This window comes from Adiantum capillus-veneris, chromosome 11, assembly GCF_014529385.1.
Source record: "Adiantum capillus-veneris isolate H3 chromosome 11, ASM1452938v2, whole genome shotgun sequence".
NCBI lineage: Eukaryota > Viridiplantae > Streptophyta > Polypodiopsida > Polypodiales > Pteridaceae > Adiantum > Adiantum capillus-veneris.
In genome coordinates, this window is record NC_140941.1 from 68,439,277 (window position 1) to 68,583,455 (window position 144,179).

General features: G+C 41.1%; 1 protein-coding gene and 1 non-coding gene across 7 annotated transcripts; one reads left to right on the top strand and one right to left on the bottom strand.

Annotated features, from left to right (window-relative positions):
- Positions 1-77,020: 77,020 nt before the first annotated feature.
- On the top strand, positions 77,021-118,414 carry LOC147447402 (polyadenylate-binding protein-interacting protein 8-like). Of its 6 annotated transcripts, none has more exons than XM_086523210.1 (10): positions 77,029-77,973; positions 78,165-78,275; positions 91,523-91,567; positions 91,645-91,717; positions 91,805-91,917; positions 92,070-92,129; positions 97,690-97,728; positions 97,895-97,963; positions 98,260-98,321; positions 117,976-118,414. In XM_086523210.1, exons 1-10 carry the CDS (start codon positions 77,293-77,295, stop codon positions 118,025-118,027), a joined length of 1,305 nt encoding a protein of 434 aa, XP_086379336.1. In that variant the 5' UTR covers positions 77,029-77,292; the 3' UTR covers positions 118,028-118,414. The 6 variants fall into 6 exon arrangements, with proteins under 6 accessions (XP_086379340.1, XP_086379338.1, XP_086379339.1 ...); XM_086523209.1 differs by having other exon boundaries at positions 77,031-77,973; positions 97,681-97,728; XM_086523214.1 differs by lacking the exons at positions 98,260-98,321; positions 117,976-118,414 and adding an exon at positions 98,104-98,246 and having other exon boundaries at positions 77,021-77,973.
- A 484-nt stretch (positions 118,415-118,898) lies between these two features.
- LOC147447403 (U1 spliceosomal RNA) lies at positions 118,899-119,052 on the bottom strand. The gene has a single exon (XR_015189750.1). It is a non-coding gene; the product is annotated as a U1 spliceosomal RNA (small nuclear RNA).
- Between the last annotated feature and the right edge of the window lie 25,127 nt (positions 119,053-144,179).

Consider the following 144,179-nt stretch of genomic DNA (forward strand, 5'->3'; position numbering starts at 1 on the left):
ACCCATAAACCCTAAACTTGCATGACTGTGAAACTTTGCACAGGTGGAGAAATGATGCTCACCCCCATCCATGCAAAGTTGCACAGCCATCCGATATGGTTTGGACGGTTTCAACCCATACTATGTACTAAAATGGACTATATGACTCATACGACCCATTTTACTACTTATATGCGCCTTGACAGACCATATCATATCCAATGAATGTGCAACTTTGCACGGGTGGTAAAATGCTGATCACCCCCACCCATGCAAAGTTTCCTAGCCATTCAATATGGTATGGGCAGTCAAGGCCCATACTATGTGCTAAGATAGAACATATGGCTAATAGAACAAATTTTAGCACATAGAATGGATTGAGACCTCCTGCACCATATTGGATGGCCACAAAACTTTGCATGGATGGGTTTGAGTACTATTTCCTCACTCGCGCAAAGTCTCACACCCATCTGATATGGTTTGGGTGGTCAAGGTCCATATTTTGTGCTAAAATGGGTCGTATGAGCGAGATGACCCATTCTATCACATAGTATGCAATGTTTCATAGCCATTCGATATGGTATGGGCGATCAAGGCCCATAATATGTGTTAAAATGGGCCGTATGAGACATACAATCAATTTTAGCACATAGTATGATTAGGGACCACCCAAACCATATTGGATGGTCACAAGACTTCTTACAGGTGTGGGTGAGCCTTATTACTTCACCCCTGTAATGTTTTACAACCATCTGATATGATATGGACAATTAAGGCCCATATTATCTGCTAAAATGGGATATATGGCTCATACAACCTATTTTAGCGCATAGTATGGGACTTGACCACACATACCATATCAGATGAATGTGAAACTTTCACGAGTTGACAAATAGTGATCACTCCAATCCGTATAAATTTTCACAACCATCCAATATGGTTTGAGAGGTCTTTACCAAGAATAATATGCGCTAAAATGGTTGTATGCGTCATACGACCCATTTTAGCGCATAGTATGGGCCTTGACCGCCCATACTAGTTTGGATGGATGTGCAGCTTTGTATGAGTGGGGTAATGGTACTCATCCCCACCCTTGCAAAGTGTCACAGCCATACGATATGGTTTGGGCAATCCCAACCCATAACATGCGCTAAAATGGGTCGTTTGGCTCATACAATCCATTTTAGCGCATAGTATCGGCCTTGATTTCACATAGTGCTTGGCTATGAAACTCTAAATAGGTGGGAAAATGATGCTCATCCCCCACACCTAAAAATTTACATAGCCATCCAAATTGGTATGGGTGATCAAGACCCATGCTATGTGTTAAAATGGGTTGTGTGGCCGTTTGAGCACGCAGTATGTTTCACAACCACCCAGAACATATTGGATGGCCACAATACTTTTCACGGATTGGGGTGAGTGCCATTTCACCACCCCTACAAATTTTCATATCCATCCAATATGATATAGGCGATCAAGGCCCATTATATTTACTAAAATGTGTTGCATGATCCATACGACCCATTTTAGTGCATAGTATGGTATGGGACTGTCCAAACCATGTTAGATGGCCATGAGACTTTTCACGAATGGGTGTGAGAATCACTTATCCACCCCTACAAATTTTCAAAACCATCGAATATGGTATGGGCAATCAAGGCATACTATGCGCTAAAATGGGCATATGGCTCATATAACCCATTTTAGTGCATAATATGGGTCGAGACCGACCAAACCATATCGGATGACCATGAGACTTTGCACGAGTGGGTGTGACCACCATTCACCCACTCCTAAAAATTTATATAGCCATATGATATGGTTTAAGTGGTCAAGGGCCATACTATATGGCTCATATAACCCATTTTATATATATGGGTCGAGACCGACCAAACCATATCGGATGACCATGAGACTTTGCACGAGTGGGTGTGAGCACCATTCACCCACTCCTAAAAATTTATACAGCCATATGATATGGTTTAAGTGGTCAAGGGCCATACTATGTGCTAAAATGGGACATATGGCTCATACAATCCATTTTAGCCCTTCTATCATAGATTAGGATATGATCATCTGGTATTGTTGGATCTTTGGCCATGTAATGGATCTTTATTTGGTTGTCTACATTTTCATCTATATGATTAGATTGATTTCCATATATGTGGACCTTTATATGTTCATCTACATTGGTATCCTTTTATAATGGATTAGGACATGCTTGTCTATATAGTTTCTATATGGGTGTTTACATGGTCCTCTACAAGTGCATCTATGGTCATCTATACAATTGTCTGCATGATCGACATATACATGGTTTACTTTCTACAGATTGGTTGTCTACATGGATCATCAATGTGATCAGGTAATGTCATCAATAGGGTCATCTTCATTGCTATCTTTCTATGATGGATTAGGATATGTGTTTTTATAGTGGCTCTATGGAAATCTATATTGGACTCTATATGGTTGTCTCTATGACTATCTACATGGGAATTTATATAGTCCTCTACATTGTCATCCATATGGTCATCTAAATATAGTTCTATCCTTTTTCCATAGACCACATGTATATGGTAGCCTATATGGCCAGCTCTATGCTAGTCGATATGGTTAGTTCTATGACCTTCTATACAGGGGTACATATGGTCATCTATATAATCATCTATATGGTTGATGGTATGATCCTCTAAATCGTCATCTATATGGTTGCTTATATGATCTCTCTAAGCCCTTTTAAATGGTTAACTAGTTTAGATCATTTTCTATATCATCATCTTTATTGTCAAATATATGCTCAACCAGATTGGTGTATACTTAGACAACTAGCTCATCTTTAAGGTCAACCAGATTGGTGTATACTCAGACAACTAGCTCATTGTCTATATGGGCAGCTAGATTTTCATCAATTAAAATTTAAAATGAAAACTCTCTTTCTTTATTTCTCTCTCTTTATTTTCTATCACCATCTTTATGGTCAACCAGATTGATGTATACTTAGACAACTAGCTCATTGTCTATATGGACAACTAGATTTTCATCAACTAAAATTTAAAAAGAAAACTCTGTGTGTGTGTGTGTGTGTGTGTGTGTGTGTGTGTGTGTGTGTGTGTGTGTGTGTGTGTGTGTGTGTGTGTGTGTGTGTGTGTGTGTGTGTGTGTGTGTGTGTGTGTGTGTCTTTATTTTTGTCGCCTAGGGGATCCAAGGGGGGGGGGGGGGGGGGGGGCGACAGCTATTTAGCCCCCCCTTGGCGGGGGAGTTTGGGGGCGCTACCCGTGAAGGTTTGAAATACATGTATTTTTGGATATACATTTGTATATATTTACAAAATATGATAGATATTTATCATGTGGTGGAGGTGAAGGAGTACGAGCGGAAGTGCAATGCGAGAGAGAGTGCGAGAAGAAGAGCACGACGATATGGTGAACTCGCTCTACTGTAATGTGTAGAGCATAGTGAGTTCTTATTAGGTTTTTACAACAGAATATGTGTACATACCTGGCAGCCCGCCCACTTACCTGGGCGACCACATTGGGCTTTATACCCCAACAACCTCCCACTTAAAGTCCAATGTGGTACTTTAAGTGTGAGAAAATCTACTATACAAGCTAATATACAAGAGATGTAGAGAAGTGATGTACTACCCTACACCTAACTGCTTGCAAAAATGCGCAAAGCTCTCTGAGGGAAGTCCTTTTGTAAGTAGATCAGCAGGGTTTTCTGTGGTGTGAACTTTGACAAGCTGAAGTTGCTTATCCTCGAGCATTTCCCTGATGAAATGATACTTCACATCCACATGCTTTGTCATTGAGTGATAAACTGGATTGCGAGCCAATTGTATAGCACTTTGACTATCACAATATAACACAGGCATCTCTTCTTTGATTCCCAAATCTGTTACTAGTCGATTAAGCCAAATTGATTCTTTGCATGCCTCTGATGCTGCAACATATTCAGCCTCTGTAGTAGACTGAGTAACACAATCTTGTAATCTAGAACGCCATGATACTGCTCCACCAGCCAATGTAAAGACATACCCTGACGTAGACCTTCAGTTGTCTAAGTCACCTGCATAATCTGAGTCTGTAAAACCCTTTACACTTAGCTCCTGACTCCCATAGCATATACGCATACTCTTTGTAGCTTTCAGGTATCTCAATATTCCTTTCACTGCCTCCCAATGTTTCTTGCCTGGGTTTGACATGTATCGACTTACTACTCCCACTGCAAATGCAATGTCTGGGCGAGTAGCAATCATTGCATACATCAAACTACCCGCTGCAGACGCATATGTAATCTTATCCATTTTAGCCTGTTCTTCCTCAGACACAGGACAATCTTGTTTGCTAAGTTTCACATATGGTGGCAATAGAACACTCAGTGCCTTTCCCTTCTCCATATTGAAACGTTGCAAAACCTTGTCAATATACTCTGTTTGAGATAACCAAATCAACTTCTTTGATCTGTCTCTCTCAATGCGCATACCAAGTATATGACTTGCCTCACCCATGTCTTTCATGTCAAACGATTTTGCCATCTTTGACTTCAAAGCTGCAATTTCTTCCAAGTGCTTGCCAGCAATCAACATGTCATCCACATACAAAATAAGGATCAGCCAACTACCATCCTTAGCCTTCTTTGTATATAGACAGTGATCGAACTCACTACGTTTGTAGCCTTGAGAAAGCATAAACTTGTGGAATTAATGGTACCATGCCCTCGGTGATAGTTTTAAGCCATAAAGACTCTTTAACAACTGGCATACCCAATCTTCCTTGCCTTTCTCAACAAACCCTTCTGGCTGCTGCATGTAAATTTCCACATCTAAATCACCATGCAAGAACGTTGTATTGACATCCATTTGGTGCAACACCAAATCTAATATGGCAACCAATGCAAGAAATCATCTCAATGTAGTCATCTTAACCACCGGAGAGAAGACTTCATCAAAGTCAATGCCTTGTTCTTGCTTAAAGCCCTTGGCAACAAGCCTTGCTTTGTACTTTGGCTGACTATCATGAGCGGTGATCTTATACCTGTAAACCCATTTACAAGGTAGAGCCTTTTTGCCCTGTGGTAATTTAACTAGCTTCCATGTCTTTTTTTTATGCAGAGCTTTCATCTCTGACTACATGGCCAATTGCCAATTCCCGGAGTCCTTCATTTGCACTGCTTCCTTGTAACATGAAGGCTCATTGCAATCAGTCAACATGACATAGTTCATAGATGGAACAAACCTATCAGGAGGTCACGTGACACGTCCAGATCTACGAACAATAGGTGGCTCAGGCTCAGCCACAACCTGTGGTTCCACTCTATCCTGTCCTTGCTCCTCTGGAGCCCTGACATTTTGTCTTGCACGTGCAGGTCCATCTTCTTGGAAGACAACTCTTCTAATCTCCTCAACCCTCTCTGGTTTAGAATGATATTTGGATTCATTAAAGTGAACATCATTGCTACGGACAACCTTTCTGGATTCGGGATCCCAAAGTCTATACCCCATCTCACCAGAATTACCATAGCCTAGAAAGATTCACTTTCTACTCTTTGGCTCAAGTTTGTTCCTAAATTCCTTTGGAACGTGAGTATATGCCTCACAGCCAAAGACTCTGAGATGCTTGTATGAGGGCATTTTGCCTGACCATACCATCTCTGGCACTGAATCCTTCTGCAAAACCTTGCTAGGAGATCTATTTACAAGATGAACAGCTGTTGATACAGCTTCAGCCCAAAACCCATTTGGCAGTTGTGCATTAGACAACATACTTCTGACCTTCTCTTGTATGGTCCTATTCATCCTCTCAGCAACAAATTTTGAGGAGGATTTTAAAGAGCAGTAAGTTCACGTTTTATACCTTTTGACTCACAAAAGTCCTGAAAGGCCTTTGAAACATACTCTCCACCATTGTCAGTGTGTAAGCATTTAAGCTTCTTGCCACTCTGATTCTCCACAAGTGTCACAAACGTTTTGAAAACACTAAACACTTCATCCTTGTGCTTGAGAAAGTAAACCCATACTTTCCTCGAGTAATCATCTATAAATGTCATAAAGTAAGAAGCTCCCCCTAGAGATAGGTTAGGCATAGGTCCACACAAATCACTATGAACAAGTGCCAACTGTGTATCTCTTCTACTGCTTCTATGCTTATGTGGTTGTTGTGTTCGCTTACCATACAGACAATGTTCACAGAATTCAAAATCATTAAATGAAAAGCCAAGCAAATAACCAGAACGAGACAAGATTTCCATTCCCTTCTTGGACATATGTCCTAATCGGCTATGCCACAAAGAAACATTCGGCTACTCGGTTACATTGATTACATTTTTAGAGACATTTGATACATAAATCATGTAAAGTCCTCCAAACTTTACTCCATGTGCTACTGTCATAGAACCCTTGGATATCTTCCACATGTTCTGTCCAAACGTGGGGACGTAGCCAGCATCATCAAGTAAAGCTGTGCTGATCAAGCTCTTTGTAATTGTGGGAACATGTCTCACATTCTTTAGCGTGAAAGAAGAGCCATTCTGAAACTTCAATTGAACATCTCCAACACCTAAAATCTGACATGTCTGCCCATTGCCTAGCCGAACATGATCTTTAGTGGTCACAAAAGAGGTAAACCACTCCTTGTTTCGAGACACATGAAGTGATGCCCCTGAGTCTATAATCGAGTCATTCAGTGCATTTCCATCAGATGCTGTAAGAAGAGCTGAGTCCATTGTATTCTTCAAGAAGTAGATGTCTCCTAACACTAGACTGTCATCCTCTACAACAGTGTTTGTCACATTTATTTCTTGAATCTTCACTGAGGACTTGTTCTTCTCACCAGGGTCTTCAGCTTTCTCTTTGCCTTCTTCTGCTTTCCATTCTCTGCAGTCTCTTTTCATGTGACCCTTCTTGCCACAATGGTAGCATTCTATGTCACTCTTGCCTTTAGCACTGTGGGACTTGCTACGAGACTGATTCCTCTTTCCACCTTTGTACTTTTCTTTGGTCCTTCCCCTGACAACTAAGGCTGTTCCTTTGCCTTTGTCCATTGTCTTTCTATTGGTTTCTTCAATAAGCAGACTTCCTTCTACACCTGCTATGTTCAAACCATCTAGAGGTGCAGAATTACTCAAAGCTTTTCGAAAAGTGTCCCAACTTTCCGGCAATTTGATCAACAGGAACATAGCTCTAACAGGTTCATCAAACGTGACACCTTGATCTGACAACTGACTGTAGATTGTGTTTAATTCATTCAGATGATTGGACATAGGTGTCCCTTCTTTCATCTTCAAGTCAACAAGCTTCTTAAGCCACTATACCTGTGAAGCTACACTCTGCTTCTCATAAAGATCACTCAGCTTTAACCATGCTTGATAAGCCGACATCTCGTCTGCTACATTGAAGTAAACGCTTTCTGCCAAAGTCAGCATAACGGTAGAAAGTGCCAATTCATCCATTTCGCTCCATTCATCTTTGTCCATATCTTCTAGTTTTATCCCCTTGAGCTTTATAGGTTTTATCTGCTTCTTTTGTACCAGCACGTGCCAAATCTGCTTCTTCCACAATGGGAAATTGGTTCCATCCAGCTTCTTGATATTGTAAAGAGCAATGTCCTGTGATCCAGCCATAGCTACGCTTCACAGTGGTTTACTTTCCTGGGAAAAATTCGACAGAGTTTCCCCCGTAAACTGACCTCTGAACCAATATCAACCTGATGAACTAGTGGATGTCGCCTACAGTCTATGTGTAGATGCGCCCGTGTCGTATGTGACACGCCTCCAAGAACTATGAGCCGTCCTTCGATGTGTACACAGCCACAAATCAACACTCTGGGAGTGTCGATATCCTCAGCACCTGCAGTCGTAGGCCGAAAACCCCAAATTTGCAGAGTCGGATTTGCACCCGCCGAGACCACGCAGTCGAAAATGGCCTGCGCAGAACTTTGTCGAAGCCGAACGGTGATCGAGATGACCTCAGAATGAAATTCTGACAACACAGAAACCGTTGGGCTTGCCCACGAGATTTGGGGCCGTGTCTTCGCCTGTCGAATTTCACTCCAATCTGAGTTGGTGACTCCAGCCTCCTGCAGTGCTGCCCCGAGCCTCGATCTGAGCTCTGATACCAGTTGAAGGAGTACGAGCGGAAGTGCGACGCGAGAGAGAGTGCGAGAAGAAGAGCACGACGATATGGTGAACTCGCTCTACTGTAATGTGTAGAGCATAGTGAGTTCTTATTAGGTTTTTACAAAAGAATATGTGTACATACCTGGCGGCCCGCCCACTTACCTGGGCGACCACATTGGGCTTTATACCCCAACAGGAGGGACTCTTATACACATTGTATGAGGAGAAAGAGACAAAGAGAAGGAAAAAGAGTCTCAATAGAGACAAGGAGTGATAGAGATTTGATCGAAACATTCTCTGAGTTAGACACTCAGTAAGATTCTCATCAAAAAAGTTAATGCACGCATGTGGGTCCATGTTCAATCATCTCTGCAAGTCTTATCGAGTGCCCCGTAACTCGCCAAGTTGTGTGGCATACAAACGGTTGGATACATGTCCACGTAATTCATCGAGTTATGCGGCGACCACGTAACTCGTCAAGCTACATGGACATCTAATGTGTATGCCACGTCTTTGTCGAGAATTCTTCTAGGAAGGCATCGTTGTTACTCGTCAAGTAATGTGGCATGCTTATGTGACAATCTAGTAGGCTTTGCCATGTAACTCACCGAGTTACGTGGCTTACCTATGTTGGCATTGCCACGTTACTCGATGAGTTACGTGGCAATGTCATGTGTGCATGTACGTGAAAATAACATGTTGCCTTTATGGCATGACCACATCACTCGGCGAGTTACGTGAGCTTCTTACCAGTAACTCGCCAAGTTCTAGAATCCATGCTTCGCACGTTCCTGCTTCGGGCACGAAGGTAACTCGACGAGTTAGCCGCATTGCGGAGGTCACGCTTGGGTGCGGACTTCGGGAAGTGGGTACACTCTATCTTGCATACACATATATCTCTTTCATTTGAAACATCACTTAGAAAAAATCATCTTCAAGATAAGCCACTTGATTATCATCAAGGACTTGCAAAATTCTTGCATCATCGTCGATCAAAACCATCTCCTGCGCATCACAAACACCATTGACAATTTTGACATCAGGAACTTGACCACATAAGGAATAAAAATCTTCAAGAATACCATCATGAAACTGAACTTCCTTGGAAAAAGATGCATTTCTAATCTCTTTGACTGAATTTGCAAAAGCACCAACACCATAAAGATCACTCACTACAACATCATCATTCAAGACACCTTTCATAACATCAAGGTTTGAAGAAGACTTCACATTCATGATTTGAGTAAGTTGAAGATTCAAATCCTTGATTTGATTATTTTTGTCCAAAACAACTTGCTTAAGTGCATCATTAACTTCACAACAATAAGAAATATGCAAATCGGCTTCAACTTGAACCTGAGAAAACTTCCCCATCAATGATGCCTTCTCTTCTTGAATTTGACTAATTTTGGAAATTGCTTCATTTGTTGCGACCATACTTGAATGCCCCTCATTGTTCAACTCCAATGAGAGATTGTTGATCATCTCCGCTTGAGAAACAATAAGACTTTGAAATTTAGTAGATTCAAGTAATAACTTCTTTGAGAATCAGTATTCTTAGGATCAGGGACCTGCATTGTGGAACTCAGTAAATCAAGGACCTTTGATATCAAAACTTACAATTCAGGGACCCGAAATTTAAGATCCGTGTCTTCTTAATTTGAATAACTCATATCCACTCTTGGAAATTAGTTTCCAGTCTTCCATTAGGAAAAATATGAACCCTCTAGGGGCCCTTTGGGATTAAGGTTAATTAGAGGCCAGCCAATGAGAAGAGGGTGGTGGACACACTCTATGCCCTCAAAAATGTAGGGGGACAAAGTAGTCTTACCCTTCTTAAATGGGCTCTTACCTAGTGAGAAGGTGGGGTGGGGGGGGGGGGGGGGGGGGGGGGGGGGGGTGGGTGGGCCATATGGAACCTCCAACTTCCCTCCTTTTTTATCTGGTTCTGAAAAAATCCCAAAAATTTGAAATTTTTCAAAAATTTCAAAACTCAAATTTCATCTTCTAAAAACCCCCCTAAAACTATTTTATGGTCAAAAAAGCCTTTTTTGATCTCAAAAAGTCAAAACGTGCATCCAAAAACCCTAAAATTCAAATTTTTTAAAAAACTTTTAAAAAATCTTTTTTTGCTATCCAGAGCTCCCCCAAAAGTAGTTATTAGGCAAAAAGTGATTTTCTCTCTCTAGAACCCCTTTTCCAACCCCTCCTTGGTTGCAACCATCACACTCATCCTCTACTCCAACACACTCTCTCTCTACACCATCTCCATTGCTGCAGCAAGGAAGCTCCTCTCTCCTCCCCTACCACCTTCCATTGCCACACCAAGCAAGGGTTATCCACCTTCTCCTCCCAGTGCCACACCAAGCAAGGGTTGTCCACCTTCTCCTCCCATTGCCACAAGGGTTAACCACTTTCTCATATCACTTTATCCCACCTACATTGTAGCAACAAGCAAGGTTCTTCTCCTCCTCCTAGTTTGCTTTGCTCAACCATGGCCAACTCTACTTCGCAAAGGCGGCCAAAGGATGAGGTCACAGCACTTGCATGCCACAACACTAGAGGTGTAGATGATGAGTGGGTGCCACAAGAGTTCACCAAAGGTGCTTGGGTATACATGCAACCATCTGCTGTTGGCCCTCATCGTGTGCGGAATCGTGCAAACTTGGATCTTCATTGGAAAGGAAAGCTCCTTGGCTTCAAGAACTGCAAAGACAAGGGGACCATAGCCATTGTGCAACATGTTTTCTCAATGTCAACCATGCACTTGCAACAACCACCTCGATTTCCAACACATTGTAAGTACATGTTTTGAGAATACAAAGCTAGGTGTGAAATTACAGTGTAATGTTATTATGGATTCATACTTAACATTTGTCATGCATTTATAGTCATATTTCCATCCACGTTGGTGGAGGAGCAGCCACTACATAGTCTCTCCGGCACATTCAATGCTATACATGCGGATATTGGAGCAATAATGTTCCCACATCTTTGCCCAACCAAACTCGTTCAAAGAAGGATTTTCTTCTATTCTCACTCCTATATTGTCCCTACTTCTACACAAGCATTTGGAATGCTTGAACCCATCAAAGTAACTTCCTTATTAAGTATGGAGTGGCCGGTCCCAGATTTGTGGTCGGTAGCATCTTTCAAGCAAAAGATGATAATGGATGTCCAAAACTCTTTGAAATACTCTAAAGCTTCTAGGTCTGTGGGCTTGAGTTGGTGTTTGCCTATTCATTGTTTTGTGCATATTTTTAAAGAGTTTGAATTTGTGGAGACTACCACAATGCTTGTATGTAAAGATGCGCATTACGAGGAATTAGGAAGGCTTTTAGAAGAGGACTGGGGTTTTGTGGAGGGCATGCACAACGGGGACCGGTACCGTTGTAAGGTTGGAGCTTCAGTTATTGGAATGCGCTATTTGAAATCCCGCACCTCCTTGTACATACGATTTCACTATGATCGTTGGATGTGAAAGCTTGGAGTGTGGACTCCCTTACAGAGTGTAGATGGCACTATTGCAAGCTTTGACATTGCAGTGAAGATGCCCAACGATGCTTTGGAGGCAGTCCAAGTGAACAAGCATTGGACTCTCAGTAATGTTCGAGAACATTTGGTTATTATGGGTTTTGAGGCCCTTCAACAAGCACAATTTTGTTTACAAGGTCACAAGGTGAGAATCCTTCCACCACATTTTCAATACATCATGGTTTGTCGATCATTAGATGCTTATTGTAATGAATGTCCGCAGATTGGGAAGAGAATGGAAGACAAATTGAAGGTCGAGGAGGACTGGGGGATAGATGGAACTATGCTATCGATCTTATAACTTTGTAACTCTTGCAATTTTCATATTCATCCCCGCTGTAATCAACATGATTTGCTTCGGCAAATCATGCATTTAAATATAATTTTTTGCATTGGGATGAGAAATCATTTTTTGGTGAAAGTGCCTTTTTTTTATGTCTTAAAAAAAGGGTCCATTATAAAAGGGGGGCCACCTAACTCATTCACTATTTTCATGCACTTTTGTAACTCTTGAGCTCCTCCACTCTCTATCCACACCCCAGGTTAGACATGGATGCTGCCACAGCCTCTGTATCTGCACCCACATCCACCCCTTTGTCACGCTTCATCCTCTTCCTCGAGGACACCAAATACAAAGGGAAGTTGGACCTCCACACCTTTTTTACTCGTCTCCCTGACCTCGACGCCACAGTTGCCCTTCACATGGATGCATTTGAGGAGATTTTTGCATTCATGGAGGAGCACATCATAAAATATTCTGTATCTATCCCCCCACATGCAGGGATCTGGGTGCCTTGCGATCTTTTGCGCTATATACACAAAGGTGATCACCCATTCTCCAAGCGGTTGCAACGATTCCAAGAAATTGCAACCGATGCAGGCATTACTTGGACGAGCAAGCCCCTGGGGTGTCAGCGCTCAAGAAGCGCAAGTTGGGGGTGGAGTACCTTTCTCAGCTCGCAACATTTATCTTTTTGGTGAGCGAGGAACCTGATTTGGAGGAGCTCTGCTTACCACACCTTCAAGTTGGGTCCTTTATCAAGGACACCAAGGAGCGGCAGATTATCCCCATGAACCCTGCAGCAGAAGGAAAAGCACATTGGCTCGAGTACCCTAGGGGTCTTGAGGAAGTGGTTGAGAAATTTATAGTTGCGGCTGGCCCTAGTGACACTCCAGTGCCACTACCACTGACGGATGTGGCAATCCCAGAGGTAGAAATCAGCCGCTTCTCCTCAGTGTTAGTGGATGGGGAGGAGTACGTGTTCCTGCATGATTTGAAAAAAGCATTTGGCCTGCGCATGGATGAATGCTTGAGCGTGCTATGCAACAGCAACAAATGTCCCTTAGACAATACGCCAGATGCCCTAGAAAGCAAGCTCTTGCTAGATGGGGACTCTGTTGCTGACAGTATTGTAGTTGTATGTGCGGAGGTCCTGGCAGCACAGCAGTTGCACGTGGCTGATGAAGATTTCCAAGCCACCCAAGCCAAGGTTGAGGCTACTAGGATGCCTATGCCATTATGCGACCTCCCATCTGATGATCCAAAGCTTGTATCTGTGGTGCATGGGAGCATTAACTTGGATGCAAAGGGCAACACGGAGGAGGAGGACAACGAGCAGGAGGTAAACTGTATCCTAATTTTCATGTTACTATTTTATCCTTCATTGTCTTTTTTCTTTACCTTCATAGGTTTATGACAGGAAGTTGTGGAGGTTGATGATTTTGCTGCAAGGACGGGTGACAAGCGAACGGGCTTTGGACCTCAAGCTTCCCTTGCGCATTACCTAGGACAACTCCCCCCTGGCGATGTGGCCATTATCCATAATGAATTTACTCCCCAAGACCATTTTATGACTTGGTCGTTAAAAGCTTTGAGCAAGTTTTTGTGTTTGAGCACCATTGCTCAAACTGCGCATCAAGTGTTCCTAGTGTGTAGATCCCTTGTATGCACAGCGTTTGGCACTGGCTTTCGTGGTAAAGTGCTTGCCCAAATAGGGATACATGCTTCCATTGGCTCAACTGACCCAAATGCCATAGCACAGTCCCTCTTGACTGGGGAGTTGCCTTACGCGCAAAATAGGTGCCAGGAAATGGTCAAAAAAATTATGAACTCCTCAGATACATGATATAAAATCACCGTGCTGGAAGGAATAAAAAATATTTGAAATTGTCTCTCTATATTGCAAATTCTTTTGAATCTGATTTGTCAATCTTGAAAATTGTTTCAATTGGTGATATGAATTGTTTTTTGATTGGTGACTTTGTTATTTCAAGTTCTATATGTAATTGCAGTCAATTTCAGTATATTTGTGCTTTTTAAGTACCCTAGGGGGTACATTAGCCTATAAGGGGCAAAAAAATGCCTGGCCACAAGGGCGCGCAAATGGCCCATCCATCAGTTTTGGATGGGCCATTTGCGCGCCCTTGTGGCCAGGCATTTTTTTGCCCCTTATAAGCCAATCTACCCCCTAGGGTACTTAAAAAGCACAAATATACTGCAATGGGTTGGTTTTGCATCATTCATTTAAATGCACCCTTTTTATGGCAATTCCAGCATATGTTCAGACTCAAGGACACTAGAAAAGCTGAAATCAATTATGAAATGAATTTTCCAGCACACTATCACCTGCTTTAGCTCTACCTAGTACACCCCTCCACCAAAAAGTCCAATTGCATTGGACATTTGAAAAATCCAAATTAATGTTGCATAGACACTTGGTTTCACAATATGTTATTTGTTTTGATATCCTATAAGGAATTCAAAGCTTGAAATGACCAAAAAAAGGTGTCCACAAGGGTCCATGTAAAATATTGATGCAAAACCAATAGGTTTTAGTAAATTTGTGCATTTTAAGTACCCTTGGGGGTAGATAAGCCTAAAAGGGGCAGAAAAAGGCCTTGCCACAAGGGCGCGCAAATGGCCTATCCATCAGTTTTGGATGGGCTATTTGCGCGCCCTTGTGGCCAGGCATTTTTTTGCCCCTTATAAGCCAATCTACACCCTAGGGTACTTAAAAAGCACAAATATACTGCAATGGATTGGTTTTGCATCATTCATTTAAATGCACCCTTTTCATATGGCAATTCCAGCATATGTTCAGACTCAAGGACACTAGAAAAGCTGAAATCAATTATGAAATGAATTTTCCAGCACACTATCACCTGCTTTAGCTCTACCTAGTACACCCCTCCACCAAAAAGTCCAATTACATTGGACATTTGAAAAATCCAAATTAATGTTGCATAGACACTTGGTTTCACAATATGTTATTTGTTTTGATATCCTATAAGGAATTCAAAGCTTGAAATGACCAAAAAAAGATGTCCACAAGGATCCATGTAAAATATTGATGCAAAACCAATAGCTTTTAGTGAATTTGTGCATTTTAAGTACCCTTGGGGGTAGATAAGCCTAAAAGGGGCAGAAAAAGGCCTGGCCACAAGGGCGCGCAAATGGCCCATCCATCAGTTTTGGATGGGCTATTTGCGCGCCCTTGTGGCCAGGCATTTTTTTGCCCCTTATGAGCCAATCTACCCCCTAGGGTACTTAAAAAGCACAAATATACTGCAATGGATTGGTTTTGCATCATTCATTTAAATGCACCCTTTTTATGGCAATTCCAGCATATGTTCAGACTCAAGGACACTAGAAAAGCTTAAATCAATTATGAAATGAATTTTCCAGCACACTATCACCTGCTTTAGCTCTACCTAGTACACCCCTCCACCAAAAAGTCCAATTACATTGGACATTTGAAAATTCCAAATTAATGTTGCATAGACACTTGGTATCACAATATGTTATTTGTTTTGATATCCTATAAGGAATTCAAAGCTTGAAATGACCAAAAAAAGGTGTCCACAAGGATCCATATAAAATATTGATGCAAAACCAATAGGTTTTAGTAAATTTGTGCATTTTAAGTACCCTTGGGGGTAGATAAGCCTAAAAGGGGCAGAAAAAGGCCTGGCCACAAGGGCGCGCAAATGGCCCATCCATCAGTTTTGGATGGGCCATTTGCGCGCCCTTGTGGCCTGGCTTTTTTTGGCCCCTTATAGGCTTATCTACCCCCAAGGGTACTTAAAATGCACAAATTTACTGAAATTGACTGCAATTACATACAGAACTTGAAATTACAAAGATAATAGACAGAGTAGCCACAACTGTTGATCATATTGTCATTGGAAAGTCAAATCATTACAAAGATAAGGGTGTGCAATACAAAAAGAGGGATAACTTCGGCTAATGCTCGAAGTCTCGTCGCAATCGACGTGCAAGCTGCATATCTTTTGGCTATATTGTCACTCGCTTTGCATGAATGGCGCATAGGTTGGTATGTTCCAACACCGAAATGATGTGGGCCTCTGCAGCGTCTTGAATAGCCTCTAGCGCTATTGCTTGCATTCTATACTGATTTCCATAGCTTTGAAGCACCTCCTTCACAGTGCGAGCAAAGTGGGCGCGTCGAATCAAGAGCTCCGTCGTCTTCTGGTAGTGGTGGATTTCTGCAAATGCCCTTGCTATTTTTCGGCGCCACTGCGGTTGTCTTCGGGACACTTGCACATTTGCTGGCAGGCGGCGTTTAGGCTTGTTGAAAAAGTTAGACTTGCTCCTATTTACATGCTTAGGGGCTGGTTTTGCAGCCTCTTCTGATTCTTCTTCTTCCCTTGGTTGCCGATCTTGTCGTGTGGGGAGAGCTCCCTGGCCTTGAGGCAATGTCTTCCCCCCAACGGCCACCCGGTGTGTGCGCGGTATTTTTTCTCGTAGCCATGGTGGCTCACTCTCTGATTCGGTGTCTGTATGGACCACCCGAGTCCTAGATGGTCCTGCTTGTGATTGGGGGCACGACGGCTGCTCCCTATCGAACTCTGATGGTTGCTGGCCCTCTGCTTCTCTCCAGCGCTGGGCACATTGCTTCATTCTCTTTCTAGGTGTTATATCTTGAGGAGGTGGAGATTCAACAGTCCTTTATGACTCTCGTGCCCTACCACCATGCCCACTACCAGAAGAGTTCCTGGAACGGCCAGGTGTTCGTGGCCGTTTTCTTGTGCCTTTAAGCCATGACGGCTTCTCACATCCTTGGAGGGTGTTTTTTTTGGCAGGCGGATGCTCTTTCGCGGTTTGTTTGGTGCGCGCCATTTCGTTGGTAAGAGCTCACCTGTTCTTAAGAAATGAGTGATTTATGAGAGCATGCAATATTTATAAGGGACCATTTAAAAAGGGCCCTGTTCACACTAATTTTTTTAAAAGAAGTATTATTTTTTAAATAAACATGTCGCTAAGAGTTGGACCCTGCGTTCACATTTAGTGACTCGCGTAGTATCCACTTTGATCCTTGTTGCACTCTGCATCGCCGCCATGCAGCATGCTTGGTGGGACCTTGCGACATTTGCCACTTGTTGCTATGCTCTCGACGACTCCATTTGCGCACTTCAATAGCAATCTTGGATTGTCGTGCACGCTCCATTGTGAGCTTACGAGAAAATGTTGTGCGAAAAAACCAGTTGAACATCTCCTCCAAATAATTGGATTGCACCATTCCACCACTATGTCGAGTATTTTTGAAGTACACTCCCCTTGCTCGATAATGGGACTTCTCCATGCCTTGAGTACTAAAAATTTCAAGCGATCCATACTTGTGCATAAAAAATGCACCATGCGCAAACAAGATATGTTGTTCACATGAGTAAACGATCCACATTATTAAATAAAAACAATCCCTTGTAATGAATACACCATGAATGACTTACATGTAATGTGTGATGTTATTTTCACCCCATGAAAGGGTGAAGACCTTGGTAAAATCCGCCAAAGCTTCTTGAAATGATTGACGTTGTTCTTCTATTGTGTTGTTAAGGCCCATAAGCTTGACCATTTTATCAAAATGGGCCCAAACTTGCTTGCGCTTGTTTGCAAGCTCGCCATTTGAATCATTGTCAGTAGTAGCTTTGCATAACTCCTTCCAAAGCTCCCAAAGGTTACCTGCCTGCTGGTTGGAGCTGTTTTGAGCATCATATCGACTTGGCTTTCCTTGGGAAACTCTCTTCAAAAAATCATCAATAGTTTTATATATATATATATATAGACTGGAATGCACAAGAAAATCATGTGGAGATGCTTAAAGCCACATCTTTGAGCTTCCTATGTCACTGTGGAAAAATGGTCGACATGGCAAGGTGGTACAACCATGTCATCAAGGAGGAGAAACTCTTTTTCTAGCGTGAACACACCATCCACAATATTTCCAAAGAACATATTCCATGATGACATGCCACATATTCCGTATTTTACAATGAGCTAATTTTCCCAAACTAATTGGACACCAGCAATCCTATAGTTTGCATCCATGATCTCCGCATAAGATAAAGGCCCTAAAAATTGACGTATTTCTTGTAGACTCCTATGATTACACAACCATACAATCAGCACCACAAATTAGTCTTAAGTTTAAAGCCTTTAAACATTGAATACTTATGCAAGTGTACTCAACCAATCACATCGTGTGTAACATAAATGGTTGATGTTGTCTTGTACAACACGGTGCCATGGTACAACTCTAATAATAGTGTTAGGAGCTACATCACCATTGAAGTGTGTGGAAGATACACTTGAAAATAAATAGAACTTGACTCTTAGAGAAAATTCTTATTAGATAATCCAAGGCTAACATAAATTGAAATAGCTTATCACATGGTGCACCACCTATTGTACCATTAGACGCTATCAAATGATGCTCAAAATTTTGATGGCTACTCGCTCTGCCTAGAGATCCTAGAGGGGTTATCCTTGAAGCCCCTAGATCTAGAATCCCTAGGCAAACTCGTCCCCCTAAAAAGTGTATGCTGGTCAAAGTTGCCGTCCTCAAAAGATAACCCCCCACATCTCGATGCTTCTCTCTCTCTCTCTCTCTCTCTCTCTCTCTCTCTCTCTCTCTCTCTCTCTCTCTCTCTCTCTCTCTCTCTCTCTCTCTCTCTCTCTCTCTCTCTCTCTCTCTCTCTCTCGCACGCGCGCATAGTGGGCTGATTGTGAATGAATCCAAAACAAAGGTTATGCTTGTGAAAACCAACCATAAGGAGAAGCCATGCATTGTGTACAACAATATGACACTTGAAGTTCTTGAGAGATTTAAGTACCTTGGCCTTGGAAGTCCAATCACAAGTGGCATGAATGTGCTATGCGTCTTTTGGAAACGGAAAAGAGAGCATAATATGCATTTGAGAACATGTGTAATGTAGGAAAGATCAAGTGTTGGGTTCTCAAGAAGTACCTTTTTGATGCATTGGTGACACCGGTTCTTCTTTATGGAGTTAAAGTGTGGGGCGGGAGCATCTGAAAGTCTACTTGAAAGAGTTTGAGAATGTCCCAAAGTGTTTTCTTACAAACTCTCTCCAAGTTAAGACACAAAGACCATATATGCTACTACTTCTTGAGTCAGGATCTCTCCCAATTGAGGTTATGGGCATGGAAAAGGTTGTGGAGTACATGATAAAGATGCGTCAAAACCCCTCACATCGACTTCCTACAATTGCATGGGAAGCAAGCAAAAAAGCTCAAAAGACGTATAAAACAAGATCTTGAGCACGGGATGGATGAAATACATAAAGAAGTGGTTTGGGAGATGGAATGCATTGCACTTGCTACATTATGCTTCAATTGACTCCAAAGTGAATGAAGCTTTTCTACAACACCAATGTATTACGGCTTGGGAGAAATCCGGTGGGTCACGCTTCATACATTACACCACCCATATTTCCCCCAACTATAAAACCATGTTCTTTGGGTCGCTGAAAGAAGAAGTCATACTCACACTTACATGCTTGAGCCTATCCCCTTGTTGGCAATACGCACTATCGCAACCATTCGGCTTAGCTCCCATTCCCTTCGATGTGAGACAGGGCGTTCGGGAAATGCTCACTGCAAGTTCAAGAGTCTGAGTACCACACACTACTAGAGTGCCATCTTTTGGTCACATGCAAGCTTGCTTCTCTCACAGTTTCAGCCATGACTTAGATCCACACACTTTCCTCTCCCAGCCAGGGTGTGGGCTCTCCATTGCAACTCTCATCACACAATTTGTCTCCCCTTTCTTTGACTCTACCCAAGTGTCCAATGGATGGTAAGGAGCTGGGAAATGACATGCTTCTATACTGGCCGGTTCCACCACCTGCCAAGAGGAACTATTAAACCTAAAACCATGAATTTTCAATCATCATATTCTTTAAGGTATAGTACTAATAGAAAAAACATTGAATGGTGCATGCAGAAAAACTGTCACATGGTGCATGAAAAGTGTGAGTGATGTTCCATTTCTTAAGTAGCCTTGATTTTCCCCTTACATTGCATAAACACTTTTGAAAAGTGCTCCATGCAATATGCTCAGGTGTAGCTCTCTCATGGACTTTTGTATCGCACGATTCTCGGTCTCTAGTTTTTTGGCCAAACTTAATAATCTTGGATTAAGAAAAATGTTTAATTTTCAACCACAACTTCTTTTAAAATACATTCACTTGACTTAAATGAATCTCATCTCTCAAGCTGCCACCAAAAAAATGCATGCAAAGCCAATGCAAGAATGGCCGTCCACAATTGGAAGACCAACTTCAACCATATTTGCTTCGCTTTTTGCTAACAAATTCACAAGGTGATTCTTGTTAAACAATCATGGAAAATCTATAAATTAACACGCAGCCAAAGCAAAAAATAAATAAAAAGGGAGAGATGTAAATAAATTTACTCTTTCGGGCTAATTCTTACACATAAAATTTTGGAGACTTTCAAGGGAGACATATTGCAACCTTTGTTGCCCCAACCCGTGAAGGAGGCACATTTTTTTGAAACAATTTGGGCCATTCTCAAGACTTGCAATCACAATGATCTCCAACCCCTTGCACACAAAAAATAACTTTGTGCTTGTCAAATCCTCATCATAGTTTCTCTTACATTTCTTCTCAGTAGTAGACAAGTAATCCCTGCTACCTCTTCTAGAAAGGTTTTAAAATTTTTGTTGGTACATAGAATCAAATTCCTTGTATCAAAGGCACACAAAAGAAACATTGAGACCCAGAAAACAAACTATACACACCCACGTGCAATAATATATAATATTAGTCTCACCTCCCACAAAAGTTCTGCCTACAACATAGGTACTCAAAGCTACCAAGATCAATTTGTTGTGGTAGTGCTCCAGAGTGCCCTTTTGCATTGGCCCTATCGGCCTCTTCAAACTTGTCTAGGAAAGACTTAAGATTTCCAACGCCTAGCTTCTGCATTATGAAGATGTTGTGAGAGGAATTGTGTGGCACATGGACCCATGTCACCCTAATAGAATAACCATGGCAATGATGTCTCAAAAAAAAAATTTGATAAACATATTGAAAAATAAAGAGTAATGCAGAGTGAAGCTCGCTTTTAGATAATCATAAACAACAACAAAAACTTCACCATTTCTTGTGGCTCAAATTTCACAAGAGTGCACTCAACATGTGGCATAGTATGCTCATCTAGCTACTCTTTGTATGCTATGATTGCCATGCCAAACCACAGACATCTTTGGTTCCATGTGACCCATGTTGAGGATGGATGGGAGCTTGTCATTAAAGTGTGCAAAGATGCGTAGCTCCCTACCATGAACTCCACGGTTGTTGAATTGTATAGAATCTTGCTCTGAAGAAGATTCCAACACAATGAAGTGTGCCATGGGTAAGTTGATAACCTCTTTTGGTTATAGAGGTGGTCAGCTCATTCACACAATCATCATTGGTTTTAATAGCTGAATTTTCAAGTAATCAACAAAAGGGGATGTGTGGCAAGAGGTTATTTTATAGCACTATGTGTAGGTGCTATAATCATCCTTGGTTTTAATAGCTGAATTTTCAAGTAATCAACAAAAGAGATGCATGGCAAGAGGTTATTTTAAAGCACTATGTGTAGGTGCACCATGTGCATGCATGCAGAGAGGAAAGAGAAGAGACAGAGAGGAGGAGTTGGACAAAACCACACACTAGAAGTGTGTTAGGGTTTGTAGGTTCCTTCATTGTATATGAGAAGGAGAGTAAAGAGGAGTTAATGGCCAGTGTGTGTAGGGAGTTAGACGTTGAGGAGATCGTTGGCCCTTTACAATCTCTGACTTAAAAGCCAATCTGGACGTAATTGGCTATGATTTAAGCTAGTATGTACAACTACAAAGTGCAATAGGTTCACCCTTGTACAATTTTTTTCATCCTATACCCATTAACTCGATGCAATGTGAAAATATCTCCATATCTAGGCTCTTTGTAAGAGCACCCAATGGTTTTCATTAGTGTGGACCTTAAAAGGCCCCAACCACTTATCCATCAATGAATCCCAACTGAGATGATATCTCACCTTAATGTGCTTGGGCTTAAAGTAAAACACAGGAGTCCTTGCCAAAGAAATGGCACTCCGACTATCACAATGCAAAACTCATTCCTACTAAATGTCTATCTCCCACTAGACGTGCCAACCATATAGCTTCCTTGCTTGCATTGATGTTGCAACATGTTCAACCTTTTAGTGGAAGAAGATATACAATCCTTGAGAGATGAACTCCTTAAAATGGCTCCTCTTGCGAACATCAATATGTAGCCAGATATATACCTCCTACTGTCTTTGCAACGTGCATAATCCACATCCACGTAGCCAACAATAGCTACATTGCTATTACCAAAGCGGTAAGAACTTTCTTGTTGTATCCTTCAAGTACTTGAGGATATGTTTCACGTCTATCCAATGTTGCTTGCTAGGATTAGTCATATATCGACTAACTACTCTTAGTGCAAATGTAATGTCTACCCTTGCAGCTACCATAGGATACATGAGACTACCTACAACTGACAATATGGCACACTTGCCATTTTTTCTCTCTCAACATCTACCTTGGGAGAAATCTTCCTTCCTTGCTTTCAAATATGACAGTAGTGGGGTACTCATTGCCTTTCCCCTTGCATGAAATGTTGCAAGACCTTGTGGATATAAGATTCTTGAGACAACTCAAGAATACACTTTTTTTGTTTCTCGTGTTACTTATGGATACAAGTCCAAGCACTATACACAGTGTAGTCATGTTGACCACGAGCGAGAAGATTTTATCAAAATCAACTCCTTTCTATTGCATGAACCCCTTAGTAGCCAATCTAGTCTTGTACTGCAAGTTAAGATGTGTTTTCCTTCTACCAACTCAACTAAGTCCCATGTCTCATTGTTGACAATTGAGTCATACTTTGATTGCATGGCTTGCTCTTACTTGACCTTGTCATCCATCTCCATGGTCTCTTTGTAACAAGCTGGTCACCGCACTCAGTGAGCATGACATAGGCCAACCCTGGCTAAAATTTATCAAATGGATGCAAGGATCTACTAGATCGTCTCAATGGATGACTATTGCTCTCAAGGGAGCACTACTAGTGGAAGGGTCATCACTAGTGTTCTAAGTTTTCACTGAATTTGAGGCAAGGTCTTTGAAGATGACCTTTCTATACTCACCTATTTGATAGGCTTCTTGTTCATCTTTGAATTGTTGAAGATAACGTGTGAACTACGAATGAATTTATAAGATTCCGAGTGCCAAAGATGATATTCCATTTCTCCATCTACATCATAAACAAGGAAAATATACGTGTGAATTCAAGTCTAGATTTTCTTTAAATCTCCTTTGACACATGTGTATAAGCCTTACATCCAAAGTTATGCAAATGATCATAGTGTGGCTTCTTTCCATACTAGAACTCCTCTAGAATTTGATAGTTCAATGGCATGCTAGGTGAGTTGTTAATGATGTGCATTACTATCATTACTATCTCTACCAGAAACCTTGAGTCATATTCACCATAGAAAGCATAGCCGTGACTCGCTCCTGAATAATTCAGTTCATCTTTTCTACAACTTCGTTCTGTTAAGTATGGAGCATGATTTACCCCTTGTAATTTTCTGTATTAAAATGCACATTTGTAAGGAGCCCATTACGAGGAGAAGCCATTGTGCGTGAAGAAAAATCACTCGTCAAAATAATACTTTTCACCAGAATATTATGGTCGGACGGCGGTCGAAAAGTGGTCAAAAAACGGTCAGTCGATTGACTGGTGGTCGAAAGTCAATGGCCAATGGGCGGTGGCCGAATTCAATGGTTGGTGGCTGATTTTAAGATGGATTTTTCTTCTCAAGGGCGGCCACACATGGACGCATTGGAGAGTCAAAGTCGGGCTTGTCAACACTAGGGCAGCTATGCACAGTTTCCTCTCATGAGCCCTTTTGGCCTATAAAAGGAGTCCTCTTCTACATACAAAAATGGATTGTGAAGCACTGTGGCGCATTGTGAAGTTGATGTGAGGTGGTGAGAGTAAAGCAAGGTGGGAGCTCCAAAAGGGTATAATCCCTTTGTAATCTACTTCCTGTTTTGAAGTACTAAAGCCATTGAGTGGTTGCTTTCCCATGGACGTAGCCCACATAGGGTGAACCACGCATATCGTGTGTTCTCTCTCACTCTCTCTCTACTCTATAATCTCTTATGTGTGAAAATTATCTCTCTCCATTAGATAATTATCTACTTAGCTACGTCATATCTCCTAACACATTCTAATAAGGTGTGTAAGGAGAAATAATTTGCCTTTGAATATCATTCTTGCTGTAAAATTTCTCAAACTCTCTAGAGATGTACTCTCCGTCATTATCACTCCTCAAGATTTTTAGCTTCGTGCTAAATTGATTCTCAACAAATGCTAAGAATTTTTGGAAAGTAGAGAAGATTTTATCCTTATGATGCAAAGAATAAACCCACATTTTTCTAGTGGAATCGTCTATAAAGATCACAAAATAGCTTGCTCCCCCTAGAGACTTGGTCAGCATAGGACCACACTGTGTTGCTATGCAAAATTTATAGTGGCTACAAAAACTTCCTATTTGAATGACGATGAAGTGTTCCTAGTTTGTTTGCCATAGATGCAATGTTCACACATAAAAAAGTCAAATAAACTTAACACAGGTAAGCAACCAAAAACATGCCAATGTTTTCATTCCCTTTAGTTAGCTATGCCATAAACCTTGAGTCAGATTCACCATAGAAATCATAGCCATGACTCGCTCTTGAATCATTCAGTTCATCTTTTTTGCAACTCAATTCTGATAATATGTGTAAGGAGCAATAAGTATCCTTTGAATATGTTAGCAACAAGCTAACACGGACACCATTTTTCGGAGTTCTCTTTGTAAAACATTTATTATTTTGATGAATCGGGAATATTGTAACTCCTATTTTCTCGGATAAACTTTGTAAATAATGAGCCAGGGCTACAAGCTTCCAGATTGTATCAGCCAGTCATTTCCCAGCTTTGGTAGAACTCCAGATTATTAGTTTTGACCACCCAAAAACCTTGGCTAAGGTATAAAAGTCAATTTTTGTAAGTTTTTTATAAGTTTTTGGATAATAAATACAGAGCGTGAGCTAACGGCGCTCACTTCTCGCTCTTCCTACTCCCTCTCCGATTGTCACATTGTGATTGCATTTGTTGCATTGCAACCACAGGTAAGAGCTCTACACATTGATGTAAGCCATTCACAGTATTTCGTAGTTTTTGGCGTCGCCAACCCGTGGTCTAATTTCATCATAACTAGGAATTTACACTTTTAAATCAAAAACTAAGCATAGGTGGGGTATTGGGGCATCATTGCTAAGCATTTAGATGTATTCTGGGTCAAAAACGACTAGGTCAAAAATCCACTGCTGTTAATAATTGTGATTTTGGAACTTGACCTAAAGTGGGGTTTGAGACCATAGGCATGTGTGCTTAGGTCTTATTGTCCTAGAAGTTTCGTTACATTTGGATGTCATTTGATACTGTAACGAATGTGATTTTCTTGTCGATGAGCGATTGGCTTTTGGTGATTTCAGTCACTTGAGTGTAGCTTGAGCTAGATGCGAGTTGTTAGTTGTTTTCCGAGAGATTGACAACTTCTTGTAGCCTCTATGCACTAGTCGACTCAGCTTCGTCCCATGGTTTGACAAATTAATCGTGGTTCTCGCTAATACTGCAATAAGATAGGATGGTGAGGTTAGACATGCGCATGCGTCCCACATTTGGCACCGCTGTCGGGGATTGAAGAGACCTAAACTAGGGAAAAACACGAGCGTCTTGTGTAGTTGTCCTTTAATTTCCTCTAGGTTCATCTAAAGTTCAAAACTTTCTTTTATAAATCGCATAGCTTAAGATTGTCGTCTTTTGCTGTGTAGAGGTAGCTTGAAGTAATCGTACTTTCTGAGTATCTTTAGGACTGTAGGATTTTAGATTTAGATTAGGATTTGGAGAATGATTGGTAGACGAGACAAGTCTTAAGATCAAGGATCTGAAAGAACATAAAAAACACAAGAAAACGAGTGTTTGTGGACACTTTTCACAACCCCGTTACATGAAAATCTAGGAGTAGGGTAAGTAGGATGCAAGGTGGATTTCAGAACATTGCTCTCTCTGAAAGAATCAAGTATAAGTTGTTATTGGAAGTTGCAGAAATTCAGGTCTACGGCTAGAAATAGCTCGAAAAGACTCGAATCCACTCAATCCGACTAGAGAGTAAGCCTAAGCATTGTCTGAACTAGTGGGTAAGCTCAAAGACACTTCGAGGTGAAAAAATTCCAGAGTTGGCCAAAACTCAGATTATTTACTTTTTCTTGACATTTCAGGCCAAATCAAGTTTTGACTTGATTCATAGGCTTAAAATACATCATATAAGGACTGTCTTTGAGAAAATTACAAAAAAGTACTCATTTTAAGCCTAAAGTTAATAATCGCGATTATTAACTTTCTGCTCTGAATTGGCCAAGGTTCATACCATTGACTCACTGCATGTGTACATTTTGTAAAGGCCCAAGAGATTTGGATCACTAAACTGGCAAAAAACTGGGTAAAAACTAAAGTTTGTATTGACTTTTTAAATTTTGAGTGTAAGTTGGGTGAAAATTTATCCAACTTGTTGAAATTTGATTCATAGGCATAGTTGATATGATAAACATGTGTATATGCTCAATCGACCAAAAATTTGTAAAAATTTGTCAGAAGTAAATAATCGTGATTTTTATATCTACCCTATTTTTCAACTTTTTTGACCAAGCCTGCATACAACTAGTTTCACCATGTTGTACTAAGCCCACAAACCAAATTTGGTAAGATTTGGACCACTAGAGTGAAAATCATGACTAAAATTGCAAAGTTAGTCTGTGGACAGATAACTGATGACCATTTGACCAAAAATTATCCAAACTTGATGAAACTTGGCTAGTGACCTTAACTTAAGGTGCTTAACAGATCTGTGTCAAGGTTGGGGCAAAAATTTACAAAAATCTAGCTGGAGTAAATAATCGTGATTATTTACATCTGTTTCAAAACTTGATGATTTTGCAAATTTGAGTGCATCACAAGGTCAAGCATATCAAGTAGACCTCACAAATCAATTTTGGTGAGATTTGGATCCCAAAAGTGAGACCTAAGCCAGATTCTTGAAATCAGAGTCTGTGGAAACCAAACAGTTTTGATAAACTTGATCAGATTTTGTCCAAAACTTGTTCAAACTTGTCCGGGGACTCTAACAAGTTGTATAATTGCCAAACCTATCAAAAAGGTGCAAAAAACTGACAAAAGTAAATAATCATGATTATTTACTGCTGCTATCCAGAGACATCATTTTTCACTTCTAAACTTATACCGTGATAGACCAACATAATATAAAGCCACATGGCAATTTTGGGTTCAATCAGATCAAAATTGATACATGCACACGAATCTGAAAGTCAAGTTTTTGACTCTCATAGCTCGATTTGAAGCGATATACAGAGACCAATCACGAGAATAGCAAAAACTCTACTTTCTTTATATAAGAATAGCTAAGTTGATCAATTTTGTATAGGAATCAAGTTGCAAACGAGGAATCCGTGGCTTGACAGAAAGTTGCAATTGAATCACGTGGAAAATTGACAACAAGTCAATCCAAAGGTAAGTACTCTATCCAGGGCTTCATAGGTCTATATGAACCTCAGATCTGGTCCTGTACTAGGAAATCAGGGCATACTCGGAGAAACCTCCAGTAGAGTATCTAACGAAGAAAGCGTGAATCAAAGCAATTCCTTGCACACAATTCCTGAAGAAGTCTCAGACACTTTTTCAGATTCAACATCCGAAATGTCTTCTTACTCGACTCACTCGGAAACCGGAACGACAGTGCGCTATAAGCATATACTATCTTTTTACAAGACTAACCGTCATGGAGCTTAGGTTTACTTGGACCCTAACAAGGAGTATGCTATTCGCATTGATGACCATGGTATTGAGTTCGAAGAAGAGGTTAGGGCAAACAAACAAGGAAAAATGTACATGGATCGAAATGGAACTCGGTATTTACAAGTCAAACCCTGACGTGATAGACAAATGGGGGTTAGAAGTAAACACCATAATCCCAGATATGTTACCAAAAGAAGGACCACCAACTTTAGAATTCAAGGGATACGATCAAGTAGACTTGAAGCCTTTGAAACGGCTTAGTACGGTTAATCCTAGGATCGGAGTCTATTGTTGGGAAGATAGAAACAAAAAAAATATTCTGTGGACTTCTCAAGCCAAACCAGGACAATTAACGGCCATGAAGATTACCTATATCTTCAAGATAAAAGATAAGGGATCAGCAGACCTACCAACCTACCTGCTTAGGGATTGTTATAACAACAACTTTTTTATGATGACTCCTGAGGAGGTAGAACAAACCAAATACCAAGGGTATTCCACCTGGGATTAGATATTGAGGAAAGGACCAGAAAAAATTCCAAGAGATGAACACCATGAGAGATCATCTGAGAGTAATGTGAAGAAACCAGAAACCACCTCATCACGTAGAAAATCGGGTGACACTAAGGTCAGTACAGGGCTACATGAGTCACTATTTCCAACAGACTGGTTTGAAGGACTCAAAACAGGACCAACTCCCAGAAGACCCGGAGTTGAACCAAATAGACACATCAGACCAACTGATTTTCAAAAATGGGTCAAAAAATACAGTGGATCAGGGGATCCATACGACCACTTAGCAAGCTTTAAGCAAGTGCTAAGAGCAGAGCGTATATTCGATTTCCATACTAAATTTGAGGGGTTTGGAATGACATTAGAAGGAAAAGCATTGACATGGTTCCAAAACATTCCACCAAGGTCAATCATGGACTTGAACACATTAGCTCAAGGATTTGTAGTTGCTTGTTCCAAAACAGAGATCAAACATAATACGGTAGCTCAAATCTACAGCTTGAAACAGAAACATGGTGAGTCTGTTAGGGATTGTGCAACTCGAATGAAACAATACATTGCCAGATGCCCAGAGATGGAGATACCTGCAGAAGAATGACTTGTATCCTTGTTTTTGGAGGGACTGCTAAATAAAGAACTTCATGCTATACTCTATAGTAAAAAACATACAACCCTAGAAGTGTGTGTGTCTGATGCTATTGAAGTAGGAGACAATTGTTAGATTTTCAACAAAGAAGATATCCCTAAGGATAACCAAAGCGAGAAGACAGCATCCACAAAACCAGAACAAGTGGGAACGGCTGTTGCGGCACCACTCTCATCCATAGAAGATATGCTAAAAAGGATGAACGACATGATGAACAATATGCAAAAAGCACCTATGAGAGGACCAGGACAAGGGATACCTCCACAGGGACAACCAATTAGGCCACAAAAATGGTGTGCAATCGAGGATAAATGGACCAACCATGAGACCCACCAGTGCTACTTCATACCAAAGTATGATGGGAATGTTCAGTACGTGCCCATGAGGCCACAAGGACAACCCATGTACAGATATCAGCCTAATATGGCCCAAGCTCAAAGACCACCAATGGGTATGGAAAGACCTCAACCTGTGTTGGGACAACAACTTTCGTAGCCAGGACATAATGCAGTGCCTGTAAAGTACTGCACTCTCAAGGAGTCATAGATGAACAAGCATTAGTGCATGTTACACCCTATGCAGAGCCTAGTCCATCTACAGTAATGGTAGAGGGAGATTGGTATAATCCACATCCACCACCAATGGAATAAATCGTGACTTATGCTCCACCAGAGCTCGCACCAATGTATTATGTAGCTAATCAAGGTGTCAAACCTCCCATGGGAAGACCCATGATGAAGCCTAGAACAGGAAACTGTCATAACTGTGGTGCTGACGATCATTGGAAAAACGAATGTCCAGAGCCTAACAAAAATCTCAAACCAATTGAAGCCTATTGCATACAATGTTGCAAAAAGGGAGGACACTTTCCGGAAGATTGTCCTAAGAATCCTTTGAACAAGGGTAAAACCGTCGTAAACGTAGTCCAAGTGTGCCTAGTAGCTCATCAGAGAGTGAACCGATTGTTCCAATCAAGGTAATCACTATAGCTGACGCAAAGAAAAAGAAACACAACTCCTCTGATGATTCATAGAACACGAGAGTTTCTTCTCAAAGAATCAAAAGGAGCAGAAGCAAAAGATATGAGATGAGAAAACAAAAACAGCGGGTTGAAATCGAAGAGAAAGCAAAGAAGCTAGCCCAAGACAAGTTGAAAGAAAGTGGCAATGAATTCAAGGAAAAAACCTTGAAATCTAGAGGATCCATTCTGGTTTGATAAAAAATTTGAGCCTATTAATGCCACCTTGGAAGCCTACCAAGCAGGGCTTAAAGCAGGCCAAAACATGGAAAACAAGTAAAAAAACTATCTATCCCCAGACATGGAAGTAGCAAAGCTGGAAGCTTATCAAAATTTGGTAAGAATCACGCAAGAAATGCTGGAAAAATGAAAACCCAAGCTTGAAAGTATTGCAAAACCTGAAGAGCTTGTGGTAGAAGAAACAAAAGCAAAATCTGATGTGGTGGCAGGACCCCATCTTAAAACAAATGAACCAGAGCTTATAGTGCTGGACAGCGAAGATGCCTTAGACGGAATTCCATTCGTAGAGGAAGACTAGCCAGGACACTTATGGAAAAAAGTGAGTGAGATCAATGATGGGAGCCTAACTCTAAAGTCAGCTCCTATAGAGGAAGTCTGGTTGGATAACCTACCTTCTGATATGAACATGGATTTACAATCCTTGTACAGGGATTGCGGATCGGAAGCTTCAGGAATGTCAAAACCATTGACATTAAAAACATTACCTTCTTACTTGGGAGATAACAAAGATGAATCCATTGTGTGCAAGACCACTCAAGTAAAAAGAGCTGAACAGACCCTAGAAGTAGACAACATTCATTCAATCATGTCTACACCCATCCAATGCACTCTTACCTTGGGAGGACTGTTAAAACTCAGACCATACTTGTGGAATGATCTACAAAAAACCCTAGAGAAGGTGGGGATAACGGGGTTAATCTCGAAGAGTTTGCAAAAATTGAAAAATGAAATGGAAAACAAAGAGATTCAATCAGTTCCTATGAGCAAGGTTAGAGAATATTATGAAGGGGAAGAAGGAAACACCACCCTCCCAGTGAAATATAATGACATTGAAACCATGGCAATATTGGATAGTGGAGCTGGCATAGCCATAGTCACTAAAGCAGTATGGGAATCCTGGGGACATCCAGCCATCAGGCAAACTCGAATGAAATTGCAGTTGGCTGACGGACACATTGAGAGACCATTAGGGTTGCTTGAAAAAGTGATAGTCAATTCCTGTGGAATTGAATATCAACACACATTTTTCATAGTAGACTTTGGAAAAAAACTCAACTATGAAATCATATTGGGAAGACCTTTTATGCGGAAGGTACAGCTTATCCAAGATAGGGGAAACAATTATCTGTACTTGAAGCAAGTGGGATCTATAACGAGAGTCAATCTAAAAGATCACACTTATAGAGATGTCTTGAAAACACCCATCCAAGAGTTTGATTCAGTGCAGCTGAAACTAAACTCCCATCGTGGTTAAACAAAGACACTCCTATTTGGATGTGCGGAGCTTCAGAAAACGGAAGCTTAAGATGAGAAGAATGTATCCTAGAAAGGGACGGCACAGACGAAGCCTACGTACGTGAACCCTTTCCAGAGCATTTATTTGAGCCATTTGAGTATACTCAAATTTTAGCAACAATGGATGTATGTGTGAATATGTCTATGCCTACTCAATTTTGCAATTAGGATGGCTACGACATAATTCCCATCCAAATGATGTCAATCCTCAACATTGAAAACGAAGATGAGGAACCCAAGGACTTAATGAACGCTCAACAGGTCTTTTTAGACCTCTATTATGATACAACTGATGAGTTAGATCAACACTCAGCTACCTCAGAAGATTCGAGGTCAGAAAAAGAGCATACGAGAGCTAAGTTACTCTTAAAGGTAGGGGAGGAAAAGTTTTTGACTTTCCAAACCATAAATCAAGAAGACAAAAGTGGTATAGATGAAAGAGAGACACCGGAATTGTGAAAACACGACCTATGCCATCAGTCTCTAGTAAAACACAGTTCCAAATGCAGATAGATGCTAATGATTGTGTCAAGGACAAAATACCTGACAGATATCCTTCAGAAAAAAACTCAGAAATGTCTCAAACATCGAGGAAAACAAGGAAGGGTACTCAAGAAAAATCACAGAATAAAAAACCACTCATGACAAGAGTCAAGCGGACAAAGAAATATCAAGAGTTGAAAAAAGCTCTAAAGGAGATATACACAACCAAAATGGAAACCACGGAAGAGGATGGTAAGGATGCAATGCATGTTCCATCCCATTATAAAAAGTATACTCTCCAAGATCGGAAAATCATAATTGAACAACTTGTTAGGAAACTACAGAAACAAGGCGAATCTTACGAAGCACCTGAAAACGCTAAAAGGGTAGACTTGGCTGAACCAGGAGAAGAGCCTAGACCTGCTTACATTGCGAATGACTTAATGTAAGGTCTCTGACCCCAACCAAAAAGAGCACCCTTGTACCATGAAATTATCATAATGGAAAAAAGTTACTATTTTTAGCAGTTTTCCGAATTCTGTCAGTGCCATGATGTTTAGAATGTTATAAAGCTTCGAAATGTGAATTAAAATAATTTTTGTGAAAATTTTCCAAATATAGTAAGTTTTTGGTCACCTGACCCGTCTAGTTTTGATCGTCTCGAAAGTCTGCACCCGTACCCTGAATTTGAAAAAAAAGCATTTTCAAACCCCGGGGGAGGGGGGCTGCTAAATATGGCAGGTACTCGGGCCAGTACGCCTTAGTTAGAGCTTAATATAGCAATTTACGGCATTAAATTCTGACTCGTATGGACCGTTTTAGCCTAAAACCAATTTTTCTTAAAATTGTCCGGGGAGGCACCGGGGGCCCGGGGCTGTGTGGGAACAGGTTCCAGGCCACTCCAGACCAGCTTTAGCAGCTAGGGGGCGCCCTCTTGCCTTGTGGGAGTCTTTGGGAAGTTTCCAAGCTTGCAACTAAGTGTGAGAACCAGCTAACTAAACCAACAGGACACTTGGTGGGTAGGCAACTACACTTTCCATGCAAGGATTGAGTGCTCACTCAGATGCTTATAGCAGCACAAATCGATTTTCAGCTTGAGGAGGCCTATTTAAAGGCTCACACACACACACACACACTACACACACCTTGGGGAGGTGCTATCGGTACACGCACAGTTTTTGAAGGAGAAGCAAGGAGGAAGATGCTGCCAAAATTCTCATCTTGAGGATTCATTGGATAAGAAAAATCAGAGGATTCTCAGTCCCTAATCACCGTAATCATGGTTTAATTACTGCTCTTCTTAATTCTCATCTTTATTCTCCAAATTCCTTAGCTACTATGCTTAATCCTGGCTATAATTCCTTATAGCTGCTCTCTAAATCTCCATAGCTATACTCCATTGCATAATCATCATTCAATTAGCTAAATTATATAGCCATTCATCATCCTTAACCAAGGATTAATGCATGATTAGGAAAGATTCTCTCTCTAGGCAGCATAGTTAATAAATTGTCAGCCAGTAATAGTGTAGATTTGATGAAATTCATTCTTTTACCACTCAATAGTGTTGTAATTAAATTAGACTCAATCTTCTCCCACATTAAAATGTGATTAAGGCTGAAAATTAATCTGTCATTAGGCCATTAAGAAGAGAATTTTATGTCACACATGCCTGCGGCAATTCTGCATCTTCATATTGCTCTAGGAAAACGAATGAGCTTGCTTACTTCATCTCTTACGTGAATCAATTAGTAAAATTTTGAATTTCTTAATCATCTAAGCCAAGTAATTAACTTTAGAGCCATTTCCCATAGGGTAAGTAAGGAATTACCCATAAAATTGCTAGGTCTCGAAGGAAAAATCTAATCTCTTGCCTAAGGAGGATTCTTTAATAATTCTAATCTGCCATTTGGTTGTTATGATGCTCTCGAACTTTAGCTCTTTTCTTCAAGTTTATCATTTAAAGTAGTGAGTAAAATGGCCCCGGTTAAGAGAACTCGCTTCGGTGGTGCCCACGACCACGAGGCGGGAACGAGCAATACAAATGAAAAAGGAAAAGCTCCCATGGTCGAACAAGCACCAGCCATTTCACGAGCCAATGACAAAGAAATGGAAGAGGTAGATCACAGTTTTTATTCAAGTTGTTTAATTTAACATTGCATACGTTTAGGTAGGAATGAACATATCCCCAAACATGTTGGAGAAATCTGACGGAAACCTCGGCAATTGAATTCATTTGTATATTAAAGTCCAAAGTAGGAAAGAAATGATTGACGGATATATTGTTGCAATAGGAAAAAATGTCTGCTAGGGAAAATTTAGCTCAGCATGTTCATTCTATTTCCAATGTTGAATTAGTCATGAACCCCCTCCTGATCACAGGGGGCAGAGTTCCTGGTTAAGGGCTCTTGAATCCACGACTGCTGGTTAAGCGATGGATACCCACGACTGCTGGTTAAGCGATGGGAACCCACGTCTGCTGGTTAAGCGGTGGGAATGTCCATGTCGTGCTTTCTATGCGGTGGACATACCTAGTTGTATGGGCAGCTAGGTGACAACAGGAGAAGTAAACTCTCGCTGGAGGGGGGATGTTGTACCTCCAGAACATTGGAATTTTAATGAATAAGTTTGAGTAGAATTTTTACTAGAATACTGTCTTGGTGCCGTTTGCAATACTGGTTGAAGGGCTGTCTTAACGAATAGTGTGATTCGGAATCTAATCAAGGAATGTTTATGTTGAACAATCATTGTGGTAGTAATTAGGACACACAAGGAAGTGTGAGTGTGGGGGTGGAAAGTGGGGGCTTGGCTCAGGAAGGAGTTAAACCATAGATGCCATAAAGACTAGGGTTTAGAAGGAAGTGCAATCAAAGAAGCCCCACTCTTTCTCTCTTGCACTCACACACACAAAGAAAGAACACAAAAGAGAATATCCAAACAACACAAAGATGAAAACATCAAGGCTATGGTCGTATCGTATCATGAGTAATATGAAATGGTTAATAGATGAGTTAATGACATTCAATCTTTGCCGACCAAACAGGCTATGAATTGTTCTTTGGAATTGTAGTTTTGTGCTTACCATAATATATATGTTTTGTCTAGTGATTGGGATTAATTGCATGTGCAAATCCTCTTAGTTCATAGCAAGATAGCTACACTTACGTCAAAAGAAAATTTATAGTCTATAAGAGGTAGTATGATGGGATCCGATGAAAGAAGTATTTCATTGAGCCTTTATGACCAAAGAGAAACACTATACATTATTGAAAGTGTATTTTACGGCTAATCCATACGTTAATTCTAATAGATCGCACAGAGTGGAAGCAATAGAAATTTTCATCATGTGGATTATTCATCTATGATAACTCTACTATGTAAATATGAGAGAAGAGAAGAGAATTTCCCTCCCAAGCCCTACTCTTGCTCGTAGGCAATAAGGATACTGCAGGGAGAGATGTACCTGTAGCAAGGAGAACCTAGAATTTGTAGAGAGAATGAATTTTTAAGAGTGAGAGAGATAGGTTTGGTTAGAGAGGGAGATGAGATTAGAGATATATGTTGGATAAAAGGTGAAAAAAAAAACAACAAGAAATCAAAAAAATATCAAAGTAGAACACATCTTACTTGACAAACCCTTCGGGAGTTATTCACCATCTTTTATGGAGAGAGAAGAAGAGGGAAGATTTTAAGCCTTGATTGATGCACCAAGCTCAAGTCCTTCTTTGATTAGATCTTATCTTCCAAGGATAGCTTACAAGAATGGATAGTCTTCCTCTAGGAGTAAGTGTAGGTTTAGGCTTATGTTTATAGCTAAATACAATTAGGCATTACTACTCTCACTCCCTCATGAATTCCTCTCATTAATGGCTTGAATGGTTTTCAAGGAAGAAGAGGTCCCCTTATATAGGTGAAGGGACCCCTAAGGTTTTACACAAGAAGGAGAAGAGCCAATGTGAACAGAAACTGGAAAAGTTTGAAATAAGTTATCCCTGCATGATGTGAGCAGACTACGGTCTAGTATTTTGATCATATCTCCTCAACCGTGAACTCAAATAAAAAAGTAAAAATATAAGCAATAAATTCAGCTCATAAGCTACGACTCCCATTTAATATACTTTTTCCAATTCGGATTGTAACCTTGTGTTAAAAAATCAGCAAAATAGGGTACAATTTTGGCAGCAAAAGTCTTCTTGTGGTCCCTTAGCCTAGACTTTCATTTGATTCCAATGGACACCTCATGCAATATGAAAGCATGACATTGCTACTTGACAAAGTTTTGTAATAATACTTGCAATAATGCATTGAAATAGGTGTATCTTTGAAAATCATGCCACCTAGTGTCCACTAGGATTTGATTCCTAAGATTTTGATGGTAAAGTAAGAATATGTTACCCTTGAGATAAATAATGATAGAAAGCTTATTATTATACTTAAATATGCATATATACATTATAGGAAATATAATTATGTATGTAAAAAGTTGCAAGATAGATCTTGTAGCATGCGTTCCCACTATGTACGTGTCACAGCACAGCATCCACTCCCTCTAAACTTGCACATCCTCCGGTATGTGCCACATTCTCTCTTTGTAAGATCAGCCCTCTTGTACATCTTCCTTGATTTCTTCTTATCACTGGATGATTCCAAAGCTTCATACTTTGATCTTCACTTGTGTTTTGCTCTTCCTCCTCATCAACATCTTCTGGACCATTGTCTCCTCTTCTCTTAAACATTTTGATCATTTTTCCTGCAATGGGAATCTTTACTTTTGTACCATCTAGTTCAGACAAGCTGTAAGTAGCATTTTCATGCACATGCTTTACAACATACGGTCCAAACCATCTTTTTGAGAACTTACGCATGATTATGTTCTGGTTATCAAGGCTACTATCATATACTGAAACCCAGTCACCTTTGTCAACTGCTTTGCTCCTAAGCCGATGTCGCTTACCAAAGTAGTCCTTGTTTTTCAACCTTGCATTTTTTAGTCGTTCTTTTGCAGCCTCAATATCTCTAGGTCTTCTCTCTAGTTGCCTTATGTGCAATGCAAGGAGATCTTCCCTGCTAAGCCCCTCTTGCCAAGGTAGTACATTCCATGTGGGAATTGTATCTTCAATCGGCATCATTGGCTTTTGACCATACATTAGCTCCCCAAGCATATAGCCAATTACTGAGCTATATGTTGTACGATCGGCCCATAAAGCATATGGTAACAGTTTTGGCCACTCACCAACTCTACCTTTGCAAGCCTTGGCCAAAGCTTTAATGATAGGAGGATGCCCTCTTTCACTCTTTCCATTGCCTTCAGGGTTGTAAGCTGTAGTAAGAGAAAGCTTGATTCCTAATCTGGAAAAGAACTCCCTTGCTTCCTCGGCATCCAGCTCACCTCTGTCTGCAATGATCTTTTCCACACAACCATAACGGCAAATCACCTCATCAAGAAGAAATTTGCATACAAATTCTGTGGTTTTAGCTCTTAATGCTTTTCCTTCAACCTGCTTAGTTAGGTCCTCTCGTGTAAGAACTAAGTATCTCATTTGCCAGGCATTGTGACTAGATCCATAACCCATTTATAGTGCATGGCTAGTGGATATGTAGGGTGCAATCCATCACAATGTCGAACATTTGAATACATTTGACAAGTTACACATGACTCTACAAATTGAGATACATCTTTATACATACCCTTCCACCAGTGTTTTTCTTTGAACTTGGAGAAGGCTGCCCACACACCCGTGTGTCCAGCCCATAGACTCTCATGAAACTCTTGCATGAGCTTTACTTGAGTCTCTTTTTTATATATAACTCTTTGTGGTGTAGCACCCTTTTGTTTCCGATGCTTCCACAAGTAAACATCCCTCAAAAAGTACCCATATGCTTTCTTGCGTATCCTCTTGAATTCTTGTTTAGACCGATCATCCTTTTTTGCTAGAGTACTCAAGTATGTAAGGTCTCCAAACCCGCCGCCACCAAAAACGGGATGGAACCATTGACAGGTCTCTAGGCCTACTAAGGTCAAAGTCTTTAAACAAGAAAAATTCCAGGGAATTCACCCTTACCATTGATAATGGTTTAGGTTTATAGCCCTAGAAGAGACCTAGTTCTGTCTCGCAGTGGAAACGGGACCCTTAAAAAAAAACATTCCGGCCCTAAATCTTCATCCTTTAGATTAAGGTTTCCTTAGCCAACGCTTTTTTCCCTCTAGCATATGTAAGGGCACAGCCGCTGGTGGATTCCTCATCCAAGTGAAGAAGTTTCTAAACGTTTTAGTGCGCGGGAATGGATAGTTACCTGACTAATCAGGTCCACCCGTCCATGATTGACAACCTTAGTCAATCCCCACTTACCACCGCACACTCACACATGATTCTATTGTTGTTTAATTACTACCACATTCTTTTCACAATTAAAATAATGATTCCTTTTAAACTTTTCAAACTGCATTTCCTTAAGACAACCTTTGAAAACAGCATTGAAGACATTCTTTCAGAAAACAGACATCTTTAAACTTAAGACAAGGTACTGTCATTTTAAGGTATCACTGACCAGTACTAACTTGTCTCAAGACCACCTATACAAGGGTGAAAAACGGCACCCATTCCTTATTTATATAACCGGGGTGGAAAGTCTTCACCCAAAGTCCGGGCGCCCATACGCCAAAACCAGTTGCCCATACAACCGGGCGGTACCTATAGGATAACTATCCATAAACATAAACAAGCACGGGGTAAAGACTCCACACATGCCGAGGTAATCGACTCCTCCATGATGGTATCTCCATCATTACTCATTACCTGGAGTAAAATATTTCCAAGGAATCAGAGGTGTCTTGAAACAAGCTCTCTTAAGGATGGTCAAACATTTCTTTCCTATTTCAACTAGTCATAACCCAATCAGTCCTTTCCTAACTACAATCATTGATCGTGGGTTTCGTGGAAGTTACCTTCATTTACAGCCAATTTTTTTTCCTTCCTAACCTTACGTATGCAATGCTTAACTTAAAATGAACTCTAAAAGCTATTAATGGCATAATTGAAATCCACCTGGGACTGGTCGTCCCTCTGCTGTGGGGCAGGTGCCCGTAAACTCTCCTCTGTTAGCCTATGGCTAGGCCCTGCTTCATGGTCGTTAGTTGCTTTGTTGCGTTTCTTACTAACATCTTTATCTTCAGTCAAAGGATTCCCCTTGGTTCTCTTGGGAGCCATTTCAGCAGCCTTATAAAAAGACTTAATCCATTAGAGGATTAATTGAATAACATTTATTTTTCCTTGTTTACCCAAAAATAAGGATTTTTGGAATAGATAGGGATCTTTGATAGTCTTTTTTGTAGGTTACTCATCCCATAACTTAATTATGCTATAAATACTTTTTCCCCCCATCCTTTAATAAGAATTTTGGACCTCGGTTAATTCTTTGGCACTTAGATAATTTTATTTCTTAATTTTTCTTATCCATTATATACCAAAATCGGTTACTTTTGACCAAAATACGTACCTAAACTATTTATCTAAGGTTAGGATAATTATCATAGATTCCCCAAGGTATATTCCTTCTCTGGTATTGATATCAAAGGGTTTCTATTTACTTTACTATATTTCCCTTTGTATTTTTCCCAAAAATTGGAGTAATTTTACTGGATTATATAGTTAAACTAATTTTCTAATGGTAGAATAATTACCACGGGCTCCTTGAGGTTAAATAAACCTCTGATAAACATCTCAATTCAATTTAAATCTATTTGTTAATTTTCCCTATTTAATTTGTTAAAATAATAGTGTTTTTCTACTAAACTAATTAGCTAGGTTAATTTTCTAAGCTTCTCCTAGTTATCACGGGTTCTTGAATACCTAATTAAAAACTAATAATTATATCACAGCATTTGAATTCCATTTACTAATTTCCCCTATTTATATTTCTCAATAAATAGGGTATTTTCATTAAAGTAATTAGCTAGATTAATTTTCTGAGCTTCTCCTAATTATCATGGGTTTTCGAACACCTAATTAACCACTAATAATTATATCACAGCATTTGAATTCCATTTACTAATTTCCCTATTTAAATTTCTCAAAAACTATGGTATTTTATCTAAAGTAATTAGCTAGATTAATTTTCTGAGCTTCTCCTAGTTATCACCAGTTCTTGAACATCTAATTAACTATTGATGATTATATCAGAGCATTTGAATTCCATTTACTAATTTCTCCTATTTAAATTTCTCAAAAACCAGGGTATTTTAGTTAAAGTAATTATCTAGATTAATTTTCTGAGATTCTTCTAATTATCAAGGGTTTTTGAACACCTAATTAACCACTGATAATTATATCACAGCATTTGAATTCTATTTACTAATTTTCCCTATTTAAATTTCTCAAAAAACAGGGTATTTTAGCTAAAGTAATTAGCTATATTAATTTTATGAGCTTCTCCTTATTATCACATATTCATGAACATATTATTAACCACTGACAATTATATCACAGCATTTTAATTCCATTTACTAATTTCTCCTATTTAAATTACTCAAAAAACAAGGTATTTTAGCTAAAGTAATTAGCTAGATTAATTTTCTGAGCTTTGCCTAATTATCACGAGTTTCTGAACATCTAATTAATCATTGATAATTATATCACAACATTTGAATTCCATTTACTAATTTCCCCTATTTAAATTACTCAAACAATAGGGTATTTTAGCTAAATTAATTAGCTAGATTACTTTTCTAAGCTTCTTCTAATTATCACGGGTTTTTGAACACCTAGTTAACCACTGATAATTATATCACAGCATTTAAATTCTATTTACTAATTTCCCCTATTTAAATTTCTCAAAAAACAAGGTATTTTAGCTAAAGTAATTAGCTAGATTAATTTTTTGAGCTTCTCCTAATTATCACGAGTTTTTGAACACATAATTAACCACGGAAAATTATATCACATCATTTGAATTCTATTTACTAATTTCCCCTATTTAAATTTCTCAAAAAACAGGGTATTTTAGCTAAAGTAATTAGCTAGATTAATTTTCTGAGATTTTCCTAATTATCACGGGTTCTTGAACACTTAATTAACAACTGATAATTATATCACAGCATTTCAAAATCTATTTACTAATTGCCCCTATTAAAATTGTTCAAAAAACAGAATAATTATGCCTAATTAATTAGGAAAACTTCTCAAAAAATTATAGAATAATTTCCCTAGATTAATAACTATTTAATGTGTCTTTGATAAATACTTCAACTTAATCTAATCCTAATTAATATTTTTACCATTAATTCATGGTTAATTTGGCTAATTTCAGCCCTAATATGATAGGATAAATAATGAGCTTAGTATTACTAAGCTTAATTATAATAATCAGCAGAGATTAATTAATTTAAAGAGGTTTAAGGAGCATGCATAGGCCTAATCTTTGATTTATTAACAATTTATCTTAATCTAACCTTGCTAATTAAGAAGGATTAGGTTAATTACCGTTAGGGTTAATCAATTAGAGATTAAACTCTAATGATTTCTGCGTAGTGTTTCTCCCTAGATGAGAGAGAAATTCTCAAGGCTCTGAGTCTAACAAAATATGAAGAGAAAGGTCCTATTTATAGCTTTTTCTGGGCATCTGGCAGATTTTGGCAGCTTTTCTCTATTCCAAGCAACCCCCTAGCTTGAAATTTGCGCCATTTTCAGCCATCACTGCTCCTGGCAAGTTTCCTCAGCTTCCACACTCACCCCATACCTTCCAAAATTTGCATGGTTGATTTTTGCAGATCTTTAATGATGAAATTTGGAATTTTCTATCTAACTCTAGAACCTTAGTGTAAAGAAGTCTTTGCTAATGATTAATAATGAAACCATCCTATTTTTGTTATTAATTGAATTTCTATGGTAATTTTCCAGGACCCGCAACTATTCCCGTGTTTATCGGAATCAGATTCTGAAAATTTCTAAACATAGTAAAGCTCTACTTATGATTCCAATAATACCAAAATTAATAGTGTTTGGAGTCCTGCAATAGTGTTTTCCATTAAGTTTTGCAAGCTTAGTACAATCTTTAAGGTTTCGGAAACTGGAAACCTTACAATCACCCCAACCTAAGGATTTTGAGATGTCCTCATCTCAACCGAAATTGGAAAAATCCTTGTGAAGGGATCCTTCATCCTCCCAGGTGGCATCCTCGGTAGGGTAGTCCTTCCATTTGACCAAATATTCTGTGATAACCCTGTTTCTTAGACTCCTTTCCGTGGTATGAAGAATACAATCTGGTTGGAGTTCAAGAATTCCTTGCTTCTGCATCACAATTTGTTCGTCATCTAGAGTATGATTTGGATTTGGGATGTAAGGTTTTAGAAGACTGATATGGAAGACATTATGGACCTTGAGATGCTCAGGCAATTTTAGTTTATAAGCTTGATCACTGATTACTTTAATCACTTCATACGGTCCACAATATCTGAGGCTTAGTTTTTTGTATTTTCCCAAGGATAGAGTGCTTCTTTTTGGCCGAACCCTTAGGAATACTTTATCTCCTTGTTTGAAAACCCGATCAGACCGTTTTTTATCAGCATATTGTTTCTGGCGATCCTTGGCTACCTGAATGTCTTGCTTTATGGCTTTGGTTTGGGCTTCCATCTCCTCCAACATTTGCTTTGAAGCTTCTACCCTTGTAGTAGGGTCAGAAAATTTAGGGGTGATATACACTCATACCCATAAAGAGCATTGAATGGTGACATCCCAATGCTTTGATGAAAGGAAGAGTTATAGGTGAATTCCACCAGAGGAAGAAATTGGATCCATTTCCGGGGTTCTCTACCACAATAGGCTCTAAAGATGTCTTCAATGACTTGCTTTACTCTTTCTGTCTAGCCGTCTTTCTGGGGGTGATAGGATGTACTGAAACATAGTTGAGTTCCTAAGGATTCAAATAAAGCTTTCCAGAATTTTGAAGTGAATTTTGCATCTCTGTCACTGATTATTCTCTTAGGAAGCCCGTGCAATCTGAAGATCTCTTTGATAAAGAGACGGCTTATGTCTGATGGAGTATAAGTTGTTTTTACAGGCATCAAGTGGGAGACTTTAGTCAACATATCCACTACCACCAAAATGGAGTCGTAACCCCCTTGAACGGTGGGAAGGCCTGTTACAAAGTCCATGCTAATGAGTTCCCACTTCATCTGAGGAATGTCCAGAGGTTGAAGTTTTCCTGGCATCATTACTCGTTCAGCCTTAATCCTTTGATAGGAGAGACATTGTCTGATGTAGCGAAGTATATCTCCTTTCATTCCTGGCCAGAAATAGCTTTTCCTTATGGCATTAAGGGTCTTTTCATAGCCGGGATGGCCGGCAACTGGAGCATTATGTCCTTCATAAAGGATTAACTCCTTTAATGTTGGATTTTTAGGAATGTAAAGCCGATACTTATAATAGAGAAGCCCCTCTTCAAGTGAATAATCCTTGATTTTTTCTTTCTCTTTTTCTTTTAGATCCTGTTGATTGATAACCTGTAGAAGTTTTTGATAATCCTTATCTTCCAGGGAAGCTTCTTTAACCTTGTAGAGGATTGGATTGTCAACTGTGGAAATAGCCCCAAGAAAAACCTTACGGCTAAGACCGTCAGCAACCACATTCTCTTTCCCCGGTTTATACTTTATCTCAAATTCATATTCCTGTACAAGTTCAATCCATCTTCTCTGCCTCATGTTAAGTGTTGCTTGTGAGAAAATTCATTTTAAACTCTGATGATTGGTGATCAATTGAAATTTTCCTCCTAGAAGGTAATGCCTCCAGAGTTTTAGAGCATGGATGACAGCTAGAAGTTCCAAATCATGAGTTGGATAGTTCAGCTCGTGGATTCTTAATTTTCGCGAAGTAAAGGCGACCGGTCTACCTTCTTGGTTTAAGACTCCTCCTATAGCAAGACCGCTGGTATCTATTACTACTTCAAACTCTTGAGTGAAGTCAGGAAGTTTGAGTACGGGAGCTGATGTGAGATTTTGTTTTAGTTTGAAGAAACGATCTTCCTGTTCTTTCCCCCAGGTAAGTTTGGCTGACTTTTTAAGTAGTTGCGTCAAGGGGGCGGCGATAACTGCATAATCTTTGACAAAGATTCTATACCATCCACTAATGCCCAAAAATCCTCTAATCTCACTGACTGTTTTGGGTTGTGGCCAGTCTATTATATCGTTAACCTTTGCGGGGTCTACTGAAATTCCTTTAGGGTTTATTATAAAACCAAGATAACTAACTTCTGGTGTGGAGAACACACATTTACTCATCTTGGCATATAACTGATGTTGGCGTAAAAGATGGAGTACTTTACGTACATGGTCTTCATGCTCTTTTTCATCCTTAGAATATACCAGGATATCATCGAAAAACACCAACACAAAATCATCCAGATTTTCTGTGAATATATCCCTCATGAGACGGTTAAAAGTGGCTGGAGTATTCGTAAGGCCAAAGGGCATCACTATGAATTCATAATGCCCATACCGGGTGTTGAAAGAAGTTTTGTAAATATCTGCCTCCTTAATCCGGATTTGGTGGTAACTTGATCTGGGATCAATTTTTGTGAATACCTTGGCTCCATGTAACCTCTTAAGCAATTCATCTATGCGAGGAATGGGGTACTTATTCTTTACTGATACCTGGTTAAGCCCCCTATAATCAATGCAGAGACGTAAGGATCCATCCTTCTTCTTTTGGAATAGAACAGGTGCTCCCCAAGGTGAAATGCTTGGTCTTATGAATCCCTGCTCAATAAGCTGACGAAGCTGTTCCTTTAATTCAATAGCTTCAGGGAGGGACATTTTGTAGGGTCTTCTTGAAATTGCTTCACTACCTGAAAAGGTTTCAAGTTCGTGGTCTATATCTCTGGGAGGAGGTAAATTCGAAAGATCTTTCGGAAATATATCCGAAAATTCTTTAAGCCATTTTGAAGTTGGGTTGTCCCTTGAATCATCTACCTTGTTAAGTTTTACTACAAAGATCTGTTGCCCTTTACGTAACCCCTTCAGAAGTCGACTAGCCTTGACTAAATGAGCCTTAGGTTTCCCATTTAATCCTTGTTCTAATGTTTCTTCACCTAAGTGATTTTTGAAGGTTAAGTTCCTTTGAGCACAGTGAATTTGGGCTTGATTTTTGATTAGCCAATCCATTCCTAGGATACCATCATAGATTCCTACTGGAAGAGTTCGAAAGTAGGATGAAGTCAGGGTTCCCCCTAGTTCAAACTCAACTTTCCCAGATGTAAATTGAGATAGAACCTCTTTCCCATTTGCTAATTGTACTACTAATTTCTTGGTAGGATATTGGTTCAATTTAAGTTTCCTTAAACATTTAGGAGAGAGAAAAGAGTGTGTGCTGCCACAATCTATAAGTAGTTCAAATTTTTCACCTTCTCTGTTTGCAGTGGTTTGGATGACAACATACTGTTGCCGAGCTCCAGGATTATCAATGGCGGCAAAAATAGTAGCTCTTTCATCTTCCTCATCCTGCAATGTAGGCTCTCCTAATGCAGCATAAGTTCTGGCTCCTCTACCTCTTCCTCTGCCTCGTCCTCTATTGCCTCTACCTCTTTGATTATTCCCTTGTCCTATTTGAGTCTGAGAAGGGGTTCCGGTAGCAGTTTGAGGATTTTGCCTCTCAGGACATTGACTCCTGTAGTGTCCCATTCTATTGCATCCATAGCATCTGATGTTCGGAAAAGTCTGCTCTATAGTGGCTGCAGCTGACACTACCCTTCGTTGACCTCTTTGATTATAATTCCCCCTTGCTCTTCCTCTAGAGTTATTGTAGTTGTAATAGTTTCTGGCAGGAGGGTTTCCTTCCGCTGCAAGTGGTTTAGCTCTTAGAAGAGCATCTTGAATAGAGGTGGGTCTCATAGCTTCCAGCCGGTTACTCAAGGGTTTGTTTAAACCCAGACAAAAGCGAGAAATCTGTTGTTCCAGAGTCATTGGTGGTGCATAACATCGTAAAGACACATATTTGGTGTAATACTCTTCTAAAGTAAGCCCTAACTGTTTGAGGGTGAAGAACTCGTTCATCTTGATAGCTTGGTGAGCTGGAGGAAGATATCTTTCTTTCACTGCCTGCTTCATTCTTTCCCAAGAGGGACTAATGGAGGGATTATCTCTACAGTATTGTTTCCACAAGAGTTTGGCATCTCCGGTAAGTCAGAACATTCCTAACATTGCTTGATTCTCTGAAGCAGTTCCTGCTGCCAAGAAATAATCATCCATGGCGTCGAACCATGCTTCGGCATCACATTCTAAATTGGTTCCTTCTCCCTTGAAAGTTGGGAGTTGAACTTGTTTTAACAGTAGTTTCTTTTCTTGGGTGGGAGTATAGAGACTTTTGGTAATTCCCTGGGTTTGTAATTAAGGAAAATGCTTTAGTGTTTACACTACTTTTGTTTTTTCATGCAGTTTTCTAATTTATATACTTTTTAACACACTAAAAACAGAAATCTGACAATCATTAATACCATTTCAATTTAACTACACAAGCATGTCATAAAACCATGGTATATACAAAGGTTGATACAACACTGACTCATACTATGTACAAGATGGGCTCATGCTATATACAATGTGTGATTCCCTAAATCAACAACCTCTTTACCACTGGTGGGTCTGATAGGGGATCAAAAAAGATGACGTCTTTTGGTCCCCTAAACCTTGGGCCTACCTTCATGGGCCTGATCCTACCTGGGATATTACTGTGGCTACCTGATCATAGACCCACCGATTCTGTAACACTTCTACCCCATCTACCACAATGGTCTGATCTCGATCTTCAGTCCCACTAAAGAAGAAAACTTCGATGGTCCGAAGTGTTTCTGCCCACTTGAGTCTTTTTAGATTGAGTGTCAACCCTTCTAACTGTCCCGCATCAATCAGGAAAATTCCGCCAAACTGTGACCAGCTGATTCTCCATGTAGGAGGAGGGGAAAACATTAAACCTAACAATTGCATGATGCTCTTGCGAAGTACAAAGTTGTTGGATCTGCAAGCAGCCTCGAACATGATGTTGAAAATCACAAACTTTTGGTAAGCTTGGCGGATATTTTCCTGTATTGATAGGAAAATTCTCATTTCACAATATACCATAATTAAAAATGCAATACAACTTATGCCTATTTCCCAACTTTTACCCTCCTAAGGTCACGACCTTATTAAACCATGCTCTGATACCACTTGTAAGGTCTCCAAACCCGCCGACACCAAAAACGGGATGGAACCATTGACAGGTCTCTAGGCCTACTAAGGTCAAAGTCTTTAAACAAGAAAAATTCCAGGGAATTCGCCCTTACCATTGATAATGGTTTAGGTTTATAGCCCTAGAAGAGACCTAGTCCTGTCTCACAGTGGAAACGGGACCCTAAAAAAAAAACATTCCAGCCCTAAATCTTCATCCTTTAGATTAAGGTTTCCTTAGCCAATGCTTTTTTCCCTCTAGCATATGTGAGGGCACAGCCACTGGTGGATTCCTCGTCCAAGTGAAGAAGTTTCTAAACGTTTTAGTGCGCGGGAATGGATAGTTACCTGACTAATTAGGTCCACCAGTCCATGATTGACAACCTTAGTCAATCCCCACTTACCACCCCGCACTCACACATTATTCTATTGTTGTTTAATTACTACCACATTCTTTTCACAATTAAAATAATGATTCCTTTTTAACTTTTCAAACTGCATTTCCTTAAGACGACCTTTGAAAACAGCATTGAAGACATTCTTTCAAAAAACAGACATCTTTAAACTTAAGACAAGATACTGTCATTTTAAGGTATCACTGACCAGTACTAACTTGTCTCAAGACCACCTATACAAGGGTGAAAAACGGCACCCATTCCTTATTTATATAACCGGGGTGGAAAGTCTTCACCCAAAGTTCGGGCGCCCATACGCCAAAACCAGTTGCCCATACAACCGGGCGGTACCTATAGGATAACTATCCATAAACATAAACAAGCACGGGGTAAAGACTCCACACGTGCCGAGGTAACCGACTCCTCCATGATGGTATCTCCATCATTACTCATTACCTGGAGTAAAATATTTCCAAGGAACAGAGGTGTCTTGAGACAAGCTCTCTTAAGGATGGTCAAACATTTCTTTCCTATTTCAACTAGTCATAACCCAATCAGTCCTTTCCTAACTACAATCATCGATCGTGGGTTTCGTGGAAGTTACCTTCATTTACAGCCAATTTTTTTTCCTTCCTAACCTTACGTATGCAATGCTTAACTTAAAATGAACTCTAAAAGCTATTAATGGCATAATTGAAATCCACCTGGGACTGGTCGTCCATCTGTTGTGGGGCAGGTGCCCGTAAACTCTCCTCTGTTGGCCTATGGCTAGGCCCTGCTTCATGGTCGTTAGTTGCTTTGTTGCGTTTGTTACTAACATCTTCATCTTCAGTCAAAGGATTCCCCCTGGTTCTCTTGGGAGCCATTTCAGCAGCCTTATAAAAAGACTTAATCCATTAGAGGATTAATTGAATAACATTTATTTTTCCTTGTTTACCCAAAAGTAAGGATTTTTGGAATAGATAGGGATCTTTAATAGTCTTTTTTATAGGTTACTCATCCCATAACTTAATTATGCTATAAATACTTTTTTCCCCCATCCTTTAATAAGGATTTTGGACCTCGGTTAATTCTTTGGCACTTAGATAATTTTATTTCTTAATTTTTCTTATCCATTATATACAAAAATCGATTACTTTTGACCAAAATATGTACCTAAACTATTTATCTAAGGTTAGGATAATTATCATAGATTCTTGAAGGTATATTCCTTCTCTGGTATTGATATCAAAGGGTTTCTATTTAATTTACTATATTTCCCTTTTTATTTTTCCCAAAAATTGGAGTAATTTTATTGGATTATATAGTTAAACTAATTTTCTAATGGTAGCATAATTACCACGGGCTCCTTGAGGTTAAATAAACCTTTGATAAACATCTCAATTCAATTTAAATCTATTTGTTAATTTCCCCTATTTAATTTATCAAAACAATAGTGTTTTTCTACTAAACTAATTAGCTAGGTTGATTTTCTGACCTTCTCCTAATTATCACGGGTTCTTGAACACCTAATTAACCACTGATAATTATATCACAACATTTGAATTCCATTTACTAATTTCCCCTATTTACATTTCTCAAAAAATAGGGTATTTTAGTTAAAGTAATTAGCTAGATTAATTTCCTGAGCTTCTCCTAATTATCACGGGTTTTTGATCACGTAATTAACCACTAATAATTATATCACAGCATTTGAATTCCATTTACTAATTTCCCCTATTTACATTTCTCAAAAACTAGGGTATTTTATCTAAAGTAATTAGCTAGATTAATTTTCTGAGATTCTCCTAATTATCATGGGTTTTTGAACACTTAATTAACCACTGATGATTATATCACAGCATTTGAATTCCATTTACTAATTTCCCCTATTTAAATTTCTCAAAAACCAGGGTATTTTAGCTAAATTAATTAGCTAGATTAATTTTCTGAGATTTTGCTAATTTTCACGGGTTCTAGAACATCTAACTAACCAGCGATAATTATATCATAACATTTGAATTCCATTAACTAATTTCCCATATTTAAATTTGTCAAAAAACAAGGTATTTTATCTAAAGTAATTAAGTAGATTTATTTTCTGAGCTTCTCCTAATTATCACGGGTTTTTAAACATTTAATTAACCATTGATAATTATATCACAGCATTTTAATTCCATTTACTTATTTCCCCTATTTAAATTTCTCAAAAAACAGGGTATTTTAGCTAAAGTAATTAACTAGATTAATTTTCTGAGATTTTCCTAAATATTACGGGTTATTGAACACCTGATTAACCACTGATAATTATATCACAGCATTTGAATTCCATTTACTAATTTCTCCTATTTAAATTATTCAAAAACCAGGGTATTTTAGCTAGAGTAATTAGCTAGATTAATTTCTTGAGCTTCTACTAATTATCATGGCTTTTTGAATACCTAATTAACCAGTGATAATTATGCCACAGCATTTGAATTCCATTTACTAATTTCCCCTATTTAAATTACTCAAAAAATAGGGTATTTGAGCTAAAGTAATTAGCTAGATTAATTTTCTGAGCTTCTCATAATTATCACAGGTTTTTGAACACCTAATTAACCACTGATAATTATATCACAGTATTTGAATTCCATTTACTAATTTCCCCTATTTAAATTTCTCAAAAAATAGAGTATTTTAGCTAAAGTAATTAGCTCAGGTTAATTTTCTGAGCTTCTCCTAATTATCACGGGTTCTTGAATAGCTAATTAACCACTAATAATTATATCATAACATTTGAAATCTATTTACTAATTGTCCCTATTAAAATTGTTCAAAAAAATGAGTAATTATGTCTAATTAATTAGGAAAACTTCTCAGAAAATTATAGGATAATTTTCCTAGATTAGTAACTGTCTTATGTATCTCTGATAAATACTTCAACTTAATCTAATCCTAATTAATATTTTTACCATTAATTCATGGTTAATTTGGCAATATGATAGGATAAATAATTAGCTTAGTATTACTAAGCTTAATTATAATAATCAACAGAGATTAATTAATTTAAAGAGGTTTAAGGAGAATGCATAGACCTAATCTTTGATTTATTAACAATTTATCTTAATCTAACCTTGCTAATTAGGAAAGATTAGGTTAATTATCGTTAGGGTTAATCAATTAGAGATTAAACTCTAATGATTTATGCGTTGTGTTTCTCCCTAGATGAGAGAGAAATTCTCAAGGCTCTGAGTCTAACAAAATATGAAGAGAAAGGTCCTATTTATAGCTTTTTATGGGCATTTGGCAGATTTTGGCAGCTTTCCCCTAGTCTAAGCAGCCCCCTAGCTTGAAATTTGCGCCATTTTCAGCCATCACTGCTCCTGGCAAGTTTCCCCAGCTTCCACACTCACCCCATACCTTCCAAAATTTGCATGGTTGATTTTTGCAGATCTTTAATGATGAAATTTGGAATTTTCTATCTAACTCTAGAACCTTAGTGTAAAGAAGTCTTTGCTAATGATTAATAATGAAACCATCCTATTTTTGTTATTAATTGAATTTCTATGGTAATTTTCCAGGACCCGTAACTATTCCCGTGTTTATCAGAATCAGATTCTGAAAATTTCTAAACATAGTAAAGCTTTTGCTTATGATTCCAATAATACCAAAATTAATAGTGTTTGGAGTCCTGCAATAGTGTTTTCCATTAAGTTTTGCAAGCTTAGTACAATCTTTAAGGTTTCGGAAACTGGAAACCTTACAAAGTAGCTTCCAATAAGAAGCCAATCACCTTCATGAAGCTCTTTCAAGAACAATTCAAGTAGATTAGTCATGCAGACACAGTTACCTTTGACATGAGAGATAGAATAGAACTTTGTGCCTACATATCTGCCTCGTCAATCATTTGTAACTCATCTTAATACCATGCCCTTGATAGCATATCTACCATTGTATTGTCTTTACCTGCAATGTGCTTAAACTCGGGATTTAATGACTTAATGTAGGCAATCCACTGCAACATAGCAATGTCTGGTGTTATGCAGCTTGTAATCATCCCAAGAAGTGGTAGACAATCTGTTTCTACAACCACACATGCAGCAATTAGGTACTCTTTCCTATTTTTCAAGGCTGTAACCATACCCCATAACTCTCTCTTTATCTGTGGATAGTTTCTTTGGCGAGCACTTAGTACCTTTGCTCTAAATCTCACGACATACCTATGTCCTTCTCCGTCATCTTGCCCTATTGCCCATCCAATTCCTGTAGGACTGGTGTCTACTGTCACAGTTACTGGCCTTTGACACTCATAGTCTACCTTTCTCAAAGTTGGTGCTGATTGAAGCAACTCCTTTAGCTTTCTCATGGCTTTTACATGTGCTTCTGTCCATTTAAACTTTTGATTCTTTCTAAGCAATTGATAAAGAGGATCAGCTACATGTGCATAATGTGGAATCCAAAAAACATAAAAGACACATGCTCCCAGAAACCTTCTAACCTCAGTGATGCTAGTGCATGTTTCTTTCATTCTTTGGATGGCATCTACCTTTGTTGGACAAGGTTTCCTACCATATGGCCTGCACATATGCCCCACAATGAGCACTTCATTGACACCAAACATAGAAATTTTCCCAAACAAAGTAAGATTCACTTCCTCCAACCTAGATAGAATTTTATCACAATCATTTATGTGATTTACCACAAACCTACAACATCCCCTAAGATCCAAAGCTTCATCTTTTTCACTTTCTTCACATCCTTTGATAGGCAAATCGTCAATGAAAGGCATTGTGATTTGAGGAATAAAGTCACGTAAGACCTTATTCATCCCATTCATCATATGTGCAACCAAGTTGGTTGCTCCCTGTGCAAGGTACACATCCTTACCAAACCCAAAGGTGTTCTCATGGTTGTCAAGTCTCTGCTTTCAATCGGCAGCTAAAATTGATCATACTCTCAGTAGAGATCCTCCATTGAGTAGATTGCCCTCCCTGCAAACGCCTCTGCAAACTCATCCACGATCGGTCTTGTACATACATTTCTAATTGTCACCTTGTTCACTGGTTGCGTATCTTGGATGAAGCATAGAGCACCATTCTTCTTTGGAATTGTGAACCACCTGTTTGAGTATGGAACACAAGAAGGCTCCAAGATTCCCATTTAAAATTTTTCATTCAGTAGCTCTACTAACTTTGGCAAATGAGCCTTTGGAACCGGAATAGGCCGCATATTCCAAGGCACATGAGGTATTGTGAAAATTACCATAGGAGCTACAATAGAAGGATCAACACATACTATCATGTGGCTCAAATGCAAAAGCCTTACCATGCTTTGAAAGCATTTCTTTAAAGCACTTTTTCTCCTCCTGTGTTAGAAACTCCTCGCAACCAATCTGCAACTCTTGAAAAGACTCTTTTGTGAAGGTGTGCCCAATCTTTTTAGGATTCCTCAAACTTGGTTGCAAAGAAGCCTTCTCAATGTTTTCCCTGTTGTAGGGTGGTAGGGGTGAAGCTACTGGTTTCACCTTCTTTGCTACACTCTTGTATTTAGTTTCAACATGGACTTCTAGGCCAACTGTTTGCTCAAAACATTGGTTTTCTTTAAAGGCTTCTATGACTCGATACATTTCTATAGAGCATACTTCCACAACTTCATTTTCAAGATGCAAACTAGACTTCATTATAGCATCAAGCTCACCCATAGTATCTACAAAAGAAACTTGCTCACACAAACCAAAACATTTTCAGTAGGCTCTAGCAACCCACTCTCTTTCATGCCTATTTGTACATTATGTACATATTGCCTCTCACATCTCTTCAAATCTTCAAGTTTTGTAAAACATACTGATCCATTCCTTATTACCAAGGAGCCCGTTGAGAAAGTTTCACTTATTTTTGGATCAAGCGACACCCTTTCTCTTTTTGTACCATTGCAATCCCACTTTACAATGGTACTTGGCCAAAACCCATCATTTCCCAATGGTCATGAAACTCTTTGCCCACCTTTGGTAGAGGATGATCCCTGAGGTTGTTTCTTTCATGGTTTACACAAACTGTGAGAAATTGGACAGCACGTTTATCATCTTTGCTTCGTATCTTGGCATATGCTGAACCATTGTCCATTACCTTTGTTTCCATTCGAACTCCCACAATGTAGGGTTGTCCAAGGATGAGATGATATGAAGATGTATCATGTACAAAGAAGTTTTGGTCAATTTTTACATCACCTATTGTCACCTTCACACCTAGACATGCTGTATACAATTCACCGGATGAATTGTTTGCCACTTTCACCATCCAACCATGATCTGTGTCCATCGGCCATTTACACTTGTTGTAGAGACTCTTTGACATTATGTTTATTTCTGAACCATGGTCAATAAAGGCAACAAATGGCTCTTCAAGATCACCTACCTTGACCAAAGTTTCTGTACTAGCCCTTGCCTAGTGACTTCGTGAATAGTAGCTCCTAAGAATAGCTTCAACTTCTCCATCATCATTTGAGAAATGCACTTGCTTCAGTCTCCCACTAGATTGGTAGCATCCTACCACACCTCCATCATCTTCCTTATCTCGCAACTGCATCCCTTGTGTCTTCAACGTTTCTTCGTCAACCTGTGGACGAGCAACCTCAACAAGAGTTTGCTTCTTTCTCTTGATGATGTCAATGATCTCCTCGTGGAATTCACGCTTTGCAATGCCAAAGCCTTCTCCCAGAGTGAACTCAATTTTGCTATCCAAAATCCTTTCCTCCAAGACTTTCTTTAAATCTGTAGTAACCTCAATATCAGATTGTAGTTTATAGGTTGGGCCTTTTGTCTTACCTTTTGTTGGCTCTTTCTTCTTTCTTGTTGTTGTAGACTCCTCCATGATTACTTCAGGTGGAGATGCTCCTTGTGTCGGGGGTGTTTGGGAAGACATTGAGTCGCTTCTTCCCCCACTTCTAGAAGCTCTTTTTGATGGTCCTTCATCAACATTCTCACGTTTGCGCTTCTCTTCTACAATAGCCTCATTTTGTTGGCATTTTGTAATGTAGGCATGCACTGACAATGAGTCCACTGGATCATTCCGTCCTGTTTCTAGACATATGCAATCACCTACTTCATGTAGAATCTCTTTCATAAGCTTTCCCTTTTTCGCTAATTGCATGACATTTGGCCAGATTTGACCATGATGGTCACTCACCTCTTCATCACTAAGATGCTCAATTTTTACTTCATAAGTAGCTGCCTCAACTGAAGAGGTGGCATGGTTAGTTTCCATATCTTCAACTAAGGTTTTCATTCCCCCCTTCCCAATGTTAGTTCTCATGGGTACACCTGTCTGTCTTAAGTGGATTTTACCATCCTTAAAAAAGACAACATCTTTTGTCAAAGCATCACTGAAACTATCACAATCCCTTCTTACATGGTCTGTACTATCACACAAAATACATCTATTAACAAAACCTTCTATGGGCTGTTGTCTTTGCCTAGGAAGTGGCCCCGATGGTTGGCCTTTTTCTTCAAGCTTTGCAAGCTTCACTTTCAAGTCACGCATTCCCTTCACAAGCTCATCTAACATGGACTCATCAAACTTTGGAGCTATAAAAGTAGGCTTTACCATTTTGTCAGAAGTTGAGGTTGAAGGACTTGTAGTGTTTACTATCATCTTGTCCCTTCTTCTTTGTCATTTGGCAAGCAATGAGATAGCTCCTTCAACTTCATTCCAGTCGGTCTTTAGTCCTTACTCAGCATCTTTATCTTCAAGAAGAAGCTCCAAATTTTCTTGAAACTCTTTACCTGCATCTTGTAAGAAAATATATGTCTTCTCTGCATCTAGTGTGGCCCTTTCTGTCCTGATGAGTTGTGTATAGCGCCGCTCAAATTCCTTAAGTAGCTTTGTTAGTGATAGTCCTTGCTTTGGCTTGACTACCCATTCCAAGAATGTCCTTTTGGTTACTCTCTCAGAGTCCTCCATGAAATATTCCTTCTTTAAAGCTACTTTGAGTTCTTCCCAGTTTCTCCCATGTCCATCTTTAATTCCCCTAACATGTTCCCTTATTTTTGGAGCAACAACTAACTCAAAGCTTTGAATCATCTCACCTTCTGACACGCGATGCAGCTCCATCTCCTTCACATACTCGCGCAAGTACTTGGTTATATCTTTGCCATTGAAATGATGCATTCTATTGACGACCGCTTGTATGTCTTTGGTTGCTGAAATCTCTCTTCTTTCAGTGGCATGTTGTTGTTGCATAAACATTGCAAATGCTTGAAACATTTGCATTGTTGCTAGGTCAAAATGTATACCCTGTTGCTCCATATGATCACCCATGGTTACCCACAAAATATCACCCTGGCAAATGCGCATCAGGTTCACTAAAAATATGTTGAGAAATTTGCGGTCTTGCCAGGAAAGCACCGGGCTTTTGGCTGTGAGAGTTTGTGAGAGAACTCCAAAAAATATATGAAGGAGTTAAACCATAGATGCCATGAAGACTAGGGTTTGGAAGGAAGTGCAATCAAAGAAGCCCCACTCTTTCTCTCTTGCACTCACACACACAAAGAAAGAACACAAAAGAGAATATAAAAAAAAAACAAAGATAAAAACATCAAGGCTATGGTCATATCGTATCATGGGTAATATGAAAGGGTTAATAGATGAGATAATAGCGTTCAATCTTTGCCGACCGAACAGGCTACGAATTGTTCTTTGAAATTGTAGTTTTGTGCTTACCATAATATATATGTTTTGTCTAGTGATGGAGATTAATTGTGTGTACAAATCCTCTTGGTTCATAGCAAGATAACTACACTTACGTCAAAAGAAAAGTTATAGTGTATAAGAGGTTGTATGATGGGATTCGGTAAAGAAGTATTTCATTGAGTCTTTCTGGGAAAAAGAGAAACATTAATGTTGCTAAAAGTGTATTTTACGGCTACTCTATACGTTAATTCTAATAGATCGCACAGAGTGGAAGCGGTAGAAATTCTCATCATGTGGATTATTCATCTAGGATAACTGTAGTATGTGCAAAACATAGATATGAGAGAAGAGAAGAGAAGAGAATCTCTCTCCCAAGCCCTATTCTTGCCCGTAGGCAATAAGGATACTGCAGGGAGAGATGTACCTCTAGCAAGGAGAACTTAGAATTTGTAGAGAGAATGAATTTCTAAGAGTGAGAGAGATAGGTTTGGTTAGAGAGGGAGATGAGATTAGAGATATATGTTGCATTAGAGGTGAAAAAGAAAACGACAAGAAATCAACAAAATATCAAAGTAGAACACATCTTACTTGATAAACCCTTTGGGAGTTATTCACCATTTCTGATGGAGAGAGAAGAAGAGGGAAAACTTCGGCTTTGATTGATGCACCAAGTTCAAGTCCTTCTTTGATTACAGCTTATCTTCCAAGGATAGCTTACAGGAATGGCTAGTCTTCCTCTAGGAGTAAGTGTAGGCTTAGGCTTATGTTTATGGCTAAGTACAATTAAGCATTACTACTCTCACTCCCTCATGAATTCCTCTCATCAATGGCTTCAATGGTTTTCAAGGAAGAAGAGATCCCCTTTTATAGGTGAAGAGACCCCAAGGGTTTACACAAGAAGGAGAAGAGCTAGTGTGAATAGAAACTGGAAAAGTTTGAAATGAGTTGTCCCTGCATGATGTGGACAGACTAGGTACAGTATTTTGATCATATCTCCTCAACCGTGGCTCCAAATAAAAACGTAAAAATATAGGCAAAAAATTCAGCTCATAAGCTATGACTCCCATTTTAAATACTTTCCAATTCGGATTGGAACCTTGTGTAAAAAATCCATCAAAATAGGGTACAATTTTGGCAGTAAAAGTCTTCTTGTGGTCCCCTTAGCCTAAACTTTTATTTGATTCCAATGAACACCTCACGCAATATGAAAGCATGACATTTCTACTTGACATATGTTTGTAATCATACTTGCAATAATGCATTAAAATAGGTGTATCTTTGAAATCATGCCACTTAGTGTTCCATTGAGATTTGATTCCTTCCTAGTAGTTATTTAAACAGAAATATAAGAAAAATTAAAAAATACATAGAATATATATATATTGGAAGTTACCCCAGATATAGGATCTAGCGAGGGTATGAGATAATAACGAGATAGTAGAAAGAAAGTATCGATGTTTTTTGCCCCAAGTTAAAGAGACGGAGCTATTGACGCTTTTCCCATAGTACTTTCTGATGATAAAGTAAGAATATGTTACCCTTGAGATAAATAATAGGATGAGATAAAAAGTTTATTATTATACTTAGATATGCATATGTACATTATAGGAAATATAATTATGTATCTAAAAAGTTGCAAGATAGATCTTGTAGCATGTGTTTCCACTATGTACGTGTCACAGCAGGACAACATATGTACTCAACTTCTTTAATGGGCTTCTTGTGCATTTTTGATTCATTGAAAATCACGTGTGAGCTACGAATGACTTTGTCGAATTCTGAGTGCCAGATACGATAGCCCATCTCTCCATTTGCACCATAGCCGATAAAAATGCATTTGTGTGACCTGGGATCTAACTTGCAACGAAGTTCTTTTGGCACATGTTCATATGCCTCACATCCAAATATACGTAAATGCTCATAGCTTGGAATTTTTCTAGTCCATAACTCCTCTAGAATTTGAAATTCAACGGAGAACTAGGTGACCTATTGATGATGTGCAGTGCTGTCAGAACAGCTTTCCCCCAAAACTCTGGAGTAAGCTTCTCCATAGAAATCATAGAGAGAACTCGCTCTTGAATCGTGTGATTCATTCTTTCAGCTATCCCATTTTGTGCAAGTGTGTATGGAGCAGTAAAATCTGACAAATACCTCTTAGATTGCAAAAATCATGAGCTCCGTGGAGACGTATTCTCCACCATTGTCCGTTCAAAAATCTTTGAGCTTTTTTTCTGGTTGGTTCTCAACCATGGCGATGAATTTTTGGAACGTAGAAAATACCTCTTCCTTACGCTTAAAGAGATACACCCACACCTTTCTAGTAGAATCATCTATGAGTGTGAGAAAGTAGTTTGCCCCCCCTAGAGTTTTATGTGGCATTGGACCACACAAATCACTGTGCACTAAGTCTAGAAGTTTGCCTAGTTTCTTGTTCAATGGCGAACATGTTAACCTAGTATGTTTTTCATATAGACAATGCTCACACAATGAAAAGTCTATGTAATCTAACACAAGTAAGTAGCCAAAACACTGAAGTGTTTTCATTCCCTTTTGGCTTATATGCCCTAGCCGGCTATGCCACAACTCAGTAGATGACATCTCGGCAACATAGATAGAGTGTTCGTTGACACTCAAAACAAACATAGAGTACAAGGATCCATTTTTACGACCTTTCATCATGACAAGGTTGTTCTTGCGGATCAACCAAGAACAATTATCAAAAATTGTAGTGTAGCCAAGATCATCCAATTGCCCTATAGAAAGCAAGCTCTTTGTAAGCTTGGGCACATCTCTGACATTCTGCAACACAAAAGTAGTACCATTATGCATCTGAAGTTTCACATCACCAATGTCAATAATGTCCAGCTCATAGGAATTACCAAGCTTGACTATGCCATGCATGGATGCATAAGAGGAAAACCACTCTCTATGCAGTGTGACATGAAAACTTGCATCAAAATCAAGAATCCAATTCTGTGCATAACCCTCATCCTGTGCAACCAAAGCATTTGGAGTGAGATCTTGTGTGAAAATGAGAACATCTGAGGGATCTGCTGTCACCTCTGCATGAATCTCTGTTGGCATAATGTTCATCAGTGGAGGAGGAGCATCCTCTACTACAGTGATAGGTATGGGAGACTCAACCACATTGAGCTCCTCAATCTTTACCGTACTTTTGCCTTTGCCAGAATTATCTTTTTGCATGTTTTTTTATCTCTTAGGAAACTGGGGAAATCGTTTTTGTAATAGCCCTTCTTATGGCAATAATAACACTCGACATTTTTGGCTTTGCGGTCTCTACTTGAGTTCCTGTTTTTGCTAGGACTACAAGGATTTCTCTCTCTACTTTTGCTTTTGTATTTGTTCCTTTCATGGCCTCTTGCCTTTCGTTGAGCTGCCAGCCATATATGCATCTCCATGACTAGCACCATCCAAAAATTTACGCCGAATTTCTTTAGTTAGCAATGCATTTGTGACATCGTTGAACACTAACTTGCCATTCGGAGCTGACTCGCTAATGGTTGTGCAAAAGATGTCCCATGAACTGGGTAGAGAGCATAACAAGAATATAGACTTGAGTTCGTTGTCAAACTCCTTAAAGCCCTGAGATGTTAACTGATTGAACAAGGAGTTGAACTCATTTAAGTGACCAGAAATTCTACTACCTTCTTTCATGTTAAGCTTCATAAGATTTTTCATGAGAAAAATTTTGTTGGATGCACTTTTGCTCTCCCATGCTGAACATAAGCTATCCCAAAGTTCCTTGGTTGTTGTCTTCCCTATGATAGTGAAGAAATTTGACTTGACTAGATGTAGAAGTATTTTAGCCATGGCTCTCGCATCCAAAATCTCCCATTGAGCTTCCGTATAGTCACCATCCTCTGCACGCTCTTTCAATGGTTCTAATAGGCCTTTGTTTGTCAAAACATCTTTCATGTGCTCTTTCCGCATGGTGAAGTTGCTGCCATCGAACTTGCAAATGAAATACTCCTCCTTTTTTGAAGAAGAAGCCATCATTGACAAGAGGGTTTTGAGAGGTATCAAACTATGGCGAGAAGCTGCAAAAATCTGGGCAGAGTAACCTTTGTATCGGGAGTAAAATCTCAACTGAAATAGGCTCAAAGGTGCCAACAATGAAGTCGCGACTCGCAAAAAAGAAATCTGATAGAGTCTCCTTTGTATGAGGAGTCAAAACTCAACTCAAAATACGCATAAATGTGCCAAATGCACTAATTCGACATCAAAATTGATACTTTCACTGCCAATGTAATTGCCAACTCGCCATCAAAAGCACATGAAACCGTCCAGATATATTTCCTATGGTAAGGGTACCAAAAATGGAGACCTGTATCACCGAAAGTGTCTCAACATTCGAGCACACCCCAGCTCAAAGAAAACCTTACGCTATCCACCCTCCAAAGGCTAATGCAGACACAAATGGACTAGCCACAATCTCAGAAAGGGCTCTTCTGGTCCGAGTCTCAGAAACAACCAGGAAAAATTGCTAAACTAGCCAAAAAATGGCTCCACACGTAATACAGTGGGCAATGTTTGCAACTCAATGTACATGAGTGAACCGCGCTCAAAGAGGCACCAAGAACTGATGTATGCAGTAAATGTAATCCCTCTGGGGATATATGCTCTCAAGAGAGCTCAATCGTACTAGGTGTGCTCACAACAAAATGCATCTGTCAACAGGTCTGTCCACAGAGGAACTACTGTCAAAATGACTACCAAAGTCGCTTGAAAGGCGATGTGTCTGGTAACGTGGAGGATCTGTGTGTAAACCGGCTAAAAAGCCCCCTGTAACATGTAACATGCATGTCGGTGTCGCTATATGCCGATTTCTACTACCGGGAAAAATAATGCTAGTCGAATAGCCGCCAAAGGTGTCGTAGTCGAAAACCGTGCAGTAGAGCGTGATCGGTGCGCTCGATGCCGATGCCAAGTATCACACCTCTATGGTAGAGGCACCTCACCCGTCTGTGTGGCAAGCACAGCTGTCGATTGCCGAAAAAATTTGTCCGCGTGAAACCAGTGTCGGGTCGGATGTCAAAAATCCGCCTGTAATGAGAGTAATGCGAGCCGATGCCAAAACGTGAGAGTCGGTGTCAAAATGGCTCTAATCATCGATGTCGATGTTGTCTCCTGCCATCGGACGAGAGTGGCTAGCCGAGTAGCCATAGATGCCTATGCTCAAAGCCGGTGTCGAGCCATAGAGGCCGAGTTGGATCGGTGTCGAAACCGATGTCGGGTCGCCGAAATCCGAAGTCGAGAAGAAACCGAAGAAATGGGCCAATGCCAGGTGATGTTCAGCTTACTCGTTGCTTGTGTGTGTGCGCGTTAGCGCACGCCAAAAGAGATCTCTCTCTACCTCTCACTCGCTCTCTCAACTCACATGCTCATTATCTCTCTCGAAAATCACTCTCTCTCTTCGTCGCTCTGTCACAACACTATCTCTCAAACATGGTATGTCTCTACACACACACACACACACACACACACACACGACTAGGAGGTCTCTCGCTCATTCTATTTCCAAGCTTGGGGTTTCCGAGAGCGGGGTCGGAGAGTCTTCGAGATGTCACGAGATCACTTGGTGGGATCAAGGCTTTACACACTAAGTGTGTGATTAAAAATTAAGGAAAATCTTTTGTTTTTACTATATTCGGTCTGCAGCATTTGTCTCTCGCTTGGACGAGCTGGGGTGTGTGAGCCCTATGGATTTGAAACTTATGCTGCTCTACTCACGGCTTGATCAAGCCCTCCAAAGTCTCAATTGTGTTGGCTTGTACCCTCGATGTCTGCTGCACGAACTACAGCGCTGCCCGATTGATGCTCTCCCAAGTTCGCTACCCAGTTCGAGTGTGTGTGTGTGTGTGTGTGTGTGTGTGTGTAACCAATACACCACACAAGGATTTCACACAAGGATCTCCAACAACTATATGGGGCACCCTATCCAAAAGAAACCCAACAAGCTCTATACCCTTGTCTCGAGTTTTCCCTGAGGCCTATGTCACATTGGGACGGGCACAAGCAGGCCAAGCTGAGTTGGCACGCATCTGTTCACGCAGGCCAAAAGCTGCAGGTGGCCGCGAGAGTTGTCAGAGGGACGGCCTATGTTGCCCGCCCCACTTTTGAAGGTTGTGGTCAACTGCATAAAGTAAACGCGGGAAGAGCGTCGATAGGGCTTGAACACAGATGCGCAGCGTGGAAGCTGGAAAGCTCACCACTTTTGGCTATCGTCGATTTGATGTCATGTGGGTGTGACAGTTACAATATTTCCTTGTGTGACACAAAACAGCCGGCCTCCTTCCAAAAAAGAGCTTGGGTGCCCGCCCCAGTGTGACATAGGCCTGAGAAAAGAGAGAGCACATCATCAATGATAGTTTGCAGATGAACTACCTCAAGTTCAATACGACCAGATTCTATCTTTGCCTTGTCAAGAACTTATGTTATTAATGATGTGCCACAAAAGCTTTCCCTCCTTTGATTGTCCTACTCTAAGCCTTTGCACACTAGCTCTTTGTTCCTGCAGAGCTTCTAGCTCAACCTAGCCAAGCTTTCCAAAGTCGATAGGGGTCGTTGCACACGAGGGGTGTAGCCGAGGCTCGAGAGTCGTGCTCCTGGGCTCTTATACCAATTGATGGTGTTGATGCGGAGTGTGCAAGAGAGGAAAGCATGCAAGAGAATTGGGGAAGGGGATGAAGCACAGAGAGTTGGGTTAGTGGAGAGGAAATCGAGAGAGAGTCAACTCTCTCACTTTCTCTCCCTATATTGATTAGAGAAAATAAGAGTAAGGGTGGTTTTCCACAGCCACTTGGCCTACATCACAACAATCCCTAAACTCTGTTAGTTTTCTAGGATGTAAAATCATTCAACCCCATACGTTAGTTTAAGAAGTTATTGATACGTCATGGATAGTGATGAACGAAAAGAGTTGCTTAGGCTTCTGCGCTCCTCCCCATACATGTGCTCCAACAAGAGCTCTATGTTCACTAATACCCTCCAACCTTCCCATATCTCCTAGGTAAGCGTCTTGTAGAGCAGTTACCAGCTTTCAAACAGACCTTAAATAATTGGCATTAAGTGCCATAACTGTGCACTTTACCGCACGTGTCCAAGACTAAGAACTTGCATGTGCACTGTGTGCGAGCTTTGAAAGGATGCAAGCACACAACTAGACAGTCATATAGCAAGCTCAAAGGAATAATGGTGTGTCACTCACCGTTCAATGTTTTCGTCGTGAAGGATCCTGTGCTGCAAAGAAGGATCGCCATCGATGCCATTGCAATGCTCTCTCTCTCTCTCTCTCTCTCTCTCTCTCTCTCTCTCTCTCTCTCTCTCTCTCTCTCTCTCTCTCTCTCTCTCTCACACACACACACACACACACACACACACACACATACACACGTACGCACACGAAGGAGAAGGAGACAGAGATGGAGCAAGAGCACTTCTTAGCTTGCTTCTCCAAGAATGAGGATTTTTAGGTCAAATGGACCTTTTGTAAGAGTTTGACCATTCAGACATGGACGCCCACAATCGCCAGTCATTGCAAAACTACTGTAAAAATAAGATAATTGGTGCGCCTCTCATCGGCAATCACCTACAAACCTATTGGACTGGCAAGCCCAGTCCATGGCTCAATCAAATAAATAATAAGGCGTCCGTCAAAGGTAATAGGGTGTTCAGGACGGTTAACATGTCCCCCTTCCTGATGTAGTTTCCGTCCTCAAAAGCTATTGAGATGAAGCACGTTCGTCAAGATGGAAGAGCATTTGAGATTGAATGTCCTTAGCCTTTCTTCAATCACTGCAAAATGAACCAAAATTGGCACAGAAATTGCATTCTCATATACATTTAAAAAGCATATGCAATTGTAGGCACACAAATTGATTGGTAACAGAATATTAAACAATTTGTTAGTAAAACATTAAGCTATAATATAATCAAATGCATAAGCACTTGTAAAGGTCAAAAACTAAACAAGCCTGGGGTTGTTAATTTAACAATCGAAAGGCACTAGAGGTCAACTATTAATACCATGGACAAACTTCTCAATTCTCTCTAGTCAGTTAAGTTGTTTGATTACGAGAGCCAAGTATTTCATGTCTGAGGGCTAACTAGAGGCTATATTTAGAAGACCTTGTAGATAAGCTATGATAAAAGAAATTTCTCATGAAATCATCGCCTGACTTATTTCCTTTTCTTTGACCCCCAAAGTTTTTTCACATTGATGCAATTTTGATGTGTGCTCTTATTTTGTATGCCTTGGGCTTTTTTCTTTTCAAGGAAAAGCGTCCACAATGAGAACCTTTAGAGCTCTAGTACCATAGGCAATACATATGAGTGAAGTACCAAATCAAGCTGGATTTCTCTTCCAGCTTAAGATTTTACATTGTGGCACTCTTGATTATTTTTTTTGTCATTGCATTTCAACTTTGAACTTTGGGGGATCATATGACATTGTTTTTCTCCCCAGGCTCATCACACTAATAAACTCCCTTTATAATACTTAAGCTAAAGGTCAATAGGGACTAAGTCCACTAGAAAGCCCTAGCACATTACACACAATGCTGCCTAAATCGGATTAAGAAACTAAAGTAACCATTGATTATTAGGAAGGCATTTCCCATGGTATTAAGAGAAGATCTCTAACTCCTAACTTGGTCAAACTAGATTAGTTAGTCTGCTTGATTTTGAAACCTAGACAAGGGATTATGACATAAATCTATATAGAATCTAATGTTTAATTTAAGCAAATGTGTTGAACGTTTAATCATGTAACTTTTCCTCATCATTAGAGGCACAAATGTTCACTAAGAACGTCACTAGACGTCTATAGCCATCTTGGTCAAGAGGGTAAGCTTGTGCAATCGGAGAGACGTCCTCTACTAAGTATGGATTAGTCGTGGTCAAGAGACGTATCAGCCATTCTAATTTCTCAAAATTCCTCTCACATACTAGCGTATCTACCAAATCCCATTCACAGGCAAGCACCGGGTAGACTATGTGAAACACTTGTGAAAAGTAAAGAGGGTACCTCTCACCGAAGGTAGGAGTGGATGACTCTAGCATACTAGCCATATCTGTACACACAAATAGATGATGATTAGTGTGCAAATATTATAAGGGTCATGTTAAAAGGTTGTGTCCTTGTGCATAATGTGTTTTTATGATTTTGGATCATGTACTAGAACTTGTAGGTTTTTAGCTTTTTGTTTGGTGGCTCTTTCTCTTTTACTCTTTTAATTTTTGTTTTCTTGAGTATAGAGCTACATATATACATTCCCTAAGATTGGGAGATTGAGAGGTCAGGGAGAAAGGTTAAGAGGGGAGCAAGTGAATGATGGATGTCAGCAACAAACACTCCCCCCTTCCTTGGGTAGATCATACCTTTTGGAATGAGGTCGTCACCTTTTGGAACCAATTGTTCCAAGTTATCATGGGTGAAGACTTTAACCAATAGTTGTTGACAGCCCTAGGTGTTTCATCTAGTTGCAAGGGTGGTAAGATAATCTCCCATTATTTTATTTGCAACGTTGTTGTAGGTGGTGAACTTACAACGGGAGGTGCAAATTCTTTCTTGTTTGTATAGATATTTACAATGGTAGGTGGAGGTTGTATGGAAATACTTCTATTTTTGTATATGAACCACATGAAGGGCAAGAAGCTTCATTTGTTTTTTTTATAATTGAGGCGAGGGAAACAAGTCGTTCTCGCTTGGGCACCCAAACTAGCTCCGGATCAGGTGTATAGTGTTTTGTGATCTTTCCCTTCCCACGATCTTCAATCAGCTTTATCGTTATAGGGTTTGTCTCACATGGATTAGGTGATGTTAAGAACATAATTTACGTTTTGGCACCCAGATTTTATCATTTCCTTGATAGTAGCCTTGGAATTCCAATAGTTTTTTAGGAATCCAACGCAACGTTTTCTTACATTTTTTGGAGCAAGTGGGGTGTCTTCTGTTTTTTAGCATAAAAAATTGGCACTAAAGAAGCTTTAGGGACCCATTTATATGTTTTCTTTGTTATATTAGGATGGACCTTGTGTGTCTCAAGCTTTGTTTCAACCACATAAGTTGAAGCTCTAGAGAGTTGGGCTATAGAGACATATGGTTCAACCTCCTGGACATGCACTGTTTTGGGTTGTATTTTCTCGGGCGACAATTTCTCAGGGACTATCGCTTGAGTGGCAAGGCTAAGAGTTGGTTTTTGTGTTGTGACACTTCCAATCCCCCAATCAATAGTGCATTTGGTCGCTATCATCCACGTGCATCCTAGGGCTATATTGCCTTCCATAGTTCCAACATGCATGACCAAAAAGGCTTGAGTTGCAACCCCGTTGTCATAACTGACAGAAGTGTGCCAGATTCCAAAAACCATAGTTCTTTTCTCGTTGAAACCCTTGACTTTGATAGTACTCTCAGATAGAGATGGATTTCCCAATTGACACCACACTCCATATGACAACAGATTATATTTAGCATCCGTGTCCAATAAGGCGTTATATAGCACTTTTCCATAGGCACTATTTAGCTCAATAGGGTATCGTAGAGGTGTGCTAGAGTCCAACCAATGATCCTATGTTTCAACGTGAAATGCATGTGTAACTCCAAGGTTGGCCTCTCATTGGCATCTTATGCGTTCTTGTCGATCCTTAGCCTCAGCTTGAGCTTGTATCTTCTTCAATTCTGCTTGTGCCTTGGCTGCCTTTTTTTGATGGATGGCACATAACTCCTCTGGCTTAAAGGATCATAGTATCTTTTAACTTTTCTCCCATTGAGGAATCCAGTAGTTTCAACTCCATCAAGAGTTTCCCCACGAATGGTACCTTGTGGGGTGATTTCGCATACTCTATATCGTCCTTTTCAACTTTTTCTTCTTGTTTGGCACTCCATACATAAGGACTTTATCACCAACATTGATATCTTTGTTCTTTAGATGACGGTCAAACCATTTCTTCCTCCTATCTTTCTCCACAAGTGCATTTTGCACACCTAATTGTCTTTATTCGTCTAACCTCTCAAGGATATATAAACGCTCAACTAAAGGGCTACCATCCCAACCTTCTTGTGAAGCTACCCGTAGACTAGAAATTATAAACTCCCATGGCATAACTGCTTCTTGGCCATATACCATTTTGAAAGGTGTACAATTAATAGCCACTTTGTAAAAAGTACGATAAGCCCATAGAACTGATGTCAACTTCAAATCCCCATCTGTGCAATGAGCTTCCATTGTTTTGGTCAAGATAGAAATTAAGGTGTTGTTAGTGCTCTCGGCTTGGCCATTTGCTTGTGGGTAATACGGTATAGAAGTATGGTGAGCTATCATGAAGTTTGTTGTGAGTTCCTTTATCACACTATTTATAAAATGAGTACCATTGTCACTCACAATTTCAAAGGGACAACCAAATCTTGTAATAACGTTCTCAAAGAGAAACTTGGCAGTTGACCTTGCATCAGCCTTGCGTGTCACCCTGGCTTCCATCCACTTTGTCACATAGTCGATGGCAACGATAATATATTGAGATTGAGTGTTACAAGCTACTGGACCAATTGGACCTACAAAGTCTAAACCCCATTTTTCAAATGGTTGAGTCACTTTAACAGAATATAAGGGCATCTTATACTTTTGTTGTGTGATCTTGTAACGTTGGCATTCATCACACCCTTTTGCAAAAAGTGATGCATTATTGAATAAGGTAGGCCACCAATAGCCTGGTTGCAACACCTTTCTAGCAGTTAGATCCCCTGAGAAATGTCCTCTAGCTATACCCATATGGGATTCTTGCAGTATGTATAAATACTTATCCTCATGAGCACAACATCTAAGAATATCGTCCTTCCCTAGCTTATAGAGAGTTCCTACAATTAGAGAATAAGGTTCACATTCCTTTAACAGTTTTCAAGCTATATCCTTACATAGCTCCTTGGGTGAAAAACCGTTAACTAAAAAGTTCACAATCTTCTCACTCCATTCAAACATGGTCTCTACTAGGAATAGGGAGGTATCGCACAATTCATCATCGATTCCAGTAGGGGCTTCACCATTGGGTATGCGAGACAAATGATCCGCCATGACATGTCTCTTACTGGCTCTCACCACAACGATAAAATCAAACTCAAGAAGAATTAACAACCATTGTGTAATTCTTCTCGTGGAATAAGTTTTATATACTATATACAACAATGCTTGATGATCAAAATAGAAAACAAACTTGTTGGCAAGAAGGTACTAGCAAAATTTCTTCACTGCGTAAATCATACCTAAACCTTCCCTCTCTGTAGTGGTGTAGTTTCTCTTAGCATCATTTAATTGACGATTTGCAAAGCTAATGGGTAGTCCAATTTATGTTCTCTTGGTTGAGCTAGAACACACCCAATAGCAAAATTCGATGCATCAACATGCACATGGAAAATTACATTCCAATTGGGCACTTGTAGAATGGGAGCACTGGTTAAGGTATTTTTTAATGACTCATAAGCATGGTCACACTCTGTGGTCCACTGGAACTCAATAAAAATCTTGCGCAAAGGAAGAGCTATCTCGACAAAGTTTAAAATAAACCGCATGTAATAACCAACATGGCCCATGAATCTTTGAACTCCTTTATAGTTTGTAGGTGGTGGAAAATTAGAAATGGCTTTAATTTTGCTCTCATTTGTGGAAATCCCATTTTTGGACACTATATGCCCTAAAATGACTCCATGCTTAACCCAAAATTGGCATTTGAAAGGGTTTAAGGAGACGCGATACAATATGCACTTCTCAAACACTTTTTGTAAAAATAAGGTGTTCCTTCCAAGAGGAATAAACACAAAGGTCATCTACAAAAGCTTCACAAAACTCCCTCAAATATTCTCTAAAAGCAGTTTTTATTAATTTTTGGAACGTAGCAGGGGCATTGGTTTAGCCAAAAGCCATAACATGAAATGAGAACACTCCAAATTTGGTTATAAAAGTAGTTTTAGCTTGGTCCTCTAGTGCAATTGTGATTTGATTGTATCCAAAGTACCCATCTAAAAAGCTATAAGCTTCCTTTCTTGCAACTCTTTCAAGCACATGTTCTGAATATGGCAAGAGATAATAGTCGCTCCTGTGGAGGCATTGACTTTCGTGAGATCCACGCACACTGTGGGTTTCCCATTATTTTTCGGCACAATAACTATTGGAGACACACATTCTGAGTGCTCAATAGGGTATATGAATCCACATTTGACAAGCTTTTCAATCTCTTCTTGAACAATCTTTGCATCCTTAGGATTCATGGGGTAGGGTCGTTGCTGGACTGGTTTAGCCATGCTATTCATGGGGATTGTGTGATGCACCACGGAAGGTGGAACACCTTTCATATCTTGATATGTCCAAGCAAATATATCATTGAATTCCTTGAGAAGTTCTTTAAGTACATACTCCTCAGTCTTTGTCAGATCTTGGGTAATGAAAACAGGTTTGGACTCCTCACAGGGTCTGCTAACTCTATTTCATTAACTATCACTAGACCATCATATACTCCATTACTTCCATCGATAGGTGTTCTCTGCGCTTTTGTATACACACCTTTACGTTCCTCTGTGGTGTAGGATTTGAAATGTTCACGTGTAGGGTGTAAGCCTGTGGGGTCTTGTTGTTCTGTGGACTGTGATTTCTCATCCTCTTCCTGTTGTTGTTGAGCTAACTCTCGATTTTGTCGTCTCCTTATGGTATGGCTCAACTTTGGCTTCTCTGTAGCCTCTAACTTTGCGATGTCAATGGGTTGTGGACTACACCACATAACACTCTGAAGGTATTCACCCCAGTTATCTACCAACTTTCGATGAGCATCACATGTCCCTATATAATTAAGCCATTCTGCAGTAGATTTCTTTTCATTTATTCTAGAAAGCATATTTGCTCGATATCGTCGCCTCTTATATCTCTTACTCTTCTTGTCTAATATTTTATTACGGTCGATCTCTAGTGAAGAGTCACTAGTAGATGAATTGATACTTGTGTCTTCTGCTCTCCTGGATAGATTGTCATCTAGGGTACCACTGGGCCTGAATGGTTTGTCTCCACATTTGCACCAAGATTTGACTCAGACTCTTCGTCTTCAAAGTCAATTTCAATCAATGATTTTGACTTTGAATCGTGTGGGCTATAGTCTTGTGAGACGCTACTAGTTCCAATGTCAGTCAAGCCTTCATCTTGTAGGTCATCAGAAGCTATATGCATTGATCCTATCATATTTAAGGGTACGAGTTGTGGCATTCCATCACCCTCAAGTGTTACCCATGTCATCCCCCTATTTCCCCAAGTGTCCATGGTTGCTGTTAGGTGGACCCAATCCACATTGTCAGACTCAGTCATCCCAGGTAGAACATCCATATAAGGAAAATCTTCCCCAACATCAGTGTCCAGTTTACACGTGTAACAATACTGCAATGGGGCCGAGTGAATTGTGGTGTCAGACCTATGATCAATAAAATTGTTTCCTAGAGGATGTGTCCGACCAGTTACAAGATCAACTCGAATGACAGAATCTTGGAACTACAAGTAGACATGGTTTTTAGACCAGACATGCACCATTTTTGCTTCCCTCATGAAAGGGCGTCCTAAGATCATCTCAGATGACATAGCGTGCTTGGAAAAATCCATAACAATGAAGGTATTCCTTATTTTGTGTCCAAAGACCTTGATCTTAAGAGCTTCTAGCATCCCAATAGGTTTAACAATAGTCCCATTGACTATCTTTACCACTATGTTTGTAGTCCCAAGGTGAGGTCTTCCCATAGTTTTCGAGCAATTTTTAGTCACAATGCTAACCCCAACGCCACCATCAAGGATGATTCCCTTCACAGTTAATCCCTTGGTAGTGATTAGTATGGTCGCATTGGATTCATCACCTTCAAAGTATTGTCCCAACTTGTTAACATGCATTTCAACAACAGAGTTCTCATCTAGGTTGGGTTGTGGATCTAAATGTTCCTCCTCTATTAGCACCTCCCTAGCTCCATCCATCTGTGCAAATTGTGGTAGCGCGACTTTCAGTTCTCCATTGAGGAAATCTCAAAGAGCTAAGTATAGCTCGGGGTCTCCATATAGTTTGGACATGATGGTGGTTCTAACTTCTGAAGCCATGAAATCCATCAATTTGACAATATTTAACGGTACTTTCTGAGCTTCAATCCCTTGACGTGGGGAAGATGGGATCTCCATTCCTTTCATAGGGTCGGGTAGTCCCTCTGTAAAAATTCTCTCCAACAAGAAGGGAGTACGCCCACTTTCCAATGACTTAAAGTCACTTTCTTCGTGGATAACACTAGGTATGGCTAGTGGTCTATGGAATTTGTGAGGTTGCTTTTGCGTAGGGAACACTATGTTGGTAATCTGGATCTGCCTAGGTGCTGGCTCTATCCCTTTGGGTCTCTTCTACCAAACTCATTAATTGCTTGACTCGCTCGATCTCCTTTGTAGGGTTTGGGTAAGATCCTATCTTCTTCTTGGGTCCTGGACATTGTAGCTCATGATCATCTTTCTTGTTTATTTCTTTTCTAGTGGTCATTTTAGTCTCCATGGTTTCACCTGAATCAGAATCCTCTTCACGTCGTTCATATATATAGAGTCGTCAATAGTCCATATGTCGGTCTTTGAACTGGGGTCTGACTTTGCTGATTTTTGCGATCTCTTCCTTCGTGTTTTCTTCTTCTTCTAAGATTGGGCAATTGATGATGTGTCCCTTTCTTCAAGAATATATTTTTGGTTTTGTAGCATTGATCGTGTGAGTACATTAACTGGTACCACATGCGTAACGTTGGCTCCTCAATAGCCTCAATTAAATTCAATGGCGCTATCTTTGGTGCATTTGGATTATTAGGACATTGGGCAATCAAATGATCTATGCCACATCGATTACACATGAGTATCGGCATTCTAGATGTGCTCGCTTGATTTGTTTGCATCAAGGTGGCATTCTTTTGTTATCTAATAGGACATTCGGCTACACGATGAGAACCTCCACACTCATAGCATTGAAGAGGTGGTCTCTTGGTAGTGTAATTGATATTTTGGCCTCTTGCAGTAAGAGCAGCTACTTGATAGACAGGTTTGACTTGCCCCCAATAGTCCTGCATGTAGTATTGTGTACTTTCTTCAAGTGCATCAATCCCAAAGGCAATATTAGGGTCAGTATCTTCCTCATAGCTTTCCAAACCAACAATCAATGTCTCACAACCCACTTGATTCACAAAAGTGATTCTCGGACATGGTGGTTGCGGTCCTAGCACTGGAGGTGGTAAGGTTGTTGTTTGAACAACATTTTGGGCCCTAGGGACCATGTGTTGTGACGTTTGTTCAAGAGGTAGGACCGGCATCAATGCAGGCACTCGAGGTGTATCCGTCCATGCTAAGGTTGGTCTATTGGCCATCGCGCGCTTAAATACTATGCAATCCTTAGCTTGATGACCATACCTCCCACATGCATTGCAATTTTCATTAAATTTTGCTCTAAAAATAGGGCATTAACTAGTACTATGCGGACCATAGCAAACTGAGCACATTGTTGCTCCCTTCTTGGATACATATGATTGTTTTGCGGAGAACTATTGTCTCTAAGACTTTCTTGAATGGCCTTGGTGAGATCTGCTAAAGTCATTTCAGATATCTTTGGCTCCTTAGCAATAGGCTTTAGGGTCATTGGTTGATGTCCGGATGCTTGCGACCTAGTAGATTTAGGCTCAAAAAACACTCTTTCTCCTTGAATCATGAAATTGTCCTCCAATTGGATTGCATTGGTGGTGACTGCTTCCCAAGTGGTGATACCTCTAATGACTAGGTCATTGTAGATATCCTCATGTCGTAGTCCCCTAATGAATCTATCAAGCAATTGGTTATTATTGAAGCGCTCATTTGGATTACAACGTGAATTCAAATGCTTCAAGCGACTAATAAAGTCCTTCACCGACTCTCCTTTCTCTCGTTGGGCTTTCTAGAGTTGAGATGCTACACCCCAAAGTACTCCCTCTCGTATGTATTCTTTCGAGAACAGTCTCCTAAGAGTAGGGTAAATCGTTTTTTCTTCCACCCTTAGGGTTCTATACCAATCCCCAGCCTTCCCACTCAAGGTCAGGCTTAAAGCACTACTCTTATGCAGGTCATTGTGTTCTCCTAGAGAATCGCATATTTGAAATCTCTCTCTCTCTCTCTCTCTCTCTCTCTCTCTCTCTCTCTCTCTCTCTCTCTCTCTCTCTCTCTCTCTCTCTCTCTCTGTGCAACCCTAGCTCACAAACTGTTCTCCTCCCACTGTCCCCTCCTCGATAAGGGGCAGCCTTGTGTGGAGGTATCAAGGCTCAGCCTCGCCCTGTCCTAGCCTTGTCTCATCGACCTCAACTCTCCACATCCAACGCGAACGCCTCTCAAACCTACTTATGTAGACTTGGCCATAAAATTTCATGACAATAGGTCTCGAATCAGCCTCAGGGGGTTCACTATGTATAAAGTGTGTATATCATGTGTGTTCAAGTACTATTTTAAAACTCCTTATCGGTGAATTTTTTTAGTAAAATACACCCTTTTTCTATTCAATCTGTAAAATTTTTCCCAATCCCCTTTTAGGGTACTCTTCTATATGTGAAAATGTGAGAAAAATAAAATTTAATAACCCCTTCTACTGCACTCACGTGATAGTCACATAATAATTAAGTGACCCCCCCAAGGGATCAGCCGGTGTGCTCTATAGGGAACTTGGCTTTGTAGCACTGCAAGTCTCTTACTCGAGCCAGGCTCCACAACACTTGTCTCAACAGTAATACAAGCATGCTAGGTAGCATTACGACTAGACAAGCACATTATAATTGTGGAAGTTTTGGGCCTTCTCTAAGGGTCTGGTGCCACAACACCTGTCTTGGTTACAATACAAGTAGAAAGGTTTTCAACTGCCTTTGAGCTTGGAGACCCCATCATATGCCAAGATGCAAGGACTATAGCCCTAGAGGCTCAGATCCAAGAATGTATCAGAGAGAATGAAAAAATCAAGCAACGCTTGCATAGGCTTGAGGATTCGAACGAAGTAGAGAGCCAAGCTCTTATCGCAAAATCACATGAAGTCAAAGCCTCCCTCACCACGATTGTCAAGGCGGTCCAAAAGGAAGCCCACGAGGAAACACACAAGAAGATCAACACCAAGATACATGTGATGCGAGAGAATGCCAATTACAAGAATCTCTTGGCCTCAACGTTAGGATTCGGGGGCTCCACTCACCATGGTGCACCGATGAAGACAACCCTAAAGAGGCAATCATGAAGCTCAATGACATTATTCATCCAATTAACATCAAGCCCAAAAACATCCCTTGGATCAATGACACACATAGGTAGGTGCATTAACTCTCCCTTGCAAGCTGGCCATGATATCCAAAGGTTGTCAAAGATTTTTGTAACATTGGGTTTGAAAGGATCAAACTATGGAGGCTTATTAAGAGTCGCTTTGTATCCTATGGAAAACCAAAGCATAGGGACCATGCCAATAAGTTCCTGCCATCCTCAATGGTTGGCACTAGGTTCTCGATGAGGGCCTTGGGTCCCCATCATTGGAACACTGACCCTAGTGTGGGCTTGGAAGGTGGGCCACACTTACCACATCATTTCGTATAAGCATGTGAATAAAATCTTAATAAATAACTCTCATTTTTTGGGCATTTGGTTTTATCTTCTTGGGTATAACTTTGCAAATTCTAGCCTAGTATTGACGTATAATCTACTTATGAAATCTTTCCTCTTACACTTTTCCCATCCCTTCACACACTTCCTCTAACCCCTAAGGATTGGATTAATGATGGAGTTGCATAGTGAGCACCTTTTAAGACTACTGCTCATCGGATATGTGGATCCCCAATCTCCCATCTCCCCACTCCTCTATAAGAAAACTACAAGGAAAGTGAGAGCGAAGACATGTCTCCCCCTCCACTACTACTTAAATGTGCTGATGTGGTAGAGAGGACACTTGACAACAAGAAGATTATATCATTGCCCGATATGCTTTTCACCTTGACCCCATGAAGCTTGCTTCACAGGTGATGTATTATAGCCTAATTTGCATAAGCTTTGCACTAGGTCACATCGATAACAAGTGTTTTGCATAAAGACACTTGCAATCCATGATTAGTGTGCGAATGGCATTTTCTTTTTATGATGGATGCAAGTATCATACACAAAGTTTCCCTTATGCTTTATACATGCAAATTGTTTAGCCTTTGCTTGCATACACATTTGTTGATGTATAAGAAGCCTTTTCTCTTATCAAGAATGATTGATTGCCCTCCTATGCTTGTTGAACTTCAAAATGAGTTGTTTGGTTGAAGTGTTGGTCCTCCCTCCCCCCTCCCCCCACAAAACAAACACACACACACACACACACACACACATGTGTGTGTATGCCTATTTTCATGTCTTTATATGGAAATATATAGAGGTACATATATAAAGCGGATAAAAGAGAAATACCGCAAGAAAAGCCCAATGTCACCTAATGAAGGCAAGTGAAACGAATAAACTCATTGTATTTTCCACAAGAGTTGACCTATCCAATCCTATCGTCATGAGTGTTCATGAAAAATCTTTATACCAAACACACACAAATCCTTTAAGCCAATTCTTAAGCTAAAAATATTGCAAATTAACCTACACTTTTGGTTATATTTACCCTATTTTCAGGCAAAATCGAAACAAAATGTTTTCTTTTCACTCACACATTAACCCGATGTCTATGATTTCTAACTAGCTCAAGGCTAAACTCAGACACACTTTTCCCAAACACTGGGACTCCTATGCAATCAACATAAAGTAAAATATTTTTGAAGGACTCGTGAAAGACATGCCCTTGAAAACCTTGAGGCCATCTTTCACTTTTGCTGTGGCAAATATAGAATGCCATCTCAGCATGGCGGTCGCATGCCTCGTCACTAATTGACACCTCCCTATGGAGGTGGGATCAATGCCCCACATTAGGCGTCGCAAGGCGGGTGCAATCCGGGCCGTCCCATTGCCGTTTGAACTAGGTATGAATTAAGAGTGAACTCGGGAGGTATGTGCACCACACTAAATTTGGTGTGAACTCGACGTGAACAAAGTGTGAACTTGGTGTGAATTGGGGAGGGTATGCACACCACACCAAATTTGGCATGAAATCAATGAAAACTCGGTGTGAATTAGATGTAAACTTGTCCGCGACACCGTGATCTATAAACTTACTACATACACACTTTTCAACAAACCCGAGATAGCCTAGTGGTTAGAGTCAATTCTATAGGGGAGAGGGTAATGGGTTCACGTCTCGGATCCAAAAAAGTGAGAATCTTTTGTATTCCTTAGGTAATTCAACGGTCACAATCAACCGGTGATCACAAGCCATTGATCCCACCTCCCAAAAGGAGGTGGCAATTAGGGGCCACATGCCCACCCCAGTTTGACACCAACCTGGGCAAGCAGGGCTATTTTGAAGCTTGATGGGACAAGAAGAATACAAAAACTGTATTAATGTAAGGAAAGGCTAGATATTCAATTCAAAGAATGGTCTCACAAAATGCATTTTCCACTCTGTCATCTTCGTCAATGCGTCATCACCATCAAAAAGCAGGCGATGATTTTAAAAGTCCACTCGTCTGTGTGTGTGTGAGAGAGAGAGAACACTGTTGATTCGTTGAAGAAGAGCTAGAGCCAGAGAGCAACTTCTCGTACTTTGTGTGTGTGTGTGTGTGTGAGTGAGAGAGAGAGAGAGAGAGAGAGAGAGAGAGAGGAGAAACTCATAACTTAGTGCAAGAGACTCTTACTTTGTGTGTGTGTGTGTGTGTGTGTGTGTTTTTGTGTGTGTGTGTGTGTGTGAGAGAGAGAGAGAGAGAGAGAGAGAGAGTACTGATCTTCATTGTTATAGTCTTTTGCATTTGTCTTGCTTGAGCGGCCGCTATGGCAGTTGTTGAAAGCGCTGTAGATGGTCTGGCCCTCACCATGCCCACTCTGGTGCTTGGGTTGCCTCATAACTTTTCGCAGCTCTCTAGTGATACGGATCAGCAAATTCAGCTTCATCATACCCATCAGCACTATCACATTGATGAGGATCAGAAAGTTCAGCATATCAACTCTCCTCTTGCGCAGATAGAGGCCCTCCCTCTGGCCTATGCTGATAGCCATACAAGCATCAAGACGACAAGTGCGTGTACAGCTGTCATTACCGAAAATTCTGCATTAATTGATGGCATCATCGAGACGCCCACGTCAGCGGATGGCATCACATCGAAGCCTCAGATAAGCAAAATGGCTCAATCTGTAGCTGCATTCGAATCTTTGCCGAATGCCAAAGGTGAATTAAGTTGTGAGAAAGAAGTTCTCCACACCTCAAATACTCCTCTTCAATCAATGTATGAGCACTTGGCAAATGAAGCCAATTCACAAAAGATTGATTGTGGAAAGGCGCCCATCAGTACCCAGGATGTAAATGCAGACTCTATGACACAATCCGTGAAGGATAGCATGCGCAAATTGGAGGAACACCTGTCCAAACTAAACCCTTTGGCTAAAGAATTTGTCCCTTCCTCCTCCCACACACATGATGCTGCCTTAACTACTACTAACAATAGCCAGCCTAAGGTATTTCTCATTGCTTCATTTTCTTTGCAGCCCAAGCCAGGTGCATTCTTGTCTCTCAATTATGTCAATATGGATCCTTTCCCCTCGATGCCTTTTTGCTATATGGACAGTGAAAGTATCCATTTGATGCATGTGATGGGTATTTGATGGCAGATAACTAGCTTTGCTCCACACTTTCCCCATTTTTACAGATAAAAATCAGCTACACTCACGGAAGACACAAACCAAATGGCAGAACAAGCAAAGCACAAAGAGAAGATTCAATCAGAAGGACTGTGTATGTGTCTGATATTGACCAGCAGGTTAGTATATTCCTGAACATGGACATGCATGCACAAGAATCCTCTCTCTCTCTCTCTCTCACACACACACACACACACACACACACACACACACACACAGAGAGAGAGAGAGAGAGAGAGAGAGAGAGAGAGAGAGAGAACCTCTCTTTCTCCTTTCATACCAAGTAATTTTATTACATGGGCAAACGACCAATCGAGCCTCGATACACAATGGTATGAGGACCTTCAAACTCATGCATAGATGGTATTGGCCATGCTTCTTCCGGGATAGAGTTGAGCCAACTTGCTCCATAAACCGTTTCTCAATGCGTGCGACTGCACCCCAATATGAGTTCTCTTCATAGGCATCATCGATTGTAAACCTTGTTCAAGTGTAATTAGAAATCATAGATACACAATTTAGAGAGATAGAAGATGGAACAATAGGATAACACATGCTACTAGCAACTACTACATGACTGAATGAGAATGTGTACAATATGCAATGGAGATAGAGCTTATGCAGCTCTAGACATGATGGCCATTGTAACATGCTTGGACACCCAAGTGAGAAATCAATAGCAACACACGAACAGAAATTGCAACAACTGAACTTGGAGAGAGAGAGAGAGAGAGAGAGAGAGAGAGAGAGAGAGAGTTGACAAGCTAATTTACCGGGAGGAGAGCTCAAGGCACTATTACATAGGTTTCACATGGTGGCCCAAAAATAGGACGCCACCTTGCTTTTTGTGTGCACTTAAATGCCCCAGCGAAAAGCCACTCCAAAATGCTTGCACAAATCTGCCCATTTTTTTAGCTGTACGGACTACCACGTGGCAACACACAAAAGGCAATGGAAATTGTGCAACACGAGAAAAATTGTGCTGGTGTGGGATTTGCTTTTGGCGTCTAGTTTGCTTATGTGTGACTCTTTACTTTTGGTCCATCCTCTTTACATGGCCATTGAGTGGCCATTAGGCCTATGCCACATGATCACACTTGTGACATTTTCCCCTCTTGAAAGAAGAGTAATCGCCCTCGATTACACCTGCAAAATAGACAAAGGACAAAAACTAGCTCAGTAGACATTGACTCTATGTACCCATGCACCGGACTACACACATCCAACACTTGCACAAAGGCGACAGTCAATGAACAGTCACATCATTATCCCCGTTGAGATCTTAGAAAAGAATCATGATCATTGTAACTTATTTAGCAATCACATTTAGAGCGCGCTTATCTTTTCACGTATGTCTTAATTTACTAAATCTCGTTACTATCACATTCGCATCACCCGTTAAGTGAAATAGATAAAATATTGCAGTCATTTCATCTTTTCTACACATATTCAAACAATGTACACATGAAAGAGCACATATAAGTTTTAGGAATTCCCATTTCCATGTACATCTTTTCATAAAGTCATCTTGAATAATACTGGAGAAATTAATGACTTTATTCCATTTTAGGAAATGTGTGACGAAGGAGTGGAGTGGCTTTCCCATCATGCAACACACACTGCACCAGATTTAACCTGCTGATGATTCTTGTTCTGGAACAAGAATCTCTTCTGTCTCTTCCACTTTTGGTTGCTCCTCTAGCTCCCTGTTCACTCGCACCTCATCTTTGAAAGGTCTTAGGAGGCTACATGAAAAGCATTGTGAATCTTCCAAGTATGTGGCAACTTCGGTCAACAGGATACATCGTTTATTTTTTCCCTAATCTTGAAGGGTCCATAGTATCGCATACTAAACTTTGGGAAAAGCCTCTCCTTACCCTTCCTCTTATGTAGATGTGCTTTTCCAAACCAAAGTAGCACCCAATCATTCTCCTTTAATTGTAAGTTGCGACGATGCTTGTATGCTGCCTTCTTATGCTATGCTTGAGACTTCTGCAAAGCCTCCTTTACCTTGGCAAGAACAGTTTCGAGATCTTGTGTACTAATCTGCTTAAAAATCTTGTCCTTGGTGCACAAAATTGGTTTAACCTTTCTATTATCCTCCTTCATCTCAAATGGCGCCTTCCTTGTAGATGTATCAACAGTGTTGTCCAACAGAGGCAAATACTTCTTTCATTGAATCTTGTTGTTAGAGATATAAAGACTTCAACAAGTCCAAACCCACCGAGTTGGCTATCTGCAATTGCCCATCTGTCTATGGATGAAACATGTGAGAGTGCACGTGTGCGGGGGGGGGGGGGGGGTAGAGAGAGAGAGAGAGAGAGAGAGAGAGAGAGAGAGAGAGAGAGAACACAAAACGCTAGTGTGGGGAAGAGGGGGTGATCAGCCCCCCTGACTAGCAGAGCAAAAGACACGTACAATGTCAATCTGTATATATGCCGGTACCCCCCCGGCCTCATACATATATGTGCCCAAGAGGAGGTCGAGAATCGCATATGGATGCCCCACAACCTAGCATAAAATGTGAGTAGGACGCCTGGATAAAAGAAGGCGGCCGGCACAAAAGTGGGCGGCCGGACAATAAAACCTATATGCATATGCTATGGGTGGCCAGCCGGGAGGCACACTAGCCATACATGCATGCCCTAGACCTGTGAAGCAGCAGAGTGGTGTAAATCTAACACCCCCTCTCAGCACCTGATGTTGAACAAACCGCATGAAGCCGAAGATGTGAAGCAAATGATGAAGATGTCTGTTGCAATGTCCACTGAAGGAGACTCCATGAGTGTAGCAGCAGTCTGGGGTGTCCCAACCACCAAGAAATCTCCGTGGAAAGATGGCGTCACGAGCAATGTAGTAAACTACTGTACTCCGCCGATACAGGGTGAAGATACTTCAAGAAGGTCCCGAACTGAGTGCGAAAACAACTCCTTATCGTGAAAGAAGTACCAATAGACTTGCAACTTGCAAGTGTCCCGCCCAATAGGATCTGTGGTGTCTGTAGTCAAACAGCGTGGAGAAAATGGGGAAGCTTAGGAACTGTCATGCGAATGACTGGAAGCGTGTCAATGCATGAACCTGTAACCCAGTGTGGCCAGGTGGCTAAGTTGTGAAAAACTCTAGGAAGGCCAGATGTAGCAATTTGCGCCGTAAACGTCCTTCGAAACAAGGAAAGCCAAACTAAACAGTCTGCACTGTAGAAGCTACCATAAGCTACAGCAGTCACTGATTGACTGCACGGACTACTCCTGTCAGTAGGTAGGGTAGTCCTAGATGAGGGGAAAGCCAGACTCAACAGTCTGCGCTATGAAGGGCCTCTGAGAAGAGGTGTGGTCAGACCAAGCTGTCTTCACTGTAATCATCCTGTATGAAGAAGGGAAGCCATATTGAGCAGTCGGCACTGTGAAGAGGAAAGGCCAGACCAATCTGTCTGCACCGTCTTGTTTGTATCTCTTGCCTCCAATCCTCCGGTGTCAATCAAAATGAAATCCGCACCAACAACGCCACCAACAACGCCACCAAACTGCAACTCGGTGTGGCTCTCAATGTGAATGAGCTGGGAGTGGCCTACTGTCCAGGTCGGGGGATAAGTCTGATGTAAGGTTACCGAGGGTGAGTGTAAGCAAGTGTGAAGGTAGCAATCCAAATGATGAGGAGTGTAGCAGAGCAACTGCAATGGTGACTCCGGATGTAGTCGCATAAAGATGCTTGATCTCCCGCATCTCGTGGGTAAACTCTCCAAGAGAGTCCAAAGCACTGAAGTCCCACTCCAGTCTGTAGATCCAAGCAATGAAGTTGTCCAAGAAGAGATCTAAGATCCTCTCCCTAAGTCCATGTAGATGCTCGTGTGTAAGCAAGTGATCTCACGTGTCGAGGTCAAGTGGTAAGTGTCTGTCCACCCAAGATGGGGTGTCATCTTCGAGAATGTCGGAATTCCATATGCCATGAGCATGGCCATATCTCGTGTGAACTCCTCTGATGAGTGCGTAGCTATGTCCATAGCAAACCACAAGTCACCACCCCCTTTGGAGTGTGCAACCGCCGAATGATGGCTGGAATGAATGGATCTCCCAAGGATCGTACGCCCGTGTATGATCAAGCCGATGTCGAAGCTACCCGTGTACTGCAGCAGTCACTGAGAGACCGCTACGGACCACCATCGGATGGTGTCCTGGCAGGAGGTAACTTCATCCTCTGTGTAAAACACAAGCCATGTGGCTGCTGTCCACCCAAAAACACAACTGCAAGGTGATGAAAACGCTGCTGTCCAGCGATTTTCAGCGTGCTCATACACTCCCGGCAGGGTCAGGAGGGCTGCAAAGGATTTGGGGAGGGTGGGGAATCGAAGTCACGACCCCAATGGGCTGAAAACAGAGAAAACAGCAGGCTGGCTGAAAACTGTTGGAAATAAAAAGGATTTGTTGCCGGCACGAGCCGGGTAGTAGGGCAAGATCCATGATGGGTGTGAAGCCCAGCGCTCCCCCTCTTAACCTGAAAACGCAGATCTGCCCAAAACGCAAATGCTGGCTGAAAACGCAGGTGGAGGAGGGGGTTTTCTAGCGAGGAAAAGGCGCCGGCTGTATATCTGGCGATCGCCATCTTGAACAGCAGAAAACGCAGACAAGTGCAGAAAACGCAGCACTTGCAGAAAACGCTGGCCACTTCTTCGTGATGGAGGGTCATTGCCATGTGAGGAGAACGTGTTGCAGGAAAGTGGAGCGCCAGAACATGAAGAGCTGAGCTCTGATGTGAGAGAGAGAGAGAGAGAGAGAGAGAGAGAGAGAGAGAGAGAACACAAAACACTAGTGTGAGGAAGAGGAGGCGATCAGCCCCCTGACTACCAGAGCAAAAGACCTGTACAATGTCAATCTGTATATATGTGGGTACCCCCCTGGCTTCATATATATATGTGCCCAAGAGGAGGTCGAGCAGTGCATATGGATGCTCCACGACCCAACATAAAATGTGTGAGGTAGAGAGCGTGGACAAAAGAAGGCGGTTGGCCCAGAGCAGCCTATATGCATACGCTATGGGTGGCCAGCCCAGAGGCACGCTAGCCGTACATGCATGCTTTAGACCTGTGAAGCAGGAGAGTGGTGTAAATTGAACAAAATGGAGATGAGAATTTAAGATGAGTGCATACAATCTCCCACACTGCTCTCCAAAACAAGCTCGTAAATTTGAGATCTCTATCTGACACTATAGAAGTAGGCATGACATGTAGTCTGAAATGTGTGAGACAAACAGTTTAGCCAAGTGGTCGGATTTAACTATCTTCTTGACTGATACAAAGTGAGCTTGCTTGCTGAATTTGTTGATTATGCTCCAAATACCTGTTAGAGTGGCATCTCAAGTGATTCCATTATTTATTTTGTCTTATAGGTATTTATTTTACTTATTTGTCAAAATTTGGGTAGGGCACTTTACTGAGGTGGGTATATATGTGACTCCTTGACCCCATTGTACATAACATCAGTTATTCATTGCCAAGGTTGATTGGTTTAGGACTCTCTCTCTCTCTCTCTCTCTCTCGGGCTCTCTCTCCTTGGTCTCTATGCTTCCGCATCGTCGACTTTCATATGGTATCAGAGCCGTGTTCTTGAAGAGCCTTGGAAGAGGAGTTGTACCGTGGAGCAGTGGTGAGAAGAGCTCGTGACGACTCCACCCCTTGCCGGCATCATCTTCACCCCCTACTACCTCCTGCGTTGCAAAACGCTGCCAACCGGAACCCCCTGACCGTCACTAGTGTTTTAAAATGCTAGCGTTTGCAAGCGTAAGAAATCCCCTTGGGCGGCGCCGATCATTCGTCCCATTCGTGCGTGTGTTTTGAAACGCCGATGACCATGGGGTTGTTTCCTTGGCGGCGCCGGTGAATGTTTCCCCATGCCCAGCGTTTTGAAACATTGCCGGCTATTGCAACCCCTCCCTTGCACCCCTTGTCAGCGCCGACCCCTCCCCTTTTCTTGCTGTGCTTTAAAATGCCAGATCCAACCTTTCTTTGGGTGTAAATAGCCCAAGTAGTGAGGGGCATTGGAAGAGGTTCTTTTGGATTTGGGAAGTGAGATAGAGGTTTGAAAAGGGAAATTCAAGCAGTTTGGATCGGTTTTTGGGAGCGACTTTGTGCCAACCTTGTGGCCAATTTTAAAGGGCTTTGTGGCGGATTGGGAGAAGTGCAGATTGCGTGGAGCAGCTTGGACGGAGAGGATCTCGAGGCTCAAATTATCAGAGAAGCCTTGTTTTGATGACACAGCGTGGCCAGTGCGACCATCTTTTGGAGTGAAGGTACAAAGCCCAGATCTTGCAACTTCAACATGGCCCCACCTTGCTCCGAGTTGCTCGAGCGCCAGCAACAAATTGAACGGCGATAACTATGCCCATTGGAATTTGATTATGCGACTTTGGTTCTCACGGAAAGGCTTATGAGACAATGTCGATGGCTTGGAGCCCCGTCCTACAAGGGATCCAAACAACATGTATACCCGCCTTCAAGATGACGAGTATTTAAAGTTGTGTGTGGATTGGGATGTTGCTAATGCGAAGGCAATACTGGCCATCGTGGAATCTCTTACAAAGGAAATTTGTCTAATCATTTAGACTTTGAAGACTACCAACAAAATGTGGTTCAAGCTCGTTGGAATGTTTGATTGGGATTCCATGATGCGAGCAGTCACCTTTCTTGGACAAATATTTGCCATCCAGTTTCTACGAGGAAGTTCCATGCAATCATTTCTTATGAAGGCTAAAGTTATTCACGATCAACTATCGGCTATGAAAAGTGCACTGAATAGTACTCACTTAGCGGCTTTGATTGTCATGAAGTTACGTGAGGCGTATGAAACAGTGTCTAGGACACTTCAGCTACAAATCACGAAGGAAAAGCTGGAATTTAATGATCTCAACTCTTTCTCTCATTGAGGAGGAAGCCATGTTGATAACTCAAGGAAAAAATTGGATTTCTAAGTAAGGTGTGGAAGCACTTGCTGCTTCAGATTCCAGAAAGAAAACAAAGAGCCGTTGTTACAACTATGGAAAGCGTGGTCATTTGTCTAAAGATTGTAGATCCAAAGTCAACGATAAAGGTAAAAGCAAGCATCTTGAGGAAAGCAATGACAGTGACTCAAGGAAGGACAACAAAGAGACTGCTGGTGTAGTGGAGTCTAGACTCTACACTGGCATGGACTCTCACCTTCTAGTCACATAGAGACCAATGCCGTCACCAGCTTCATCCTGAGAGAGGCTTAGGAGTGGCAAACAATGCTCCCTATAATTAATTTGGACCCTTGTGTCAGAGTTCAAGTATCAGTGTTTAAACCCATGGGTCGGAGTTCAAGGCACATGCATTTGGCAGGGAACCAATCAAACATATTTACAAAACTATGGATGAGTGCACCAGTTCATTGTTGTTGGTCGGATTGTGGACAGGATGTGTTCCACAGTTCATTATCTTGGAGTATTTTGGACGTGATGTGTTCACGGTTCACGAATGGGGATTCTTGGTCGTAGTGTGGTCTATAGTTCACATTTTGTGGTCGAGGCTCCTACAAGATTCTTGGCATTCATACAACAGCTTATGGGAGCTCCCACGAGATCGTTACGATTAGCTGGCCTCGAGTCCTCCCGACACTTGACGGTAGAGGTATGCTAGTATGCACAGATGGCAGCATGGTTTGAGCTACATGGTTTCTCTATGGTCAGGCTCCCTTAACCCCCCCCCCCCCTTCCTTTTAGTATCCTCTCTGTGTGTGTGTGTGTGTGTGTGTGTGTGTGTGTGTGTGTGTGTGTGTGTGTGTGTGACATGGAGGCCCGAGGGAGGTCACTAGACTTATACGATGGGATCTGTTTAGTTGGATACCCAAAGGACATGGATACAACCTATACATGAGCTGGGCACAAAGATGACTACATATAGAGTGCATTTTCTCCAGCTCATAGAAGATGGGTTCTTATCTAGGCCTGCCTACATGGACACTCACTTGTTCCACGGATTACGATGTGCTATTGAATAGATTCGGACATCATCACATCAGTTGGAGATTGGCCGATATCGAGGCATTTCAGTTTCGGCGAAGTTGTGCCAGCTGTGCCAAAGAGAGCCAAAGCCAAAGCTTCACTATATATGCCGTTGTACAACAGACTTTGAGATACGTGGCCGCTTTCATTGCCTCTTTAGAGAGGGTTTTGCACCTCTGTCTATAGTTATGAGATCCCTGGATTAGAGATGTCTTGGCCTATCTAATTTAGTTTCAACGATATTGAGCAAGGCTAGTGAGAGAGAGAGAGGCCCACACACCTGGAGACACACCAAGAGACAGATCACAATGTTCTTCCATACAGAGAGTGAGCAGAGAACAGACCAGCTAGAGAGGAGGGATACATGGCACATCATTAGCAAAGGTATATTGAGTGTTTGAGCAATAGAGCTACGGAGATCCCGGAGGGCCAGGATGAGGGGATGCTGCCATTGACGGAGTAGGTTGCAGCAGAGGATCAGATGTATATTGACGAGACGCCTTGTGGAGACTCTCACCATGGAGGACATCAACACGATCATGTAGTGACCGATGTGAGACATCTCTAGATTTTGATACACATCCACCATTTTGTATTTGTTCTCTGAGCAACACACCCAGATTTTGTATATAAACCTCTCAAGCTCTTGATACCCACCTTTTACAGCTCTAATAGTGTTTTTGTTTAGTTAGTTTCTTTCTTTCTTTTATTCATACCTTTGTATCAGACTCACCTTGATGTCACTCTCTGGTCTCATAGTTTAAAATCGCCTTTTATAGAGGAGGGAAAGTAGTGGTTCTGGAAAAGCGCTCATCATGACGGTGCGAGACCTATGGGGTGACGCTCCGGATAGCGGCGTGGAATTGTAATGGATCATATAGGCTAGATGTAGGTGCCTTTGAAGACAGCTTTAGGGACAGAGACATAGTTTTCTACTCAGAGACACACCAGATACCGGGACAGCTTATGCCACATGTGAAGGGGTATTTATGGGAAACAGCTGGTCGACTAGACAAGAGATCTCTACGAGGTAGCCGGGGTTCAGGAGTAGCAGCAGTCTTATTTAAAGAGGAGCTGAAACCACTACTACAGATTATCAGGAAAGATGAACAAGCAAGGTATATGTGGGTGAGAATGAGAGCCGAGACAGGTAGATTTCTATATATCGCTATATGCTACTTCCCTCCAAGTACATCAGTCTACTCCTCACCTAAAGGACAGTCCCCTTTCTCCATATTGAATAATGACATATGGGAGTTCTATAGAGATGGAGACATAGTTCTCTTAGGAGATCTTAATGCCAGAATGGCCAACTCTCAAGCAGTATTCTATGATACTTCTGAGGAAATGTTCAGAGAAGTGGATTTATCACAGGAGGGGCTTACTAGAAACTCACAGGATAAAGAACACACTGAATATGGGAGACATCTCATGGAGATGGCAACTACACATGGTTTGGCCATACTTAATGGTCTAGAGAATTTCCCTTTATCCGGGGGATTCACATGCTTCCCGCATAGGCATGGGGCCAGTACAGTGGATTATGTCATGACTTCACCAAGCTTTATTTCTAGTATCGAGGACTTTAAGGTGGGACCCATACCGGTTGGGATTGCAGTGGATCATGCTCTCTTGACCTTATCAATCTCCTTCCAATACAATGCCTCTCAAGTACAAAGGAAGAAGACACACACAAGATATACTTTCACGCCAGAGACTGATTCAGTCTATGTGGAAAAGATCTATAATAGGATGTGGGCAGCCGAGCCAGTATATACTGTAGAGGAGATTACTTCTCAGCTAACAGTGATACTACATGGAGCAGCACAAGAGGCATACCCACATACTCAGCCTGATCAGAAGAGAGGATCTGGGAACATGCCTCAAAATAGTTGGTACGATGAGGAATGCAGAGAGACAAGAACCCAGGTCCAGAAAGAGCTTACACTTGGGATCATCACATATAAGCAGTCTCGGATTGCTCTTTGGCGTATAGTACGTCGCAAGAAAAGGGCATTTTTAGCCAAACTGGAGAAGGATTTATATCAGCTCTTCTTGAGTCAGGACTCACGTGAGGCCTGGCGTTTATTTCACGAGCACTCATCGCCTCCGACAATTACTTCTCTTGAGATTTGGGGTCAATATGTAACATCATTATATATGGTATCTGGAGAGCCTCCATTACCAGATCCGCTAGAGCCATGCCCTGCTACTAGTACTTTCTTTACTACGGAAATGGTGAAAAAAGCCATTGACAAGATGTAGACAAGAAGAGCATATGATCATGAGGGTTTAGTAGCAGAACATCTGATCCATGCAAGGGATCTACTTTCAGAAGTCCTTGCTCGTCTGTTTAATCGGGTCATGTGTGAAGGATTACCCGAATCTTGGAAATTATCTACTATCGTACCTATTTTCAAGTTAGGGGATCCTATGATACCCGAGAACTACCGTACCATTATGGTGGGTCACACACTGACCCGACTATACGCATCCATTCTGGAACAAAAATTGAGTAGATGGGCAGAGAATGAAGGCATAAGGGCAATAGGACAAGCTGGATTCAGGAGGGGTTATTCCACTTTAGATCATATTCTTACGCTCAGAGCCATTATTGAGGAAGGAAGAGCAAGCGGGAAAAGGATGTATTGTTGCTTTGTGGATTTTCTGAAAGCTTTTGATACAGTACCAAGGGCCAGATTGATGCGTAGAATGCAAGAGTTAGGGGTCCCCAAAGAGATTATCTGGGGGATCATGGCCTTATACGGGTCAGTAACTGGTTATGTACGTACTCCAGAAGGGGATTCCGACATTGTTCATTCCACCGTTGGAGTAAAGCAGGGATGCCCACTGTCCCCTACTTTATTTGGTATGTATATAGATGAGGTATCAGATTACATTGATAGAGAGGGTGACAGAGGTGCTCAACTTGCAGGGTCATGGATCCCTTTGTTGTTGTATGCAGATGATATTGTATTGATAGCAGAATCACCAGATGGAATGCAGTGGCAGTTAGATGCATTACATAAATTTGTGGAGGACAGCGGATTGTCGGTAAATTTGGGTAAAACCAAAGTTATGGTGTTTAACACCACACCACGGTGGGTTAGGAGATCGGCACCTACATTTGCATATGGCCAGGATACAATAGAGTACACAGATGCATACACATACCTTGGTGTGGTATTTACAGGACCGAAGTTTACTCTTAAGAAAGCAGCGGATGCTAGATTGTCCAGAGCCTCTGCGGCCTTGGGAGGGTTGGAGAGGATGTGTTCACAAGTGCAGTTTCAGGAACCACGAACAAAACTTTGGCTCTTTGTGTGGTGGCTTCGGCTATGCTTTATGGGGTCCAAATTTGGGGACCATTTGTGGATCAGGATAATTGGAAGTCAATGGAGAGACCTTTGGTATCTATGATTTCCCAAATGATTAGAGCCAAGGCCTCCTTACCACACGCGATTACCCGAGCGGAACTAGCTGCCCCTCCGATAGAAATTGAAGCTCTTACCAGATCAGTGTCCTTTATACATGGTTTGTGGGATACAAATAATTGCCGATATACTAGATTGGCCCTCGAATCCTCTCGACAATTAGCAATGAAAGGAGATACATCATGCTGGTATGCGCAACTGTCCTCGTGGTTTCAGAGACACGGGTTCAGTATGGAAAGATTACTCCCCTTCCAATACTCTCTTGAGGCTCCATCACTCGCAATCACACGAACGGAGATTAATAAAATCATCCGCCAGGATCTTATACAGTTGGACACTAAGAGGACATGGGTAGACCCTACACAAGAATTGGGCACGAAGATGGCCGACTACAAAGAAAACTTCCTACAGCTATCTGAAGATGGTTTTGTGATTCGCCCGAGCTACATGGATACCCACTTGTCTCATGGTTTGAGATGTGCTATTGGTCAGATTCGTACATCCTCACACCAGCTGGAAATTGAATTTGGCAGATTTAGGGGAATCCCACCTGAGAGCAGAATTTGCAAGTTATACGGAACGGAGGCGGAGACAGAATTACACTACATATGCCATTGCACCGTATACTATGAGATACGTGGGCGTTTCCATTGCCTATTTAAAGAAGGCTTTGGACCTCTAGATAGAGTCATGCAATACCAGGATCAAAGATGCTTAGGCCTGTACCTACTGGAACTACATCGGCACAGGGATAATCTAATGAGAAGACAAAGAGTACTACAGCTTCAGAGGCAGATCACAGATTTCTTCGGATCGAGAGAAGCAGGAATGGAAGGAGAAGCAAGAGGCCAGCAGCGAGCACAAAGGAGTACCCACATTCATACCAAAGGCACCCTCATTGACAGGGCGATTGAGCCTAGGAAATTGCGACGACCACGATCGAGATGCAGAAGCACACTTCACCGGAGGAGACTACAACAAAGGATTAGAAGCATTCTAGCCAGACACCCAGAATGCTCCTAAGAAGTTTATTTAATACTTTGTATTTAGTTTTCACATTTATTTTCACACTTTCACACTTTTCACACTTAGGACTTTAGTACTAAGGTACCCAGACATTGTAACGGATTCACCACTTTTGTATCAGTTTGTCTCATAGGTCATCCTGGCCTTTTGAAGACGTTAATATAACATTTCATTTCATTTCATTTCATTTCTCTCTCTCTCTCTCTCTCTCTCTCTCTCTCTCTCAATCCACTAGTTGCTGTTTCCCATCTTCTGTAAACGGTCAAAGAGGCATGGTTTCCTTTAGATTATCCTAGCACTGCAAGCACATCACATTAATAAGTGTTCCTTGCTTGTGTAAATTCATGGGGACTTAGAATCCAGAACCAGGTAGTTATGAGGCACAACTTACCATCAGACTTACCCTATGGCGACTAGTGCTTTTTGTCTTTTCTATCAGGGAAGTATATAAAATTGCTATATTAAGAGGATGACTCTTGATAACACTAATTAAGATCCCGTTTGTAGGGTCTTCTTTTGCAATTCGGTCTGTTCTCTTGCATGCAATCTATTCTGATTCCACTCTTTTAGGAAATTCATGTTCGAAATGTGTAAGTACCTCTTTTTGCTATTGAGCATGCCAGAACATTGCCTAGCTCAAGTTTTGTATAGTCAGTAACTCTTGGGTAGTTGTACCAGCTTGCTATATAGCGACTTTTTTCCTTCGTTTGGCTATATCCTGTAGTAAGAGACGATTTTGTTCTCAATTGTTGTTGGTGATGCCCAGTGCATGCTTGTGTTCCTTGATAGAAAATCAGTTTCTTCTGAGGTATGAGTGGAAAAGGACCCTATGATAATTTTTGCTTGAAGCCTTTCTAAGCAAAAATGTTGGTTTGATTCCTTGACATGTTTTTTAGGTGACCGAGGAGCAGCTAGCTGCCTTATTTCTCACTTGTGGCCAGGTGAGTTTGTGATTGTTAACTCGTAATCTTGGGTAGAATCATAAACATAATTATAAGTTGTCTGTAGCTGCACACAGGTCGTAGATTGTCGAGTGTGTGGAGACCCAAACTCAGTGTTGAGATTTGCTTTTGTGGAGTTCACAAATGAAGGTGACCATTTAAAAGTTGCTGGAAGCATTTTTCCTGGTGGAACTGTCTTTCTGTTTGTCCTTACGTCTTATTTGTTGCTTTGTCCAGGAGCAGCAAGGGCAGCATTGGGTCTTGCAGGAACCATGCTTGGTTATTATCCTGTTACAGTCTTACCTTCCAAAACGCCTATTGTTCCGGTCAATCCAACTTTCCTTCCACATGTGAGTACCCATGTACACCTAATTTTGTGGATTATCTAAAATTTCACCCTGTGCTTTTGGAGTTCATAGTTTCATTGACATAAGGTTACTGTAATTCACCATTTTTGATACCCTGGGAGAGAAAAGTTTAACTCAAACTAGAATTGTTGCAGTCTAAAGATGAGCAAGAAATGTGCGCCAGGACCGTTTACTGCACAAATATTGACAAGAAGGTAAAGCTCAGAAATTGCTTGTGGTAGCTACTTCTCTACTTCATTGCTGTGTCATTGGCAATGTGGGGGGGTTGCATTAATTTTTTAAGAGTTTTCCTAAAGATGAGACAGACCAAATTCTGAACATGCTTGCACATTCTAAGCATTTCAGCAGTCAGATATCAAATAGGCTCTCTATCTTGTCTGTGAGACACACACACACACACACACACACACACACACACACACACACACACACACATTTTTTTGTTGTAAATCGATTGATTAATTTACTAGTGGGAAACCTCAAAGCGAGGAAAACCCATTGAAAGGATCATATAGAAGGGGAAAAGCACAAAACTACTCAGCTGTAGAGAGTAGCTTAAAACATTCATATGAAAGCTGATGCATCTCTAAGGTGATATCACCAACTTCCAAAGCAAACTGTACCGATTGCCTAAGAGAGCCTGAAGAGAGGGAATGGATGCGCATGAGTACGATGGAACATGTAAGCATTACGTTGACTCCACAAGGTCCCAGTAAGCCCAGTATCTGGCCCACATAAAGAAGACTGCAAAACGCTGTAGCATCTGTGAGAAAATGCCAAATGCCCAGAACCTTTTGTGAAAGACAACCCCAGGAAAAGGGAGCCACATACAGGCCGATACAAGGCGAAGGAAGTCTCTAGTAACGCAACAATCCCACACAAGTGACAAATATCCTCTTCTGCAGTCGAGCAAGAACGCAAGAAGAAGGACGAATATGACGCGCCCGAAGAAAAGTGCCAACGGGAAGCACTCCAAGCAAACAACACCAAAGAAACAGGCGCTCCTTCAAAGGCAAATGGCTTTTCCACAAGGCCAAGAAGAGCCTCCTCCACCAGAGGTCAGATTTGTGCATGTGCCAAAGGGCATTACAATGACCATCAAGCCATGGTTGTGGTAGAAGAAGAGCATAAATTCGACCTGCAGAAATATCTCGAAAAGGCGTTTCCCGAAGGGCCCAATCAAACATGCGATCACCATCAGGCAAAGGTGAAACAGGCAAAAAGTCGAGCAGCATGCTTTGAATCTCTCTCCAAAACTGACAGTAATGCATGCCCAACCCAAAACGGCGAGCAGCAAAGGGAAACTCAAAAATATATCCAGCCTCATTGACCACATCCTCAACCACACAAATGCCTCGACCAGAGAGAAAATAAGCTTGATGAGGTGAGCGGTCGACCAAAGTAAGAGAGAATGCCCGGCTCCAATGGAGACTTTCCAAACGGATCGAATCACCTTCCTACCGAGGATTCCTCGATAAATGCATCATAACCTCTTTCCAGGCAGATACTAAAGTGGAAGCAAGAGGACAATGTGCCCTTCCATCTTGCCAAAAACCACCTCCCAGAGAGAGGGTTGCCAATGGCCAAAAGCAGAAGTAACAACGTGCTGACCAAGGAATGCAAACATCAGAGTCCAAGGTTGAATTTGTTGCACAAGAGTAGGCAACAACATAGCTTTTCTCGCAAACACATGCCTGCGCAAATCCAAGATATTAAGTCCACCAAGACGTTTAGGAGTGCAAAGCTTCTCCATCGACATCAAGCGTAAGCCTTTTTTCAAAGCATGAGTCCACCACAAATGGGACATAATGTCCGACATAAGGGAATCAAAATATCGGCGAGGCCAATGCATCAGTGGCAAAAAGAATTGAACATATGCCAACAGGATACTCTGAACAATTCGCAGACGAACATGCAAGGGCCAAGTAGATAGCTTCCAGTAATGCAATTTGACATTCAAGCGTTGCATGACCCAATTGACTTTCTGAGAGTGAGTAACATTCCATCCAATTGGATAACGCATATGCCTAGTGATCACATTTGAAGACACAATCTCACCTGGCCACAACAGATTATGCCAATCACAAGAACGGAGAGGTAGAAGCTTCGGTTTACAAAAGTTGACTCTAAGCCCAGTCGCAATGCCAAAAAGTTCCAAGGCTTCCATAATCACCTTGACATCCGCCTGCTGATTCCGAGGCATAAACAACGAATCATTAGCGTAAGCCTGGCCAACGAATGTACGACCTGAAGGTAACCGCAGACCATGAAGACGCTGAACAGAGGTCAAATGATCAAGATAAGTTAACAACGGGTGAGTAGCAATAGCATACAACAGAGCACTAAGGGGGCAGCCCTGCCTGACCGAACAACCAAGAGGCCAAGATTCAGTTAATTCACCTTCCAATATCCCTGAAGACGTGCTACATGCATACAAAAAATGAACCACATTGGCGATTTTAGGACCAAACCCTAAGTACGTCATCGTGGCGGCAATGAAGTCCCACTATACAGTGTCAAAGGCCTTTTCAATGTCAACTTGCATAACCAACACATCTTGTTGAGTGTACTTAGCGTACTCCATGCCAATCAAAACATTAGCCAGATTATCCATAATGTGGCGACGTGGAATGAAACCATATTGAGCCTGATGGAGTCCTGCAAAAAGATGGTCCTTAATGCAGTGCACCAACATCTTAGCCAATATCTTATAAACCACTGGCATCAAAGTAATCGGGAGCCAATGAGAGAATCGCTCACAAAGCGCTTGCTTAGGCAACAATTTAAGTAAACCTTCTTTCCAAGATAGCGGCAAATCTTGTTTCTCCCATGCCGCATTAATCATGAAAAACAGTGTATACTCAAGAGCCTCCCAGAAGGAGAGGAAAAATTCCACAGTAAGCCCATCCCAGCCGGGAGACCGCCAACGGCCCAAAGCAAGAAATGCACTATGCAATTCTGAAGGAGTGAAGGGGTCCTCAAGGCCACAGGCATCTTCGGGGATAAGATCGGAGTAACAAAGGAAAGCATCAATTGACACGCATGGCAAGCAGCCAAAGATGCTTGAGAAGGAGCAACAAACACCTGTCGATAATGCAAAACCATGGCATCCGCAAGTTCCTGCTTTGAAGAAGTCAAAACACTCGAGGAAAGCATAACCGGCTTGATTGCATGTGAGTCTTGAATGATGTAAACGCTTAAAGAATTGCTTCGAAGCATAGCCTTTGTCCATGAAAGCCTGTTGACGAGCACGCGTCTGCCATTTAGCACGCTTTCGCTTGTCATTACGCTGAATACAAACAAAGGCTTCACATAGCTCCGACCTCTCAGAATTAGACAGAGGCCGCAAATCAGCCAACTCTTGCAGTCGTTGACAAGCATGCTTCGCATCTTTGACATCCCCTTGAGTGCACTGCATGTAATGCTTGCCATAGTCACAAATAACACTTTGCACCCTCATAACAAAGTGATAGCAGGCGGCATCGAGATCAAGATGCATATGAACTAGCAGAGGGGGAATAACCTCAGAAATCATTTCCCGAAAAACCTCATGTGTGAGATAAGCATTATTAACAAGTAGCAGATGTTTCCTGGGAAGAGCCCAATCACAACGAGGCTGTGTGAAACTCACATCTAGCAAAACAGGGTAATGATCCGATAACTGCAAGGTGTAATCGATGTTGACCTCACATACAAATTCCTCATGTTATTGCAAATTAAGCAAATACCATCTATCCACCTGCGCTCGATAAGAAGAATGGGCAACATGTTGAAAAGTAAAACCAGATGCATTTGGATGCAAATCCCGCCATATATCAGTCATCTGAGTAGCAGCAAAGAGATTATCCCATTCTTGCCTTTCCGCAAACAACATATGTGAATTGCCAGTGGTATTATCATCCATCTCAGGGTATTAAAATCACTGCAAAGGAATGCACTCGAGGTCCATGAGCGAGAAGAGATGTCTCGCCATAGAGCAGCCCTTTGTCCAGATGATGTATACGCATAAATACCTCCAAATTCATACACCTGACTGTTCAACAAGCATTGAATCACCATCCAGCGGCCGTGCGGATCATTATACAGGAGAACTGGGTGAAGCTCATGCCAAACCAACATCAATAAACCTGAGTAATCATGCAAACCAGCATATGCAATCCAGTAACCTGCAAAATAAGAACAGTGACCAGCAAAGTCATGTTGGTTGTGTTCTTGTAAAACCACGATATCTGCCTTACATGTATGTACATAGTGCCAGGTCAGTCGCCATTTATCCAGGTTACATAACCCATGCACATTATATGAAATGCATTTAATGCGATTGTGCATTAAAAACCATATTTACAATGGCAAGAAATACAAGGATCAAGTCGAGATGCTCATATGGACATCTCCATCCACCACATCCATTCCAGAACCCATCCGTTGAGTCAAAGCAGGAAACTTGTCCATAGAAACTGCCTGCGAAGTGGAAGCCTCGCCCAAAAGTACATCCTTATAAGAGTGCATTGCTTTTTCCCAAGCGTCAATCAATGTGCGATTGTCATTGCAGGGAAGCTGCTTAAATGATACATTCTTATTGGCGTTAACTAGAGGAACATAATTACGGGAGGAAGGTGGAGTACGAATTTTCACTATCTTTTAGGTATCACCCACGAGCCAACATCAGGCCCCCAAGATGCTTCGGAGTGCAAAGCTTCTGCATTGCTAACGAACGCATGCCTTTCTTATGAGAACTAGTGCACCACAAGTGAGATACATTATTAGACATAAGCAATGAGAGAATAGAGCGAGGCCAGTGCAACAACGGCAAGTAAAATTGAACATATGCCATCATGATACTTTGCACAATACCAAGTCGAACATGTAGCGGCCATGTAGACAGTCTCCAATAGTGCAATTTGACATTCAATCGTTGCATAACCCAATCAATTTGCTGTGTATTGGTTACTTGCCAACCGATAGGGTATCCTAAGTGCTTGACCACCACACGCGGATCAATAATCTCACCAGGCCACAGAAGATGATGCCAGTCACAAACCTCCAGAGGCAAGAGTTTGGATTTGTGAAAGTTAACCTTAAGGCCTGCTGCCAGGCCAAATGTATCCAACGCCTGCATAATTTCACGCACATCACCCTGGTTATTGCGAGGCATGAACAATGAATTGTCAGCATAGGCCTGCCTTGCGAAGTCTTTGCCATTCGGTAATTGCAGCCCATGAAGATGACCGAGCGAAATCGAATGATCCAAATACAACAACAAGGGGTGGGTGGCAATGGCATACAACAAGGTGCTAAGCGGGCAGCCCTGTCTCACAGAGCATCCAAGAGGCCAAGGTTCTGTCAGCTCCCCATCAAGGAAACGTGAAGATGTACTGCGAGCATACAAGAAGTATACCACATTGACCATCTTAGGACCAAATCCAAGGGCTTGCATCGTGGCAGCAATGAAATCCCATTGAACCGTATCGAAAGCCTTTTCAATGTCTACTTGCATCACAAGTACATCCTGCTGGGTATACTTTGCATATTCCATTCCAATCAATACATTAGCCAAATTATCCACACACACACACACACACACACACACACACACACACACACACACACACACACACACACACATTTAACCCCTTTATGAAGAGTCATTTGAAGACATGTATAATTGTTTAAGAACAAAGACATCCCTGATGCTTTGATACATGTGATCCATTATTTGCTTTTTAATGGTGTTTTCTTTTGTAGGTTTCTCAGGCTGATGTGAAGGTGTTTTTTGAGACATTGTGTGGTGAGGTATGTGGTATCACTGCTACTTTCAGTTTTATTTGATATGATCTGCATATGTACGCACATTCGACAGCATTTGTGCAGTGTGAAAAGGCTTCTACTCTTTCTATTCTGGTGGCTGGTCTTACTGTGAGACTAGCTGCCCTTTTGATAGCTAAGTGGGTGATGCCAGGTAGGACGCTTAAGGTTATTAGGGGACTACCGCCATTCTACGCGTATTGCATTTGTGGAGTTTGTGCGGGTGAGTGGATATTAAAATATTGAGGCTTTAAGCATACATAATGCAATTTTGCGGTGCAAGAACTGGATGAAATATGAAATATCTCACTGTATGTGCTTTCCCTTGTATGCATGTGTGCGTGTGTGCACAATGGCACACAGATAGACACACACATACATGCGGCATGCCGGCGTGCATGATGTCTCTGTGTAGGCAAACGTACAGACAAAGAAGAATTTGAGCAAAATGCAGAGCAATTTACATATGCAGGCCAACAATGAATAAGATTTTTCCATCTGCGGTTGTGGTGGTTGCAGGCGGAGTGTGCGATGGCAGCACTCAACTGCAGTGGTGCTATCTTGGGTTCACTGCCACTAAGGTAGCCATTTGTGCTCATTAGGTTTATTCAAGTACATATGCAGATTACATTCTAGCTTTTCAAATGCTCTGTTTAGATAGTACTTACTGCTTGTATTTTAAGGTGGGCATAGGTTTTACACATACATCTTGCAAATAGTGATTGCTTATTTACATAGAATTGCTTCAGTTGTTTAATTTCCTGGCTCCATTTATAACAGATTAGGAGCATGCTCATGAACACAAATCTCGACTTTGTAAATACCCAAACAATCTTCCTTTTCTTTTCGACACGTCCTACAGTAATAGCTGGGTCCCCCAAAAACAGTCCACCCCCTCCCCTGCATTTTCCACAGCGCTGGCAAGTTTTAAAAAGAGAGAAAGAAAAAGGGCTTTTTACTTGTAAACAAATCAAGGGAGAGAGAACTGATTTTCTAAATACATTTTTAGAGAGAAAAAATCTCCGTTTTTAGAGAGAAAATTTTGCTCTGTTCTAGAGACAATCAGAAGATACTAGAGAGGCAACATGTCCAACGTGCCCCGTCTGTATCTCAAGTTTGTGAGCAAGAAAGCCGGATCTATTGCTGCCTCCTCATACAGTAAGTGCGACTCTGGAAACTTCTGTAGCCAAGTGACATCCCCCTAAGTCACAAAGCCATGCTACAAACCAGTTTAACATAAAAGCATGCAAACCGTGTGCCAAACAAAAAGAGAACAGGCATACCCAAAAGCAATGTTGCAAGCCCTCAACAGTTTGCAAATGTACATTGCTGACAAGTCGGATCATGGCCAAATTGGGCAGTCCAAGTGCCCACTGCCAACAGGTAGTCCCCTCGGAGCTAACATCCACATTCAGTGTGCAATCCGCCTACTGATTCTGAAATCCCAATACATGGCCAGAACTGGGAAAGGAAGGCATATGAAATTTATGATCAACCTAATGCTGCGTCCTCTGAGGATGGTAGGGTGCCCTATCAATACAAAGCAAGACGGATCTCCCAATTCGCACAAAATACAAATAGACACAAGCTCGTAGAGTCCCACAAAATGCCACATCCACTCTCTCGGATACAGTCAGTCTTGATAGAAGCCGACCCTTTCATATCCACAGGTGCCAAGACAGGGCATCCTCAGAATGGAAGAGTGGATCCACACATGCCCACTTGCCACATGAGCCAACTACCGTGCATATAGGGAAAATTGGAGTAGCAAAGACTCCCCAACAACTTTCATGAGTGGGAATGCCCCTCTCCCTACTAATCGTAGCGTGCCAAGCATCGGAAATAGCTCCCTCAATCCCTCTGTGCACCTTAAGCTTGTGGCCGATCAACTCAATATCTACCAAAGTAGCCTTCGGACAAAGAAGCACAGGTTTCTCATCTCATCTGGCCCAATCAGTATGAGTCCTCTCTCCTAGCTAACGACCATCCTGATCCTTGATGTAAGAATTCCAAATCAGTGCAAATGCTTAATCTTCTCCAAACGTCTTGGATCCTGTTGGATCATACCAACCAGCATCACTAGAAGACACTCACCAAGGATCTCATAAAAGGAGAATCTCTAGCTGAGTCGTCCAGCCTGGTCCATTCGAGTCTGGTCCAATGGGTCTAGACTCCAGCAAGTTCAAGGGTCTTCTTGTCTAGAGGTTGACTAGGACTGTTGCTAGAGGTCTTGGCCTCTAGAGAGTAGGCACCTACCTAGTGCTCTTTCAGTCAACCTTGAATGGCTTAGTAGATAAATGGTACAGTCAGTTTGCTGAGAACCACTTTACAAATTGGGCGACACTAAGACAACAATTCTGTGAAGCCTTTAGACCAGGTATTTTCAAGAGACAGTTGTGGATGAATTGAAAAACTTGGCGCTCCAACCCGATGAGACACTTTTACAGAAACCATGACAAGAACAAAGTCTCTAGTTGCCAAACTTCCCTAGCAACTAGGAGAATCCATGGTCAAGAAGTGGGTGGAGAAGGCTCTCCCCAAGACTTCTCAACAGAAGCTACGAGAGACTCTCCAACCTCAAGAAATTCTAGAAGAGTTTGTCATCGATGCTACTAGGATAGAAGGGGCAAGGAGGCTATTCAAGGACCCCCCTTCAATAGAGACCCCCTCAGTTCTCATGGAAAGTGCATTTGACTCCTTGATTTCTTTACGCAGGGAACTAGAAGCATTGACATTACAGCGAGCTCTTCAAGAGGAGAGGTCCTCTCGTCGACAAGAGAAGTCCGCACGGCAGGAAGCTTTGGACCAGATCAAGAGAGAGCTAGAAGGGCTCAGGGCTCAGCAGGAGTCTTAAGGCTGTGGTCTCATCCTCCACAGGATTTCCCGCTTCGGGCTTATTGGGACTTCTGTGAGAAGCCTGGACATGAAGAAAAATATGTCACTACTCGAAGGGATTGCGGCAATTACAACAAAGCCTTGCCCCTACTCTTCAACAAGGGTTCGCACTTGCCTCCAACATAATTTCCCCCTATGGCCATCCAAATCACATGCCCCCTTTGCCGACTATCCCTCCTATGCAAGTTACTTTTCCATCTCATAGCTTTTATCATGCTAACACTCCGTTAGCCCCTCAGAGATTCTAACGTGAGCGTGAACCTCCATACAACAGGAGAAAACCCCGAGACCACTTGGAACCCCGTCTCGCGCAGCGAATCGACCCATTTTGTGCTATAGATGTGGGGAATATGGGCACCATTAGAGTAAATGTCCTCTTCCCGAAGTGTCTCCTCCTTGCCGACATTGTCCTGATGCTAAGGATCACTACAGTCAGGGCTGCCTAACACAATGTGCCTCCACATCTTCAAGCCCAAGTTAGAGTCCATTGGAACTCCCATTTTCAAAGATTATTTTGATCGTAGTTAGCACCATCCCTCAACCTCCACCATGTAGTTACCCCTGAAGACAAGTTGTAGCATGAGGATGAGTCCCTGCTGGTGTCCTCACTTGGACACAGAGGGCAGTCCTCGGCCTCAGTCTTCTAGCAAGTCCCACTTTTCCATCACTAGTCTCACCAGTGTATACACCTCCAGCAATTGAGAAGCCATCCTCTAGTGCCAAGGGTGTTGGGTTAAAGGCCCAAATGGCCCCCTTTTGTGTATAGTTTAAAGGTTATTAACCTTTGGCCAAGTTCACATTGAACTTGGCCACTAACTTTAAAATTGGTCCTATACTTTCAATAAAGGGAAGGTGAGTCATTTTACTCACTTAATTCTTCCCCTTCCAAAAGCTAGCGCTACCTCTCTCTCTCCCTCTTCATTCTGCTAGCGCCCACCTCTTTGCTTGCACTCGCCCCTCTCCAAGGTACACACCCTACACTTCTTCGCGTGCTCTATCACTTGCACACATCGCTCCGCGCTCATCAACGGGTATCAGAGCCTAATTAGGATTTGCTTCTAAACCTGCAAACGCTGATTTTCAGCCAAGGAGGTCAACTTTCACGCGAAATTTTGCAATTTCATCGCCAAAGGACTCGTCCCCGGACACTAGAGAGCTCCCGGCAAGTCAAATTGACCTAAAACAGGCTGAAATTAGGTCAAAATCAGAAAATTACAGATTATGACAGCAAAATACAGGTTTTGCAAATGATGTATTAAGGTGTGGGAACATCTTTGCTAAGTCCCCGCTACCGAAAACACTGAAATGGCCGAAAAACAGGTCCCAAAACAGGTGTTTTCAGTAAATTTCAGATTTATGCACGTTTTTGCAAGTGTTTTTATGATACGACTACATTAGGGAAAGTGCAAATTGAGGCAATCTACGCACATTTGACAAATTTTGGCTATGTATGATCATTTGTGGCTCATTTTTCTGCAATTTGATGCTACAAATTGGGGCTTTTGCTCATACGTGCTTCTAAAAGCTGTGCATTAGCCTTATGTATGTTCTGTGAGGCTAAAAACAACTAAAATTGTTGTTTTTGAGCGCAAATTCGCTCGCTGAAATTTCTTGCACCTAAATTTCAGAAATTGTTTTTTTTGCCCAAATCGATCTATTTTGTCCCAAATTGCTCCTGTGACCATTGGAGCTGTAGTGCACACTTCTGTGAGGCTATACTCTGGTTTTTATGCATTTTGCCCAAAAATTCAGCTTATTAGCCCTCTTATTCGTGCAACTATGGCCTCATCTTCTTCGGATGTGAAGAATCTCTTCGAGATTAGGAGGTTCGATGGAACAGGTTTCGACCTTTGGAAAGACAGGATCCAGGGAATTCTATTTCTTAAGGATTGTGAAGGGGCACTTGAACAGGTAAAGCCACATAATATGACGGATGAAGCATGGGTTAACCTGAACAGAAAGATTGTTACATGCATTAAAATGGCCATGACCGATGAGACAGTCATTGATGTGAAAGGTCTCACAAGTGCTTTTAATGTGTGGGAGAAGTTAAAGGGAATGTATGAGAATACAACGCCTCTCAACCAAGTGCATTTGATGCGAAAACTGGTTGGCATGCAACTAGATGAGTCCAAGAGCGCTGCAGAGCACCTGTCGTTGTTCGCAGGTACTTTGTCCTCGCAGTTACAGGATTCAAGCTTGCCTCCTTTTGATGATAAGCTGAAAGCTATCTTCTTGCTTATGACCTTACCTGAGTCATGGGAAACATTGGTGGTTTCATTGTCCAATAACCCCAATTTGACCTTTGATGGTGTTAGGGGTTCTATCTTGAATGAGGAAACGAGGAGAAAAGCAAGTTGAGAGGGAGGCAGCTCTGTCAACATGGTTAGAGGCAGGACAGAGAAGAAGAATGCCTATGCACAAAGGAGTAGGAGTAAGAGTAAGAGTAAGGAAAGGGGAAATGCCAGCAAAGGCAAGGGTGATGTGACTTGCTATCAGTGTGGCAGGAAAGGTCACAAGAAACCCGATTGTTGCAGGTACTACAAAGCCGAGTTAGAACGGAAAAAGAATGGCGGAGACAAAAAGAAAGAGAAGAAGGAAGTCAAGACAGATGCACATGATAGCTCAAAGGACAAAGAGAAGGCCAATGTGGCTTCTAGTGTTGTGATTGAGGAGCTGTCAGATGTAGAGGACATCTTGTGTGCCACTTTGTCAGATGATGATGCTTATGACTTTGATGCCTCTCTTAATGTTCATTCAGAGGACATGCAGATCACCAAGAGTGATCTTATTGATGCTTTGTTGACTGTCAATGATGCATTATCCCAGACTTGGATAGTTGATTCCGGTGCTTCATTTCATGTGAATCCTATCAAGGAGTGTTTCTCTACTTTTGATGCAGGCAAGCGTGGCTATGTATACCTTGGAAACAATCATGCATGTTCCATTGAGGGTATTGGCACAGTGCATCTCTCCATAGATGACACAAATGAGCTTGTCTTGTATGATGTTAGATATATGCCGGGAATCAAAAAGAGTCTGCTTTCTGTTGGTCAGATGGATATGTATGGTTACAGCATCTTGTTTGAGAGAGGATCATGGAAAATGACTAAAGGCTCAAGGCTGATTGTAAAGGGCACAAAGAAAGGGACACTTTACTGCACGCATGGAAAGGCCGTGCTGGGCAAGTTTATTGCATTGGCTGAAATTAACTCTCACATGGTGTTGTGGCACAAGAGGCTTGGCCATATGAGCCAAAAGGGCCTTTCTAAGCTTTGTACTTTGAACAAGCTTGATTCTAAAGGCACAAAGCTTGACTTTTGTAATGAATGTCAATATGGTAAGCAAGCAAAGCGTTCTTATTACTCCGGTGTCTCGTAAATCTTGTGTGCTTAATCTTGTACATTCTGATGTATGTAGCATGCCTACTAAGTCTATGGGAGGTGCATGCTATTTTGTCTCTTTTGTTGATGATCATTCTAGGAAAATTTGGGTTTATTTGCTTAAATCTAAGGATGAAGCCTTTACTGCGTTTAAGAAATTTCATGCATTTGTGACCACCCAAACAGGTAGAAAGCTTTAATGCTTGCGTACGGACAATGGGGGGGAGTTCACAAGTGCTGAATTTAACAAATTTTGTGAAAATTTGGGCATTGAGAGAGAGCTTACTGTGCCATACCCCTCTTCTAATGGTGTGGCTGAAAGATTCAATAGGACACTTTGTGAGAGGGTGAAATGCATGCTGTCCACAACTAATCTCTCTCATGGATTTTGGGGAGAAGCTTTGAAAACTGCAGTCCATATATGCAATTGATCCCCTCAGATGTCTTTGAAAGGTGACATCCCTGAAGAGGTTTGGTATGGCAAGCCCGCTTCATCTGATCACTTACGCATTTTTGGTTGCTAAGATTTTGTGCACGTTAGACCCAAGTTGAGGAGCAAACTAGATGCCAAGTCCATTAAAGACCTTCTCATGGGATATGGTGAAGAAGGAAAAATGGGTTACAGGATTTGGTTACCTCAGCTCAAAAGGGTTGTACGCAGTTGGGATGTTGTTTTTAATGAGGCAAGGCTGCTTCAAAACAATTGTGCCTCAAAGCATGACCATAAAAGGGTCAAATTTCAGCATGACCAGCCACTTATTAGGCCTATTTTTGACCCTCAGGATGCACCACATATGGCTGAATTGTAGATGATCCAGTGGTGTTTGAGCCAGATGATGTTGGGCAGCAAATTGAGGCTCCTGAAGGGCATTTGCAACCACGAAACAATGTTGAAAATGGTGTTGAAAATGATATACAACAGTCCATTGTTGATGATTTTATCATGCCACCTGATGTAAACCCATTGCCGGATAATGTGGATCATTGGGTGAGGCAGTCTACTCGTCCCTCTTTGCATTACATTATGTTGACATATGAGGGAGAGCCTCTTACATATAAAGAGGCAAAGACATGTGAGCACAGCGACAAGTGGGAGCTTGCTATGCAGGAAGAGATTAAAGTTTTGCATGCTAATCATACTTGGGATTTGGTGGAATTGCCCAAAGGAAGGAAGGCTATTCCTAACAAATGGGTGTATAAAATCAAGACAGTTGATGCAAAACCCAAGTATAAGGCAAGGCTAGTTGCAAAGGGATATGTTCAAACCAAGGACATAGACTTTCAGGAAGTGTTCTCTCTTGTTGTGAAGATGACCACTTTGCGTGTATTGTTTGCCATAATGGCTGCTCTTGATTTGGAAATGGACGAAATGGATGTATATACCGCTTTCTTTCATGGTGATGTGGAAGAAGAGCTTTACATGAAGCAACCCGAGGGTTTTGTTATTCTTGGCAAGGAACATTTGGTATGTATGCTCAATAGAAGCTTGTATGGGTTGAAACAATCATGTAGACAGTGGTACAAGAAGTTTGATTGCTTCATGCTTAAACATGGTTACAAAAGAAGCCATGCAGACCATTGTTTGTATACTAAACGTGATGAGGATGGCAGCCCTATCATTCTTGTGCTCTATGTTGATGATATGTTGATAGTTGCAAAGAAAAGCACGGTTGATGCTCTTAAAGGGCAGTTGAGATCTGCATTTTCAATGAAAGACCTTGGGGCAGCTGAACATATACTTGGAGTGCGTGCTACAAGGCAAAGGGACCAGCGCATATTGTATTTGTCGCAAGAAAATTACATTGAAAAGGTGCTGGACAAATTTAACATGGCTGAAGCAAAGCCTCTTGGTGTGCCATTACATCCATATGTTAAAATCTCAAAGGATGATTGCCTCAAGTCAAAGGAAAAAGCCAATGACATGCAAAGTGTGCCTTACGCTTCAGCTTGTGGTTCACTTATGTATGCTATGGTTGCTACTAGGCCTGACATAGCCCATGCAGTGGGAGTTGTGAGCCGGTTTATGGCTAATCCAGGTAGGTTGCATTGGGATGCAGTGAAGTCCATTATGAGGTACTTGAAAGGGACTAAAAACAAATGCCTCTGCTATGGTAAAGGACCATTGGAATTGAAGGGGTTTTGTGACTCTGACATGGTTGGTGATGTGGATACACAGAAATCCACAAGTGGCTATGTGTCTACTCTTGCGGGAGGTGCTGTTTCATGGTGTTCTATATTGCAAAAGATTGTTGCATTGTCTACGACAGAGGCTGAATATATTTCAGCCCCTGAGGCTTCCAAGAAGCCATTTAGTTACCACGTCTATGCAGCGAGTTTGGTTTGCCTGACAAGGCACCTATGCTTGGTTGTCATAGCTAGAGTGCCGTATGTCTGACAAAGAATGCCATGTTTCATGCACGCACAAAGCATATTGATGTGCGATATCACTTCATACGAGAAGTGCTTGAGTATGGCCTTATTACATTGGTTAAGGTCCATACATCACAAAATCCAGCAGATGCTCTCACTAAGTGCTTATGCAAAGCACAACATCAGCTATGCATACAGATGGTGGGAGTCACGTAGCTTAAAGGCGCCATTTATGCCTTTGAGTGGGAGGTTGTTGGGTTAAAGGCCCAAATGGCCCCCTTTTGTGTATAGTTTAAAGGTTATTAACCTTTGGCCAAGTTCACATTGAACTTGGCCACTAACTTTAAAATTGGTCCTATACTTTTAATAAAGGGAAGGTGAGTCATTTTACTCACTTAATTCTTCCCCTTCCAAAAGCTAGCGCTACCTCTCTCTATCGCTCTTCGTTCTGCTAGCGCCCACCTCTCTCTGCTTGCACTCGCCCCTCTCCAAGGTACACACCCTGCACTTCTTCGCGTGCTCTATCACTTGCACACACCGCTCCGCGCTCATCAAAGGGCAGATCGACCTCTCTGCTCTCTGATATTTATGGGGCCTTCTTGGAAGCACTGGCTGACCTACAGCAGGTCAAGGTACCAGACAAGGTCCTGATACAAAGAGAAAAGCCTACAAAAGATGGTATCGTGAAGTACACCTTCCAGCAAGTGTCGCTATATGACATGCTTTGGCTAGATGCGGCTTTTTGAGGTGACACCCTTGCACTCATACAATCTTCGTGCCTAGGTGCATGTCCTACTGGCGGACACCTTGTGCAACCATTAGAGTCTTGACTCTACATGACCTCTTATCCCGCTGCTCCCCGTACTGAGGTACAAAATCCCTCGTCTCACTGAGTCTATTCTCCGGTGCCCATTCTTTGGGGTGACAGTTGATGCATCAACTTGATGCCTGAGGTCATTATGTGGGCATTAGGTCTTCCACCTACCCGGCCCACCCCAATCACAGTTGCTTTGGCTGACTAGAGGACAAAGTAGGGTCGGTGGTGCTAGATAGGGGCGAGGATTGGGTAGAGACGAGCGGGTAGGCTAAGGGCGAGAGGATGGCTAGGTAGGGGCGAGGAGTGGTGGATAGAGGCGAGGGTTAGATAGGGGCTTGGGGGGTGGGGGTGTCACGAGAACGGGCACTACGTGTCAACGGAAAAGAACAGACTGAACTACTTTAAGCACTTCAAATAACACTTGAACTGAAAGAGACACACGGCACACGAGAGGAGGAGTGGCGGAGTTCCACCCCAAGAGAGCAATGGCCCCAAACCTTGGCGTCCCTTTCGGTATTTCTTTATATTGCTTGGACTCAGTACAATGTCGGGACTCGCACTTTGCACCTTCACCCGAAAGAGTGCCAGAATATGAGCCCTCTGCACATATTTAAAGGCCCTTGGCCTCTGAAAAGCAAGCATCAAACTCTAAAGGCATATGGTCCCAAAAGCTGACGCTAAAAGCTGTTGGCGAGTTTCACGAAAATCCGTACAATTGCCATGTCATCAACGTAAAACGCGAAAATCTGTCATGTCTGCCACGTGGCACTGTCATCACAAAACGCGGGCATCCATACAGCTCGCACGTCATCATGCTCCACGCGATTTGTGTGTGTGCGTGGTCTTGCTTTATTTTGATGTCTTTAGGTTCCGTGGGCCCCATCGGACGGGGTCCCATAAGTTGGTGGGAACTCTTCTTTAAAAATAGGCCACCTGGTGACACTTTACAAGTTGGTAAAATTTCTTCCGCTGCTTCTTAGGTTTTAGGCCCCTCGGTCGGGATCTGCAAGTTGGTTTCGTTCTTCAATGGATTGACACGTCAACAGTTTGTGACATCCCCCCTTCTTGAAAGAAAGCAATCGTCCGCGACTATAACATATTTGCAAAACAACTCAAGTTGGCTCAAAAATTTCCGAGGGTCATTTCGAGGGACAATCAATTTTGTCATTCCAAATCGGGTCTCTTGATACCCTGGGTCGTTGGCTTTCCATAAAAATCTCATCATGTAAGGAATATATTCTCATTCCAGTTCGAGGCTCTTGATATTCCGGAGTAGCAAAATTAGCCATCACACCTAGTCTGTGCTAACCTTGAACGGGTGTTTTGATGCACTGAAATTACATACCCAGGCAATCTTACCCAATTAGGAATATTTTTAGTGGTTGGCACATCACAATGCAACACAAATGCTCACGTATGCATGTTACAAGACATAGAAACATAAAGCGGCTAATGAACACTCCCCTCGCAAATAACCATTTTGGTTCGGGCCATGAGTTGTTCAACGACTCCCTCATCACTCCTCTTGCAAATAACCTAACGAGTTCTGGGCATGAGATATAGAGGCCTTTTACAACCAAATGGCCCCCAGATCGGAGCCTGCGTGGTTTGGAGGTGCTAAGAGTAACCATTGCTCAGACTTCTTATAACTCTCCCCCGTAAATAACCATCCAGGTCTGCACCATAAGTAACAACAATATTTCCCCCGTAAATAACCACGAGGGTCCAAGCCATGAGTAACAACAACAATACTCCCCCCCGTAAATAACCACAACGGTCCGGGCCACGAGTAAAAACAACACTTTTCAAACATTCAATACTCCCCCGGTAAATAACCACAAGGGTTGGGGCCATGAGTATGTGCAAGCATTTTCAAACATCATTTATCTGTACTCCTTCCGGGAGTAAATCACTAATCATTGAAACAAAATCAAAGTCAAACAGTTCAAATCGGTACCAAGATAGGTTTAAAAAGATACCATCCATTTCAAATAGATTCCAAACAAGATCACCAAACAAGTTCTCAAACAAAATTAAGAAAATTGCTAAATCAAAGCGAAAAAGCATTCTCAACATCAGTCGAGCTCGAAAAGACGACTGATTTTTCCATCCTGCAACCTCCACCAAAATTAGGGTTATATTTCTTTCATAATGTTTTAGCTAGCATGGTCCATAAGCTCTTGAATAGTGGAAACAAGTCTCGATAGACAATGTTCCTATGGCAGTGATGGTAGCACTAAGATATAGCAATCACATTCGGCATCCAAGGTTGTCAACTCGAGAGAAGACACCTAATGCGAGATGTCGAGAAATTTCAAGTTGTAATCTGTTAGGGTTTCTGTGGCAAGCATTTCAAGGAAGATGTATGAAGGCATGTAACTTCGGGCAATTTTTTTTTTGAAAGCTTGCCAAGTCCTTCAAGTGTGCGGCTCGGTAGTTATAGACTTCCATCATTGCATGGCACTGCCTTTGAGAAAAACAGTGGCTCGAAAAATCTTTGATCCTTCTCTTGCAAGTGATCTTTATGGCTTATGCCTTGTAAGACAGAGTGATGAAGATGGGAGCGCGCCCGATGCGCGATGGAGTAAGGGTGGGAGTCCCTAATAAGTCCGGTGCATGGTCGGGGTCAGCACACAGATTTTTTATAGAAATTTCGAAGTGCTGGTTTTCTCTTTCTGCTCTTTGGTAGGATCGGTATGCTTCCAGAAAAGCACATGCTTGAAGCTCTGATACCACTGTAACGGGAACAGGCACCACGTGCCAACGGAAAAGAACAGACTGAACAACTTTAAGCACTCCAAATAACAACTAAACTGAAAGAGATGCACGACACACGAGACGAGGAGTGGCGGAGTTCCACCCCAAGAGAGCATTGGTCCCAAACCTTGGCACCCCTTTCGGTATTTCTTAATATTGCTTGAACTCAGTACAATGCCGATACTTGAGGTCTGCACCTTCACCCGGAAGAGTGCCAAAGTATGAGTCCTTTGCACATAATTAAAGGCCTTTGGCCTTTGAAAAGAAGTTACATGAAAAATATCAAACTCTAAAAGCATCTAGTCGCGAAAGATGACGTTAAAAGCTGTTAGCGTATCTCACGAAAATTTGTACAACTTCCACGTCATCAACGTAAAACGGGGAATTCCGTACTGTCTACCATGTGGCACTATCTAGCGCAAAATGCGGGCATCCGTACAGTTGCCACATCATCATGCACCACGCGGTGTGTGGCCCTGCTTTATTTTAATGCCTTTAGGTCCCGTGGGCCCCATCGGATGGGGTCCCATAAGTTGGTGGGAACTCTTCTTTTAAAATAGGCCATTCGGCGAAACTTTGCAATTTGGTAAAACTTCTTTCACTGCTTTCGCTTCTTCTGGTGCTTCTTCATAGGGTATCGGCCCCTCGAGCGGGATACGCAAGTTGGCTTCGTTTTCTTCAGCGGCTTGACACGTCGCAGTTTGTGACAATGGGTGGGTAGAGGCGAGGGCTAGATAGGGGCGAGCGGGGGTGAAAGTAGGGTAGGGGCGAGAAGAGGGTGGGTAGGGGCGAGAGGTAGGAGGATAGGGACGAGGGTGGGTGGTATGTATAGGGTTGAGAGGAAGTGGGTAGGAAAGGAAAGAGGGAACTTGATGGGATAGAATACACACACCGCAATATGGAATACTCAAGTAGAGAGAGATAGAATGATACGGAGCAGAGATAGAAAACAAACCATAATCCACAATCCACTGACCACAAACTGTAGTTGCCAACTAATTATACACATCGGCATGGGATCTACTCATATTGTCACAGGAGACGGGCACCATGTGCCAACGGAAAAGAATAGACTGAACACTTTTAGCACTTCAAATAACATTGAACTGAAAGAGAGAGAGAGTGCAAGACAACACGAGACGGGGAGAAGCGGAGAGCACTGGCCCTAAACCTTGGTGCCCCTTTTGGTATTTCTTTATATCGCTTGAACTCAGTACAATGTCGGTACACGCGCTCTGCACCTTTACCCAAAAGCGTGCCAGAGACTGAGCCCTCTGCACATATTTAAAGGCCCTTGGCCTATGAAAAGAAGTTACATGAAAAGCATCAAACTCAAAAGGATCTGGCCTCAAAAGCTGGGGCTGAAAACTGTCCATCATAAGTCATGAAAATCCGGATAGGCTACCTCGTCAGCAAATCAGCACAAAATGCAAGCGTCCATACAGCTGCCATATCATCACTTTGTGTGTGTATGTGTGTAGAGGTTCCGCTTTATTTGATCTCTTTAGGTCACTTGTGCCCCATCGGACGGGGTCCCATAAGTTGGTGGGAATTCTTCTTTAAAAGGAAGTCACTCCACGAGACTTTGCAAGTTGGTAAAACTTCTTGTGCCACTTCTACTTCTTTTGCTTCTTCTTCTTAGGGTTTAGGTCCTACTGCTACTTCTTCTGCTTCTTCTTCTTAGGGTTTAGGCCCCTCGGCTGGGATCTACAGATTGGCTCCGTTCTTCAGTGGCTTGACACGTCAGTGATTTGTGACATGCCCCCTTCTTGAAAGAAAATAATCGTCTGCAATTACCGTATGTGTGCAAAACAACTCAAGTTAGCTCAAAACTTTTCGAGGGTCATTGGAGGGACATTCTGAGGAAGAATCCGAGGGACAATCAGTTTTCTCAATCCAGATTGGATCTCTTGATTTCCTGGGTTGTTGGCTTCCCAAAATAATTTCATCCAATAAGGAGTATCATTCCAGATTGGAGCTCTTGATATCTTGGGTTGTTGGTTTCCCACAAAAATCTCATCCAATAAGAAATGTTCAGTGATTGGCACATCACAATGCAACACAATTTCTCACATATGCATGTTACAAGACATAGAAACATAAAGCCAAATCGCAATATCTGTCAAAGCCGACGATGTGGAAGTGTAGAGCAATGGGGAGAAAGCAAGAGAGAGAGAGAGAGAGAGATGAACCAACCAACCGTTGCAATTAATTGATAATGTTATAGTGGAGCTAAGATAGTGCTTATATATTCACCATAGCAAATTGCCTTACCAAAGATTTGATAAATAAGAAAAATAAATACTTTAAGCCAAAATAAATATTTGGATCACATTGGGCTATTCACTTGAGATGCTATAACTTTAACACTCTCTTTGTAGCTCATAATGGACATAGATAGGAAGATCAAGTCGATTAAGAAGCTATCATGGACACCTCAGAAGAGGCCTCTAAGTGGGTACACCTCTGCTATGCTACCTCCAACTTTTTAGCTTAAAAGAATGTCATCTTCATGACCGTTTGTCTCATGGAAAATTGAATTGTGGACCACACTACGTCCAAGAATCTCCATTCGTGAACTATGAACACATCACATCCAAACTTTTCTAGATAATGAACTTCGAAACACATCTTGTCCATAATATAACCAACAACTATGGATTGATACATTCATCCATAGTGTTTTAGATTCGTCTGGTTGGTTTCTTGCCAGATGCATGTGCATTGAACTCTGAACCACGAGTTCAAACATTGCAAACTTGAACTCCAACACATGGGTCCAAATTGTTTGTAGCGAGCTTTTTTGCCTCTCTATCGCTCACAAGCCTCTCTGTGGCTTAAACTAGTTGTGGCAACTGCCACTTGACTAGAAATCTTGCGTCATGGCCATTGTGGTCGCCACCACGTGTGCCATGCCGATCTCCTCTGTCAAGTCTTTATCACCGTTATCTTTGTCAAGCTCGCCTTTGCCTTTGTCTTCTTGTGAGTTTTTGCCTTTGACTTTTGGCTTCAAATTCTTGAGCCAAAAAAGTCGTCTTCTCGCATTTGTAACAATGATCTCGGACCTCGTCGATACTGAGGCAGCTAACTGAGCATTGGTATTTTCGCCCTCCTTAAACTTGCCTTTTTCTCTATCCTCTAGGTAAACTCGTGCATTCGCTTTTGGCTTCACAATTTCGAGCCAAAAAATGGTACAATTTCCTTGAGAACTTTATAGTTGCATAGGTTGCTTACTGTGTGCTGATCGATGTGCTATCCATAGCGTTTAGTTGGTGTTGGTATTGGTTCATCGATGTTGATGTTGATGATGATGCTATGTAGGAACGAGCGTCAAAGCAATCAAGGAAATTGTCCAAGGCGTCGTCACCCTTCCTTATCCTCACAGATTGCATCTCAAAATGCTAGTCAAACTAAGTTAGACCCCTTTGTAGTTGCACCACCAACATTTCAAAATGTCATATTGAATTTTTACCGAAAAAGACCCTTTTGTTACAACCTCGCAGAAAATGATAACCCTCCACGTATTTTGCATTTCAAAATGCTAGCCCACTGGTTGCACCTGTGCATCGGTGATTGATTTTTTGCCCGAGTTTCAAACATTGCCAATGTTGCCACTTTGTGCTTGCGTTTTAGAGTGCTACGAGTGAAGCTCGATGGTCCATAAGGCCACCCTTCTCTGTGGGCACCTTCAAGACAGCTACACAAACTCCTCTTTCCAATGGTGCTTATTCTCTCCACCTTGCGATCAACGAGCTAGGAGCTCTGATATCATATCAAAGTCGAAATAAAATCTGTTTGTTCATTGAGCTATTAATTAGAAATAAAGTTTGTTTTATTTAATAAATAGAAAGTTTAAACTTAAATTAGTATTTACTTCTTTGTATAGAGCCATGCTCATACTTAAAAGTAACTTAGGTAGATTTAAGGTGTGTTGGCTTGCCAAGTATAGAGGACTGCTCACACTAGAGGTGATTTAGCTAGGTATAATACTAATCGCTTGCCTTGTGTAGAGTTTGACTCACATTTGAAAGTGATTTAGCTTTGGTAAATAGAAATTACCTATAGAGCTTGACTCACAGTGGAGGTGATTTAAGTAGGTAGAATAGTAATTGCTTGCTCTGAGTAGAGTTCGACCCACAATTGAAAGTGTTTTAGGTAGGATAAATTGAAATTACGTATATATAAAAGATACTTTATACGGATTAACGCGTATAATATAGAAATATGCGTTTAATTACTTTTTATACGTAAAAAAATGATTATACAAAGGTATAAATGCAACGTAGCTCACTTTAGCAAATTGTACTACCCAAGATTTGACAAATAAGTAAAATAAATACCTAAAGTCAAAATAATTATTAGGATTACATTGGGTTATTCACTTAAGATGCTATAACTTTAACAATATCCTCATTCTGTCTTCTTATATGTAAATCCACCAGTTTCACTACATAAACATATACCAATATTGCGCATATGTAAAATGAACTTTTCCCGGTGATCCTACACTTTCTTATCCATTGATGTACGATCATACGAGTGTACTTCCTTCAACCCCCTTGAAATGTATGACATATCAAATTGTTGTATATCATGTTGTAATGTTTTTGTGCGGATGTTCATATCTCCAAAGACAATAGCATCCCCTTTTCCTTTAACATAAGCAATGTCCTCCTCTAGATCAACAAATGGTTGATCTCTATTCATGCAAACATCAAAGGGGGAATCACGATGATGAATGTAGTAACCAACTACAAAAATGGATGCTCTTTTTGATTTCATAATTTTCAGCCATACATAACATTTGTGCTTGTTTTCTTTGATATTTGATACAAAACCCTTTCTTAATCATACATGCTATCTCTCCTTGCTCTCTTCGCGTAAGAGTTTTTTACCACGTCAATGAATATACATCATAATCCTACAACCCGTTAATCCTTTGTGCATTATGGTCTCAACTTTCCACAAGAATTACAATATCGGCTTTGCTAGTTAGTTCATCTATGTCAACCTCCGTATTCTATGGGTATACATTGCAATTCCAAAAGAAAACTTTCAATTGTAACGCGGCCTCATAGGTCACATGTTCCTATTTTCTCGAGGGACTTGCTTTCTCTCCTTAGCATGTTTTCTTCATGAGACAAGTTCTTGTTTTTCTTATTTCTATCCTCATATGCCTTGTTGCATAATAGTGTGATCTTCATATACAAAACATTTTGTATATCTCAAATAAATCAAACTATTGTTAAGAATAATCCTTTGCTTGGTCTCATCTGGCATGGTGCATACAATTGGTTGTTCCTCGAGCAAGGAGCTCCTTGCTTACTCACTCCATTAGGAAGAGAATGAAGTCTAGGAGGGTCTCTTTAATTGACAGTTTAAGGGAGTCAAACCTCTAGCAATCAAAGGATAGCTTTGAGTTCAAACAAGTAAAATGGCTAGTTCATTTGAATTCAAAATTTCTCCCAAAAATGAAATTTAAAATCTAGCGGTCAAAACCATATCATGTAACATATATACGGAAAGGGCTCGGCGTTTGGATTACATATCTATAATCTTCGCTCAATTCTCTTTGTAGAGCTCTTGAGAAACAAAACTCTCAAAATGAATCTACATTTAAAAGTGTACCACATTTGATCAAATTACAAGAGAAGCATTGTATCAAGTGGACAATTGCAAAGTTTATGCAGAAGTATCAAAAGATGCAGACAGTACTATGAGCTGTGCCTCTTCAACCACAAGCCAACCATAAGTTAAGTGGAGTGTGTCTACTTCTAATACACCAAATGTTGATCAAACGGTCAAGGAAGTGATCAAAAGAATGAACCAGAGCTATCGAGAAAATATTAATCTATGACAATAACTCGAACATCATACGTAGGAGTTATAAAAGGCCGAAAATTATAAAGTTGTCCAACTCCTTTTTTTTGGGGGGGTCGGGGGGAGGAAGTGCATCCTTTGACCACTCTTACACCTCTCTTACACACCCACCATTCTTGCACACATGGCATGCGTCTATTTGTCAAGATGTTAATCACCTTCGTAATCTCATGGCACATAAAGAGTCCCTGCTAGACCCCATCCTCTTCTTAATGCTATGTGCCTCGGAAACATAACTCTTGACTTGCCAAAGCGGGTTTTGAAGAAATCTTCAATAACACTGGTAAGACAAGGAGGTGTCTTGGACTTCTCTTCGAGAACTCCACAAATAACAATATTTTTGGAACGTCGCTCTTGTTCTTTCAACTCCTCTACATCCATATTCTCAACATTCTTTGTTTGGGACATAGCTTGCATGAGAGAGGAATTAGAAACAACATTGCCATTGCATACATTACCTCGAGACTTGTTTGCGTATATATGTTTCATGTTGCATACATCACGACTCATGGTGTTAAATTTCTTCTCGTTCAATACATCGTCTCTCTCTCTCTCTCTCACACACACACACACACACACACACACACACACATACACACACACACACATACATCGTCTCTCTCTCTCTCTCTCTCTCTCTCTCTCTCTCTCTCTCTCTCTCACACACACACACACACACACACACACACACACACACACACACAGCCAAAAGACATTTACAACTAGCTAGGCAGCCCTTTAGATAGGTTTGTGTGAATGTGTGCGTTCAATATGACAAGTATGTCATTGTGTATGTATATTCTACTATTAATTGAGCTTATAATTGGATATGTTGGCCAAATCCTCAACTATAGGTGTCTGTGTGTAGTCGCCTTGGTTGAAAATGGTTTGAGTTGGGATTGCCATGCACGTTGGCATGCAAGAACTACCTCATGTTTGGGTCACTTAGTACTTGCCTTGCCAGAATTGCCACTTGTTAGGGCCGCCTTGCACTTGCCATGCAAAAACTACCACTTGCCTTGCACGCCTAGTACAAGTGTTCACCTGCTATGCATGTGCCATCCAAGTGTCCATCTGCCTTGTATGTGGTGTCCAAGTGTCCACTTGTCCTACATCATTTACCGGTTGCTGGCGCTAGTAGTAGCCTTGCCCTATTCTTTGCATTCCTTGCCAATGTGAGTTGCCTTCCATGCCTTATCAGTTTTTCCTTCTACCATGCGCCCTACACAAATCAAGCACTTCATGTCAAGCTCGTACAAATATTCAGCCATCAATTGAAGCTACTCTTGCAAAATTTCAGCCAACATGTTCCAACAATTGCAAATAGTTGCAGATCAACCCTGCAATGGTCAAAATTTGTGACAGATTTAGATTCCTTCATGAATTCGCTCTTTCTTCTATTATTTAATTTGATTTGAGCAACAAGAGCACTGTTTTGCTTGTTCTTTCTTTTATTTAGTTACTTTCATTTAAGAGAAAAATATTTTGTTCAGAAGAGAGAAATTGAGAAGCAACAAATGAAGACATACTCATTAAATCTTTGAATTGCAAGGAAGTACACTATGGATTCTGAACTTGCACCACTAAAATAGAACTTTAGTAGACAAAAATAGTCATATGAGTTGTGTAGAAAGGCACGTTAGAAATATAGAATATAATAGTTGAGGAGGTTTATGATAATATTTATAAGTATCACTTCACAAATGGGGTAAAACTCAAACCAGGATTGCCATTAAATAAAGAATTTGAGGCTTTCTTACAATTGCTTGATATCAGAGACCACTTCTAACATCCAATAATAAACAATTGCAATTGAACAACATATACAAAGTTTCAATTACTTCCAAATGTTACATTATCTATAGATGATACCTATTTCAGTTTTTGTTTCTTTAAAAGGAAATATTTCAAAGTCTCATAATTTCAAAATGCATGAAATTGCGAAACTTTTCAACTCTCTCTCTCTCTCTCTCTCTCTCTCTCTCTCTCTCTCTCTCGTGTCATGGTGGATTGTTGAGATAGCATAAATGTGGCATCCATGCACACACATGTACACATGCCAATGACAGAGAGAGAGAGAGAGAGAGAGAGAGAGAGAGAGAGAGAGAGAGAGAGATTTATTTTTATGTCTAGGGTGAGCCCATCAAAGACCCCATTGAGATCTCGATCACCACGATATTTTTAATTGTGGCTTGGAGCAAACAATCTATCGACATTGCTACGAGATGCTACTTAAAGTGACCATGGAAGAGGATATGGCCATCAACTTTGGATGGTGAGACCATATGTTTGATTAAGAGCTTTGAGGCATAGAGACTTAGGCCATCTCATATTATAGAGGAGAGAATCATTCTTCTATGATCCTTCTTCAATGCCATAGCACCTTTTCATTTGCTCTTGTTATACCATGGTCCGAACTATTTTGTTAGGAGAGCTGAGTTGCAATGTGATTTGAGCATGGAGAATCCACAATTGCTCATTGCAAGCTACCTACAGTGTCCATCCATCATAGATTCACACAAAACACATTCTTCAATTTGTTGTTTGAATTTTATTTCTTTGGAATTATTGCTCACGACATTGCAATATGGTTTCAATCCTTGTCTTCTTTCACATTTTTGCATAACGTGTAAGTTTACTAATTACAAGAATGTTTTTATACAGTCTATTAGCCAATCAAATTAGAGTGCTCTCTCTCTCTCTCTCTCTCTCTCTCTCTCTCTCTCACACACACACACACACACACACACACACACACACACACACACACACACACACACACACACACACACACACACACACACACACACACACACACACAGAGAGAGAGAGAGAGAGAGAGAGAGAGAGAGAGAGAGAGAGAGAGAGAGAGAGAGGTGGATAGAGCTAGAAATATTTATAGTGAAGCCTAGACAATTCTACCAAAAGCTCTATCCACTCTCTCTCTCTCTCTCTCTCTCTCTCTCTCTCTCTCTCTCTCTCTCTCTCTCTCTCTCTCTGTGCGTGTGTGTGGGTGTGTGTGTGTGTGTGTGTGTGTGTGTGTGTGTGTGTGTGAAATGGGGGCCGTGCGAACGCGAGCCCCCGCTCCCACAAATTATGACGTGCACTCTCCCTCAGAGGGGAGATGCTAGGGTGCGGCCCGTCCGCAGTGCAATGGAGAGGCCAACCCTAGGCCATCGGCCTTGTTGATCACCGATTCTCTCTCTCTCTCTCTCTCTCTCTCTCTCTCTCTCTCTCTATCACACACACACACACACACACACACACACTCTGACTTGTTCACATCCAGGGTTGTATGGTCCCATTTTCATTGAACCAAAGGAAAGTATCACTTCTTATTTTGACAATGATTGCATCAATTACTCTACAAAGAAATTAGTTGTGTGTGTTACAGGTCTTATTGTAAACTTTCCTTCGCTATCTCATCAAGATAAATGAAGGAAAGTGCACATCATTGAAAAAATTGCTTGCATCAGATGATTTGCAAAGAAGTTTATTTTCTTGTTGTGTTTTGCAATTGAATTTCAATCATTGCTTGGTTGATCGTATTGTGTTATAATGAAGGAAAGAATTACATTGATTTTTGTTGTTAAAATTCCATAGAATGCTTGCCTCAAGTCGTCTAAAAAGGAATCTGTTTCTTTTCTTGCTAGCTTTATGGTAAAATTTGGTTGGTGGTGAGTAAGAGTCAATCACTTAACATACTCACAAGAATTTTTGGACCGATTCTCACAATAATTCTCACATTGTGACTTACCCCAACATCATGAGCTTGTGTGAGGGAGGCACCACATACTTAGCTAGGTACAATTGCGGGTAGGGGACCGCCGCGCCCGGTTGGGGTGGGGGGGCAGCCCCCAATCGTACCTAACTAGGTATGTGGTGCCTCTTGAGCATAAGCCCATGGTGTTATGCATTGTATGAAAAACACTGAAAAAGATTCCATTGTCCTACAAACACCTATTTAGGAAAATAGGGAAAAATTCACACATTTGGGACGATTCTTTGTGTCTCATGGACTTGAGGTAAGGTTGTATTGTAGTAGGTTGTTGCACATATTAAAACTAAGATACAATGTTTAGTGGATGCTTATTAGTCTGCAAGATCCAATATGGTCCATTTTCAACAACCATACTATACACTAGTAGGAGAAAAGGTGTTGAATGGATGCTAACACACTCACTGAAGATCTTCATCAAATGTGGAAATGTAAAAATGGCTTGTTTTCTAAGATTCTCAGAAAAGCGACTGAACAATGCATCAATGTCTTCATTACATACCTTCTTTCCATCAAAAGTAAACTCAAAGCATTCCTCTTCTTGATCTTTTCTATGAGCCATGCTCATAAAATCCAATACAAATGTGCATTGGCTAGTGTAGCTTTGTCCCCAAAAGTCTACCCTCGCTTGCATGATTTTGGATCTGTTTCCAATTTGGCAGCATCGCATCTCACAACAATCAATTGTTGCAACTTTGTGAATGTTTGCAGCATCACATTGTTTGTTGAAAGCATGAGCATTACCTTTTTTTTTCCTAAGGCCTAACTCTATGTACATAACTCCTTTTCTTACCTGTCCCATCTCTTATATCATAGTCACCGGCAATGGCATCCTGCTCTCTATCATTTTGAGTATGAAGAAGAAGACCTAGTTCTGTACTGGTGGTACCTTCTTCAAAACTAGTTTCACTGTTGTTATCTATGCCATCATCCTCATAGTCATCACTGGAAGCATATAAGCTTTCAAGGGAATCTCCCGTTTCTTCCATGAGGAAATCTTGAATACCCTCAATGGCAGAAGAAGATCCAGTGTCTTTGATCAAGGGCTCACCATTCTCAAATGTGAGCTGCCTAATAGGCGAGCTTACCAAGTTCAAACTTGAAATATCACTTTGATGTGGATGCATCGACCCTTCCACAATGACACCCAAGCTACTCTCACCTAGTTCAGTACAGTTTATAGCCTCATATGGGTGGACCAACAATACCACTCCATTACCAAGTTTTGTAGATCTATTGTCAGCCCAAAGGATGAATCTTTCTCTTTCCAACTCGCTCTATCTATCAAGCCATCTTCTTGACCAACAACAAAATCCTCATTTATTGTGTGAGATTTTCCTCTGTCCATAACAACACTATGCAATGGCCATTTGATGATGCTTCCAACTGCTTGAGACATGGTTCTTGCATCCATTGTGATGAATGGAATCAAGAAGGTGTCATCAAAACTTTCTAGTACATGTATCGCCACACATGTTGTGCCAATCAATTCAAAACCACAACGTTGAGATGCATCAGTGGAATGAATAACCCCACGAGATTTCCTTGTGGAACCATCAACAAGAAAGACTGAATCACCTTGTTTTGGACCCTGCAATTTTTGAGAAAATCAAGAGATATCAGTAAAATTGTATGTCTGAACATATAACTCAAATTTTAATGCATTCCCAAGATACACTCACAATTTTGACAAAATCTTGCATCCCATTCAATTAAGAAAATCTACACTGAGTCAATTCATGGAGGATGGTAGGAGGCTCGAGCTCAAGTTTGGAGCTCAAGTTTGAGCCTGTATGTACATCCAAGTGCCAGAAATCTAAAGCTGACAAGAGTTGCCAGATAGGGACTATGTTACATTGCAGAGGCACCCATGGAATTTGATAGGAGGATGGAGCCTTTATGCACATCCAAGTGCTAGAAATATATAGCTCACAAGAGTTACAAGATGGATCTCGAGTTATATTGAATGAACCCATTGGGGATGGTAGGAGGCTCGAGCTCAAGTTTAAGCCTAAATGTACATCTAAGTGCTAGAAATCTAAAGCTGAAAATAGGTCCAAGGTGGTGCCTAAGTTACAATGCCGGAGCATAGATGGAGCCTAAATGTAGGTCTAAGTGCTAATAATCTTTAGCTTAAAATAGTTGCAAGATGGATCTCAAGCTATATTGAGTCAACCCACGCACATTAGGAGGCTCAAGCTCAAGTTTGATCGTAGATATACATCTAAGTGCTATAAATACCTAGATAAAAAGAGTTTCACAAAGCCAAAGTTTCATAGAGGCAAGCATGGAATTTTGTAGGTGGCTCGATTTCAAGTTTGAGCCTAAATGTACATCCAAGTGTTAGAAATCTATACTTGTCACACGGGTTGCAAGATGTAGCCCAAGTTACATGGAGGCACCCATGGAATTTGGTAGAAGGCTCAAACTCAAGTTTGAGCATAAATGCACATTCAAGTGTTAGAAATCTATGAGCAATAAGAGGTGTGAGAAAAAACCCAAGCTATATTGAAGTAGCCTTGGATTTGGAAGGAGACTCAAATTGAAGTTTGAGCTACATTATACATTTAAAGAGTTGTAAGGTGAAGCCAAGGTAATGATGAGCTTTACATCAAACCCAAGTTTCCTTGAATGACCTATCAAAAAAGTCGGAGATTACAAGAAGGTGAGGCTTCAAAGTAGTTGCATGAGTGGCTCAAACTTAAGTTCGAGCCTAGTTAGTCATATAGTTTTCTTTTAGGATAGGACATTAGTTCGAGTATAGGTGGCCTTGCAGATTATGCTATGACAATTGAGCCTTGATGGACATTCAAAAACAATGCGGTTTTTTTCTTAGTTGTTTATGTGTAAATCGATTCTTGGTGATTATAGTCCTGGTGTTTTACGTGTTGTAGCAGGACAATTTTACATGCAAAAAGGTGCAATGAAATCGGTTAAGGAAGAGGGTTCGTGGAGGCGGGTCCCTCACTCATTGATCCTGAGAGGTTTTAGCCAAGGGAAGTCAAAACTATGTCCAACTTGTGAGTATTATTTTCCCAAAACTCTCAAAAAACTAGTTCTAGACACCCCTAACTTCGTTGAATTTTTTTGACCCCTTAAACGTCGTTTTTTTGAAAATTGTTCATAACAACTGATTTTTTCAACAGGGTTTGTTTAGAAAAGCGTAGAGCCGCTCTCAAGCTACAGGCTCATAAAAAAAGTTTTGCAATCGGACTCCGTATGTGAAAGTTATGCTGATTTTCGTGAAAAGTTTTTTTCCACTTATTTTAACCATCATGAAAACCATTAGTTTTGGTCCACGCATGTGAGTTTGCTAATCTAACCTTGGTAGGGTTGGTGGGAAAAGCTATTAAAGACTTTTTAATGCTTTTAAAACCTTCTATATTATAATAGGTTTGGATTTTTCTACAGACTGTGACGAATTCGACGACGGCGCGACAGGTGAGATTCTTTACTCCCGCATCTCCTTGCCCTCTGCAAATCTTCTCGCGGCCCCACAAGACTCTTTTTCACAACTCTATATTAATTCTCTATCTCTCTCTCTCTCCCTCTCTCTCTCTCTTCTACATTAAAAAAGGGTTTGGATTTTTGTGCAGACTGTAAAAAAACCGACGACGACGTGACATGTATGGCTCTTTACTTTCCCATCTTCCTCTCCTCTATGAATCTATTTGCAGTCCCAAAACGCTCTACATTAACTTTCTCTCTCTCTCTCTCTCTCTCTCTGCGTGCATATATTTCTCTTTTTGATTGGAGGTGAAGATATGATATAGCAGTGGAGTCTAGATTTGAAATTTGAATTTCAAATTCAAAAGGCTTATTCAGGTGCACTTCTTTGTCTCTCTCTTATGTGTGTGTGTGTGTGTGTGTGTGTGATATCTTCTTCTAATCTTTCAGTGTAATTACCCTCAGCTCCTCTTAATCACTCCCTAATCTCTCTGTGTAATCTCCCTTGCCTCCTCTTAATCACTCCCTCCCTTCCTCTTAATCTCTCCTAAACCTGCATCTCAAAATTCAGTCTTGAATATCATTCTATTAGTTCTAATCTCTATTTAATCTACTTCTAATGACTACATATACTCATTATTGTTTGCTACCGTCTCCTTGATACACCTTTTAAACTCTATCATTAAGTTAATCAAACTACAACTACGTCTAAAATCACGCTCTATAAATTGAAAGTAAGTGGCTATTCTCTAATTAGAGTACTTAATCAATAAGTACTTTAATTAACTTTTTAAAAATTGTAATTAAGTAATTAATCTACTTAAAGAAAAAGATAGATAACAACACTTACTTGGTTGGGTACTGAGTGTGACATTTCCACTTGACGTAGATTCTTTGCTTTTGATATTTAGCTCGTTTCTGGTGCCTTGTTTCCTTGTTGAGAAACTAGAACAATGAACTGATGTAGCTTAAACCTCACCTTCTAATGCTCTCAAAGCACTAGCATATTCCACTCTAGTGTGGCCTCATGAGCTTATTGTGGATATTTTAGAATGATAGCGTTGCCTCATGTAAGTGCTTGAGACTTAACCAGGGCCAGAGCATAATAGCTCTAGGGAAAGTGGCTCAAATTTGAGTTCGAACCTCACCTACATATGCTATTGTAGCAAGTCTGGCTTAATGGCATCCTTGTGGCTACTTAGGGAAAGAGGCTCGAGCTTAAGTTGGAACCTTGCCTACATATGCTAATATAGCAAGTCTGCCTTGAACTTAAGTTTGAGCCTCAATTGTATATGTTACTTTAGAACTAGGGTGTACGGTTAGCCTCATGACATCTGTGTGGCTACCAATGCCAATAGGCTCGAACTTAAGTTCAATCCTCACTTGCATATAATAGTGTAGCACCATCATGTAGGGCTTGTTGCTACCAAGGGCATAGAAGAACACCTTTAGGCTCGATCTTAAGTTCGAGCCTCAAGTGCATATTCTTTAGAACTAGGATGCAAGGCTTGCCTCCTAACATCCTTGTAGCTACCAATGGAAAGAGCCTTGCTTGCAGTGTAGCCCTACTCTGCAAGGGCACATCCTCATGACATCCTTGTGGCTATCAAGGACATGGCAGTATATCTTTAGACTCAAGCTAAAGTTTGAGTATTTCATAATGTAGCGCTAGGGGGAAAAGTTAGCCTTGTGAAATCCTTATAGCTACTAAGGTCATAGAATAGCATCCTCGTGGCAAACAATGGGAAAAAGCTTGCACTTAAGTGTAGACCTTGCCTACAAATGTCAGTATAGCACTACGATGCATGTATAGCTTCATGACATCCATGTGGATACCAAAGGAAAAGAAAAACACTTTGAGGCTCGAGCTTAAGTTCGAGCCTCAACTGTATAAGCTATCGTAGCACTAGGGAGTATGTCTAGACTCATCGTTTAGAGATACTAATTCCAAGAGGCTCGAACTTAAGTTTGATCCTCACTTGCATAGGCTAGTGTAGCACTAGAATGCAAGCCTAATGCCATCCTTGTGGCTACCATGGGTATAGAATAGCACCTTAAGTTCAAGCCTCATTTTCATATGCTAGTGTAGCACTAGGATGCAAGGCTTTCCTCATGAAATCCTTGTGTCTACTAAGGGCAAGAGGCTCGAACTTAAGTTTGAGCCTTGCCTACATATGCTAGTATAGCACTAGCATGAAAGTCTAGCTTCATGACATCCTTGTGGATACCAAGGGAACAGAACAACACCTTTAGGTTCAAACTTAAGTTTAAGCCTCAATTGCATATGATATTGTAGCACCAATGTGTAAGGCTAGCCGAGGGATATCCTTGTGGCTACTTAGGGAAAGAGGCTCGAACTTAAGTTCGAACCTCGCCTTCATATGCTAGTATAGCAAGTCTAACCTAATGACATCCTTGTGGATACTTAGGGAAAACGGCTCAAACTTAAGTTCGAACCTTGCCTACATATGCTATTGTAGGCTATCTTAATGACATCCTTGTGGCTACTTAGGGAAAGAGGCTCAAACTTAAGTTTGAACCTCGCTTACTTATGCTAGTATAGCAAGTCTAACTTAATGACATCCTTGTGTCTACTTAGGAAAGCAGCTCAAATTTAAGTTCGAACCTTGCCTACATATGCTATTGTAGCAATTCTGGCTTAATGACATCCTTATGGCTACTTAGGGAAAGAGGCTCGAGCTTAAGTTCGAACCTTGCCTACACATGCTAATATAGCAAGTCTGCCTTGAACCTAAGTTTGAGCATCAACTGTATATGTTACTTTAGCACTAGTGTGTAAGGTTAGCCTCTTGACATCTGTGTGGCTACCAATGCTAGTAGGCTCAAACTTAAGTTCGATCCTCACTTGCATATACTAGAGTAGCACCAGCATGTAGGGCTTGTTGCTACCAAGGGCATAGAAGAACACCTTTAGGCTCGATCTTAAGTTCGAGCCTCAAGTGCATATTCTTTAGCACTAGGATGCAAGGCTTGCCTCATGACATCTTTGTGGCTAGCCTTATTTGCATATGCTATTGTAGCACTAGGGTGTAAGGCTAGCCGAAGGACATCCTTGTGGCTACCAGAGGCAAGAGGCTCGAGCTTAAGTTCGAGCCTCACCTAGATATGTTAGTATAGCACTATCATGAAAATCTAGATTCACAGAGTCCTTTTAGGATTCATGCAAGAATAGAAAAACACTTAGGATTGAACTTAAGTCTAGCCTCATGGCATCCTTCTGGTTACCAATGACAAGAGGCTCAAACTTAAGTTTGATCCCCACTTGCATATTTGAGTGTAGCACTAGCATGGAAGGCTAGCTTGATGACATATTTGTGGCTATCAAGGGCATAGAATAGCACCTTTAGGCTCGATCTTAAGTTCGAGCCTCAAGTGCATCAAGGAATTAAAAATTCACTTTTAGGCTCAAACTTATGTTTGAGCTTCCTCTCCATATGCTAATGTAGCACTAGGATGCATGCCTAGCCTCATGGCATCCTTCTAGCTAGAAAATCATAGAGCTTCACTTTTAGGCTCAAATTTAATGTAGCACTAACTTGCAAGACTACTCTGATGACATCCTTGTGGCTAGCAAGGGTACAAAACAACATCTTTTGGTTCAAAATTAAGTTCGAGCCTCGCCTACACATGCTAGTGTTTTTTTTTAAATGTACTATTTAACTTAAACATATGCTCCTTGTTTAGGTACTAACATTGTTCTTTTTGGTTAGTTCAAGAATGGAGGCTTCCAATGTACCAAGTATACGAGAGCAGGGTGCACAAGTCTTCACACTCAATGTTCTTGGAATGTCCACTCACGCCAAACTACTGCTCCAAGAATAAAGGTTGACAAGACCTTTGAGTTAACAAAAGAAGAAGGAGTGAAGTGGTTTGTGGATACCTACGATACAGATGCAAACTACAAAGGCGACATCCATCTATATTTGTCACAAGGTGATATGAAATATGGAGACATGGGGATTGTTGTGGGTGTGAAAGATAATGCGGATGCAACAGCAATGCCATGCTTTGCATGTAATGTGCTACCTATTGGAGAGACCACGAAGGCAAACAGGTTTTGCTTATCATTGGGCACTTTTCATGTAGCATACATGAATGGTAGCAATCTAGGAAAAGAAAATTCTATTGTAAAATTAGGATTGAAGATCTCCAGCTTCACTAATCAAGAAGACTCAGGTGTGGACTATGTGGAAGACCTAGTGAAGGCAGTGAAACATGCAAAGCGAGTCTTGATCTTACCAAAGAAGATTGTACCTGCAAAGAAACCAATAGGGGCACTATCTAAGAAAGTTGTAGAGAAGACAGGGAGATCCATATTTAGGAGTGCACTTGCAGCATCAAGAGGTGCCCGTGAAAGCGCTTCAACACATGTAGAGAAGATCACTACCACCATTAATTTAGAGGAGCAAGAAGGTTCACAAGGGCAAGATGCACAAGGACTCAGAAGAAAAAGAAAGGCAAAGGATGATTCTACTCTTGAGGAAGATCGACAAAAACTAGCAAAGAGGAAGATGAATAAGAGTGCAGAAGAAAAAGAGGTTTCTAAAGAGGAGTTGATGGACATGGAAACTCCATCCGAAGATAACAAGGCACTGACCTCTTTAGAAATCAAGAAGGGATTCTATCCTTTTGGGATTAATGAAGTCTTTAGCATTGTTGTGACAAGGTGTTTTCCTGCTCCATCAAACTATGTTACAGAAGATTAAATGTAGATTGGGTCAGGATTTTGACTTTAGACTTCATTCAAGAACCAAAGCAAGAGGAGATACTAGCAATTTTGATGCCTTGTGATCCTTAAAACATCCTCTTGACAAACTTGCCAAAGAGGATGTTCGCAATGTTGATTACTGGATCATCTCTTCACAAGAGCTCGAGGCTTGCTACCAAATTCAAAGGGAGAAACAATTGACGAAGGTTACAACAAAAGTCCTAAATTTCTAACTATGAAGGGTGGTCAGATTCGACAAGCACCTATCACAACAACACTGGCACCTACATTGTTCAGGTGCATTTTAGGCCTCGAGAATAAAGAAGTTCTTGAACTACAAAATGCAATCCTGGACAAAACCATCTTGCTAAAGAAGAGCAAGCATACCCCTCATAGAATGGACATGGATGAGATGGCTTGGAAGCTAAAAACAGATCGAGTGTTGAAAGAAGCAATAATATCATTCTTCTTTGATTTGACAAGGGAAAATTTATATTGGGAGCAAGTTTGTGAGAAGTACAAGCTAGGAGAGCATGAGTACAATCAAATGAGGAGCTATCGCCAGTACTATGTCATGGACTCCCTCAACAGAGAAAAGAAGACTCCACCCTCACTTCCAAAAAGTGTAATAACTCTCCTCAATCATCTTTAAAGAGCTAATATGGGCATAATATCACAAGATGAGTCTATTCCATGGAGAATCAAGGGGGTGGGCTTTGATATGGGGAAGATCAAAGACTTTTGCAATATAGAGCACGTGCCATTTCAATTTGTCGTCTTGGATCTTCATGGTACTAAAAAAAAGCTCTCTATAGATTTTTTTGCAAATTTGGCACTCAATCTAAACACATTGAATGCACAATACAAATATTTGCTAGTGTGTTTCATTGATTTCATCAATATCGGAATGCTTGTTGAAGGGGTTTCTAGCTAGTCAATTAAGGTCCATATTGAATATGGAAATATCCAAGCAACAAGAGATGACTCATGGATAGATGGAACTGTGGACTCTGCAATGGTTGCTCTTTTTGTTAGCAAGGTTGATAGATTTGAGGCTATTGACAAAGCTCATACAAAAAGAGTCTTTTTCTCAGGCTCTTGTGGCAAGGATCATGAATTTATTGATAGAAACTTCATTGATGGCCTTATCAGGGTTTTGTCCTGAGCAAAGCTATGTTTTGGAAACTTTTTGCAGTGGAGTTGTGCTGGAGCAAAGCTTGTAGAAGAAGAAAAGTGAAATTGCTCTATATAAAGATGATTTTGAAGCAATGGAGTTAGAATCTCAATGCTCTAGTCTTTTGGAGAGAAATCCGTCTTTGCAGGAGTGGTGTGGTGCAAGTCAAGCATCACTTGTGAGACAAACAGTGGAGCTGGATGATAAAGAAAAAGAAGACCTTAACAATCTTGACATTGATGAGCAACAAAGCAGTGGAGAGGATGTTGATGGAATATGAAGACAACGATAACGTAGACAACACGGATGATAGTGAAGTTCAACAAGCTACGAATTTTGATCATCAAGGGGGGGGAGACAATGTTGGAGAAATGAGTCTATTTGTGGATGTTGAGTGTGCAAAAGAAAATGATGAAGATAATGAGGATGATGATGCAAGGCAATGAGGATGCACAAGAGGATGATAGAGCCCCTCAAGACATTGTAGTAGTTGATGAAAAATGCTTCTTAGAGTATTTTTGATACTAGGTTTAATGATGCATGCCATTATCATGTACCAACAGACTCCTAAAGTATAAAAAGGCAGGATAGTGTATTGAATTGATCAATTGTGATACTTCAGGTCCTTCAAACACTATTTTCTTAATACTATCTTGTGTCTCTATCTAAAAGTATGTCATTTTAATTAGATTTAATTGCTGTTGTTTTAAAAAATGATGGGGGGGATCAAACTTGAGTTTGATCCATCACAAAGCACATGTCTTTATTTAAAGTGTCAATTCACAAAGCATAGCTAGCATACAGATGTGTATTAAGAGTAAGAAATTTTGGTTTTGGTGAGACAATAATGAAGCATTACCAAACGCTACTGAGGCTCAAACTTAAGTTCAAGCCTAACATGGAGAGATAGTGAAGCACTTGTGTATGAAATTCAATAAAAAAAGTCCTGGTTGAGTTGTTCTAAGTGAGACTTGAACTTCCATATCCTAGTGTAGCACTTGCATATGTTACGTGAAACCATAATTTCTTTGTATCTAACAAGGCATTGAAATTTAGTTTGTAGGCTTGAACTTAAGTTTGAACCTTGCATCCACATGTTAGTGTAGCACTACCATGTGAGGCCGAGCTCATGAGCACTACCATGTTAGGCCAATCTCAAGAGCATTGTAGTAATATAGTCTTCCAAATAGAAATACTTACGGATCATGAAGTAAAAAGGATCATACCTTGAAAAATTCATAGTTAAGAGGTTTTTTGAATAGGCCCTAGATGTGCACAATATAATAGTTTTATACATAGTGAATGCGTTGAGAATAGACATGGCTTGATATTTAAGCCTTACACTTGAAACATAAGGTTAAGGTTAAGAATTAAGTGAAGGAGTACGAGCGAAAGTGCGACGCGAGAGAGAGTGCGAGAAGAAGAGCACGACGATATGGTGAACTCGCTCTACTGTAATGTGTAGAGCATAGTGAGTTCTTATTAGGTTTTTACAAAAGAATATGTGTACATACCTGGCGGCCCGCCCACTTACCTGGGCGACCACATTGGGATTTATACCCCAACAACCTCCCACTTAAAGTCCAATGTGGTACTTTAAGTGTGAGAGAAGCTACTATACAAGCTAATATACAAGAGATGTAGAGAAGTGATGTACTACCCTACACCTAACTGCTTGCAAAAATGCGCAAAGCTCTCTGAGGGAAGTCCTTTTGTAAGTAGATCAGCAGGATTTTCTGTGGTGGGAACTTTGACAAGCTGAAGTTGCTTATCCTCGAGCATTTCCCTGATGAAATGATACTTCACATCCACATGCTTTGTCTTTGAGTGATAAACTGAATTGCGAGCCAATTGTATAGCACTTTGACTATCACAATATAACACAGGCATCTCTTCTTTGATTCCCAAATCTTTTACTAGTCGATTAAGCCAAATTGATTCTTTGCATGCCTCTGATGCTGCAACATATTCAGCCTCTGTAGTAGACTGAGTAACACAATCTTGTAATCTAGAATGCCATGATACTGCTCCACCAGCCAATGTAAAGACATACCCTGACGTAGACCTTCAGTTGTCTAAGTCACCTGCATAATCTGAGTCTGTAAAACCCTTTACACTTAGCTCCTGACTCCCATAACATATGCGCATACTCTTTGTAGCTTTCAAGTATCTCAATATTCCTTTCACTGCCTCCCAATGTTTCTTGCCTAGGTTTGACATGTATCGACTTACTACTCCCACTGCAAATGCAATGTCTGGGCGAGTAGCAATCATTGCATACATCAAACTACCCACTGCAGACACATATGGAAACTTATCCATTTCAGCCTGTTCTTCCTGAGACACATGACAATCTTGTTTGCTAAGTTTCAGATATGGTGGCAATGGAACACTCAATGCCTTTCCCTTCTCCATATTGAAACGTTGCAAAACCTTGTCAATATACTCTGTTTGAGATAACCAAATCAAATTCTTTGATCTGTCTCTCTCAATGCGCATACCAAGTATATGACTTGCCTAACCCATGTCTTTCATGTCAAACGATTTTGCCATCTTTGACTTCAAAGCTGAAATTTCTTCCAAGTGCTTGCCAGCAATCAACATGTCATCCACATACAAAATAAGGATCAACCAACTGCCATCCTTAGCCTTCTTTGTATATAGACAGTGATCGAACTCACTACGTTTGTAGCCTTGAGAAATCATAAACTTGTGGAACTTATGGTACCATGCCCTCGGTGATTGTTTTAAGCCATAAAGACTCTTTAACAACTGGCATACCAAATCTTCCTTGCCTTTCTCAACAAACCCTTCTGGCTGCTGCATGTAAATTTCCACATCTAAATCACCATGCAAGAATGCTGTCTTGACATCCATTTGGTGCAACACCAAATCTAATATGGCATTGAATGCAAGAAAGCATCTCAATGTAGTCATCTTGACCACCGAAGAGAAGACTTCATCAAAGTCAATGCCTTGTTCTTGCTTAAATCCCTTGGCAACAAGCCTTGCTTTGTACTTTGGCTGACTATCATGAGCGGTGATCTTATACCTGTAAACCCATTTACAAGGTAGAGCCTTTTTGCCCTGTGGTAATTTAACTAGCTTCCATGTCTTGTTTTTATGCAGAGATGTCATCTCTGGCTGCATGGCCAATTGCCAATTCCCGGAGTCCTTCATTTGCACTGCTTCCTTGTAACATGAAGGCTCATTGCAATCAATCAACATGACATAGTTCATAGATGGAACAAACCTATCAGGAGGTCGCGTGATACGTCCAGATCTACGCACAATAGGTGGCTCAGGTTCAGCCACAACCTATGGTTCCAATCTATTCTGTCCTTGCTCCTCTTGAGCCCTGACATTTTGTCTTGCACGTGCAGGTCCATCTTCTTGGAAGAAAACTCTTCTAATCTCCTCAACCCTCTCTGGTTTAGAATGATATTTGGATTCATTAAAGTGAACATCATTGCTGCGGATAACCTTTCTGGATTCGGGATCCCAAAGTTTGTACCCCATCTCACTAGAATTACCATAGCCTAGAAAGATGCACTTTCTACTCTTTGCCTCAAGTTTGTTCCTAAATTCCTTTGGAACGTGAGTATATGCCTCACAGCCAAAGACTCTGAGATGCTTGTATGAGGGCATTTTACCTGACCATACCATCTCTGGCATTGAATACTTCTGCAAAACCTTGCTAGGAGATCTATTTACAAGATGAATAGCTGTTGATACAGCTTCAGCCCAAAACCCATTTGGCAGCTGTGCATTAGACAACATACTTCTGACCTTCTCTTGTATGGTCCTATTCATCCTCTCAGCAACACCATTTTGAGGAGGATTGTAAGGAGCAGTAAGTTCACGTTTTATACCTTTTGACTCACAAAAGTCCTGAAAGGCCTTTGAAACATACTCTCCACCATTGTCAGTGCATAAGCATTTAAGCTTCTTGCCACTCTGATCCTCCACAAGTGTCACAAACGTTTTGAAAACACTAAACGATTCATCCTTGTTCTTGAGAAAGTAAACCCATACTTTCCTCGAGTAATCATCTATAAATGTCATAAAGTAAGAAGCTCGCCCTAGAGATAGGTTAGGCATAGGTCCACACAAATCACTATGAACAAGTGCCAACTGTGTATCTCTTCTACTGCTTCTATGCTTATGTGGCTGCTGTGTTTGCTTACCATACAGACAATGTTCACAGAATTCAAAATCATTAAATGAAAAGCCAAGCAAATAACCAGAACAAGACAAGATTTCCATTCCCTTCTTGGACATATGTCCTAACCGGCTATGCCACAAAGAAATGTTCGGCTGCTCGGTTACATTGATTACATTTTTAGAGACATTTGATACATAAATCATGTAAAGTCCTCCAGACTGTGTTACTGTCATAGAACCCTTGGATATCTTCCACATGTTCTGTCCAAAAGTGGTGACGTAGCCAGCATCATCAAGTAAACCTGTGATGATCAAGCTCTTTGTAATTGCGGGAACATGTCTCACATTCTTCAGCGTGAAAGAAGAGCCATTCTGAAACTTCAATTGAACGTCTCCAACACCTAAGATCTCACATGTCTGCCATTGCCTAGCAGAACATGATCTTTAGTGGTCACATAAGAGGTAAACCACTCCTTGTTTGGAGACACATGAAGTGATGCCCCTGAGTCTATAATCCAGTCACTCAGTGCATTTCCATTAGATGCTGTAAGAAGAGCTGAGTCCATTGTATTCTTCAAGAAGTAGATGTCTCCTAACACTAGACTGTCATCCTCTGCAATAGTGTTTGTCACATTTATTTCTTGAATCTTCACTGAGGACTTGTTCTTCTCACCATGGTCTTCAGCTTTTTCTTTGCCTTTTTCTGCTTTCCATTCTCTACAGTCTCTTTTCATGTGACGCTTCTTGCCACAATGGTAGCATTCTATGTCACTCTTGCCTTTAGCACTGCGGGACTTGCTACGAGACTGATTCCTCTTTCCACCTTTGTACTTTTCTTTGGTCCTTCCCCTGACAACTAAGGTTGTTCCTTTGCCTTTGTCCATTGTCTTTCTATTGGTTTCTTCAGTAAGCAGACTTCCTTCTACACTTGCTATGTTCAAACCATCTGGAGGTGCAGAATTACTCAAAGCTGTGCGAAAAGTGTCCCAACTTTCCGGCAATGTGATCAACAGGAACATAGCTCTAACAGGTTCATCAAAATTAACACCTTGAGCTGACAACTGGCTGTAGATGGTGTTAAATTCATTCAGATGATTGGACATAGGGGTCCCTTATTTCATCTTCAAGTCAACAAGCTTCTTAAGCCAGTATACCTGTGAAGCTGCACTCTGCTTCTCATAAAGATCACTAAGCTTTAACCATGCTTGATAAGCCGACATCTCGTCTGCTACATTGAAGTAAACGCTTTCTGCCAAAGTCAGCATAATGGTAGAAAGTGCCAATTCATCCATTTTGCTCCATTCATCTTCGTCCATATCTTCTGGTTTTATCCCCTTGAGCTTTATAGGTTTTATCTGCTTCTTTTGTACCAACACGTGCCAAATATGCTTCCTCCACAATGGGAAATTGGTTCCATCCAGCTTCTTCATATTGTAAAGAGCAGTGTCCTGTGATCCAGCCATAGCTACGCTTCACAGTAGTTTACTTTCTTGGGAAAGAGTTTCCCCTGTAAACTGACCTCTGAACCAATATCAACCTGTCAAATGAACCAAGAAAGCTTCAGATTCTACATAAATTTTGGCAGATTCTCCTTTGTAAAATGGCTCTGGTGTACTTAAAAAACAGACCAAAAAACAGCTCAAAAAACCACTGTCTCTCTAACACTGTAAGCTGTGGGTAGACCCGTCCTTCACCTGTACTGTCTCTCATTGTCCTGTCACTGTCTTGTAAGCATAGACTGCGACAATGCCTCAACGGCAGTAAAGCAAAGATGCAATCCCAAATATCTAACTCATAGTCAATACATCCTAGTTGCCTATCTAAGGGTGCTCGAGGGATCGCTCCAAGACCTGTATCACCGAAAGGATCTCAACATTCGAGAATCTTCCAGCTCAATAAAACCTCACTTGACCCTCAACAAAGGCTGCAGTAAATCTGACAATACATAGACTTCCCACAAAATCATACATCCATAAATTTCCCACTATATGCTGTAACCGCTGCGGCGGTTGTTTGCTGCGTGACTCACAGCAAGCAAACCCTCAACAGACATACATCATCTCTGACAATACATCCCATGTGGAAGTACCTGCAATGTCAGGATGAAATCTGGAATATCAAGAAGAAAACACAAGCTACCTGATGAACTAGTGGATGTCGCCTACAATCTGTGTGTATATGCGCCCGTGTCGTATGTGACACGCCTCCAAGAACTGTGATCCGTCCTTCGATGTGTAGACAGCCACAAATCAACACTCTAGGAGTGACGATATCCTCAGCACGTGTAATCGTAGGCCAAAACCCCAAATTTGCAGAGTCGGATATGCACCTGCTGAGACCATGTAGTCGAAAATGGCATGCGCAGAACTTTGTCGAAGCCGAACGGTGGCCGAAATAGGTAGCATGTTAGGTGAGCATCACGTGATCATGTGTATGAGTTTCAACAACAAAATTCCTTGTCATAGAATCCTACCTCAGTACTTTCAAGTGAAGCTCACAATTTCATATCCTATTGTAGCGATTACATATGTTAAGAAAGAGTCATAATCTATAACAAGAAACTGAAATTTATTTTGTAGGATTGAACTTAACTTCGAGCCTTGCCTTTGTATGTTAGTGTAGCACTACCATATGAGTCCAGTCTCATGAGCATTGTAGCAAAAAAATGTTACAAATAACAAAATACTTATAGATTATGAAGAAAATTGGATGATACCTTGAAAAATTCATAGATAAGGGGTTTTATAAATAGGTCTTCAGTGCACATTGTATAAAAGATTTTCACATAGTGAATGATGAAGAATAAAAAGGGCTTAGGACTTACATTTTAAACTTCAAACATAAGCATAAATTTTGAGACTTAAGTTTTAGGCTTGAAACAAAAGCCTAAACTTTGAGACTTAAGTAGCTGGAGCTTAAGATTAAGCCTCACCTTCAAATGTGCTTTAGGTATCATTCTAGGTTAGCATTTTTGTGTTAATGTGATAAATGGAGCCTTTCTAGCATAAAACGTCCGGGTTAGATGATGGAAATGAAATGGATTCTATGGTTATTGAAAATCCACTAGACTATTTTCTAAATAGGTAAAAATTTGGCTTTTTTCATCTTTCAAATAAAGACAACTTGGTCGATATGTATGCTAAATGTGGCTACAAGATATGCCCCTCATTGCTGTGGCAAGGACGTTGTGGGTTGATATAGCCTGGAAGTGAAAATCCAGATGCGAAGTGAGGGCCTGTCTTCAACTGCAATCACCTACGTAGGCATCTGGAAGGCATGTGGCTTTGTCACACTATGTGGCTCTGTCGCACTTTTTTATTCGTTGCAATCAAAATCAAGATGCGAAGTGAGGGCCTCTCTCCAGATGCAATCACCTAGCAGGCATAGATGTCGTAAGCTTTTTTAATCACATGTTGATCACAGGTGTTGACAACTTTCAAATCTATCATGCTCCCTGTCAGGTGTTTTATTCGCAACGTCAGCAGATGAAGCCCTCAAGAGGCACTATCATAACTCAAAACAAATACGTGTTGATTACAAGAAGCACAAAACGTGTGTGAGGAGGTCTATTGGAGTGCATGGATACATGCAACAGGAGGAGGGCCAGAAAGCTCACATATGCCCAATATGCCTATCGCAAGGGTATCAGAATCCACGATGTGATTGCTAGTCGGGGGTGCAACATGTTGGTTGCAAGATATGCCCAATATGCCTATCGCAACGGTATCAGAATCCACGATGCTAGTTGGGGGCTGTTAGCGGTACAATGTCATGCTTGGCGGTGGTTTGATCAATATTGTGGTTCCCTTTTACGAAACGTAATGCTTGGCACATGTATGCCAAATGTGGTAGGGCCATGGAGCCCTGGGCTGGGCTGTTTCCAATAGATGTAAAGCAAGGGTATCTCTCTAGATGCAATCACCTCTACTTTTGTCTTGAAGGCATGTGGCACTGCCTTGATCTCCGGAATGTCATCTCTACCAGGAAGGTCTTGCTGGCTGTTCTATGTGCTCATCTTCAGTCTACGTACTAAACTGCCAACAATGCCAAGTTAATAAGGCAGAGCGTCTCAAGGTAGGTGGCCTTTTACATCCTTTAGAGATTCCACTACCTACTACAAATCGTGGACATGATGCCATTTGGGTAATTGTAGACTGTCTCACAAAGATGGGTCGATTCATTCCCACTAAGACTACGATTAAGACACCGAAATTAGCACGGCTATTTGTAGAGCATATATATAAACTCTACGGTCTTCCATCTCGTAAGTGTTCTATGTGTTCATCTTCTGTCTTACTGTAAATGAGAATATCATCAAAGAAAACCACAAAAAATTTCCAAGATAGGGACGTAAGACACTATCCATGAGTGTAATAAATGTATCTGGAGCATTGGTTAGACCAAAAAGCATAACCAAAAATTCAAAATTTCTGAACCGTGTTCTAAAGGCAGTTTTGGAGATATCTTGCTATAGGATACATACTTGGTGGTATCCTGAATGAAGATCTATCTTTGTATAGTATCTTGTCCCATGGAGTTGATCAAACAACTCATCCACTCGAGGTAGAGGATACTTGTTCTTGATGGTTATCACATTTAATCCACTATAATCTACGCACATGCGCATAGTACCATCTTTCGTTTTTACCAATAGAATTGGTGATGCCCAAGGCGAAGTGCTAGGTCTAATGAAACCACGAGCAAGGTAGTCAGCCAACTAACTCTCAACCTCCTTGGATTCTTTAGCACTCATACGATAAGGTAGTTTACTCACCGGTTTAGTGCCTGGCAAGACATCTATGCCATGTTGCACATCACGTGTAAGGGGTAAACCCTGTGGTAAATCACTTGAGAACACATCACTATACTCCGTGAGTAAGTGAGTCAGCTTTTGCCTTGCAAAAGGAGAAAGTAAACTAGAGTTATGTTGGGATGGAGAATCTTGTAATTCCTATAATGTTTGTTTTACAATAGTTGCACGTTCCTCTACAGAATTAAATTGAGAGCACTTTGCTCGTTAGTTTGTTAACACTTTATTTATCAGTAGAATTCATTGCACTTTGCATACCATTACTAGAATTCACCGCACTTTGCTCTTGAGAATTCACAAGACTTGGAGACAAGCAGTAACATAAAAAGACTTCATCTATTAAATTTTCTTTCTGCAAAATAGAAAGCTCGGCTGTACATATAAGAGGTGCAGATGGTATATTTTTCTCACCAAGAAAAAGCACATGTTTACCATTGGCCATAAAGGATAAAAAGTTGTGCTCATAACTAGTGTGCAATGTGTTTCCTAAACCATGCAGCCACTCCCGTCCTAAAACTACATCAGTACGGTCCATGTTCATAACTTGGAAGTCAAGGGTCATCATATGATATTGAACAATAAGCTCAACCCCTTAAACTACCGTGTCCCATACATCTTTATCATTCCCAAACATCTGCTCCACCACATACTTGTGAGAGCAGGGAGTCTGTGTAAGCTTCAATTTCTTGACTAGCTTATAGTTCAAAAAGTTATGAGTTGCACCATCATCCACTAAAATACGAACACATTGTCCGTTAGTAGTGCCATGCATGCAAATCAAATCATGGCGGCCAAAGGTGGGCTGCCACATTGAAGCAGGCACACAACACTTGTGCTTTTCTTCCATATAAAGAACCTCTATAGCACAATAGTTAGGAGATGAATCTAATGTGAGGCGTTACACCGTATGCATGGCCTTTTCTTTGCCTTGCAAAAGAGGACAATCTTTCTTGTTATGTTGGTCCGAAAGACTAAAACACAAATTGTGTTTCTTTGCATGCTCAAAATCATGGCCGCCAAAGGTGGGCTGCCACATTGAAGCAGGCGTACAACACTTGTGCTTTTCTCTACAGCACAATAGTTAGGAGATGAATCTAATGTGAGGCATTACACCGTATGCATGGCCTTTTCTTTGCCTTGCAAAAGAGGACAATCTTTCTTGTTATATTGGTCCGAAAGACTAAAACACAAATTGTGTTTCTTTGCATGCTCAAAATCAGCAGTGCTGAGAGACCCACGCGGAGTATCTCGTGATTGCTTAGGCTTCTTAGCCTCTTGTGGGCGTAGAGAGGTAGATTGTCTCTTATTCCTCTTGGAACGTGTGGAAGATCTACCTCGTCATTGTCTCTTAGCCACATTGCTCTTAGCAAAATTATTCTTAGAGTAGGGAACATTTCCTTTCCTCTCTTGGTCATCATCATATCTTTGTGCATGACTAATGGCTTCTTCCAAAGTTTTTGGATGTTGGGTCTTGACATGAAGAGGATAGTCTTTGTCAAGACCCCTATTAAAACCCCGTATCTTTTGAAATTCATCTAGACCTTCTAGTTTTAATATGATTTCCCGATACTTTGAAAGGTTTTGTGTGAGAGAGAGGCCAGACATGCAGCATACATCCCGTGCTAACCAATTCTTATCTTCTTCATTGGAATCCAAGAAGCTTGAAACGCAACCCACGATGGAGGACGAGCATCTATTGGAAATGTCATCCACCACTTATACGCCTTGCCTTTAAGAGATAGACTTGTTTCCACAATCGTCTTTATACCTGGGGTGTGTCTCAATCTATGAATATCACTCCATTTGTGTAAGAACGTATTGACCGCATCCTTGTTGCGATCACGCTCTTCCCCGTGAAACTCAGGAATGGTGATATTCTTAAGTAATGCATTGCTACCTTCTGCATCTTTTGCAATACTTGTCTCTTGGACTCCTTGAGTCGTGCGATCTTGGTTTCCTTGAACCATGCCACTTGTGGCTCCTTGAGTTGTCTGTGAATTCATAAATTTCACAAGTAACTTTGTAAGATTGGTAACATTTGCATTGAGTGCAGAGAGGTTTCTTTCAAGTACGCTTTGCCGATGTTCCTAAGTCTTGAAAGAAGCCATATCTACAAGCCCATGATCTCCTAGATCATCATCATCATGCATATTAGTATCAGTAGCACCCGTGGTGCCCTGATTTTGATCTACGTGCTCAAAATCAAATGTGTGTGTAGGTGGGATATCCTCACTGGCCATGGTAAACACACACTAATGCAAAGAGAGAAAAAGAAACGACAACTTGTACCTTGAGAAATTGAAATCTTTGTGTTTTGTATGCTCCGCGATTTGCGTTGCATGCGAACTTCGCCTTGCGGGAATTTGAGTGCTTCACTTGTCGTTCCTTGCAAGAACACCTTTGATGATTCTTCACAAAAAACTCGTCGTTTTTGTGAAGGCTTTTCCTCACTTTGAAGCTACCTCATTGAGGAAAAAAGAATTTTTGGAGGAAAACTTGCCTTCCTCCAAGAAGTGAAAATGAAGGGTAAAGCTACTTTCTTGAAGTTTGAAGCTTTCCCTTTCCTTCTAGTTTTCCTTTCAACACAAGTAGACTATCTTTCCTAGTTATACACAACAAGGGCCAATAGCTTGATGATAAAGTATTTGCCTCTTATCCTCATGGGGTGGGTTCAACCCTCCTTCATGCAAGGGTTAAGCGGACCTTCCTTCGCGCGCAACCAACGATGCCAACGGAAGCCTTTGAAGCCTCGGTGTCGTCGAGTTGCCGATCGAGTTTGACTTGGTTGCCTGTTGTGGAGGACGTAGATGGGGCTGTCATTGTTTGTCCACGCGCTGCTCGCACAAAAATTGGTGCTTGTCTTCTTTTTTCTACTTAGCAGAGATGTCGCTGTCTGCGGAACATGGGAGAGAAGCAGGGCGTCGCACGCAGCCTCATGCAAGGGTTAAGCGGGCCTTCCTTCGTGCGCAACTAATGGCGCCAACGGAAGCCTTCGGAGCCTCGGTGTCGTCGATTTGCCGATCGAGTTTGCCTTGGTTGCCCATTGTGGAGGACGTAGATGGGGCTGTCATTGTTTGTCCAGGCGCTGCTCACGCAGAAAATGGTGCTTGTCTTCTTTTTTCTACTTAGCAGAGACGTCGCTGTCTGCGGAACATGGGAGAGAAGCAGGGCGTCGCACGCAGCCTCCTCCCAAAAATAGCTCTGATACCAGTGAAAGGGCGGTGGTAATGCGTGCGCTAGTCTCCACCCAACAATGCTATCTTATAGCCTCCCCTTAATGTACACACTGTTCGGCCATGCCGATGGCCTTGCCCATAGGACCCTTGTCCTTACATTGGCATTTCTTGGTCGATATGTATGCTTAATATGGTGAGCTTGAGAAAGCACAAAAAGTCCTTAAGGAGCTTCCTGTCCGGAATGTCACCTCTTGGAATGCACTAATTGCAGGATGTGCGCAACAAGAGCAGCGCCAGAAATCTCTAGGTTATTTTCAGCGGGCGGATACAAAAGTAAGTGTATCTCTCAAATTTCAGTCACCTATACTTTTGTCTTGAATGCTACTCTTACATCTTAAAGGCATGTGGCTCTACGCAAGTGCTCAAGGAGATTTCTGTCTGGAGTGTGAACTCTTGGAGTGCACTAATTGCAAGATTTGCCCCACGTGGGTAGGGGCAGAAAGCTCTAGTTTTTTTTTTAGCAGAGGCAAAGTGAGGGCCTCTCTACAGATGTAATCACCTATGCATGCATCTTGAAGGAATGTGGCTCTAAGCAAGATGCTGATATGGGCACAAAAAATCACAATTCTATTGCTAGTCAAAGGTTGTTTCTTGGTACCTTCACAGAAAAACACAAGGAGGGTAATCACTTTGAATCGACGCAAGATGTTGGCAAGGAAGTTCGTCAAGGCTGTTCTAAGCATATGCAAGCAGAAGGCCTTTCTCCGATGCAATCATCTATGGAAGCAAGCACCTATGCTAGCATCTTGAAAGACTTCGTAATATGCTGACATGGGTGAGAGAATTTATGACGAGAGTGCTAGTCAGTCACAAGCTATTCAGAACAGGTTGTTCTTAGCAAGGATTTTCTTTATATGTATGGCAAATGTGGTGCCCTTACAATGTCCACAGATAGGCAACAAATCCACTAACAACTCTAGAGAAGAAGAAATACTCGTGAAACACATCAAGCACTCACAAAAGCATGAGAAGTTCTCATGTCGGAACTGTCATCACTATTACAAACAAGCCCAACGTGACTGTTTCAAGGAAGTACTTTGTTGTTCTCATGTGATAGCGAAGGCCTCTTTCCAATTGTCCCAATGCAATCACTTATGCTTACACATTGAAGGTGTGTAGTCTTATGGAAGACGTTGACATGGGTGAGAGAATTAATGATGAGATTACTAGTCACTTGACCAAAAATCTCTAATTCTCTTTCAACAGATGTGAAGCAAGGGCCTCTCTCCAGATGCAATCACCTATGCATGCATCTTGAAGGCATGTGGCTCTACGCACGATGCCCAACATCATGATGCAAGGAAGTGCATCAACGAGAGACATTCAATCCCGCGGTGAGTAAGCTTTATCATTTTTTTATTTTTGATACTGAGAACATAGTTAATGAATGCACTGAAAATTGCACATTGCCGCGGGAATGGCACGTTTCCTCGTCTTATAAAAATTGGGAAGGATTGTGCAAACTCCCCCATATAAGGAGACTTGCATGTTTTCTTTTTTTTTGAAACATGAAAATGGAACAATAAACAATTAATAACATTGACATCTTGTATGATCACGAACATTAAGCTTGACAAAATTCTAACCCTCCTTCTGGTTTTCTGCGAGATACCCCTTTGAAGCACTACGATCAGTATCCCATTTCTGCAAAGAACGCCTCTGAACCACAACAATCGGTATCCCAAACATTCTCAGGTAAAAAAATCTAACACGCTTTGATGAAATCTCTCTCTGTGCTTCATCTTCTCTCGAAAAAAACACTCTCTCTCTCTCTCTCTCTCTCTCCCTCCTTCGTTTTGAAGTCTCTTCTCCCATTTAATAAATATCTTAGACATTATTAATAACATCAAATAAACATTTTCTTTCATTTGTAAATTGCTGAAATGGCATATATAGTTTCCAATATTTTACTTAACCTTAATTCGATACGAACACAACTAACGAAGCACTCTAGTTAAATAAGTTTGTGATGAGATGCTTGCTGCTTGCAAAAGCAATCAAATGTTAAGCTCATACTAAAGGTGACCCTATGGATGGTCTTTTTATGGACCTTGATGAGGAATTAGCCCACGAGAAGAGATTCTTCGTAACATGTCATTTTTATAAACTTTTTTAATGGCAATATCTTTTTTTAAGTTTTATATCTTCCTTCTCCAAACGTATCTCTAGCTATGTGACTACACTCGATGACCATTTAATTTGTACATTAATATCTACTATACTCATAAATAGCTTACAAAATGAAAGTGAATGAGACACACATGTGCATGTAGCCAAGTTAGTTTTATATCGACCTTTTCCAAACTCATATCTAGCTATATGGATACACTTGATGACCATTTAATTTGTACATTAATATCTACTAGGCAACTATGATACTCATAAATACCTTCTTCTCATATTCTGGAGTTAACAAAATAGAGTTAGCTGACAATTGCATAATTCCATGAGGGTGAAGCACTATCATCCAACTTCCCTCTCCAATGCCAAGGTGATGAAGAAGATGCTGTATACCTTGCTTCTAAGAGCTTTCTCGATAATACTTCATCCACCTTTCCATCTACAATGCTTATGTAGAAAGTGACACTGAACCTCGATGTGATTTTAACAAGCTTGAAACATAGGAATGTGAGCATATCCATGCAACTCTAGTTGTTACAAAGTAATACTATTAATTCCCTTTGAAGTGCACTCATGCCTACCAAAATTCTATCAAGCCATATTGCCTCACATAATGCAAAACATGTAGCTTTTTGTAGATGAAGGAGCAATTGTGGGTTACTTCTTGCTTATCTCATGAGATAACAACCGATTCTACCATAAAATGTTAACTAGAATGTTTTTAAAATGCCAATGACGGATACCTTTTTTGGTCAAATTTCCCTCATTGTAATTGCTGGATTGTAAAATGTTCCACTTAATGTTGACGGGGGATAGTTATTGGACAAGCTTTTGAATCGATCTCTTAAGCCATATTTTTTCACATTTCCTCCTTCCTT

Excerpts from the sequence above, each read along its gene's own strand:
- LOC147447402 (XM_086523209.1), top strand. The coding sequence starts at position 77,293 with ATGGCAGTTGTTGAAAGCGCTGTAGATGGTCTGGCCCTCACCATGCCC. Across the intron at positions 78,276-91,522 it reads TGTCTGATATTGACCAGCAG|GTGACCGAGGAGCAGCTAGC; the intron begins GTTAGTATATTC and ends CATGTTTTTTAG. Across the intron at positions 91,718-91,804 it reads TGTGGAGTTCACAAATGAAG|GAGCAGCAAGGGCAGCATTG; the intron begins GTGACCATTTAA and ends TGCTTTGTCCAG.